This window comes from Hyperolius riggenbachi, chromosome 11 (genome assembly GCF_040937935.1).
Source record: "Hyperolius riggenbachi isolate aHypRig1 chromosome 11, aHypRig1.pri, whole genome shotgun sequence".
NCBI lineage: Eukaryota > Metazoa > Chordata > Amphibia > Anura > Hyperoliidae > Hyperolius > Hyperolius riggenbachi.
In genome coordinates, this window is record NC_090656.1 from 189,410,077 (window position 1) to 189,531,972 (window position 121,896).

The 121,896-nt window shown below is 46.6% G+C and overlaps 1 protein-coding gene across 1 annotated transcript; it reads left to right on the top strand.

Annotated features, from left to right (window-relative positions):
* The first annotated feature begins 46,246 nt into the window (after window positions 1-46,246).
* Window positions 46,247-114,152, top strand: LOC137537926 (uncharacterized). The gene is made up of 5 exons (XM_068259854.1): window positions 46,247-46,330; window positions 55,054-55,181; window positions 57,905-57,994; window positions 76,544-76,820; window positions 113,890-114,152. Exons 2-5 carry the CDS (start codon window positions 55,167-55,169, stop codon window positions 114,150-114,152), a joined length of 645 nt encoding a protein of 214 aa, XP_068115955.1. The 5' UTR covers window positions 46,247-46,330; window positions 55,054-55,166.
* Window positions 114,153-121,896: the final 7,744 nt, after the last annotated feature.

The window sequence follows — 121,896 nt, forward strand, 5'->3', positions numbered from 1 at the left end:
TCCCAGAAAATACCAATAGCACTAGCAAAGACCCAGAACTGCGATTTACATGTTCATCGTAGTGCTGTTACTAATGACAAAAAGGAAACAATTCCATTTTTAGATCAAAAAGTGCTGGATAAGGGCCGTAATTAGTTGTTCTCCTTTCTCCTCTAAGATATTTTTATATAAATTTTTGGCACAGTAATCCAGGGATTTTATCTGATTGCCATCTGAACCCGGGAAGGAATTTTTCTCTTTTTGGACTAATTGGACCATGCCTTGTAAGGGTTTTCTCGCCTTCCTTTGGATCAACAGGGATATGTGAGGGTGCAGGCTAGTGCTGTACTTTATACTGGTTGAACTCGATGTATGTATGTCTTTTTTCAACCAAAACAACTATGTAACTATGTAAGTACTTTAGGTAAGGTAATTAAAAATTATATTATCAGCCTGTCTTGGTCATGCCAAAGGACGCCGGACCAAAAGGTAACGCAAAATTATATTATCAGCCCGTCGCGCTCCTACCAATGGGCGCCGGACCAAAAGGTAACTCAAAATTTTATTATCAGCCCGTCCCGCTCTTTCCACAGGGCGCCGTACCAAAATTAAATTTAACTAATGTAACTAAAATGACATTTTCAGGCCGTCACGCTCCTACCACAGGGCGCCAGACCAAACGGTAACTCTAACTTTTATTATTAGCCCGTCGCGCTCTTTCCACAGGGCTACGGACTAAAAGGTAACTCAAAATTATATTATCAGCCCATTTGAGAATGGCATCTCAACTACCAACAAAATACTGCATGCATTGCACAAATTGCTGCAACTTGAAGACTAGAACTCAGGGGCATATTTAAAATGATTTAAATATACCCCCAAAATCTACTTATGGCCTCCTCCTCCCCTACAGCCATACCAATCCTCACCAAAAAGGTAAAAAGCATAAGAGTGCAAACAAAACAAAGAAAATGCCGGCCGACAATTGCCATTCCAGAAAATACCAATAGCACTAGCAAAGACCCAGAACTGCGATTTACATGTTCATCGCAGTGCTGTTACTAATGACAAAAAGGAAACTATTCGATTTTTAGATCGAAAAGTGCTGTATAAGGGCCCTAATTAGTTGTTCTCCTCTAAGATATTTTTATATTCTTTTTTGGCACAGTACTTTAGGTAAGGTAATTCAAAATTATATTATCAGCCCGTCTTGGTCATGCCACAGGACGCCGGTCCAAAAGGTAATGCAAAATGATATTATCAGCCAGTCGCGCTCCTACCAATGGGCGCCGGACCAAAAGGTAACTCAAAATTTTATTATCAGCCCGTCGCGCTCTTTCCACAGGGTGCCGGACCAAAAGCAAATGTAACTAATGTAACTAAAAATTACATTTTCAGGCCGTCATGCTCCTACCACAGGGCGTCAGACCAAAAGGTAACTCAAAATTATATTATCAACCCGTTGCGCACCTACTAAAGGGCGCCGGACCAAAAGATTACTCAAAATTTTATTATCAGCCCGTCGCGCTCTTTCCACAGGGCGCCGGACCAAAAGCTAATGTAACTAATGTAACAAAAAATTTCATTTTCAGCCCGTCGCACTCCTACCACAGGGCACCAGACCAAACGGTAACTCCAACAGTTACTATTAGCCCGTCGCGCTCTTGCCACAGGGCGCCAGACCAAAAGGTAACTCAAAATTATATTATCAGCCCGTTTGAGAATGGCATTTCAACTGCTAACAAAATACTGCACGCATTGCACAAATTGCTGCAACCTGAAGAGTAGAACTCAGGGGCATATTTAAAATGATTTAAATATACCCCCAAATTCTACTTATGGCCTCCTCCTCCCCTACAGCCATACCAATCCTCACCAAAAAGGTAAGAGTGCAAACAAAAGAAAGAAAATGCCGGCCAACAATTGCCATTTCAGAAAATACCAATAGCACTAGCAAAGACCCAGAACTGCGATTTACATGTTCATCGCAGTGCTGTTACTAATGACAAAAAGTAAACGATTCGATTTTTAGATCGAAAAGTGCTTAGTGGATAAGGGCCGTAATCAGTTGTCCTCCTCTACGATATTTTTATATTCTTTTTTGGCACAGTACTTTAGGTAAGGTAATTCAAAATTATATTATCAGCCCGTCTTGGTCATACCACAGGACGCCGGTCCAAAAGGTAACGCAAAATTATATTATCAGCCCGTCGCGCTCCCACCAATGGGTGCCGGACCAAAAGGTCACTCAAAATTTTATTATCAGCTTGTCGCGCTCTTTCCACAGGTCGCCAGACCAAAACTTAACTCAAAATTATATTTTCAGCCCGTCGTGCTCCTACCACAGGGCGCCGGACCAAATGCTATCTACAACTTTTATTATCAGCCCATCGTGCTCTTTCCACAGGACGCCGGACCAAAAGGTAACTCAAATTATATTATCAGCCCATCGTGCTCCTAATAATGGGTGCCGGACCAATACGTAACTCCAACATTTATTCTCAGCCCATCGCACACCTTTCACAAGGTGCCGGACCAAAAGGTAACTCAAAAATGATATTATCAGCCCATCGCGCTCCTACCAATGGGCGCCGAACCGAAAGGTAACTCAAAACTTTATTATCAGCCCGTAGCGCTCTTTCCAAAGGGCGCCGGATCAAAGGGTAGTGAAACTAATGTAACAAAAAAATTACATTTTCAGCCCGTCGTGCTCCTACCACAGGGCGCCGGACCAAACGGTAACTCCAATTTTTATTATCAGCCAGTCGTGCTCCTACCAATGCGCGCCGGACCAAAAGCTAACTCAAAATTTTGTATATGTACACCTCAGCACTGTTGGAATACCCCAATCTTTATGCCAGAACCTGCAGGCACCCCGTGCTCAACAACGGTATATAGTGTCCACCACCATAGGACAAAACAATAGGCCAGGCTTAGTAGGATTCTGATCACCAGGGGTAAAACATTTTATTCAAATAATTAAAACAAAGTAAGAACAATATAATTTACATTGTGTTCCCTGGGAAGGAGAGACGGGCTAATCTCTGAACATATTACCTACATGTAATAAGGTGCACTTTGAATTCTTTCGGTGCAGATACCTTATGAGCATTTGATATGCAATTGGGTCCAGTGTGCATGGGCCCACAATGTAAGTTATATTGTTCTTACTTTGTTTTAATTATTTGAATACAATGTTTTACCCCTGGTGACCAGAATCCTACTAAGCCTGGCCTATTGTTTTGTCCTATGGTGGTGGACACTATATACCGTTGTTGAGCACGGGGTGCCTGCAGGTTCTGGCATAAAGATTGGAGTGTTCCAACAGCGCTGAGGTGAACATATACAGTTGTTGCAGTTCCATTTTTGGATTGGAATCTACCTCTGGCAGCTTGGAGTTCTACACTTGTGTGAAGCGCTCGATAATCCTTTATTTTCATCATAACTCAAACTTTTATTATCAGCCGGTCGCGCTCTTTCCACAGGGCTCCGGACCAAAAGGTAACTCAAAATTACATTATTAGCCAGTTGCGCACCTATCACTGGGCTCCGGACCAAAATATAATGTAACTAATGAAACTAAAAATTACATTTTCAGCCCGTCGCGCTCCTACCACAGGGCGCTGGACCAAACAGTAACTCCAACTTTTATTATCAGCCTGTCACGCTTTTTCCACAGGGCACTGGACCAAAAGGTAACTCAAGACACATTCTCACCAGAGGGGTAACATTAGCAGTCCATTAGCAGGGGGTTCCAGAGCTGTGGGGGCCCATATATATATATATATATATATATATATATATGCTTTTAATATATAATGCTTTTACAGAGTACATAGTCATGGTCCTCAAAGGAGCTCACAATCTAATCCTTCAAATCATATGTCCATCCTAAGGTCAATTTTAGCGGAAAGCCAAATAGCTTATCTGTATGATTTTGGGATGCGTGTGGAAACTGGAGTGCCAGGAGGACACCCACGGGGATGGCCACACTAGTTATATGACTCTTGCAAAATGGTTCCCACAAGGCTGTGAGAGTCACCAAGGCGAGGGGTGTGAGCATGCCGGGGAAGGGGGGGGGAGCATCGAAGTCAATCATATAGTTTGCCCCAAAGGAACATGACTGAGGCCTTGTTCACATTGTGTTCTGTTTGCGTGTCCGCCCGTGTTATGCTTTTTTTGAGCTGTCTTTTTTTTCTGATACCCAGTGTGGTTAGCGGTTTTCTAAGCCTTTTTTCCAGAGCGGTTTTGAAATTCAGTCCCTGACACAAATCAGGAAGTGAACTCTTTGACCTGGAAAAGAATAAATACAATGCATTTATTCTTAAAAACGCGGACGCAAACGCCTTAATGCATGTTTTTGTATGCGTTCGCCGATTTTTCTATACCTTCCTTTGAGGCGGAATTGCCCAGAAAATGCAACACGCACCGCTTTGCTAGCCACACCGCTTTCCTAGCCGCACCGGACTGACGTCAGTGAGACTGGTGACGGAGCTCACCGCGGCTGAAGGGCAGACCGCGGGAGGATGGCATGGGACTTGAACACATTTATGGGGCGGGAGGAAGCCCCAGGTAAGTATCAGAGCTTGAGTTAATTTCATCTCTTAGTCTCTTTAAGCCTGGCACTTTCAGACCTTGTTCATATCTAAAAACGAAAGTGCAAACGTTTTGCGTTTTTGTGCACTTTTTTTACTGCGCATTGCGTTTTTGTTAAAAGCGCTTTTCCACAGCGTTTTTTTTCATTCACTTCCTGATGCAAGTCAGGAAGTGAACTCTTTGACCTGGAAAAGAATACAATGTATTCATTCTTAAAAACGTGAAATACAGGGCACCTTTATACGCGGCAATGATAAAATAGCAGCTAGCGCCAAATTTCCAGCTATTGCTGCTAATTGCAGCTTGGAGGCAAGAGTGGGAGGGTGTTAAGAATTAGGCTCCGCTGGGGGAGGTGGTTAATGGTTAGGCACCGTGGGGGGGCATTAAAGGGTTAGGCACCCCTACGGGTGGCGATGGGTACACAAGATAGGCTGCTGTCATTGGAAACTAATGATAAATAACGGTTCAGTCGTGAATTGTGTATAAAAAAGTGTCCCAGTCATGGTAAAAGAGCAATTATTGTCCATGTAGACCGATCTGTCCCGGAGGATTGGTTTAGACGAGTGTGGCAAATGTCACACTTCTGGGTCCTCATCTTCACGCTTCTGGTTATGATCCGATTGGCAGACCATCGTCATGCCGTTACTGACTTAAAATGTGCGTCAACAACGTTCACTCATCACTAACCGTCAGGGATTGCTCGTTTTCCGACAATCACGATCTAGCGTGTACCTCCGCACACATGCTAGACTGTGTCCCTTGGGAAAGTAGTTTTAGAGTACAGCAACATTAAAAGGAACTGTACTGAAAATATTGTAATTAAGGTGCCCATTAACGGTACAATTTTTTCACCAAATGCGATCTTTCGATGTGATTTTTATGATCGATTTGTATAGAAAATGATCGATTTTTATAGAAAATTAGCTGTTTTTGAAGGCAATCAATAAGGAACGATTCTTTGGTAGATTGCTGAGTAGGATAAAATCGATCCAAAAGTTGCATTTTATGATGGAATTTGAAGACAGAATCATTTATTAAATGTAAACAATCGATAATTACTTTCCGATTATTTTCGATTGTGAAAATCGCATTGAAATATGGCATCTGGTGAAAAAATTGTACCGTTAATGGGCACCTTTAATAAAATAGCTTATTACGTACAATATAACTTTATAAATTATCTGGTCAGTGTTTGCCCATTTGCCTCACCCCAATTTGCATTCTGAAATCTTTATTGCTGTAAGGTGCATCTCTGCAGAATGCTTGTTTACCGGGAGTCCTGAAGCCAGGGAAAATAATACCTGGTCTCCCAGAATGCTGTGGGAGGAGAATTTTGCATATTTAAATAGCCTAGGCTGTGACATCATTGGGAGGGACGGGCTACATACCAATATATTGCAAAATACTGTGTATAGATATAGGAAGTGATTCTGATGCTGAAAGCAAAATAATTATGGTAAACGTGAGTATCATGAATAATTTACGTATCACTTTGGTGCCTCTTTAGGGGCTGATGCTCTAAAATCTGGTGAAGTGGCCGTGTGTTTCCTGCAATATTACCACGGTAACGCACAAGGCGCTAATGGGTTAATGGGCGGTCCTCCTACTGCGCTCCTAATGGTAAAATTGCTGTGCGCTCCCTGCCAATTACCTCTGAGCTCAGATCACACTGCTGTCCATGCACCTAACCCTGCCATAGGAATGAATCAGTCCTGTGCTGCTGGAGCTATAAAGTCTACCCCACACACTTTCCATGACATGAGGTGTGCACATGGGGGATAGAATTGCACCTCTGTTCTCTTTTTTGCTGGAGCAATGTGAAGGATACATCAGTTGTGATGCTTTGTCATGTGATGTGAAGCTCCACGACCCCTTAAAGGACAACTGAAGTGAGAAGACTATGGAGGCTGCCATGTTTATTTCTTTTTAAACAATACCAGTTGCCTGGCAGCCCTGCTGTTTTGCTTGGCTGCAGAATTGTCTGTATAATACCAGAAACAAGCATGGAGCTAATCTGTCAGATCTGACAATAATGTCAAACACCTGATCTGCTGCATGCTTGTGCAGGGTCCATGGATGAAATTATTAAAGGCCAAATGTCAACAAGGCTGCCAGGCAACTGGTATTGCTTAAAAGGAAATAAACATGTCAACACAAACAAATAAGAAGTACGTTTCTCCCAAATTAAAATGAGCCATAAAAAAAATCCTTTTCAGGGAGCGTCTTAATAAAGGCCATGCTGAGAATCCCCCATGAGGATATGGACTAGTCCAAATCCTGTCAGTTCTGTCAGCTTTCTGCTGCTAACCATAAGTGACAGCAACATAGTAGAAAATTAATTTAGAGCTCATTTTACTCTGGTTTCTTATTTATGTGTTTACATGTATTTTACATTTTACATTGTATTGCGATAATGGTCCTTTAAGAAAAATTAAAGGATAGCTGTCATGTTCCATCTCCCTGTTGGGCCTGTGTGTGAAGAGGAATGTGCAGTGTGTGTGGATCCATAGACCGAAGATGAATGAAATTTATATTGTTCTGAGCTACATGATAATTGTGGGACTGACAGTGGGAGGTGACTGCAAGGTGTAATGAGCAGCAGCTGCTGACAGTTTGCGGCCATATTGTGTGTACTGGGTTCGGTTGGGCCTTACTATCGAATGACTCGCCTCACCCTCAAGGGATTATGGGACTGGCCAGTGGACAGCATAGGAACAGTGCTAGAAGGTTTATTTACACGAGATGTTTCTGATATTGTATTGTGGTGGAGCGCCAACCAAAAAAGGACAGCTGTAACCTACTATAAAAAAAAGTAAGATACTCCCCTCAGAAGAGGGAAGACTCTGGATCCCTAATAGCCTTCCCGTTCCTCTGTGTCCCCTCGTTTTATTGACGGGGCCCTTGTTCAAATCTATCGCTGGCTGCTGCTTCAGGTCTTCTATTACAGAGCTGCTTGTCTTTGGAAGTACTTGGAGACCCGAGTACTTCAGGGGCCCTCCGAGGATACCCAAAGGCCTCGTCCACATTAAAGTTGAAAACTGGAATGGGGGGGTAGCGGCAGTGGAACGAGGGGCATAGAGAGGAACGGGTAGGCTCTAAGGCAGTGGTGGCAAACTCCACTACAAAATGGTATTTACAGTATTTACATCTGCAAAAACTAACATTCTGACAGTACGGCCACAAGGGGGAGCTCCGCACACAAGTTCAATGGACATTTTCCTAGTAACGTCGACAAGTGGGAGCTCCGCACACAATGCTGCCGGCTTACATACCGTTCCTGGTTCCAGGATACTCTGTGGGATGATCCTGGCCTTGTCCCCCTCGGCTGTGTACAGCAGAGACACACCGACCTCCTCCAGCCTTTTGTCGCTCGAGCGCTGCTTCCTGTGTCCGTGGAGGTCGTGTTTCCATCCCGCAGGTGATGCAGATGCCTCGCGCTGGTGATGTGGAGCTGTGCGATTAAGCACACCTTGCCAGTGCTGTATATACTATACTGTAATATATATGTTATATCTATTTATACAAGATTAATTCTAGGCACAGCATATACTGTCAGGCTGTAAAACGGTAAGCACAGCTTTAATACAAGGTTTTCACACTGGTTTCTTCAACTAGATGTTCAAGTATTACTGTACATGTTTGCTAGCCTTGCAACACATAGCTGTCTCTTACAGCATTTCATAGCTCCCGCCTCCCAACTATCCCTGTTTTGGAGGGACAGAACCTCTTTAGGGACCCTGTCCCTCTGTCTTCCTCATTTGTCCCTCTTTCATGACTGATGTATACATCTACAGTGGTTTGCAAAAGTATTCAGCCCCCTTGAAGGTTTTCCACATTTTGTCATATTTCTGCCACAAACATATATCAATTTTATTGGAATTCCATGCAAAAGACCAATACAAAGTGGTGTACACGTGAGAAAATAATACATGGTTCCAAACATTTTTTACAAATAAATAACTGCAAAGTGGTGTGCGTAATTATTCAGCCCCTTTTGGTCTGAGTGCAGTCAGTTGCCCCTAGACATTGCCTGATGAGTGCTAATGACTAAACAGAGTGCACCTGTGTGTAATCTAAAATCAGTACAAATACAGCTGCTCTGTGACGGCCTCATAGGTTGTCTAAGAGAATATTGGGAGCAACAACACCATGAAGTCCAAAGAACACATCAGACAGGTCAGGGATAAAGTTATTGAGAAATGTAAAGCAGGCTTAGGCTACAAAAAGATTTCCAATGCCTTGAACATCCCACGGAGCACTGTTCAAGCAATCATTCAGAAATGGAATAAGTATAGCACAACTGTAAACCTACCAAGACAAGGCCATCCACCTAAACGCACAGGCCGAACAAGGAGAGCGTTGATCAAAAATGCAGTCAAGAGGCCCATGGTGACTCTGGACGAGCCACAGAGATCTACAGCTCAGGTGGGGGAATCTGTCCATAGGACAACTATTAGTCGTGCACTGCACAAAGTTGGCCTTTATGGAAGAGTGGCAAGAAGAAAGCCATTGTTAACAGAAAAGCATAAGAAGTCCCGTTTTCAGTTTGCCACAAGCCATGTGGGAAACACAGCAAACATGTGGAAGAAAGTGCTCTGGTCAAATGAGACCAAAATGAAACTTTTTGGCCAAAACGCAAAACGCTATGTGTGGCGGAAAACTAACACTGCACATCACTCTGAACACACCATCCCCACTGTCAAATATGGTGGTGGCAGCATTATGCTCTGGGGGTGCTTCTCTTTAGCAGGGACAGGGAAGCTGGTGGGAAGCTTGATGGGAAGACGGATGGAGCCAAATTCAGGGCAATCTTGGAAGAGAACCTCTTGGAGTCTGCAAAAGACTTTAGACTGGGGTGGAGGTCTTCAAGCAGGACAACGACTCTAAACATAAAGCCAGGGCAACAATGGAATGCTTTAAAACAAAGCATATCTGTGTTAGAATGGCTCAGTCAAAGTCCAGATCTAAATCCAGTCGAGAATCTGTGGCAAGATCTGAAAACTGCTGTTCACAAACGCTGTCCATCTTATCTGACGGAGCTGTTTTGCAAAGAAGAATGGGCAAGGATTTCAGTCTCTAGATGAGCAAAGCTGGTAGAGACATATTCTAAAAGACTGGCAGCTGTAATTGCAGCAATTTTTTTAAAAAAATGTTTGGAATCATGTATGATTTTCATTCCACTTCTCACGTGTACACCACTTTCTATTGGTCTTTCACGTGGAAATCCAATAAATTGATTCATGTGTGTGGCAGTAATGTGACAACAAAATGTGAAAAACTTCAAGGAGGCCGAATACTTTTGCAAACCACTGTATGTAATCATATGTATACTTCTTATTTTCAAATGTTAATATGAAGGAAAATGAACCAGAATAGAAAGTACCAGTGTGGTTTAAACTATAAAATAACATATTTTTCTTTTGAAATCTTTATCGTATGCTTGACTAGGGGTGTGCCTAGGACATGATTAAAGGGAACCTTAACTGTGGTTAAAAAAAAAAAAGTTTCACTTACCTGGGGCTTTCCCAAGCCTCCTGCAGCCTTCCTGTGCCCTTCTTTTGCATTCCCCGACGTAAAGCGCGTCCATGGAACACATTCCCCGCCGTAAAGCGCGGCCAAATGACGCACTTTACGGCGCTTTACATCGGGGAATGCGTTCCATGGACGCGCTTTACGGCACTTTACATTGGGGAATGTGGAAGAATAGGATGCATTGCCGGAGGACAACTGGCAGTCGGCCGAAAACAAAACTAAGCCGCGGCGGGGGACCGGAGGACACTGGAGGAGCTGCGCGGGCACAGGACGGCTGCAGGACGCTTGGGAATGCCCCAGGTAATGCCCCAGGTAACTTTTTTTTGAACCACGGTTAAGGTTCCCTTTAAGAGTGTAGTACATTGTAGCGGAAAATGTCATCCGGCACTCAGCTGCTTACTTTGGAGGGTTATGGACCTTGCTCAAAAAACACCTGCAATATATATGATGGTGATCTTCTTCACCTCTTGCTCAAAAAGCACCTTCAGATAGGCTCACAGTCAAAACCAAGGAGACGTGCAGCAAGTTGGAGTGGTGCAGAGCACAACAAAAACACATGGCACATGGAGAAAAAATACTGTGCACCTGTCTCTTTAAACGTTTTTTATATTTATTCTGTCCTTCAGCCAAAAATCAACAGTATTGACATACAGAAAGAAGAAGCGTCAAACCTGGATGACAGACGGTCCTGCGGTGTGCAGGGGAAAGGTGACCAGGGGAAGAATGGACGGCACTACAGCCGTTTCACGCCAGACTGGCGCTTGCTCACGTGCGTGTCCTTAGAGAGACAGTGCGGCTTCCTGGATAGGACCTTCAAGCCGCGCCCCCGGCGCTGTCTCATTGGTGTGGAGTGCGTGTGGGGAAAGGTCGGGGGTGAGGGGGCGGAGACTCGCCGTACATCGGCGAGAAGCTTGCACTAGTGTGATTTTACTGAGCGGCGCTCTGTGGATAATTAACAAAGCGACATCTTGTGCAGATACTTAAAACTCATGCTTGGTGCTAATAAGTATACATAAACACATCCTTATTACAGGCATAACACGTACATAGTGATTAATAATGTGCATAATAAAATTCACAAAATTACCATTTAGTGAAGCATATTCACTGTGCTGGTTAATACTGTGCAATAAATGCACCCATAGACGCTGGCATAATGACCTTACATAATTCTTATTACTCTTATCTCCTACAGCAGGGGTCTCAAACTCGCGGCCCGCGGGCCATTTGCGGCCCTCGTTACATTGATTTGCGGCCCGCGCCGGCAAGACACTGAAGCGAACTACTTTTGTTCGCTTCAGTGCTCCCATAGTTAATCCGCCTGTCCCCGCCGCAAAATGAGGGCTACAGAGCCCCCAATTCCCCCGGGGAGCAATTCGCTTGCATTTCCTGGAAGGGGCAGAGCTTTCAGCTTCAGCTCTGCCCCTCCTGACATCAATCGCGGCGGATCGCCGCCTCTGCCCGCCCCTCGTGAAGGAAGAGTGAGAGGGGAGGGCAGAGGCGGCGATCCGCCGCGATTGACTTCAGGAGGGGCAGAGCTGAAGCTGAAAGTTCTGCTCCTTCCAGGAAATACCGGACAGATTGCCCCCCGGGGGAATTGGGGGCTCTGCAGCCAGGGGCGGCGCCACGCTGGGGCTTACCCAGGCTTCAGCTCCGGCTGGCGCATCATTAGCCCCTATTGAAGCCCCCCGGAAGCTCAGCTAGACAGCCAGGCAGGACTCGGAACTTAAGTCGGAACTCCGACGAGACAAGGTGGGTGCAGGGTGCGGTGGGTAGGTGGGTGGGTGTCCTCCTAACTCCTGTCCTGTAGCCAGCCAACTTCCAAAATGTTTTTTTGCCCTCCTGTGCTGAGCGGCCTAGCAGCACCAGCAGCAGGCACCACCACCAACCACCATCAGGCCTGCCTGACTCTGAGTGAGCACTCCCCTGGACTGGTAACGCTGTCTCTTATGTGCATTTACTGGGGTAACGCTGTCTGTCATGATGTGCATTTACTTCATATTTTTTTATGCAACTACATTAGTTAGCCACGCCCACATGATGTCATGACCACGCCCATTTTGCGGCCCAGCCTCATCCTGATTTTGCCTCCTGCGGCCCCCAGGTAAATTGAGTTTGAGACCCCTGTCCTACAGTATTTAAAATCATTATTTTATTACCATAATGATTAAATAATACACCCCAAATAACAGGGGCGTTTCTAGGATCCTAAAAAACTCATGGGCACCACCAGAAGGACCTGCACCACCGCAAAAATGGGCGTGGCCTGCATTGTGTGGGCGTGGCCATGGGTGGGACCAAATTATCAATGAACTTAACAGCGGTGTAACCTAATAATAATGGGCCTGCGCAGCAAAATGTTGGATGTAGCCCCCTATCCTTTATATAGTTTATCAGTGTAGGCATAGATTAAAGATGCATACACACATTCAAGTTTGACTAGTCAATCACTGACCAATTTGACCAACTCTATGTAGTATGAGCGTTAACAGACTATGAACAGAGCTGAGATCTCATAATACCTATAAGTAGTAAAATTGGCTATTCAAAATTGTATGTGTGTACCAGGCTTTACAGTTAATACTGTAGGGATGAGGTGGCAGGGATGAGCACACAACACAGCTGGTTTACAATCAGTACAGGCCCAGAGTAACAGCTTCTACTGTACATACTGGAGGTAGCAGAGATCAGCACACACTGCAGCTAGTTTTCTCTCACTACAGGCACAGAGTAACAGCTTCTACTGTACATACAGGTGGTAGCAGGGATCAGCACACGCTGCAGCTAGTCTACTATCAGTCCAGGCACAGAGTAACAGGTTATTGTACATACTGGAGGTAGCAGAGATCTGATAGTAAACTGGCTGCAGCGTGTGCTGATCTCTGCTACCTCCAGTATGTACAGTACATACTGGAGGTAGCAAAGATCAGCACACGCTGCAGCCAGTTTACTATCAGTACAGGCCCAGAGTAACAACTTATACTGTACATACTGGAGGTAGCAGAGATCAGCACATGCTGCAGCCAGTTTACTATCAGCCCAGGCACAGAGTAACAGGTTATACTGTACATACTGGAGGTAGCAGAGATCAGCACACGTTGCAGCCAGTTTACTATCAGCCCAGGCACAGAGTAACAGGTTATACTGCACATACTGGAGGTAGCAGAGATCAGCACACACTGCAGCCAGTTTACTATCAGCCCAGGCACAGAGTAACATGTTATACTGTACATATTGGAGGTAGCAGAGCTCAGAACACACTGCAGCTAGTTTACTATCAGTACAAGCCCAGAGTAACAACTTATACTGTACATACTGGAGGTAGCAGAGATCAGCACACACTGCAGCTAGTTTACTATCAGTACAAGCCCAGAGTAACAACTTATACTGTACATACTGGGCATACTGGAGGTAGCAGAGATCAGCACATGCTGCAGCTAGTTTGGGCACAGAGTAACAGCTTATACTGACACGCTGCAGCTAGTCTACTATCAGTCCAGGCACAGAGTAACAGGTTATACTGTACATACTGGAGGTAGCAGAGTTCAGCACATGCTGCAGCTAGTTTACTCTCACTACAGGCACAGAGTAACAGATGATACTGTACATACAGGTGGTAGCAGGGATCAGCACACGCTGCAGCTAGTCTACTATCAGTCCAGGCACAGAGTAAAGGATTCTACTGTACATACTGGAGGCAGCAGAGATCAGCACACGCTGCAGCCAGTTTACTATCAGCCCAGGCACAGAGTAACATGTTATACTGTACATATTGGAGGTAGCAGAGCTCAGCACACACTGCAGCTAGTTTACTATTAGTACGAGCCCAGAGTAACAACTTATACTGTACATACTGGACATATTGGAGGTAGCAGAGATCAGCACACACTGCAGCTAGTTTACTATCAGTACAAGCCCAGAGTAACAACTTATACTGTACATACTGGACATACTGGAGGTAGCAGAGATCAGCACATGCTGCAGCTAGTTTGGGCACAGAGTAACAGCTTATAGCTGACATACTGTACATGCGACATCATTATACATTGGGGGCACTTGTGTTGGGCACCCCATAAAATAGATTGGGGGCACCCTAAGGCCATGTTGGGGGCACGTGCCCCCTAAAATAGGGCTAGCGACGTCCCTGCCAAATAACCCCAACAAGAAAAATCCCCATTAAAAAAGACCAGGAGCAGCAATACGAGTCCTAGAGACCTAATGGGTTACATTAACCTTTAAAATTGCCACCCTTCTATATTTTACAGAACCAAAGAGGTCCGAGGCACCATTACACTTATGGGAGAGTGATAACTCACTCATCCATCTATGCAATGGTAGCACAAAGCGGCTTATGTCCCTCACTGTGGGACTTCACAAAGGGCCCAAAACCTAGTCCTAATCCGAGCATCTTGGACCCCAAAAGCCTATTTATTAATAAGCAATGTAATAAGGATGTGTTTATGTATATTTATTAGCACCAAGCATGAGTTTTAAGTATCTGCACAAGATGTCACTTTGTTAATTATCCACAGAGCGCCGCTCAGTAAAATCACACTAGCGCAAGCTTCTCGCCGATGGAGGGCAAGTCTCCGCCCACTCACCCCCGACCTTTCCCCACACGCACTCCACACCAATGAGACAGCGCCGGGGGCGCGGCTTGAAGGTCCTATCCAGGAAGCCGCACGGTGCTGTCTCTCTAAGGACACGCACGTGAGCAAGCGCCGGTCTGGTGTGAAACGGCTGTAGTGCCGTCCATTCTTCCCCTGGTCACCTTTCCCCTGCACACCGCAGCACCGTCTGTCATCCAGGTTTGACGTTTCTTCTTTCTGTATGTCAATACTGTTGATTTTTGGCTGAAGGACAGAATAAATATAAAAAACGTTTAAAGAGACAGGTGCACAGTATTTTTTCTCCATGTGCTATGTGATTAAGTCATTTTCATGAAGGAGTCCGCACACAAACCGTAGAAGCAATAAACGTGATTTATTTATTCTCCCATCACATACATGTGCAGACACGGTCTGACCTGCTTAGGTCGACGCACGTTTTGGGGCCACGCAGGGTCCTCTTTGTCAAGACAGATAGCTGATAAGACATACACCTTGTCAAACCAGTATACAACTATAAATATACCCCTAATCCTTTTGGAACAACCCCTGGGCGGTTCCATCAATCACAAAGCTGTTACAATTCAAAATAGCTGTTGCAATTCAAACATGTCTATTTGCAATCAATTGCATTGCCTAAATGTCAACAGGTCTACCGACCTGTCTATGTGATTAAGGGTGTGACAGGGGTGTGACTTAAGTGTCCCTATTTCTTATCTCACTAAAGTTGGAAGGTATGGCCAGGGCCTGTTCGAGGGGCTGGTTACAATTTCTGGGGCACCAACACAGGTGTCCATTTAAATATCTGAATGGTCGCCTATGGCAGCGCCCAAATTTCCTATTTCAGAGTCTCCCACATAGGTAGCCAGAGAGCCCTGTTTATGTGGCAAGAGAGGGCCCCAAATACACCACACAGCAGAGGGTGAATTAAAGTGAATCTTAACTGTATGAAAGAAAAAAAAAAGAGTTTAACTTCCCTGGGGCATCTACCAGCCCCCTGCAGCTGCCCTGTGCTTGCACCGGGACACACCCATCCTCCGGTGCCCCGCAGCACCCTACTTTCATTCTAATGAGAGCCTCTGGTCCGCTCGCCTCCTAATCGCGCTCCCATGGACGGGAGCACTCTGCAGATTTGCAGCACTAAAAAATCTCTACTGCACATAGATGAGAGCGTTATTGAGAAGCCGCACATGCGCAGTGGCCAGTCAGTCTGGAAGAGGATCACTGAGGGGGACAGGAGGGAAGCTTAGTGACAGCGTGGGCACAGGGCAGCTGCAGGGGGCTGGTAGAAACCACAGGTAAGTTAAACCTGTTTTCTTTTCTTTTTTTACTTAATAAGGTTCCCTTCAACTCACCCCTCCAGGTTCGCAGTAGTGATGGGTCGTTCGCGAACGAGCCGGCTCTAAGAGCCGGCTCTTTGCTGCGAACGACAAGAGCCAGCTCCCACTTTGAGGAGAGCCGGTGCCTCAGCCACCCCACATAGCCCTGCTTTGCTATGTAATAAAGGGTGCTGAGGCATGCTGGGAGATGTAGTCCTCCTCTTGCAGCTTGTAGGAGTGTATGGGGAGGAGCAGAGCAGTAGCGATTGCCCCAGTCAGAGAAGCAGTCTGGAGTTGTCATGGAGACGGGGCGGAGCTTTTACGCCGATTCTGAGTGGTGTCTAGTGATATTTAATGAAGAGCTGATTGAGGCCTCTTGCACACTGCAAGCGATTCCGATTCCGTTTTTTAATCGGTTTTTACATCCGATTCCGATTTGCAGTTTGCTCCCTGCACACTTCAAATCAGAATCGGAATCGGATGTAAAAACTGATTAAAAAGCGGAATCGGAAATGCATGCAGTGTGCAAGAGGCCTGAGAGCTGTAAGAGCCGGCTCTTTAATGGGAGCCGATTCAGAAGAGACGGTTCTCTGAGAAGAGCCGGAATTCCCATCACTAATAGTAACATGTCTGTAGATGTAAGGCCTGTACACACTGAAAATCATTAGACGCAGTGTGATGCAATGTTGCTGAGGCGATCTGTTGCTGGTTTTATGATTGTAAATTATAAAACAATGCAAAGTACCCGTATGGGCTGCTGGCCGGGGGAGAGCACATCTGTCTGCTCAGCCTGCCATGTGCAGCAGCAGCGCCCCTGATCACGTGCAGCTCAGTCTGCAGCCACCTGCATCCATATACAGCCGCCCTGTTTTTCCAGCAGCCTCACTTCTGAATTCCCCAGACTCACAATATACACACAGCCCTCCCATAGAACTGGCTCCTAACAGGGTCTATGTACATCAATAAGAGTTCTATAGCGGCTACACGGAGAGCTCCGCACACAATTTACATGGACATTTTGCAGTCTGGCCACAAGAGGGAGCTCCGCACACAATGCTGCCAGCTTACATACGCGATCCTGGTTCCTGGCTGTTCCGTGTGACGCCTCCAGAGGGTAGGTAGACTCTCGTCCTCGGCTGTGCAGAGTGGAGACCCATCCACCTCCTCCGGCTGTCGGTGTCTCGAGCGTGCTGTGTCCGTGGAGGGCGTGTTTCCGGTCACCTCATCTGCTGCAGATGCCTCGCGCTTCCAGCTCACCCGGCCAGTGCTATATGTAATGTATGCAATAGCATTGCTGACTATACTGTAATATATATGCTGTATATTCATAGAAGATGAATACATGCACAGCATATATTGTCAGGCTGTATAATGGTAAGCACAGCTTTTATACAATGATTTAACACTTGTTACTGCAACTAGGTTTACAATCATTAACTTTGTGCTGTTTGTCACGGAACAGCTGTGAGAAACGCGGGCGAATTGGAATGAGCCGCGCAGTCCAACTTCTGATCGCTGTCTGGCTAAATTTGTGCAGCCATTACAGGAATCAGAACGGACATTACTGTTTTTTTTTAAATACAAGTTTTTCTCCTCTGCCCCTAATTTAGGTGCAGGATGTCTTTTGAGTTGTTAATTAGCTTAGACATATTCCCTGTGGAAGGCAGAATAACATGGAGGCATCAATTCCCTTTTCTGTTCTGGGAACCAGGTGACACCTAGCTGATCTCATGTAGATGTTAATTAACCAAAGGGTGATAAGGAGGCCTAGGTTCAGCCAGGCAGGCTACGAATCCCTGGGAGGTCTTGACACCTTGCTCCCTGGTAAGGATCAAAGGGAAGCCAGCTGCTAGCAGCTAGCACACATCCTGAATAACCTGAAGCTCATAGCATAATCCATAACTTCCCAGATCTGTCATATTTCTGGGGTTCCTGAGATGGCAGCTTCGCCAAACGTGGGAAAGTGTAGCATGAGTCCCGGTGCTGGTTCTGAGGAAGTTTCAGAACATTCTGAGGTAAAGACTGTCAGTTAGGCAGTTTTAAAGTGCCCTGATGATACCACAGGGGTCCCACCCCTCATGTCTGGTATCAGGGCGCTGGGTAAATCAAGACAAACCTGAAAATGTTAATAAATCTGCCCTGATCGGTACGGTTCTGTGAGATAGAGCCCATATATGGTTAGATATGATTTCTGGTCCCCAGGACAAGGGGAGGACTCATCTCATGTTCTAAGGGGGTGTGTGGCTCCCCGCCCTTACTCCCTCCTACAGAATCAGGGGCATAAGAATGGCAGAGGACCCAAACTCAGTGTCCTCCACCCTGAAACTCCATCTTGATCTCATCTGTGCCAGCTTGAGGATATGCTGGCATCCACCTGGTCTGAACTCTGAACTTTGCGCTGAAACAAATGATTTTACCAAGGACTTTATGATTCTTCCCACAAAAGGACATCTTTCCAGGAACTAAGTATTTTTTCTCCCTTTCTTTTATTTTTCATACCGGCTATTGTCTCAATAATTGTTGATTTTAATAATTGTCTGTATATATTAATTATTTATATTGCTTTCAATAAACCGACGCTATCGTCGGTTGTTGTTCTAGCTACCCTATTATTCAGCACACACAGAAACTGTTTGTTGTTGGCTACACAGAATACAGCGTGTTTTAACCGTTTTTATTTGTAGATCTAGGCTCAGACAGTCAGCGGGCTCCTCTGTCCCATGGTAACAAAGGTGGTGGCAGTTATACCCTGAACTAGTGTGTAGGTTGTAATTACCGTACCTCACAGGCTCCCTTCTGGTTTGTCTGCGGCTAATTCCCAACGGTTCCTGCGCATTGACTGCGACCAGAGTTCGCACGATCCGTGCGCTGGCACCGTTTGGAAAGCCATTTGCGGTCTGACCACTAGGGCTCCTGTGACACTGTTACTGTGGACTTATCATTCTGCTGGACTATATTTACATTGATAACACAGTCCACTTCAGCTTATAGGACGGCTATCTAACTCTGGGCTCACCTCCATCTCTTTCCCTGAACCCCAGCAATCATTAGGGCTCTTTCACATCACAGAACGCGTTCAGGAACCAATTTCGTGCACACATTATGACCTGCGGTGTGACTTTGGGAAGTTGCGGTGCGACGCTGATTAGCGGCTGTAGTTCTAATTCACCCTGCGGGAGAACGCTGCGGCTGGACGTTACGAAGCTCCCAGATGCATTACAATGTAACGCTCTGGAATGTGTCATCTAATGTGAAAGTTACCATGAAAGTCAAATAGGTTTTCATGTTACCTTTCTAAACGCAGCCTAGAAGCGATCCGTCAAAACGCACGGTGCAGCTCCTAGTGTGAAAGAGCCCTTACTGGTTCAGCTGTATCACACTGCAGACCTCGGATCCAAGTTGCACAGCTGCTGAGCCATAAAACATCACCTGCAATTCTTCTTAGGACTCATTCACACTAAGTGCTGCGCTGTCAGTTTTGATGCATTGCACATAGTGTGCGATCCACATGGTAACATGGAAGTACATAGACTTTCATGTTACTAGTCACTGTAGCGCTGTGCATTCCCAGGTGTTGCGATTTAACACGTCTGGGAACATCTTATCACATGACAAACACATTTTCCCAATGGGTTCTATTGTGTTGCTGCTGCCAATGTCTGCGCTTTAAGACACCTCAACGTGCATTCCGTGCGATGGAGACGCATGCACAAAATCGCATTTGTGCATGTGTTCTGTAGTGTGAATGAGCCCTTAGCCACAATGCTGGGGATACAGTGGGTTGCAAAAGTATTCAGCCCCCTTGAGGTTTTCCACATTTTGTCATATTACTGCCATAAACATGAATCAATTTTATTGGAATTCCACGTGAAAGACCAACACAAAGTGTTGTACACATGAGAAGTGGAACAAAAATCATACATGGTTCCAAACATTTTTTACAAATAAATAACTGCAAAGTGGTGTGTGCATGATTATTCGGCCCCCTTTGATCTGAGTGCAGTCTATAGACAGCCTATAGACATTGCCTGATAAGTGCTAATGACTAAATAGAGTGCACCTGTGTGTAATCTAATGTCAGTACAAATACAGCTGCTCTGTGAGGGCCTCAGACGTTGTCTAAGAGAATATTGGGAGCAACAACACCGTGAAGTCCAAAGAACACACCAGACAGGTCAGGGATCAAGTTATTGAGAAATTTAAAGCAGGCTTAGGCTACAAAAAGATTTCCAAAGCCTTGAACATTCCACGGAGCACTGTTCAAGCAATCATTCAGAAATGGAAGGAGTATGGCACAACTGTAAACCTACCAAGACAAGGCCATCCACCTAAACTCACAGGCCGAACAAGGAGAGCGCTTATCAGAAATGCAGTCAAGAGGCCCATGGTGACTCTGGACGAGCTGCAGAGATCTACAGCTCAGGTGGGAGACTCTGTCCATAGGACAACTATTAGTCATGCACTGTACAAAGTTGGTCTTTATGGAAAAGTGGCAAGAAGAAAGGCATTGATAACATAAAGCATAAGAAGTCCCGTTTGCAGTTTGCCACAAGCCATGTGGGGGACACAGCAACCATGTGGAAGAAGGTGCTCTGGTCAGATGAGACCAAAATGGAACTTTTTGGCCAAAATGCAAAACGCTATGTGTGGCAGAAAACTAACACTGCACATCACTATCACTCTGAACACACCATCCCCACTGTCAAATAAGGTGGTGGCAGCACCATGCTCGGGGGTGCATCTCTTCAGCAGGAACAGGGAAGCTGGTCAGAGTTAATGGGAAGATGGATGGAGCCAAATACAGGGCAAACTTGGAAGAAAACCTCTTGGAGACTGCAAAAGACTTGAGACTGGGGCGGAGGTTCACCTTCCAGCAGGACAATGACCCTAAACATAAAGCCAGGGCAACAATGGAATGGTTTAAAACAAAACATATCTATGTGTTAGAATGGCACAGTCAAAGTCCAGATCTAAATCCAATCAAGAATCTGTGGCAAGATCTGAAAATTGCTGTTCACAAACGCTTTCCATCTAAACTGACTGTGCTGGAGCTGTTTTGCAAAGAGGAATAGGCAAGGATTTCAGTCTCTAGATGTGCAAAGCTGGTAGAGACATACCCTAAAAGACTGGCAGCTGTAATTGCAGCAAAAGGTGGTTCTACAAAATATTGACTCAGGGGGCCGTATAATACCGCACACCCCACTTTGCAGTTATTTATTTGTAAAAAAAATGTTTGGAATGATGTATTATTTTCGATCCACTTCTCACATGTACACCACTTTGTATTGGTCTTTCACGTGGAATTCCAATAAAATGGATGCATGTTTGTGGCAGTAATGTGACAAAATGTGGAAAACTTCAAGGAGGACGATTACTTTTGCAACCCACTGTATCATGTGTAACGGAGGCCTCCTGACCAGAATCTTGGGTCTGTCACCTGGCATACTGTGATCTTCTGGGCTGTGTATAACCTGAGGTCTGTGTATGGGGCGATGCTGAGCGATATTATGGTGCCGTTAGTGAAGGTGAGGAGTGTTGCTGGCAGTGTGTAGGGCTGGATCATATTCCACAAGGTGACTGCTATGGCTTCTATACACTGAAGCTACATACACACATGCGAGAATTGTTGCGATGACGGAAGGGCTTTAATTGGTAGGCAAGCTAGTAGAAAGCATTGTGAATGGTCATGCTTGGGCATCGGGGGTCGTACGGATCTTTAACGATGCCCGAGCAATAGCGATCTGCAGCCTCTGTACACACATAATGATCGGCAGTTGAAACCGTCATTATCGGCTGTTTCAGATGCATGTGTGTACGTGTAAACCCAGCCATAAAGTGACCCTAAGGGCTGGGACCCACTATGGAAAATCAATTTTGCAGCAATTTGGGGGTGAGCCTTTGTAAATTTAAATAAAAGGCTTTCGTCCGTAGCCCTGCCCCCCAATGGAAGAGGTCATAGGTGTTTCTCTAGGACCAATCAGAGAAGCTTCTGTGACCTCTTCTGCTAGGGGCGGGGCTATGGGCGAAAACTGGACATCGAGACACCCGGTAAGTATAAAACTTTATTTAAAATTCTAAACGCTCAGACCCCAAATCCCTGTAAAATTTATTTTTGAAAACTGTTTTGCAGCACTTCTATACATGGCATTGAGTGCCCAAACTGCTGCATGTCCTGCGATTGTGATTAATCCTAATGGCAATCGCACTAGTGGGTTCCCCACCATTTAAATGCATTGGCAAAGCGTTTTGTTTGTTTCTTTTCAATCGCCGGTGATCTAAAAACGCTGCCAGTATCTCCCTAGTGGGTTCTAGCTGTAAACATGGCCCAAAAGCCTTGTGCACACACCTAATTTTCATCATTCACCCTCTAATAGGATTAGCACTGTCCAAAGTTTTCATTAATGGTTGGGAACACACAAGGCGATGCGTGAAAGGTTGCGTTTTGCTGCATATGCGTTAATGTGTTTTATTAGCGTTTTAAGTGCGTGAGAAATTGCATTTTGCACATGAGTTTTTCTTGTGTTTTACTTAGTTACATAGAACAGCGTGTAACTAACTGCGGGTGTCCTGTGAAGTATTGTTACCGTGATAATTCACTTGCGGCCGCTACATTGTTCATTTACATAGTTGTAACTATGTAAGTTAACATAGTAGCGGCTGCAAGTGAAGTATTGCGGTAACGATACTGCACAAGACCACCTGCAGTTAAAGTTACGCGCGGTAGGCAAAGCGGGTGCTCCTTCACATTAAGCTGCACTGCTAAGGAGCGCAGCTTGATGAATCCGACCCAAGGGTACACAGAGCTTGTGCCAAAGTAAGCGCTTAGCTTCTGATTGGAGGAAGCTAGCGTAGGCTGGGAGCGGCGGGAGGATCCTGTAATGGAGGAGAACAATGATGGACAAGCTACAGGTAAATACAGGTTCTATTAAGAATTAAAAATTCCGCCTTAGGTTCTCTTTAAAAACGGATTTTGAAAATCTAGTTTCACTTTCATGCTTTCCTCTGCACTGACTAATATAACTGTCTGGTTGCTATGGGCAGCATCTCTGCACTGGCTGATATAACTGATTCAGTTGCTATGGGCAGCATCTCTGCACTGGCACTGACTGATATAACTGACACGGTTGATATGGGCGCCATCTCTGCACTGGCACTGACTGATATAACTGTCCGGTTGCTATGGGCAGCATCTCTGCACTGACTGATATAACTGATGCAGTTACTATGGGCAGCATCTCTGCACTGACTGATATAACTGATGCAGTTACTATGGGCAGCATCTCTGCACTGGCACTGACTGATATAACTGACACGGTTGATGTGGGCAGCATCTCTGCACTGACCAATATAACTGACACGGTTGATGTGGGCAGCATCTCTGCACTGACCGATATAACTGACACGGTTGATATGGGCAGCATCTTTGCACTGACTGATATAACTGACACGGTTGCTATGGGCAGCATCTCTGCACTGACTGATATAACTGACGCGGTTGCTATGGACAGCATCTCGCCTTGCATTTGCTGCTCTGCCACTGCACCACATGCATCATGTTCCCATATAGTAGATTAGATAAAGTAGTACCAGTATGGGCTGCTGGCCGGCGGGAGAGCGCACCTGTCTGCTTAGTGAGAGGCGCCCTGCAGCCATACTACAGAGGCAGTATCAGGAAGCTTGGGAGCCTCAGCACAGGCAGCCGGCTGTGGACAGTATTTCTTTCCTGCAGTGACCTGCGCCACCAACACAAGCCTAACCTGCAGTCACTGATGTACCCAGCAGTCACCTTGCTTTGATGATAAAACCCCCTATTGCACTGTGTTTACCTAAGCAGCCTGCCATGTGCAGCAGCAGCGCCCCCTGATCACCTGCAGCTCTGTCTGCAGCCACCTGCATCCATATACAGCTGCCCTGTCCCTTCCAGCAGCCTCACTACGGGATTCCCCAGACTCACAATATACACACAGGCCCTCACAGCCCCAGGGCTGGTTTAAGCAGCACGGGGGCCCCGGGGAAAAGGTAAATTGGGTGCCTTCTACCCCCCTCGCCCTTCCCAGCATAGTCAGCCCCCAGGCTTGTAGTAAACTACGCCCACACTATTTGGCCAATCACATCGCTTAGTGCTGTAAGAGAGTACTGTGATTGGAGAACTGCTCCCCATGAGGAATTGTGCTGGGTTCCCTGAAGTAGACTAGAGCCAAGGATTGTAGTTAGCCAATAAATAGTATCATCCTGATCAGGGTCGGACTGGGACACTGGGGGCCCACCAAAGAAATTTCAACCTGGGGCCCACACATCCCATGATTGCGGGGGAAAAAGGGCGTGACCATGCACCGGAAGGTGGGCGTGGTCATGATGTATTACGGACAGGGCCAAATGTACATGATCTTAGCAGCATTGTAATTCAGAGACACTGCTGCCCAGCAAAACTTTGCATAGAGTCCCCTCCTTCAGTATAAAGTAATGTCCTTCTTTGCAGAGGTTGCGACCGCATCGGGGCCCTTGGGCCAAAGGGGCCCCGAAGGGCCCTCCCTCAACTACAGTATTACCTCTCTATTGGTCCTGTGCTCATAATAATCACTTCTATAGATACTTTGAACAGTGGTAATCATTAACAAGCTATTTCCCATCCCCTTCTTGCACCTCTGACACTGTAGTTGCCATTGGCAGGTTTTGGTGCGTCATATCAATTATGTATAGAGTGCTTGGGGGGCCCCATTGTAAAACTTGCATCGAGGCCTACAGCTCCTTAGTAACGCCACTGCTCTCAGCATGAGTGATTACAGCACTGAGAAGAGAATTTTTGTGCTGCAGTTAGCAATTGGAGCTCTGTCAGACAAGGAGGGGGGCCCACCAGAGACCTGGAGGCAGGTCCCACCGAGGGAAAAAACTGTACTACTGTGGCCCAGTCTGACCCTGATCCTGATTCAAAGCATAACCACACCTCCCAACTTTTTGAGATGGGAAAGAGAGACACTTAAGCCACACCCCTGCCACACCCCTGATCACAACCACCACACCCCTAGTCAAGCATACCAGAAAAATTTCATGAGAAAAATAGGTTGTTTTATAATTCAAACCACACTGATCCTTTCTATCCTGGTTCATTTTCCTTCATATTAACATTTTAAAATTATTAATACATCAATTTAAAGGATGAGAATAAAGTTTAAAGTCAAACATTTTTTTAGGAGAGAAATATATATATATTTACATAGAAAGAGGGACAAAGTCCTGAAAGAGACAAATGAGGAGGAAAGGGGGAAAGAGGGATAAGGTTCCCAAAGAGAGACTGTCCCTCCAAAAGAGGGGGACAGTTGGGAGCTATGACATAACTAATGCAACCTTACTGTTGGGCAACATTTTTGTTTGAATTCAAGTACAAGTTAAATGAATTTGTGTTCAGTAAAACTGGTGCATCCCGTCTATTCAAGAGGCACTGTAGTGAAATAATATAATGAATGAAATTGCTTTTAGAAATAATTTATCACGGGTGGCGCCATCTTTAGCCGTCAGCTGCAGCTCTGTGGAAAGTTTGTTTCGGACAATTCCAATGCCAGTGAAAATAATGCCTGGTGTCTTAGAATGCTCTGAGGAGAATTCCGCATTGCTAAACAGCCTAGGCTAAGCATCACTGGGAGGGTGGGGCTACATACCAGTATACAGCCATATATAGCTATAGGAAGTGTTTCTGATGCTGAAACCAGGAGAATAACCTTTAAAGTGGGTATCCTGAATAATTTACTGCATTCCACTATATGTCACTGCAGCGTTTCTTTAATCATACATTTCATCACCTATAGTGACAGCTCCTGTCACACCGAACTCTGTCCTCCATAACACAACCACACTGTCTGTTGTGAGCCAACTACGGGGCCAGACAAGGCCATAATTCACTGTTAGCACTCATTTGATAGTAACAAGCCTTTTCATCTCTAGCTAGTTTAAAATTCAAGGCTGTGCCCCCGACTTACATACTGAAATAAACTATATTCGGATTCCTCTACAGAGAGCCTGAAAGGGGTGTTCCCACTTTAATGACATTGCATGTCCCATATATAAGTGGCCATTCTTTACCTGGCGTAGGTGGTAGCAACCTCCTGCCAGGAGTGGTGGTTCTGCTCTCCAGGGTGCCATTAGCTGGAGGAGCTGCAGTAGGTGGAGATTTGGAATCCGCTCTTCAAGATACGCTGATCGCTGCAGCTGCTGCGGCTGCCACTCCAGCCAGTTAGCGGGGTGCCTCTTCCCTCCTCACAGGCATGTGCGTTCTGGCATGACGTCACATGCCTGCGTGACACGTCAGGGAGAGCGCCACTGCTGGATGCTTGTTTACCGGGAGTCTCGCAGCCAGGGAAAATAATACCTGGTCTCCCAGAATGCTTTAGGAGGAGAATTTTGCATATTTAAATAGCCTAGGCTGTGACATCATTGGGAGGGAAGGGCTACATACCAATATATTGCAAAATACTGTGTATAGATATAGGAAGTGATTCTGATGCTGAAAGCAAAATAATTATGGTAAAGGTGAGTATCCTGAATAATTTACAATGTGTCACTTTGGTGCCTCTTTAGGGCCTGATGCTCTAAAATCTGGTGAAGTTGCCGTGTGCTCCCTGCAATATTACCACGGTAACGCACAAGGCGCTAATGGGTTAATGGGCAGTCCTCCTACTGCGCTCCTAATGGTAAAATTGCTGTGCGCTCCCTGCACAATTACCTCTGAGCTCAGATCACACTGCTGTCCATGCACCTGACCCTGCCATAGGAATTAATCAGTCCTGTGCTGCTGGAGCTATAAAGTCTACCCCACACACTTTCCATGACATGAAGAGTGCACATGGGGGATAGAATTGCGCCTCTCTTCTCTTTTTTGCTGGAGCAATGTGAAGGACTGGGATGGTCGTATTCAGCTAACTTCGCTATGCTGTAACTGCGCGTAGTTTTACGCAATTATGCTTCGCCAAACTACGGCTTTGAAATCAAATATTCGCATCGTATGCATTTTGTAGACTACGTGTTAAAATACACAATTACGCGTAGTTGCGAAGCGTAGTGTATGCGGATGCTTATGCCCTTATGCAGAAAATTTTACGCATTCATTCCACTTGAAATGCTTATACTGGTAACTCTTCTATGCGTACATTTGTAAGCATACAATCGCACGCGGAAAATTATACGTGAGTAACGTATTTGTAGTTCACTATGCAATACACATGTTAACTACGCATAGTGGGCGTAAGCTACGTGTAGCAGTACTTCGCTATGCGTACATTTGTAAGCGTAGTTTTGAAACTTCACCTACGAACTACTATGCGTAAATTCGCACTGGCGTCATTTCTGCTCATCCCAGGTGAAGGATACATCAGTTGTCATGCTTTGTCATGTGATGTGAAGCTCCACGACCCCTTAATGGACAACTGAAGTGAGAGGACTATGGAGGCTGCCATGTTTATTTCCTTTTAAACAATACCAGTTGCCTGGCAGCCCTGCTGGTCTGTTTGGCTGCAGAAGTGTCTGAATAACACCAGAAACAAGCATGCAGCTAATCTGTCAGATCTGATAATAATGTCACTTGATCTGCTGCATGCTTGTTCAGGGTCTATGGATGAAAGTATTAGAGGCCAAGGGTCAGCAAGGCTGCCAGGCAACTGGTTTTGCTTAAAAGGAAATAAACATGGCAGCCTCCATATACCTCTCTCTTCAGTTGTCCTTTAAAAGAACCACTATTACGAAACTCGTAAAATGTAAAATCCATGTCAACACATACAAATAAGAAGTACGTTTCTCCCAAGTTAAAATGAGCCATAAAAAAATCCTTTTCAGGGAGTGTCTTTATAAAGGGCATGCTGAGAATCCCCCATGAGGATATGGACTATTCCAAATCCTGTCAGTTCTGTCAGATTTCTGCTACTAACCATAAGTGACAGGCTAGCAACATAGTAGAAAAGTAATTTATAGCTCATTTTACTCTGGGAGAAACGTGATTCTTATTTATGTGTTTACATATATTTTACATTTTACATTGTATTGTGATAATGGTCCTTTAAGAAGAATTAAAGGATAGCGGTCATGTTCCATCTCCCTGTTGGGCCTGTGTGTGAAGAAGGAATGTGCAGTGTGTGTGGATCCACAGACCGAAGATAAATGAAATTTATATTGTTCTGAGCTACATAATAATTGTGGATCTGACAGCGGTAGGTGACTGCAAGGCATAATGAGCAGCAGCTGCTGACAGTTTGCGGCCATATTGTGTGTGCGGTTGGGCCTTACTATGGAATGACTCGCCTCACCCTCAAGGGCTTATGGGACTGGTCAGTGGACAGCATAGAATCAGTGCAAGAAGGTTTATTTACACGGGATGTTTCTGATATTGTATTGTGGAGCGCCAACCAAAAAAGGACAGCTGTAACCTGCTATAAAAAAAAAAAAAAGTACGATACTCACCTCAGAAGAGGGAAGACTCTGGATCCCTAATAGCCTTCCCGTTCCTCTGTGTCCCCTCGTTCCACTGCCGGGGCCCTTGTTCAAATCTCCCGCTGGCTGCTGCTTCAGGTCTTCTAGTACAGAGCTGCTTGTCTTTGGAAGTACTTGGAGACCCGAGTACTTTAGTGGCCCTCCGAGGATACCCAAAGGCCTCGTCCACATTAAAGTTGAAAACTGGAACGGGGAGGGGGGGGGGGGGCGGCGGCGGCAGTGGAACGAGGGGACATAGAGAGGAACGGGTAGGCTCTAAGGCAGGGGTGGCAAACTCCAGTACAAAGTGGGCAGAATTAAACACTGGGACCAAGTTGTGGGCCAACTTCAATGTCTAATGGCCACTGCTTAAGCTGTGTCCGTGTTCTCCCTGTGTCTGTGTGAGTTTCCTCCAGGCACTCTGGTTTTTGCCCACATCCCAAAAACATACAGGATTAATGAATTGGTTTCCCTCTAAATTGGTCCAAGACTATGATACACGCACTACACCATATATACATAGACATATGACTACAGTAGAGATTAGATTGTGAGCTCCTCTGACGGACAGTTAAGTGACAAGATCATATACTCTGTACAGCGCTGTGAAACATGTCGGTGCTATATAAACACGAATGCCTTAGAATCATGCCGTCTCTACCCAACAGTTACCTTGTTTTGACGATTAAACCCCCTATTGTATTGTGATTACTTAGCTAGACTGTCATTAGCTTAGACTTCAGTATTCCCCACCAGTGGCGTAGCTAAAGACCTGTAGGCCCCGATGCAAGTTTTACATGGGGCCCCCCCCCCAAACACTCTATACGTAACAATTGATACGTCACACCAAAACCCGCCAATGGCAACTACAATGTCAGAGGTGCAAGAAGGGAATGGGGAGCAGTGTGTTAATGATTACTACTATTTAAAGTATCTATAGAAGTGATTATTACGAGCACAGGACCAATAGAGAGCTAATACTGCAGTTGAGAGAGGGCCCCTCTTGCCCAATGGCCCGATGCGGTTGCAACCTCTGCACCCCCTATTGCTACGCCCCTGTTCCCCACACTCAGATTATACACACACTTTCTCACAGCCCCCTCCGATAGAACCATCTCCTGGTATTTACAGTATTTACATCTGCAAAAACTAACATTCTCACAGTACGGCCACACGGGGAGCGCCGCACACAAGTTCAATGGACATTCTGACAGTACGGCCACAAGGGGGAGCTCCGCACACAAGTTCAATGGACATTTTCCCAGTAACGTCCACAAGGGGGAGCTCCGCACACAATGCTGCCGGCTTACATACCGTTCCTGGATACTCGGTGGGATGCTCCTAGTCTCGTCCCCCTTGACTGTGTACAGCAGAGACACACCGACCTCCTCCAGCCTTTTTTCGCTTGAGCGCTGCTTCCTGTGCCCGCGCCCGCTTCCTGTGCCCGCGGAGATCGTGTTTCCATCCCGCAGGTGATGCAGATGCCTCGCGCTGGTGACGTGGAGCTGTGCGATTAAGCACACCTTGCCAGTGATGTATATACTATACAGTAATATATATGTTATATCTATTAATACAAGATTAATTCTAGGCACAGCATATACTGTCAGGCTGTATAACGGTAATCACAGCTTTAATACAAGGTTTTCACACTGGTTTCTTCAACTAGATGTTCAAGCTGTACTTGTATGCTAGCCTTGCAACACATAACTGTCTCTTGCAGCATTTCATAGCTCCTGCCTCCCAACTATCCTTGTTTTGGAGGGACAGTACCTCTTTGAGGACTCTGTCCCTCTTTCTTCCTCATTTGTCCCTCTTTCATGACTGATGTATACATATACAGTGGTTTGCAAAAGTATTCGGCCCCCTTGAAGGTTTTCCACATTTTGTCATATTTCTGCCACAAACATATATCAATTTTATTGGAATTCCATGCGAAAGACCAATACAAAGTGGTGTACACGTGAGAAGTGGAATGAAAATCATATATGATTCCAAACATTTTTTTACAAATAAATAACTGCAAAGTGAGGTGTGCATAATTATTCAGCCCCCTTTTGGTCTGAGTGCAGTCAGTTGCCCACAGACATTGCCTGATAAGTGCTAATGACTAAACAGAGTGCACCTGTGTGTAATCTAATGTCAGTACAAATACAGCTGCTCTGTGACGGCCTCAGAGGTTGTCTAAGGCCTAGTGCACACCAGAGCGTTTCCGCTGCGGTTTACGATCCGCCTGCGGGTGCGGATCCGCTAGGGTAATGTATTTCAATGGGCTGGTGCACACCAGAGCGGGAGGCGTTTTGCAGAAACGCATACTCCCGGGCTGCAGCAGATTTTGGATTGCGGATGCGTTTCTGCCTCAATGTTAAGTATAGGAAAAACGCAAACCGCTCTGAAAAACGGCACTTCAGAGCAGTTTGCCAGGCGTTTTTTGTTACAGTAGCTGTTCAGTAACAGCTTTACTGTAACAATACATGAAATCTACTACACCAAAAACGCTTCACAAAACCGCAAAACGCTAGCTGAAACGCTACAGAAAAAGAAGAAAAAGCGTTTCAAAATCTGCTAGCATTTTGCGGATCTGCTAGCGGCTTTTGGTGTGCACCAGGCCTTAGAGAATATTTGGAGCAACAACACCATGAAGTCCAAACAACACACCAGACAGGTCAGGGATAAACTTATTGAGAAATGTATAGCAAGCTTAGGTTACAAAAAGATTTCCAAAGCCTTGAACATCCCACAGTGCACTGTTCAAGCAATCATTCAGAAATGGAAGGAGTATAGCACAACTGTAAACCTACCAAGACAAGGCCATACACCTAAACTCACAAGCAGAACAAGGAGAGTGTTCAAAAATGCAGTCAAGAGGCCCATGGTGATTTTGGGCGAGCTGCAGAGATCTACAGCTCAGGTGGGGGAATCTGTCCATAGGACAACTATTAGTCGTGCACTGCACAAAGTTGGCCTTTATGGAAGAGTGGCAAGAAGAATGCCATTGTTAACAGAAAAGTATAAGAAGTCCCGTTTGCAGTTTGCCGCAAGCCATGTGGGGGGCACAGCAAACATGTCGAAGAAGCTGCTCTGGTCAGATGAGACCAAAATTGAACTTTTTGGCCAAAATGCAAAATGCTATGTGTGGCGGAAAACACTGCACATCACTCTGAACACATCATCCCCACTGTCAAATATGGTGGTGGCAGCATCATGCTCTGGGAGTGCTTCTCTTCAGCAGGGACAGGGAAGCTGGTCAGAGTTGATGGGAAGATGGATGGAGCCAAATACAGGGCAATCTTGGAAGAAAACCTCTTGGAGTCTGCAAAAGACTTGAGACTGGGACGGAGGTCTTCCAGCAGGACAACGACTCTAAACATAAAGCCAGGGCAACAATGGAATAGTTTAACCTCCCTGGTGTTCTGGACGAGCTAGGCTCGTCCAGAGATGCCGGAGGTCACCGTTCAGGCCTCGCTGAGCCGATTTGAATATTTTTTTTTTTTAAACATGCAAGAAGCACTTTGCTTGTTACGTGTCCTACCTGATCGCCACCGATCCGCTCCTACGCGCCGCGATACAGGGCCCCCTCCCCGAGACCCCGTGCGCTGCCTGGCCAATCAGTGCCAGGCAGCGCTGAGGGGTGGATCGGGACTCCCTGTGACGTCACGAAGTCGATGACGTCATGACGTTCGTCACCATGGCGACAGGGGAGCCCTCCAGGAAATCCCGTTCAGAACGGGATTTCCGGACGGGTCTTGGCGTCGGCGGCAATCGGAGGGCAGGGAGGGACGCCGCAGGGAGGGGGGAATCATGTAGCTAGCGCTAGGCTAGCTACATGATAAAAAAAATGTGCAAAAAGCGTTCCGGCCGCGAGAATCAGAACGCCAGGTAGGTTAAAACAAAACATATCTATGTGTTAGAATGGCCCAGGCAAAGTCCAGATCTAAATCCAGTCGAGAATCTGTGGCAAGATCTGAAAACTGCTGTTCACAAACGCTGTCTATCTTATCTGACTGAGCTGGAGCTGTTTTGCAAAGTAGAATGGGCAAGGATTTCAGTCTCTAGATGTGCAAAGCTGGTAGAGACATACCCTAAAAGACTGGCAGCTGTAATTGCAGCAAAAGGTGGTTCCACAAAGTATTGACTCAGGGGGCTGAATAATTGCGCACACCCCACTTTGCAGTTATTTTTTTTTTTTTTTAAATGTTTGGAATCATGTATGATTTTCATTCCACTTCTCACGTGCACACCACTTTGTATTGGTCTTTCAAGTGGAATTCCAATAAAATTGATTCATGTTTGTGGCAGTAATATGACAAAATGTAAAAAACTTCAATGGGGCTGAATACTTTTGCAAACCACTGTATGTAATCATACTTCTTATTTTCAAATGTTAATATGAAGGAAAATGAACCAGGATAGAAAGTACCAGTGTGGTTTAAATCAGGGGTCCCCAACCTTTTCCGTCCCGGGGACAACTTTCCGACCAAATTTTTCTCCAGGGACCAGGGGGGAAGAGGACAGTGTCGTGCGCAGCGAGTTACGGGGGGGGGGGGGGGGTATAGGGAGTTTAGTTGCCCCGGTATGGCTAGTATAGTTAACCCAGTATAGCTAGTATAGTGCCCCAGTATAGCTAGTATCACTATACTTGGAGTATGCCCCAGTATAGCTAGTATAGTGACCAGTACAGCGAGTATAGTGCCCAGTATAGCTAGTATAGTGCCCAGTATATAGCTAGTATAGTGCCCAGTATAGTGCCTAGTATGGGTAGGTAGTGCCCACCCCCCGGATCCCCCGCCACCCGCGGCTGCCGCTCCTGTTACCTTATGAGCTGGCGGCCGCTTGTTCTCTTAGATTCCCCGTAGCCGCTCTCCTCTTAGCAGCATCTCGTATTACAGCAGCGCGTATTTCGGCTGCTGTAAGGAAGGGAAGGAAGCGGGGCAGCGGCTTCCTGTAGCAGCGATATGCATCGCCGTTACCATGGAAACCGCTGTCCCACTTCCCTCCTTACAGCAGCCGCAAGACACGCTGCTGTAATACGAGATGCTGCTAAGAGGAGAGCGGCTACGGGGGAATATAAGAGAACAAGCGGCCGCCAGCTCATAAGGTAACAGGAGTGGCGGCCGCGGGGGGAGAGGGGGCGAGATGACAGACCCGCCGCGGCCCAGTGGAAAACTGCCAACGGACTGGCAGTGGGCCGTGGCCCGGTGGTTGGGGACCCCTGGTTTAAATGATAAAATAACATATTTTTATTTTGAAATCTTTATAGTATGTGTGACTAGGGGTGTGCCTAGGGCGTGAGTAAGGGTGTGGCAGGGGTGTGGCTTTAGTGTCCCTATTTCTTATCTCAAAAAGTTGGAAGGTATGGCCAGGGCCTGTTCGAGGGGCCGGTTACAATTTCTGGGGCACCAACACAGGTGTCCATTTAAATATCTGAATGGTCGCCTATGGCAGCACCCAAATTTCCTATTTCAAAGTCTCCCACATAGGTAGCCAGAGAGCCCTGTTTATGTGGCAAGAGAGGGCTCCGAATACACCACACAGCAGAGGGTGAATTAAAGTGAACCTTAAGAAAAAAAAGAGTTTAACTTACCTGGGGAATCTACCACCCCCCTGCAGCTGCCCTGTGCCCGCACCGGGACACACCCATCCTCCGGCGCCCGCAGCACCCTACTTTCGTTCTAATAAGAGCCTCTGGTCCAATAGCATCCTAATCACGCTCCCATGGACAGGAGCACTCTGCAGATTTGCAGCACTAAAAAAATTCTACTGCACATAGATGAGAACGTTGAGGAGCCGCACATGCGCATTGGCCAGTCAGTCTGGAAGAGGATCACTGAGGGGGACAGGAGGGCAGCTTAGTGACAGTGTGGGCACAGGGCAGCTGCAGGGGGCTGGTAGAAGCCCCAGGTAAGTTAAACTTGTTTTGATTTCTTTTTTTTTTTTTTTTTACTTAATAAGGTTCCCTTTAACTCACCTCTCCAGGTTGGCAGCCAGCTACACACACGCAAATCACTGTAGGCGGAGCATAATGGCCATTGGAGGCAGGGTTTATCGTGGACTGGTGGGGGGCGGGGTTGTGGTAACCTATTAGCCCAGGATGGGTGCCATAAACCCATTTCTGTTATTAGAAATCTAATTGTATCGTCTCCAGCCTACCTCACTGTGTAATTCCTGCTACCGGCCGCTAGGGGGAGCTCCAGGATATAACTGCTTGTTCCTTCCTGGAGCTTCTGCCGTAGAATGTCGGGGCTGGGTCGGGAGCTCCTGCCTATCGGGGATACAGAGAGAGAGACGCCACACACGTCTGCCTCCGCTGCTGCTGCTGCTCCGTCTGCGAGCCGAGGAGAATGAGTGCAGGGGTGACGTCATAGCAGCTATTGTGACGCGTGTGCAGGTGGGTAGCTCGAGCACCACTGAGGATGGCACGTGCAGTGACACATGACCACGCCCCTCTCTCTGCTATTGCTGTGCCATGCTAGTGGATGGAGGTGACTTCATAGCAGCTATTGTGACGCAGGTGTGCAGCTGGAGCACTGCTGAGGATGGCACCTGCAGTGACACGTGACCACGCCCCTCTGCTATTGTTGTGCCATGCTAGTGGATGGAGGTGAGGCATTACGTGCAATAGGGAAAGGTGAGGGAGCGTGTGCTGCGCTGTATATACTGCTGTACATGCATCATGCAGTTATGTACTCAGTGACGTGCATATGCCTATCCACACTCAAGCTTGGGACACATGCAGTTTTGATTGGCCAATTTTATCACTGCCAATCGTATGAGAGGCTTACTTGCACAAGCTGGTCTCAGTATTTAAAGTCTCACTTTCCCTCTAGTGATGCGTCGTTCGCGAACGAGCCGGCTCTAAGAGCCGGCTCTTTGCTGCGAACGACAAGAGCCGGCTCTCAGTTTTGAAAGAGCCGATGCCTCAGCCGCCCCACACAGCTCTGGTTTGCTGTGTAATAAAGGGCGCTGAGGCATGCTGTGAGATGTAGTCCTCCTCGTTCAGCTTGTAGGAGTGTATGGGGCAGAGCAGTAGCAGGAGGGATTGCCCAAGCGAGAGAAGCAGTCTGGAGTTGTCATGGAGACGGGGGCGGGGCTTTTACTCCGATGCTGAGTGGCGTTTAGTGATATTTAATAAAGAGCCGATTGAGAGCCGTAAGAGCCGGCTCTTTAATGGGAGCCGATTCAGAAGAGCCGATTCTCCAAGAAGAACCGGAATTCCCATCACTATTTCCCTCTATCTGCAATGCTGGGTTATGTGATATACATACAGGGCTCGCCTGTCTAGAGTACTCTGGCCCGCCCCTTAGCATGTGGCTGCTTCTCCCCTCCTTAGTGCCGTCAGACTGGGCAGCTCCGCCCCCTGATCTCCCAGCAATAGCGCAGAAGCTGTCACCATGTTAGCCACAGCTTGGCACTGAAACACTGGCCTGCTCGTCAATATGTCGCTGCTCCTCCTTTCCTCAATGCTGCTGGTGCAGCCAGAGGAGCATATAGTAAAATGTCTTTAGATGTAAGGCCTGTACACACTGGAAATCACCATCTGCTCAGCCTGCCATGTGCAGCAGCAGCAGCCCCTGATCACGTGCAGCTCTGTCTGCAGCCACCTGCATCCATATACAGCCGCCCTGTCTCTTCCAGCAGCCTCACTACGGGATTCCCCAGACTCACAATATACACACAGCCCTCCCATAGAACTGGCTCCTAACAGTGTCTATTTACATTTACATCAATAAGACTTCTATAGCGGCGACACGGGGGAGCTCCGCACACAAGTTCCATGGACATTGTACAGTCTGGCCACAAGAGGGAGCTCCGCACACAATGCTGCCGGCTTACATACGCGATCCTGGTTCCTGGCTGCTCCATGTGATGCCTCCAGAGAGTAGGCGGACTCTCGTCCTCGGCTGTGCAGAGCGGAGACTCGTCCACCTCCTCCGGCTGTCAGTGTCTCGAGCGTGCTGTGTCCGCGGAGGGCGTGTTTCCGGTCACCTCATCTGCTGCAGATGCCTCGCGCTTCCAGCTCACCCGGCCAGTGCTATATGTAATGTATGCAATAGCATTGCTGACTATATTGTAATATATATTCTGTATATTCATAGAAGATTAATACATGCACAGCATATATTGTCAGGCTGTATAATGGTAAGCACAGCTTTTATGCAATGATTTAACACTTGTTTCTGCAACTAGGTTTACAATCATTACCTTTGTGCCGTTACTGTGGACTTATCATTCTGCTGGACTATATGTACATTAATAACACAGTCCACTTCAGCTTTCACATCACAGAGCGTGTGCAGGAACATTAGCGGCGGTAGTTCTAATTCTCCCGACGGGAGAACTCTGCAGCTGGATGTTACGAAGCTCCCAGATGCATTAACATGTAACGCTCTGGAATGAGTCATCTCATGTGAAAGTTAACATGAAAGTCAAATAGACTATCACGTTACCTTTCTAAACGCAGCCTAGGCGCTGCAATTCTTCTTAGGGCTCATTCACACTAAGTGCTGCGCTGTCAGTTTTGACGCATTGCACATGGTGTGCGATCCACATGGTAACATGAAAGTCCATAGACTTTCATGTTACTAGTCACCGTACACATTTTACCAATGGTGTGTTGCTGATGCCAATGTCTGCGCTTTAAGACACCTCGATGTGCATTCCGTGCGATAAAGACGCATGCACAAAATAGCATTTGTGCATGTGTTCTGTAGTGTGAATGAGCCCTTAGCCACAATGCTGGGGATATCATGTGTAACGGAGGCCTCCTGACCTGAATCTCGGGCCTTTCACCTGGCATACTGTGATCTTCTGGGCTGTGTATAACCTGAGGTCTGTGTATGGGGCGATGCTGAGCGATATTATGGTGCCGTTAGGGAAGGTGAGGAGTATTGCTGGCAGTGTGTAGGGCTGGATCATACTCCAAGGTGACTGCTATGGCTTCTATACACTGAAGCTACATACACACATGCGAGAATGGTTGCGATGACGGAAGGGCTTTAATTGGTGGGCGGGCTAGTAGAAAGCATTGCGAATGGTCGTGCTTGGGCATCGGGGGGTCGTACGGATCTTTAACGATGCCCGAGCAATAGCGATCTGCAGCCTCTGTACACACATAATGATCGGCAGTTGAAACCGTCATTATCGGCTGTTTCAGATGCATGTGTGTACGTGTAAACCCAGCCATAAAGTGACCCTAAGGGCTGGGACCCACTGGTGTTTTCGGCAGTGTTTTGGGATCACTGACAATTGACAGCGATTCCAAAAAAACTTTGTCACTGTATCTAAATGGGGCTGAACCCACTAATGCGATTGTGATTAGAGTTAATCGCAATCGCAGGGCATGCAGCATTTTGAGTGTGTTTGAGCTCAGTGCTAAGTATAGAAACACTGCAAAATCACTTTGAAAATTAATTTTGCAGCAATTTGGGGGGCGAGCATTTGTAAATTTAAATAAAAGGCTTTCCTTAGCCCTGCCCCCTAATGGAAGAGGTCATAGGTGTTTCTCTAGGACCAATCAGAGAAGCTTCTGTGACATCTTCTGCTAGGGGGCGGGCTATGGGCGGAAGCTAGACACCCAGTAAGTATAATTAACTTTATTTAAAATTCTAAACGCTCAGCCCCCAAATCTCTGTAAAATTTCTTTTTAAAAACTGTTTTGCAGCACTTCTATACATAACATCAGGGCAGTTTCTAGGCTAAAATGCACCCAGGGCGAGAGTCTAAAAATTGCGCCCCCCCCCCTGCCGTGGAGCCAGGTATAGGTGTCCACAGTATAGGTTAGCCAGGTCTAGTTGCCCTCAGTATAGGTAGCCAACTATAGATCCCCCCCCCCCCCCAGTGTAGGTAGCCAGGCATAGGTGCTCCAGTATAATTGCCCCCAGTATAGGTTAGCCAGGTATGTGCCTCCGGTATAGGTATCCAGTATAGTTGCCCCATTTTAGGTTAGATAGGCAGTTGCCCCTGGTATAGGTTAGATAAGTAGGTGCCCCAGTACAGGTTAGCTAGGTGGGTGCCTCTAATATACGTAGCCAGAATAGTTGCCCCCAGCATAGGTTAGATAGCTGCCCCCCAGTATAGGTTAGGTAGGTAGGTGCCCCGCTCATAATGGGGGAGCCGCAGCCGTGGGGAGGGCAGCCCGACCTCTCCCTCCCTTCCTCACCCCGGGCCGCCCTTCGTGCTCCCCCTCCGACTGCAGAGTAATTAGCGCAGGGAAGCGCTGTATACAACTACTCACCTCCCTGGGTCCAAGCGCCGCTCACTCACCGCTGGTCTTCTCCTCTCTGCACACACACTGATACACCCGCTGAACAGGAAGCAGCGTGTGTATCAGCGTCTATGCAGAGAGGAGAAGACCAGCGGCGAGTGAGAGGCAATTGGAACCAGGGAGGTGAGTAGTTGTATACAGCGCTTCCCTGCGCATTACTCTGCAGTCTGGAGGGGGAGCACGGAGGGCGGCCCGGGGAGAAGAAGGGAGGGAGAGGTCGGGCTGCCCTCCCCACGGCTGCGGCTCCCCCTTCATTACAGCGCCCCCCCCCCCCCCCTCCCTCTGTGCTCAGAGCTGCCGCACGGCCCCTACAAACGGACCTGCATAGCATTGAGTGCCCAAAGTGCTGCATGTCATGCGACTGTGATTAATCCTAATCGCAATTGCACTAGTGGGTTCCCCACCGTTTAAATACATTGGCAAATCGTTTTTTTTGTTTTTTTTTCAATCGGTGATCTAAAAACGCTGCCAATATCGCCCTAGTGGGTTCTAGCAGTAAACATGGCCAAAAAGCCTTGTGCACACACCTAATTTTCAATTCATCATCCACCCTCTAATAGGATTAGCACTGTCCAAAGTTCTCATTGATGGTTGGGAACACACCAGGCGATGCGTAAAAGGTTGCATTTTGCTGCATATGCGTTAATGTGTTTTATTAGCATTTTGAGTGCATTTTGATTGCATTAGCGTTTTGCACATGAGTTTTTCTTGCGTTTTACTTTGCTTACATAGAAAAGCACGTAACTAACTGCGGGTGGTCCTGTGAAGTATTGTTACCGTGATAATTCACTTGCGGCCGCTACGATGTTCATTTACATAGTTGTAACTATGTAAGTTAACATAGTAGCGGCTGCAAGTGAAGTATCGCGGTAACGATACTGCACAAGACCACATGCAGTTAGTTACGCGCCGTAGGCAAAGCGGGCGCTCCTTCACATTAACCTCCCTAGCGGTATGGACAGATATATCCGTCCATAAAAACATGCTGTGAACAGTATAAACGTGCATACACATCAATACTCTCCTGCACTGCATACTAGACCCTTGCTTGACACATTTTTGCAAGTTACAGGAAAAAAAAAAAAAAAGTTTTAAAAATAAATGTTATCACTTTTTTGCACAGAAATCCTGGGAAAAATTGAACGCCAGGGTTAAAAAAAATCTAATAAAAACCCGCCCCTGGGGGTACTCACCTCAGTAGGGGGAAGCCTCCGGATCCTATTGAGGCTTCCCCCGTCCTCCTCGGTCCTACGGCGGCGGCGAAATCCTCCCGGAGCGGCGGCGATGTAAATATTTACCTCTTTACTCCAGCGCAGGCGCAGTATCCGCTCTTCCCACGGAGATAGGCGGAAATAGCCGATCTTGCGTCGGGCCACTCTCCTGCGCAGTACAGCGGACCCGACGGAGATTGGCTATTTCCGCCTATCTCCGTCAGAAGAGCCACAACAGCGTCCCCGCTGGAGCCAGAAAAGGTAAATATTGCACAGCACGACAAATTGTCGCCTGTGCGTTCCGGGGGCTGCAGCGAGACCGCCGTGGGACACAGGAGGACGGGGGAAGCCTCTATAGTGTCCAGAGGCTTCCCCCTACTGAGGTGAGTACCCCCCAGGAGAACTTTTTTCGTACAGGTTTTCTTTAAGCTGCACTGCTAAGGAACGCAGCTTAATAAATCAGGCCCAAGGGTACACAGAGCTTGTGCCAAAGTAAGCGCTTAGCTTCCGATTTGGAGGAAGCTAGTGGAGGCGGGAGGAGCCTGTAATGGAGGAGAACAATGATTGACAAGCTACAGGTGAATACAGGTCCTATTTAGAATTAAAAATTCCGCCTTGGGTTCTCTGTAAAAACAGATTTTGAAAATCTAGTTCCACTTTCATGCTTTCCTCTGCACTGACTGATATAACTGTCTGGTTGCTATGGGCAGTATCTCTGCACTGACTGATGTAACTGATGCAGCTGCTATGGGCACCATCTCTGCACTGGCACTGACTGATATAACTGACACGGTTGCTATGGGCAGCATCTCTGCACTGGCTGATATAACTGACACGGTTGCTATGGGCAGCATCTCTGCACTGGCACTGTCTGAAATAACATCTCGCCTTGCATTTGCTGCTCCGCCACTGCGCCACATGCATCATGTTCCCATATAGTAGATTAGATAAAGTAGTAGCAGTATGGGCTGCTGGCCGGCAGGGAGAGCACACCTGTCTGCTCAGTGAGAGGCGCCCTGCAGCCATACTACAGAAGCAGTATCAGGAAGCTTGGGAGGCTCCTTTCACCTGTAGTGTCGGGGTTGGTGTGAGCAGCACAGGCAGCCTGCTGTGGACAGTACTTCTTTCCGGCAGTGACCTGCGCCACCAACACAAGCCTACCCTGCAGTCACTAATGTACCCAGCAGTCACCTTGCTTTGATGATTAAACCCCCTATTGCACTGTGTTTACCTAAGCAGTCTGCCATGTGCAGCAGCAGCGCCCCTGATCACGTGCAGCTCTGTCTGCAGCCACCTGTATCCATATACAGCTGCCCTGTCCCTTCCAGCAGCCTCACTACGGGATTCCCCAGACTCACAATATACACACAGACTCTCACAGCCCCAGGGCCGGTTTAAGCAGCATGGGGGTCCCGGGCCAAAGGTAAATTGGGGACCTCCTACCCCCCTCGCCCTTCCGAGCATAGTCAGCCCCCAGGCTTGTAGTAAACTACGCCCACACTATTTGGCCAATCACATCGCTTAGTGCTGTAAGAGAGTACTGTGATTGGAGAACTGCTCCCCATGAGGAATTGTGCTGGGTTCCCTGAAGTAGGCTAGAGCCAAGGATTGTAGTTAGCCAATAAATAGTATCATCCTGATTCAAAGCATAACCACACCTCCCAACTTTTTGAGATGGGAAAGAGGGACACTTAAGCCACGCCCCTGCCACACCCTTCATCACGCCCAAACCACACCCCCTAGTCATGCATACCATAAAGATTTCATGAGAAAAATAGGTTGTTTTATAATTCAAACCCCGCACCACCCCCAATTTGGAATGATCACACAGCACCCGACAATTTACTCTGCTTCATTTAATGTTCTCACATGACATGCTGCAGCTCAACACAATAGCACACTGGCTGACTGTGAGTCTGTGCCAAACAGACTGCTAGCCACTCCATTCCTCCTCAGGAAGGTACACACAGTACAAAAATGCTTCCCCTGAAATCTCTGCGCCTGATGCAAATGTTTCACCTTGCTTCATGAGAGAACCGGCCCTGGGTATGGCATTTAATGTGTAAAACCTCCAGTCCTTCGCAGACTGATAGAGCAGATAGGATAACTGTAAGTAAGAGTTCCTAGTGAGAGTCGTAATGGAGCAAGAAAGATAATGTGGACTTTCTGTGCAAACTGGTGTTCTGTGTGCTAAACTGCGAACAATCGGCATGTGTCCTGCTACAGCGAAGTGGGTAAAAAGTGCGCCCGCTGTGCCGTGAAGTACAGGGCACCTTTATATGCGGCAATGATAAAATAGCAACTAGCCCCAAATTTCCAGCTATTGCTGTTAATCGCAGCTTGGCGGCAGAGTGGGAGGGTGTTAAGGGTTAGGCTCCGCTGGGGGAGGTGGTTAATGGTTAGGCACCAGGGTAAAGGGTTAAGGGTACAGGACACCCCTACGGGTGGGGATGGGTACACAAGATAGGCTGCTGTCATCGGAATGTATCGATAAATATCGGCTCGGTCGAGAATTGTGTATACAAAGTGTCCTAATCATGGTAAAAGAGCGATTATTGTCCATGTAGACCGATCTGTCCCGGAGGATTGGTTTAGACGGGTGTGGCAAATGTCACACTTCTGTGTCCTCATCTTCGCGCTTCTGGTAATGATCCGATTGGCAGACCATCGTCATGCCGTTACTGAATTAAAATGTGCATCAACAACATTCACTCATCACTAACCGTCGGGGATTGCTCGTTTTCCGACAATCACGATCTAGCGTGTACCTCCGCACACATGCTAGACTGTGTCCCTTGGGAAACTAGCTTTAGAGTACATCAACATTAAAAGGAACGGTAATGAAAATATTGTAATTAAGGTGCCCATTAACGGTACAATTTTTTTCACCAAATGTGATCTTTCGATGTGATTTTATTGATCGAATTGTATAGAAAATTCGCCGTTTATGAATGCAATCGATAAGGAACGATTCTTTGGTTGATTGCTGAGTAGGATAAAATCGATCCAAAAGTTGGATTTTATGATCGAATTTTAAGACAGAATCGTTCAGTAAATGTGAACAATTGATAATTACCTTCCGATTATTTTCGATCGTGAAAAACGCATTGAAATATGGCATCTGGTGAAAAAATTGTACCGTTAATGGGCACCTTTAGTAAAATAGCTTATTATGTACAATATAACTTTATAAATTATCTGGTCAGTGTTTGCCCATTTTAAAATCTTTCCTCAGCCCGATTTGCATTCTGAAATGTATCACAGGTAGAGACATCTTTACTGCTGTCAGGTGCTTCTCTGCGGAATGCTTGTTTACCGACAGGCCCATCAGTGAAAATGATACCTCCCTGGGAGAATTCTGGATATTTAAATAGCTGTGACATCATTGGGAGGGCGGGGCTACATACCAATATACTGCAAAATATACAGATATAGGAAGTGAGTCTGATGCTGAAATCAAGATAATTAATGAAACGTGAGTATCCTGAATAATTTACTTGTCGCACTGCTGTCCATGCACCTGACCCTGCCATAGGAGTGAATCAGCCCTTTGTTGCTGGAGCCATAGAGTGTAATCCCTCCCACCCCACACACTTTCCTTGCACATGGGGCATAGAATTCTCTTCCCTTTGATGCTGGAGAAATGTGAAGGATACATCAGTTTCCATGCTTTGCCATGGGATGTGCAGCTCCACGACCACTTAAAGGACCACTATTGCGAAAATCGTAATATTTAAAATACATGTGAACACATACAAATATGAAGTACGTTTCTCCGAAATTAAAATAAGCTATAAAAAAATCCTTTTCAGGAGTGTCTTTATAAAGGCCATGCTAAGAATCCCCCATGAGGATATGGACTAGTCCAAAACCTGCCAGTTATGTCAGGTTTCTGCTACTAACTTTAAGTGACAGCAACATAGTAGAAAAGTAATTTATAGCTCATTTTACTCTGGGAGAAACGTGCTTCTCATTTATGTGTTTACATGTATTTTACTTTTTTTTTTTTTTTGCGATAATGATCCTTTAACTGCTTGCCAACCGCGTCACACCGATGGGCGTGGCCGCGGCGGCAGCCCCAGGACCACCTAACGTCGATCAGCATAAAGTCCTGGGGCAGCAGCTTGCAGGAGATCGTACGCAGGCTGCGCGTGCATCTCCTGCTCGGGGGCGGAGCTCCGCCCCTCCTTCAGTCTCCGAGCGGCGATCGCCACTCAGGAGACTATTAGACGGCAAAACCGCTGTCTAATTACACGTACAGCGCTGCAATTTGCAGCAGCTCTGTACTGGGGACAGCTGTGTGACACGTCTGTCCCCTCCAGGGGACCAGAGGTGATCAGCTGTCATAGGCTGAAGCCTATGACAACTGATCACAGTGATTGGCTGGCGGGGAGAGAGAGGGTGGGCCTAGGGTAATACAAATTTAAAAAAATAGTAAAATTTATTTAAAAAATAATGAACAATAATGTTTATATATATAAAAAAAAATAAACAAACGAGGAAAGATCAGACCCCACCAACAGAGAGCTCTGTTGGTGGGGAGGAATCACCTGTGTGCTGTGTTGTGTGGCCCTGAAGCTTGACCTTAAAGCTGCAGTGGCCCATTTTACATAAAATGGCCTGGTCACTAGGGGGGTTTAACACTGCAGTCCTCAAGAGGTTAAGAAGAATCAGAGGATAGCTGTCATGTTCCATCTCCCTGTTGGGCCTGTGTGTGAAGAGGAATGTGCAGTGTGTGTGGATCCACAGACCGAAGATGAATGAAATTTATATTGTTCTGAGCTACATAATTGTGGGACTGACAGCGGGAGGTGACTGCAAGGCGTAATGAGCAGCAGCTGCTGACAGTTTGCGGCCATATTGTGTGTGCCGGGTTCGGTTGGGCCTTACTATCGAATGACTCGTCTCAGTCAGTGGGACTGGTCAGTGGACAGCATAGGAACAATGCAAGAAGGTTTATTTACACGGGATGTTTCTGATATTGTATTGTGGAGCGCCAACCAAAAAAGGACAGCTGTAACCTGCTATAAAAAAAGTAAGATCCTCACCTTAGAAGAGGGAAGGTTTTGGATCCCTAATAGCCTTCCTGTTCCTCTCTGTGTCCCCTCGTTCCACTGCCGAGGCCCGTGTTCAAATCTCCCGTCGGCTGCTTCAGATCTTCTAGTACGGAGCTGCCCGTCTTTGGAAGCACTTGGAGAACCGAGCACTTCAGTGGCCTTAGAGGATGCCCAAAGGCCTCTTCGACATTAAAGTTGAAGACTGGAAGGAGGGCCGGCGGCAGTGGAACGAGGGGTAGTAGAGAGGAACGGGATGGCTCTAAGGCAGGGGTGGCAAACTCAAATACAAAGTGGGACAAAATTAGAAACTGGGACCAAGTTGTGGGGCAACCTCAATGTCTAGTGGCCACCTCCCTGCCTTATAAAGTTACTTGGTGTCTAGTGGCCCCCTCCCTTTTCAAGCCGAAAGGAGGAAGTGTGGTAATAAGTCGTGCAACGCTTCCCAGAGTAAGTAACCCCCGCGTACTTCAGAGTAAGTAACCTCCGTCTCTTGTGGTCACACCTGAGGCAATCGAGCCTCATTTTAATTTCGAAGTCAAGTAGTTGAATACACGAAAGCCCCTCCCTGCTTACCAGGGCTGTGTATTTGGTACAAAAATCATCCGACTTTATGAAACCACCGACTTTGACTCCAACTCTGATTCCAGGTACCCAAAATTGTTCCGACTCCATGGCCCTGGTTCTTTCTGTGTTCCTCTTTGTTCTAAGTAAGCTTGTATTACCTGATGGTGGTGTAAGATTTGTCTCTGCACGTTTTCTTCAGTACAGAGCTCTAACTTGTTATACTGGGTGCCTATCTGCATGTACCGAACACTCTGCTCCATCATACGAATGGTAGCCAGCAGGAGTGGGGCATATGGCGTTAAGACTAGGTAGTCCGGTCTTGATGATCATGTCCGGTCTCCTTTTCCTGTTCGAATCTATTGTCTATGGTCACTTTTGGTCTACTAAAGAAGAAGATGTCTATATGCATGCAGTTAGATAAGTCATTAGTGGTAGCATACATCCAGCACCAAGGTGACATTTATGGCCTGATACAAAAACGAAACCTTCTTATTGGGCTAATTCAGATCGATTTTTCACATTTTTGCTACTTTTCCTATTGCAAAGTGCTAAAATGTTCATTAAAGAAGAGATGAAAAAGGATATTCTAGGGAAAAAAAAATCAGGAGAAAAAAGTGAATTGAATTAATGTTAATAATATTTTGGATCTTTACAGGTGTGGCTAGATTTGGACCTTGGACTCAATACACAGAAGGTACAAGTATCTACTTTGTCCACTCTCACTGACGTCTGTCCAGTGTCCACTTAGGTAAGTATAGTAAGCTGGTAAGTGTGATTTTTGCAAGTGCGGCCACACCTAAGAAGTAGCATGAAGAGGAGGTGTCACGGAACAGCCGTGAGAAACGTGGGCGGATTGGAAGGATCCGCGCAGTCCAATTTCTGATCGCTTTCTGGGTAAATTTGTGCAGCCATTACAGGAATCAGAACTGACATCCCTGGGGGCTTTTTCTTTTCTTTTTTTTTTTTTTCTCTTTCCCTCCTTCCACCAAAAGGGCCCTAGCCTGCTGCAGAGTGTCCCTGGCTTCAAGCTGTGCTGATGGCCCATCCATCAGGTATAGTTGATAAACACCCTGACAGAAGCAATCTAGTTGAGGAAAAATCAAACACTCTGGCTCCTTGCCCCAGCAGGGGAGCCGGCATGTGGCTTGCTCCTGCAGGCTTCAAAAGACCCATCACCTAGGGATGACCTGCTGTCAATCCCAGATGTAGATCATATTCCATAAACTGCTGTATGTGTCCTATTTTCTGTGTTGCCAGGCTGGCAGACCCTCCAAACTAACAGAGCATGTAGGGCCCGGTCTGGCGCTGGTTCTGAGAACATTTCAGAACATTCTGAGGTAAAGACTGCCAGTTAGGCAGTTCGAAAGTGCCCTGATGATACCACAGGGGTCCCACCCCTCATGTTTGGTATCAGGCTGCTGGGTAAATCGAGGCAGACCTGAAAATATTAGTAAATCTGCCCTGACCTGTACGGTTCTGTGAGATACAGCCCATATATGGTTAAGACATGATTTCTGGTCCCCAGGACAAGGGGAGGACTCATCTCATGTTCTAAGGGGGTGTGTGGGCCCGCCCTCACTCCCTCCTACTGAATCAGGGGCATAAGAATGGCAGAGGAGCCAAACTCAGTGTCCTCCACCCTGAAACATCATCTTGATCTCATCTGTGCTAGCTTGAGGATATGCTGGCATCCACCTGGTCTGAACTCTGAACTTTGATTGAAACCAAGAACTTTACAAGTATTTCCACTAAAGGACATCTTTACAGGAACTAAATATTTTTTTTCTCCCTTCTTTTATTTTTCATACTGGCTATTACTGTTTTAATAATTGTTTATTTTAATAATTGTCTGTATATATTTTTTTATATTATTTATATTGCTTTCAATAAACCGACGCTATCGTCAGTTGTTGTTCTAGCTACCCTATTATTCAGCATACACACAGAAACTGATCCCAGATCTCTGAAGAGACGCTACTATTGTTTGTTGTTGGCTAGACAGAATACAGCGTGTTTTAACCGTTTTTATTTGTAGATCTAGGCTCAGACAGGCAGCGGGCTCCTCTGTCCCATGGTAACAAGAGGTGGTGGCAAATACTCTGGAATCGTGTGTAAGTTGTAATTACCTGTACCGTCCAGGCTCCCTTCTGGTTTGTCTGTGGCCAATTCCCAACGGTTCCTGCGCATTGACTGCGACCAGAGTTCGCACGTTCCGTGCGCTGGCACCGTTTGGAAGGCAATTTGCGGTCTGACCACTAGGGCTCCTGTGACAGGAGGATAGCCCCGATCTTCAATCCAAAAAGCTCTTGTCGTATTTCTTTGGGGGTTAGTGCTCGACAACAGGGGTCTGGAGGACCTCTTCTTAGTTAAGTTTGTGTTTTTTGACCCAAGGTTAGCCTCAGGTGCACACCATAGAATTTCCTGTCAGATCAAATCGATCGTTTCTGTCATGTCTGATCTGCTTCCAATCTAGAACAGGATCGATTTTGTGCACTAATGAAATGAAATTTGATACTGTTGTCGATTGGGAGCAGATCAGATATGACAGAAATTATCAATTCGACACATCGATCTAATGGGAAATTGCAGGGTGTGTAATAATAATAATTCCAACATTTGTATAGTGCTTTCCTCCTGTGAGGCTCAAAGCGCTTGAGAGGCAGCCACTAGGGCGCGCTCAAGAGGCCACCCTGCAGTGTTAGGGAGTCTTGTGCCTAAGAACTCCCTACTGAATAGGTGCTGGCTTACTAAATAGAAAGAGCCGAGATTTGAAGCCAGGTCTTTTATGTCAGAGGCAGAGCCCTTAACTACTTCACCTTCAAGGGGTTTTCACCTGTTAGTGCTCATTTGGCTATAACTTTATTACTACTTATCACAACGAAACAATCCATATCTTAAAGTTTTCTTCTCTAGTGCAATGTATGGCGCCAATATTTTATTTGGAAATAAAGGTGCATTTTTTTTCAGTTTTGGGTCCATTACAAATTACAAGCCCATAATTTACAAAGTAACAGAAATAAACCTTCTTGACATACAGTACATATTAAAAAAAAAAGTTCAGTCCCTAAAGTAACTATTTATGTATTTATTTTATTGTATATTTTTTTAATTTAATTTAATTTTATTTATTTTTTTACAAAACTTTTTTGGGGGGGTAACTATTGGGGAGTGTGGGAGGTAAGGGGTTCATTTTAAATGTTAGAGAGAACCCGAGGCGGGGTTCTGAGAATAAAATCCCCATACAGAGGCTGGGTCTGTCTATAGAGCCCAGCCTCTGTTGCTATATAGCAAGGAGAACGCCAGCGCATACCACTAAGGCTGCATCTGAAATGACCACCAGCTCAGTGTGTAGCACCTATATAGACTTTCTGCACACTTCGCATTCAATTCAGATGCAAATCATATGCAAATCTGCTACTACTTATCATGCAAACAGGAAACTCAGGAGGAGGGGCTGGGAGCAGCTAACCTGACATGTTACATCGTTACAAAGTTAAGGAAAGGTAGGGGGGGGAGAAAGGCTGCGCATCCCTAAACACATGTTGCAATTGAATGGTTAATCGCACAGGCATACACCGCCTCTGCCAGACTGAAAAATGCATGCCCTGCATCCAAGACAAGTGCTAACATTTATTAAACTAGGAGGTACTTTAGCTTCCAATATGGTTTGCATGCAAAGTATATTATACTAGACACTTGCGCCACGGTGAGGCAGACCTCCGGGCAAGTGACCTAACCTAAATTTAAAACCTCGGGAGCAGCTATGCAAAAAAAATGTGTAACTTACATTGGCAGAACAGCGAGGAGAACGCCAGCGCATACCACTAAGGCTGCATCTGAAATGACCACCAGCTCAGTGTGTAGCACCTATATAGACTTTCTGCACACTTCGCATTCAATTCAGATGCAAATCATATGCAAATCTGCTACTACTTATCATGCAAACAGGAAACTCAGGAGGAGGGGCTGGGAGCAGCTAACCTGACATGTTACATAGGGCTCTATTCATAAAAGGTTACCGCAAGTTTTCCGCTCAAAACAGCGGCTTTTCCCATCCATTTAGCAAAGTGGGCATTCATAAAAGCTGTTCCCGCATGAAAATCTACAATCCCCCAGCAGAGCGAGAAATTTCCGCCTTCTCCAGTGTTTTTCTAGATTTATCTAGAAAAAAGTAACAAAATGGCCATTCATAAAGTTTAGAGGAAGCGGTATGTGGACGGGAAATACCGCTTCCTCAGATTTTGCGGATTACATACAAGTGAATGGGACAGACCTCCCAGAGAGAGCAGTGCACGGAGGGACTCTGCCGGCTGAAGTGTTTCCGCATGCCTTCCGACAGCTTACCGCCAGCTTTCAGCGGGAGATCTCCGCTCTTGCATCGCAGCTGGCAAGATTTTTTTGAATGACCACCCAGAAGTGTAAAATACCGCTGCGGTATTTTACCTCTACGAATATTTACGCCACAAGTTTTTTATGAATAGAGCCCATAGTTACAAAGTTAAGGACAGGTGGGGGGGAAAGGCTGCGCATCCCTAAACACATGTTGCAATTGTTTAATTGATTGAATGCGAAGTGTGCAGAAAGTCTATATAGGTGCTACACACTGAGCTGGTGGTCATTTCAGATGCAGCCTTAGTGGTATGCGCTGACGTTCTCCTTGCTGTTCTACCAAATGTAAGTTACACATTTTTTTTGCATAGCTGCTCCCGAGGTTTTAAATTTAGGTTAGGTCACTTGCCCGGAGGTCTGCCTCACCGTGGCGCAAGTGTCTAGTATAATATACTTTGCAGGCAAACCATATTGGAAGCTAAAGTACCTCCTAGTTTAATAAATGTTAGCACTTGTCTTGGATGCAGGGCATGCATTTTTCAGTCTGGCAGAGGCGGTGTATGCCTGTGCGATTAACCATTCAATTGCAACATGTGTTTAGGGATGCACAGCCTTCCCCCCCCCACCTTTCCTTAACTCTGTTGCTATATAATTCGCCCCTAAGCTCCCCCTGCGCTCCGCAATACCCCCCTAAAACACAGCCGCGCTGCTGACACGAAGCTTGTCAGAGCGCGCTGTGTTTTCTTCTCTCCTGTCAGTCTCGCCGATCCCCGCCTCCTGCATCGCTCCAGTCCCCGCCCACATCACTTCCCTCCCCGCCGATGCAAGAGGCGGGTGGGAGCTGCGAGAGAGACAGGAGTGAGGTAAACACAGCGCGGCTGTGATTTATGGGGTATTGTAGAGTGCAGGGGCGATTAAGGGCGATCTATATAGCTACAGAGGCTGGGCTCTATAGACAGACCCAGCCTCTGTATGGGGATTGCATTCCCAGAACCCCGCCTCGGGTTCTCTTTAAAAAAAATGTCTTAATTAAAAAAAAAAAAAAAAAAAAGTTTGTAGATGTAATTTTACTTTTTGGTCACAAGATGTCCCCATGCATCACTTTCCTATGCGTAGTCTTACTACACAAAGTAATGCGTGGACGTGTAAGTATTTTTTGTGAATGACGGCACCATCTCATTGTGGTCATTCACACGGGGACTTAGATCAATGAATGGGAACTGTGTTAGTGCCTGAATCACACCTGAAGCAAGCATGCAGCTAATCTTGTCAGAAACCACAGTCTGTCTTTTAGGCTGCTTCCACACAGGGACGTTACACGCGCATGTTAGTGCAGCCTGTAATGCTCCCCAACTCACAGCAATACAAAGTCATTGGGGCTGTTCACACTGCCCACGTTGCGTTACATGTAACGCTGCACGTTCTTCAGAACGTGCAGCATACTATAGCGTTCCAGCGGCTTAAGCTGCGTTAGACTGTTTGCACATGCTCAGTGTTGGGGCGGAGAGGAGGCGGGGAGAGGCCGCTACGTAGCCGCGCACATGGCTACTCAATATGCACTGCACTGGTGGCCGCTGATTGGCCGGCGGTACCACGTGATGCGGAGTGTTTCACTCCGCATCACGTGGTCCCGCCGGCCAATCAGCGCCACTCTCACTGCCCTAATGCAGAAAGAGACACTTAACGTGGCTCACTCAACGTCCTCTACCAACACCGGCAGGCGTTGCGTTAGGGGACGTTATGCGACCATAATGTCCACTATAACGCAACGTCCCGGTGTGTAACTAGCCTAAAGCTATTAAACAAAGCAAAGATAATGACCTTTTGAACTGTCCTGCAGTAAAACCTTATCTCAGGTTGTCTCTCACTGTTTCTTGGTTTTCTATGTGCTTCACAAAAACAGGACTGTATTCAACCTAGTGGGTCGAATAGCTCAGAAAAGCTCTTTTGCATAGATAACTGACTTGTTTAACTCTTTATTAACTGGAAAACAACATGAGACCTTTTTCTATGCTACTAATGTTCTATTTCTTAGCTGTACTACACATACAATTTGTGATCTCATAAGTTTATTTTCTCTTCAGGTTAATTTTAATCAGGGAAAGGGTTAAAGTTGGGAGCAGATATGGAGCAAATTATTTTGGCTAGAGATGGTCAATGAAATTCAAATAATTCGGAGTTGATGCAAATGTTATGGCCATTTTGTATAGCTTGAAAATGAAGCAATCCAATTCCACCTTGGCAGGATTCATTTGGTCCATCTTCAAACTGCATACATTTACATATAGCATTTGCATTATACGGAATTATTATTATCTCATAGACCAGTGCTGTCCAACTTCGCGGGCATGGAGGGTCGTTTTGTTTTCAGACCACATGGTGGAGGACCGGCAGTCCGACACAGTCCCCTCACCCCCTGAAAAAAAAAAATATATATATATATATATAGCAGCAGATTTCACCACAAAATGCAAATGGAGTGATAGCAGATTCTCCACAAAATGCACTCAGATTGGCTGCAGATTTACCCACAAAATACACAAAGATTGGCTGCAGATTTACCCACAAAATACACAAAGATTGGCTGCAGATTTACCAACAAAATACATTCAGATTGGCTGCAGATTTACCCACAAAATACATTCAGATTGGCTGCAGATCTACCCACAAAATACATTCAGATTGGCTGCAGATTTACCCACAAAATATATTCAGATTGCCTGCAGATTTACCCACAAAATACACTCAGATTGGCTGCAGATTTACCCACAAAATACACTCAGATTGGCTGCAGATTTACCCACAAAATACACTCAGATTGGCTGCAGATTTACCCACAAAATACAGATTGCCAGCAGATTTACCCACAAAATACATTCAGATTGGCTGCAGATTTACCCACAAAATACAGATTGCCGGCAGATTTACCCACAAAATACATTCAGATTGGCTGCAGATTTACCCAGGACTGTGGAGTCGGTACAAAAATCTTCTGACTCCGACTCCTCAGTTTATGAAACCACGACTCCAACTCTGACTCCGGGTGCCCAAAATTACTCCGACTCCTCGACTCCAACTCCGACTCCACAGCCCTGGATTTACCCACAAAATATATTCAGATTGGCTGCAGATTTACCCACAAAATACATTCAGATTTGCTGCAGATTTACCCACAAAATACACTCAGACTGGCTGCAGATTTACCCACAAAATACACTCAGATTGGCTGCAGATTTACCCACAAAATACATTCAGATTGGCTGCAGATTTACCCACAAAATACATTCAGATTGGCTGCAGATTTACCCACAAAATACATTCAGATTGGCTGCAGATCTACCCACAAAATACATTCAGATTGGCTGCCGATTTACCCACAAAATACATTCAGATTGGCTGCCGATTTACCCACAAAATACATTCAGATTGGCTGCAGATTTACCCACAAAATACATTCAGATTGGCTGCAGATTTACCCACAAAATACATTCAGATTGGCTGCAGATTTACCCACAAAATACATTCAGATTGGCTGCAGATTTACCCACAAAATACATTCAGATTGGCTGCAGATTTACACAAAAATGCATTCAGATTGGCTGCAGATTTACCCACAAAATACACAAAGATTGCCTGCAGATTTACCCACAAAATACATTCAGATTGGCTGCAGATTTAGGGCTCGTTTCCACTGTTGCGGTGCGGAATCGCCTGCATTCCACCGCGGACGAAATCGCATGCGGATGCGTTTCCGCATGTGGGTTTCCCCGCGATTTCGCATGGCTAAGAGCCAGGCGGATTTAACCATGTCACTGCCTGTGTAAAGTTCCATTGCAGTACATGCGAAATCGCGGGGAAAACCGCATGACAAAGCCGCATGCGATTTCCCTGTTAAAAGCATTGCGGGTGATTCGCCCGCATTCCAGCCGCACGCGAAATCTGACGGCTCTGCCGTGCACATTTCCCCCACACACCAACACGCACCCGCACGACGCACAAGTGGAAACCATCCCATCCACTTGTATTGCCTATGCGAATCCGCATGCAGTGCCCGCATGCGGATTCGCTATAGTGGAAACGAGCCCTGACCCGCAAAATACATTCAGATTGGCTGCAGATTTACCCACAAAATACATTCAGATTGGCCGCAGTTGTGCCCACAAAATGCACTCAGATTGGCCGCAGTTGTGCCCACAAAATGCACTCAGATTGGCCGCAGTTGTGCCCACAAAATGCACTCAGATTGGCCGCAGTTGTGCCCACAAAATGCGCTCACATTGGCCGCAGTTGTGCCCACAAAATGCAATCAGATTGGCTGCAGATGTGCCCACAAAATGCACTCAGATTGGCCACAGTTGTGCCCACAAAATGCAATCAGATTGGCTGCAGATGTGCCCACAAAATGCACTCAGATTGGCAGCAGTTGTGCCCACAAAATGCAATCAGATTGGCTGCAGATGTGCCCACAAAATGCACTCAGATTGGCCGCAGTTGTGCCCACAAAATTCACTCAGATGTGCCCACAAAATTCACTCGGAGTGGCCGCAGAGCTAAAATATTTACACCCTCGTTGCCCCCCTCTTTGTCCCTGTGCTGCTGCCTGTTTTTAAAACCCTTTCCCCCATGCTGCGGCCTATGAATATTTACAGCCTCCCCCCTCTTTGTCCCCCATGCTACCGCCTCTAATTCACCTCAGATCGGCAGCGGCGGGCAGGAGATCGTAACCAGTCAGACCGGCGCACAGCAGCCGCGCGGTGAATTTGAATGGAGGACGTGACATCATCGGTCACGTCCAGCACTTAAAGTCCCCCGTGCGGCTGCCATGCGCTGGTGTGGCTAGTTCCTACCTTCTGCCGCCACCGATCTGAGGGGTGTTAGAGGCGGCAGCACGGGGGACAAAAGTGGGGGGGAGGCTGTAAATGTTTATAGGCCGCAGCATGGGGGAAAGGGTTTAAAAAAAAAAAAAGTTGCACTGCCACAGCATGGAACAGGAGGCCTGGCGGGCCGACAGCACTGTCATAGGCCATCCATAATCTTGACACAGGGATTGACCAATGAAATTGAGCGGCTACATAAAATGACCATTACATTTGCATTCACCATATAAACTGATTAACAGTGCCAGCAATGATGGCCTTGTAGCTTTCTTGTGCAGAGCAGAAGATTGGAGATGAGGTTGGGTAACGTGGCCATCTGTGGGGCGGTCCTGTTCTGCCTGCTGTGGACGGAGAAGGTCCAGGCTGAGTCCAGCAGACATGCAGAAGAATGCGGTAAGAACTTCACTTATATATTACTATTTTTCTAATGACAGAAATTTCAAAGTAGAGGTCTCGCATATATGCTCAGTATTAGGGGCCCTTGTCCGCAGGCGGCTGACCTGCAAGCTCAGTGAGCAGTTGCCAGGCAGTGAGAATCACCCTTTTTTAAAATCGCTCCATAAATCACTCAGCGCTTGCGATTGTAATGTGAACAAGGCCTAAGGAAATATCGCCTATAGCCAGACAGAAGTCCTGAGCCTTCAGTCCAGCTATTTCCAGTAACCAGTAAGGACAGAGGATAGGTCAGTGCAATCCTCCCCAGGGCTGAATGGCCAGTGAGTTGCTAAAGCTAAGTACACACATCCAATCTTAATTACCCAATTTTACTACTTTCATGTTGTATGGAAGGCTCTGGATAGAATAGAGCCTTCCCTTTCCAATGCCATACTGCGTGTGCGCAATTCGAACTTGCACATGCGCTGTAATGTTGCACTCTTCCTCTGAACTTCTTGGGGCGCAGTCCCAATGAGCTATTGGACTGAGCAGGTCAAATAGCTACACGGGGACAGAACTGAAATGACGAACCAGAGGAAAGTGAATAATCTATGGCAGAGCTGTCCAACTGGCGGCCCGCAGGCCGGATGTGGCCCCTGAGCTGCACTCAGTATGGGGTATTTGTGGTGTCAGTGATCTGGCAGGCCCACCTCTTGTTTGCACTTGGCTCCACACCCCCAACGGCAGGACATTGATGCTCTGCCTCCTCTGGCTGAATAATCCGGTGCTAGTCGCACCCAGACCATGAAGTTGGGCAGCACTGATATATGGTATCTAGCCTTCCCTCTGCTAAGGTGAGTATCAAATCTGTCCTGAAGTGTTTCCTCACTTCAAGTTTACTTTTAAGTACCCCTGACCTAGTTTTAAATGCAATTGTTTTGAATGCTTGTTTATTTGCTGTGCTGTGACATGAGTCACAGCACCACCCTCCCCATCCCCCACTTTGCTCAGCCATAATATAGAACGTCTTAGATGGGCAGAGAGGAAGTGTCAGTACTTCCTCCTCTCTGCCCGTCCTCAGGAATCCCCCCCCTCCACTCACCACTAATAGTTCCTATCTGCACAGCATGCTGGGGAGCTGCACTGTGTGCGGTCTTGAGGTAATTTAACTCAGAATGATAGTGTACTAATACAGCTATTAGTACACTATCGTTCCAAACTAAATTACCTCAAGACCGCACACAGTGCAGCTCCCCAGCACGCTGTGCAGATAGGAACTATTAGCGCCATGTATAGAGGACGTTCATGAGGACGGGCAGAGAGGAGGAAGTACTGACAATTGTAGTGAGAGGTATATGGAGGCTGCCATATTCATTTCCTTTTAAAAAAATACTAGTTTCCTGGCAGCCCTGCTGATCTATTTGGCTGCAGTAGTGTCTGAATAACAGCAGAAACAAGCATGCAGCTAATCTTGTCAGATCTGTCAATAATGTCAGAAACACCTGATCTGCTGCATGCTTGTTCAGGGGCTATGTCTAAAAGTTTTAAAGGGCAGAGGATCAGCAGGATAGCTAGGCATCTGGTATTGATTAAAAAGAAGTAAATATGGCAGCCTCCATATACTTCTCACTACAGTTGTCCTTTAAATTGATTGGCCGTTTTTCAAGCTGCATATATTTGCATATAAATTTGCATAGACTCAGAAATATTTGCATCTCATTGATCCTCCCTAATTGCAACAGAACCAGGCTACCAGTGCATCTGCACAGCCTCAGCCATTCACTGCCACCTGGAGGGCTGGAACCCACAAGAGCGCTTTTCAGAGCATTTAGGGAGCGCTTGAAAACGCTAGCCATTTCCAAAAACGCTCAGTTAATGTTATCGGATGTGCCAACTTCCACTGGAGCGTTTGCGATTCCCAAAATCGCAAGTGCAGGACATGCAGCATTTTGTTAGCGTTAGCGCTTCAATGTAAAGTCTATAATGACTGGCGTAATCGCTCATCAAAACTTGCATGGAGCGATTTTGCTAGCGTTTTAAAGTTACTGTACACTATAACAAAATTAAAAATAAATGAAAGGACCAAGCAGACCTTAAAACGCTAATCGCTACACAACCGCTTACAAATTGATTACACTTTCTAAAATCACTAATATATGTAGGTAGAAAAAAACAAAGTCTTGTAAAAGTAATACCTTTTAATGGCTAACTGATAAAGTTAAATAATGTAAGCTTTTTGGGATCTAGTCCCCTTCTTCAGGCATATTTCTAGATGTTAGCTGTAGTAAAACACTGATGCAGGGAAGCTGCATGAAGATGGCAGTTGTACTGGTTGCTGTTTAGCAGTTAGATGGCAGGTGATCAGCAGGCTGGAGCCAGTGAGCTTATGCAAGCAAACATGAAATCTAGCAGGTTTCTGAAGATAGTGAAGCCAAGTCAATCATGTTACATAAGGAGTCATGATTTTTTAAAATCACTAATGAAATCGCTCCCTAAAACGCTCATGAAATCGCTTACAAACTGCTTATACAAAACGCTAGCGATTGAGATTAGCGATATCGTTTTGTAGTGGGTTCCAGGCCGGAGGATTGGGTCCCAACACTGCCAGGCAACAGTCCTCATGTGTACTTTAAACTGAATAAACACTTTACAGTTCTGTCAGCTGAATGGATCATTTGTGATTGTTTAGTGTGGCAGTTTAGGGATGATTACCGTTTCAATTCCGTTCTTTTTTTATCCAGGGAAAGAAGACCCAGAAGAGGCTCTTGTACAAGACTAATAACTGCAGGGATCTGGATGGTAAAGAGGACCTGTCTGAAGAGCAGAGCAAGGTCAGGGTTGGAATATCTTACTACTGTTTTATCTCCATTTAGCTTTATGTGATTTTTTTTTTGCTTTAGGCCAGTCAATCAACCAGCATCAGCAACCCAATTTGCATGACAGTAGCATCAACTTGGAGTTATTAGCTTCTCATTGACCCTCATTAGATGCACATTCCTCTATCATATGTAATGATGGGACACCTGAACTGAGAGGGATATGGAGGCTGCCATATTTACTTCCTTTTAAAGTGAGCCGAGCACCATTTTTTGTTTCAACGGCATCTCAATAGTACATTAAATATGCATGCTAACATTGTGACTCATTATTAATAAAAAAAATTACCTTTTCTTTTTACATTTAAAAGTTTTTTTTTTTTATCCTACTTCCTAGGCCTGCAGGAACACAGAAATTTCAGGCAGATAAGGACTGATGTAATTATTTTATTGCATACATTAGCACAGAGCAAACAAAAGGCTTTCATCAGCAGGGGGGGTGGAGAGATAGGACATTGTGCTTCAAAGAGTTTACCTAAGTCATCTTCACACCTTCTACTGGATAAATAATGGGCAGCTAGAAGGGGAAAGGGAACATGGCAGCTCTTATAGCTATTAAAAACCAGGAAACAAAGATTGGTGCTTGGTTCCCTTTAACCTCCTGAGCGTTACGCCGCTCAAGAGGTCTTACAGTTTTACAATCTCCATGAATAATGTATTTGATCTAATGGCTGCAACAGCTTTAGCTAGCACTAGGCTAGCTAGTATAGGCAGCCAGCACCCCCCGATTCAGCCACTTAATACATTACCCAGCCTGGCTCCAGCATTCAGCGCAGCCTCCCCGCACAGCTCCGGTCTATGAAGAGGATCGTACATGACATCACCGATGTCATGCGCAGACCTGATCCTCCCCATAGAGAGACCGGAGCTGTGTGGGGAGGCTGCACCGAATGCTGGAGCTAAGCTGGGTAATAAATGGCTGGATCGGGGGCGATCCTTTACTTGCTGGCTACCTATACTAGCTAGCCTAGTGCTAGCTAAAGCTGTTGCAGCCATTAGATCATATAAATTATTTATGGGGGACTCCTGAGGCTAGCGAGCGGTATGCCCGACACAGTGTCAGGCATACCGCTAAGGAGGTTAAACAAGTTTCATCAAACATACATTACTCCGGTCAAACTATCTAAATTCTCAAGTGGAGTAAGTGATGTCTGCTAGAGATGTAGGCATAGTCCAGGCAATTTTCGGCATATGACTTGGGACTGTCCAGTACTAGTACAGGCCTTCTGGAATAAATTAACCCATTTTCTGTTAACCTGCTGGGCGTTCTGATTCCCGCGGCCACGGGAGTGTTTTTTTTTGTTTTTTTAACCCATTCGCGTTCCGTCGTTTTCACGTGAGAAATGTTCACCTCCCATTCATTAGCCTATAACTTTATCACTACTTATCACAATGAACTGATCTATATCTTGTTTTTTCCGCCACCAATTAGGCTTTCTTTGGGGGGTACATTTTGCCAAGAGCAACTTTACTGTAAATACATTTTAACAGGAAGAATAAGAAAAAAATGGAAAAATTCATTATTTCTCAGTTTTCAGCCATTATAGTTTTAAAATAATACATGCCTCCATAATTAAAACTCACGTATTGTATTTGCCCATATGTCCCGGTTATTACACCGTTAAAATTATGTCCCTATCGCAATGTATGGCGACAATATTTTATTTGGAAATAAAGGTGCATTTTTTTCCATTTTGCATCTATCACTATTTACAAGTTTAAAATAAAAAAAATATAGAAATATTTCATTTTACATTGATATTTAAAAAGTTTAGACCCTTAGGAAAATATTTACATGTTTTGTTTTTTTTTATTGTAATGTTTTTTTGTTTTTTTTTATAGTAAACATTTTATTTGGGTAGTTTTGGGAGGGTGGGAGGTAAACAATAGATTTATAATGTAAATGTGTGTTAATTTTAATTTTTTTTTACTTTCAGTTGTAGTATTACTTTTTGGCCACAAGATGGCGGCCATGAGTTTGTTTACATGACGTCACTCTAAGCGTAACACACGCTTAGAGCGACGCATGGGGGAGGTGACAGCCAGAAAAAGCACAGCTTCCGAGAGAAGCTGTCGCTTTTTCAGCGGGGGAGAGCAATCAGTGATCGGGCACCATAGCCCGATTCACTGATTGCCTGGCTACCGAATCCGCGGCCGGGAGTGCGCGTGCACGCGCCCGATCGGCCGTGGGAGGGCGCGGTAGCGCGCATGGTTCCTGGACGTAGATTCTACGTCCAGGAACCAAAATAGGTTAATCATGTAGCTAGCCTAGCGCTAGCTACATGATTCCCCCCTCCCTGCGGCGTCCCCCCAGCATCTCCGATCGCCGCCGGTGTGAAGACCAGTCCGGAAATCCCGTTCTGAACGGGATTTCCTTTAGGGCTTCCCCCGTCTCCATGGCGACGAACGGAGTGACGTCATCGACGTCGTGACATCACAGGGACTCCCGATCCACCCCAAAGCGCAGCCTGGCGACAATTGGCCAGGCTGCGTGCGGGGAGGGTCTCTTTCGTGTCGGGTAGCGGCGGATCGGCGGCGAGCAGAGACATTTTTTTTTATCAAAATCGGCCCACAAGGGCATGAGCAGCGCCCTCTAGCATCTCTGGACGAGAGGGAGGTTAATTACTCTCGATATTCAACTTATACCTTCATATAAGTCGTACCTAATAGGAATGTTAGAAGAATGTTCTTTAAGCAAACACAAATGTACTTTAGTTAGACTTTTTACTTTTTTATGCTAAAAAAACCACTGCTATGGAATGGAAGCTCTCAACCGAACCTTCTATCACTCTATGGAAGAAACTCATTAATGGTTCTCTCCCTTTATACAAACTTACCTGGATAGCAAGGGGCTCTTTGGCCAAATTTTATAAAGTATGGAAAGTTTGATTCCTCTGCAGGGGTGTAGCAATAGGGGTTGCAGAGGTTGCGACCGCATCTTGGGCCAGAAGGGCCCCGAAGGGCCCTTCCTCAACTACAGTATTCGCTCTCTATTGGTCCTGTGCTCATAATAATCACTTCTATAGATACTTTGAATAGTGGTAATCATTAAACTGTTCCCCATTCCCTTCTTGCACCTCTGACACTGTAGTCGCCATTGGCAGGTTTTGGTGCGCCGTATCAATTCTTATGTATAGAGTGCTTGGGGGGCCCTATTGTAAAACTTGCATCGGGGCCAATAGCTCCTTAGCTACGCCACTGTTCCTCTGAAACTAATGTAGAAAACCTGGATGTTACCCCTCATGTTCTAGATCAGGGGTGCCCAATAGGTCGATTGCGATCTACCGGTATATCGCGACCGCCTATTTGGTGGATTGCGGCCGTTCGGCCACGTCATGTTAAATTTTGCGGCCGGCAGCTTTCAGATTCTGCTGCCGGCTGCTGGCCAATCGGAAGAGGCGGAGAGGAGAGAGGCGGTACAGCGGGAGAGGAGGACGCCGCAATGTCATAGCTGGGGGCGGCGCTGGGCACAATGTACGCTGCCCGCCGCCCCCTTCGCTCGTCGGATTCTTCATTTGAGTGCCCATCTGCACTCTAGCCAGCGCGGCTGAAGGAGGGGAGACCAGGAGGAGCCCCAGACACCGCCGCTGGAACTGGAGAGAGGTAAGTGGCACCTACGCCTAACTGCACTATACCTGGCTAACTATACTGAAGGCCCCTACACCTAACTACACTATACCTGGCTAACTATACTGAAGGCCCCCACACCTAACTACACTATACCTGGCTAACTATACTGAAAGCCCCTTCACCTAACTACACTATACCTGGCTATCTATACTGAAGGCACCCACACCTAACTACACTATACCTGGCTAACTATACTGAAGGCACCTACACCTAACTACCCTATACCTGGCTACCTATACTGAAGGCACCTATACCGAACTAAACTATACCTGGCTAACTATACTGAAGGCACCCACACCTAACTACACTATACCTGGCTAACTATACTGAAGGCACCTACACCTAACTACACTATACCTGGCTACCTATACTGAAGGCACCCACACCTAACTACACTATACCTGGCTAACTATACTGAAGGCACCTACACCTAACTACACTATACCTGGCTACCTATACTGAAGGCACCTATACCTAACTAAACTATACCTGGCTAACTATACTGAAGGCACCCACACCTAACTACACTATACGTGGCTAACTATACTGAAGGCACCTACACCTAACTACACTATACCTGGCTACCTATACTGAAGGCACCTATACCTAACTAAACTATACCTGGCTAACTATACTGAAGGCACCTACATCTAACTACACTATACCTGGCTACATATACTGAAGGCACCTACACCTAACTACACTATACCTGGCTACTTATACTGAAGGTACCCACACCTAACTACACTATACCTGTCTAACTATACTGAAGGCACCTACACCTAACTAAACTATACCTGGCTACCTATACTGAAGGCACCTACACCTAACTACACTATACCTGGCTACCTATACTGAAGGCACCTATACCTAACTACACTATACCTGGCTAACTATACTGAAGGTAACTACACCTAACTACACTATACCTGGCTACCTATACTGAAGGCACCCACACCTAACTATACTATACCTGGCTAACTGTACTGAAGGTACCTACACCTAACTACACTATACCTGGGTAACTATACTGAAGGCACCTACACACGGGCATAACAATAGACCCTGCAAGGGATGCCTCCGCGGGGGGGGGGGGGGGGGGCAGAAGCCACGGGGGTCCCATGGGGGGAAAGGTTTGAGAGACAGCTAAGGGCATGAAGAGAAAAAACGTATTCTGCTCTTGCACCATTGTTATATTGACTGCATGTGTCCACAACACAGATAAGGAATCATACACACTTTGGAATTTGTACACTGCCCCTGCTCCCCAGGGTTCGTAGAAAACATCTGTCTCTAACTGCTGCAAAGTTCTGATGACTTCATGTACAACCTTACAAACAAAGGAGTCACATTTTGAAAAAAAAAAAGTTGTAGACTTTCCCTTTTCAGCAATCACTCCGAAAGGATTCCTAGATTCTTATCACACACAGGCTAATGACCTTATGGCTCTGATTACTTTTACAACACACTGGAGTGGAGATTTATGTCTTACTGTTGCTGCTTCATTGAGAGCTTTTTGTCTCATACTGAGTCCAAGTTCTTGTGCAGTATCAATCAGTGACATTCTAAAAGTTTTGCCAAAGTTACAGTGAATACTATATCTTATGTTCAGCATGTCATTGCTGTTCCTCCATATAGCATGTGCTCTCATGTAGTAAAATAATAAGGCTGTGTGTGTATGTATTACTGGGAGCAGAGCTGCAACGAGGAACTTGTCGGTTGCAAGGGGCTGGAGGAAGCCCCGGGTAAGTAGATCTAGGGGTAGCATATATTGCCTGACGTTTCCTTTAACCTCCCTGGCGGTAAGCCCGAGCTGAGCTCGGGCTATGCCGCGCAGGGGGAGATCTCAGCCCCTGGTGGGGCGATTTTTAATCTGTAAATTGCTGTGCGCGCAGCCAGCACTTTGCTAGCCGCGCGCACAGCTTGATCGCCGCCGCTCTGCGGCGAAAGAGGGCCCCCCCCCCCGCCAGAGCCCTGCGCTGCCCGGACCAATGAGTTCCGGGCAGCGCTATGGGCTGGATCGGAGGTGTCTGACGTCAGGACGTCGGCTGACGTCCATGACGTCATCCCGATCGTCGCCATGGCGACAGGAGAAGCCAAACAGGGGAACGCGTTGTATACGCGTTCCCCTGTTTGCTATAGATGCCGGCGACGATCGCACTAGAGGGACACATGCGCCCTCTAGTGGTGTTTCATGTAGCTACCACTCTGGTAGCTTTACATGAAACAAAAAAAAAAAATTTAAAAAAAAAGTTTTTTTTGCCAATTTGGCAAAAAAAATTAACCGCCAGGGAGGTTAAGTGTTTTTATCTGCATGGGGGAAACACATTGGTCCTCAGTTTTCCTGTGCAGAAAACGAGGGGGGTGGGGGCCCCATCCAAAGTTTCGCAGGGGGGGCCAGTGATGTCTAGTTACGCCCCTGCACCTGCACCTAACTACACTATACCTGGCTACCTATACTGAAGGCACCCACACCTAACTACACTATACCTGGCTAACTATACTGAAGACACCTACACCTAACTACACTATACCTGGCTAACTATACTGAAGACACCTACACCTAACTACACTATACCTGGCTAACTATACTGAAGACACCTACACCTAACTACACTATACCTGGCTAACTATACTGAAGGCACCCACACCTAACTACACTATACCTGGCTACCTATACTGAAGGCACCCACACCTAACTACACTATACCTGGCCAACTATACTGAAGGCACCCACACCTAACTACACTATACCTGGCTACCTATACTGAAGGCACTAACACCTAACTACACTATACCTGGCTACCTATACTGAAGGCACTTATACCTAACTAAACTATACCTGGCTAACTATACTGAAGGCTCCTACACCTAACTACACTATACCTGGCTACCTATACTGAAGGCACCCACACCTAACTACACTATACCTGGCTACCTATACTGAAGACACCTACACCTAACTACACTATACCTGGCCAACTATACTGAAGCCACCTACACCTAACTACACTATACCTGGCTAACTATACTGAAGGCACCCACACCTAACTACACTATACCTGGCTACCTATACAGAAGGTACCCACACCTAACTACACTATACCTGGCTACCTATACTGAAGGCACCCACACCTAACTACACTATAACTGGCTACCTATACAGAAGGTACCCACACCTAACTACACTATACCTGGCTTACTATACTGAAGGCACCTATACCTAACTACACTATACCTGGCTAACTATACTGAAGGCACCCACACCTAACTACACTATACCTGGCTACCTATACTGAAGGCACCCACACCTAACTACACTATACCTGGCTACCTATACTGAAGCCACCTACACCTAACTACACTATACCTGGCTAACTATACTGAAGGCTCCTACACCTAACTACACTATACCTGGCTAACTATACTGAAGGCCCCTACACCTAACTACACTATACCTGGCTTACTATACTGAAGGCACCTACACCTAACTACACTATACCTGGCTACCTATACAGAAGGTACCCACACCTAACTACACTATACGTGGCTTACTATACTGAAGGCACCTACACCTAACTACACTATACCTGGCTTACTATACTGAAGGCACCCACACCTAACTACACTATACCTGGCTAACTATACTGAAGGCACCCACACCTAACTACACTATACCTGGCTTACTATACTGAAGGCACCCACACCTAACTACACTATACCTGGCTACCTATACTGAAGGCACCCACACCTAACTACACTATACCTGGCTAACTATACTGAAGGCTCCTACACCTAACTACACTATACCTGGCTAACTATACTGAAGGCCCCTACACCTAACTACACTATACGTGGCTTACTATACTGAAGCCACCTACACCTAACTACACTATACCTGGCTACCTATACAGAAGGTACCCACACCTAACTACACTATACGTGGCTTACTATACTGAAGGTACCTACACCTAACTACACTATACCTGGCCAACTATACTGCAGGTACCTACACCTAACTACACTATACCTGGCTACCTATACTGAAGGCACCTACACCTAACTACACTATACCTGGTTATCTATACTGAAGGCACCTACACCTAACTTCACTATACCTGGCTACCTATACTGAAGGCACCTACTTAGAATCTAGAGGGTATTGGGCCGGTGACATTACAGAAGGAGAAATGGGGGTAAGCATATGAGGCAGTGAATCTCCAGTGCTACCTATAGCAAATTATAGGCTTGTCTGAAAAGGTGTCTTTTGAGGGAATATTTGAAGGATTCCAGGCTCGGAGCATGACTGACAGGCTGTGGGAGAGCGTTCCATAGGAGAGGTAATGCTCGTGAGAAGTCCTGAATGCTGGAGGGAGAGGAGGTGACCAAGCTAGAGGACAAGAAGGTCTGAGAGGAGCAAAGGTTCCAGGTCAGATGATATCTGGAGATTAGTGGGGAAATGTACGGAGGTGCCAATTTATGTACAGCTTTATATGATAGAGTGAAGAGTTTACATGTTGGATAATTGGTAGCCAGTGGACAGATTGGCATAGAGGGGTGTCACAGGGCCCCTAGTGGCCGGACCGCAAAAGGCCTTCCAATCGGTTTCAGCACACAGACCATGCAAGCTGTGGTCGCAATCGGTGCGCAGAAACCGCTGGGAATTTGGCCGCAGACCGACTAGAAGGGAGACTGTGAGTTACGGTAATTACAAATTGCACACTATTTCAAGATATAACTGCCACCACCTCTGTTACCATGGGACAAAGGAACCCACTGACTGGCTGAGTCTAGACCTGCAAATAAAAACGGTTATACACACTCTATTCTGTCTAGCTAGCAACAATAGTAGCGACGCTTCAGAGACCAGGGTTCAGTTTGTGCGGCTGAATAATAGGGTAGCAGAACGAATAAATGATGGTAGTGTTGTTTATTACAAATGCAACATAAATAATATATACAGAAAATCATTAACATCAACAATTATAGAAACATTAAAGGGGAACTGAAGTAAGAGGTATACGGAGGCTGCCATATTTATTTCCGTTTAATCATTACCAGTTGCCTGGCAGCCCTGCTGGTCTATTTCTCTGCTGTAGTATCTGAATAACACCAGAAACATGCATGCAGCTAGTCTTGTCAGATCTGACTTTAAAGTCTGAAACACCTGATCTGCTGCATGCTTGTTCAGGGGCTATGACTAATAGTATGAGAGGCAGAGGATCAGCAGGGCTGCCATGCAACTGGTATTGCTTAAAAGGAAATTAACATGGCAGCCTCCATACTTAGAGTTTGTGGAAATATGTCCTTCTGAGAAAACTCATAAAGTTCTTGGGTTCAGTTCAGTTCAGTAGCAAAGTTCCGACAAACCAGGTGCCAGCATGTCCTCAAGCTGGCAAGGATGTAATCAGGATGATGTTTCAAAGTGGAGGACATTGATTTTGGGTCCTCTGCCATTCTTATACCCCTGATCCAGTAGGAGGGAGTGAGGGTGGGAACCACACACCCCCTTAGAACATGAGATGAGTCCTCCTCTTCTGCTGGGGACCAAAAATCATATCTAATCATGTATGGGCTCTATCTCACAGAACCGTACAGGTCAGGGCAGATTTACTAACATTTTCAGATCTGGCTCGATTTACCCAGCACCCTGATACCAAACATGAGGGGTCGGACCTCTGTGGTATCACCAGGGCACTTTCGAACCGCCTAACTGGCAGCCCTTTCCTCAGAATGTTCTGAAACTTTCTCAGTACCAGTGCCAGGCAACGGCCTGCATGCTCTGTAAGTTTGGAGGGCCTGCCAGCCTGGCAACACAGGAAATAAGACAAATATAGCAGTTTATGGATTATTATATACATCTAGGAGTTACAGCAGGTCAGTTCTAGGTGAAAGAGTAACTGTCAGGCTGCAGAAGCTAATTTAAACCTCTATTCTCCTGTGTTAAACAGTTTAGAAGGAAGCTCAAAAGCCATTAGTGAAGATAAACATTTCAGTTACCTTTGATGTGTGCTTATCTTAAAGTCTGTTATAGACCCATAAAGACGCAAGCCGCAGCTAAACTGCAAAGCATTCTGGGGCCCTCCCCTCGGCTGCTAATGAGACGGTACAGGAGCTTCTAATCAGTCCAGCGCGAAACACTGATAAATCTCGGGGCAGAGTTTCACTGCAGGAGTCAGCTATTGTTCCTAGCCACATGGCTCATTAATATTCACTGCACACCGTGTTGTTCAAGAACGAGCTTATCTGTGATCAGAAGCAGGCAGGACATGACGACACATTTGGCTTCACAAACATGGAGCCTGCCATGAGCTGTCAGGAGCATCTATCTCTGCATATACTATATACAAATTCTGTGAAATCCAAACGTGGACAGTGAAATGCATATGTAATGTAAGTACAGCCAATCTTTAGCTACTGATATATGTGTTTATTTTCTCTGAGACCCTATACCTAACAGCTCCTCTTGAAGGGCTCTTTGAAGCTAGGACAGCAGGCTACGTGTCGGCTTCCCTGCTGTGATCGGGGCCAGGGAGTCTCGCTCTCCCTCCTCTAAATTGGTTCTGTCGGGCTACTTATCTGACTTCATCTGATGGATGGGCCCCTAGCACAGCTGGGTGCCTGGGACACTTCTGCTGAAGGCTTCCTGCCATTTGGTAAAAGGAAAAAAAACTGTCTTTTAAAAGATGGAATGTCATTCTGTTCGCTGTAATGACAGCACAAATCTGACCAGGAAGCGATCAGAAAATGGGCTGCGCGAATCTTCCCGATTTGCCTGCGTTTCTCATGGCTGTTCCTTGACAAGAGGTTACCTCAGAGGAGCTGGAGGAGAGGTGGGTGAGGCGTGCAGCAGAGTTCAGTAGGGACTGGAGAGGTGACAGGTTTTTGGTAGACTGCAGAGTAGGTGTTACAGTGGTCAAGACGGGATATGATTAGAGCAAGTACAAGCATTAAGGTAGCCTCCGGCTTAGTGCTTGCCTAGTTACACTTCAGCTATAGACACTGCTTAACCACTTGAATCCCGGAGGTTTATACCCCCCTAGTGACTAGGCCATTCTTACAATGCTGCACTTCAAACTTTAAGGCCTTGTTCACATAAATCGCCAGCGCTATCGCAAGTGCTGGCGAATTATGGGGTGATTTTGAAAGCGGTTTCAGATCGATTTCAGCTTAGAAAAGCGATTGTTTATTCACTTCCTGATGTCAATCAGGAAGTAAACTCTTTAACCGACTGGAAATTAATAAATACAATGTATTTATTTGTCAAAGTGCTTGGGAAATTGCAATACAAAGCGCTTTTTCAAGCGCTTTGCGATTTCCCTATATCTTCCATTAAGCCAAAACGCTCAGAAAATGGTAATGTAGCATGTTTGCGATTTTAATAAAATTGAAGGACTCGCATGTGAACACTGTCATAGAAAATCATTGCACAAGCGCTTTTAGAGCGATTTCTAAAATCGTCTGCGCTTAAAAAAACTAAAACGCTCATAGTGTGAACAAGCCCTCACAGTTTATTGCTTGGCCATACAACTTGGCACCCAAATGAATTTTACCTCCTTTTCTTCTCACAAATAGAGCTTTCTTTTGATGGAATTTGATTGCTGTTGCTATTGGTAGTTTTTTTTTTTTTTTATTCATCAAAAATGATAGACATTTTTGCAAATTTCCTTTGAATTGAGCTGTAAAAGGGATAGTGACATTAGGGGATGCCTTTATATGCTCAAACAATCATTTTGACCTGTTGTTTTTAGGTAAGTGTTAGGGGTAGGTAGAGAGAGTTAGAAGTAGGTAGAGGAAGAGTTACCAATATTCTTTTTGCGGCTTTCCCTGGTGCCCAAGACAAACATGCCTTAGGCCCCATTCACACTAGAGCGTTTTGCCGCAATTTCGGCAAAACGCTCAAACGCTAGTGCTTTTTAAAGCGCTAGGGTAATAGAAGTCTATGGGCCTGTTCTCATTTGGGCAATTTCCGCAAATCGCCCAAACACGGCCCAAAAACGCAAATGCGTAACCTGCACCATTTTCAAGCGACTTCCAGGCGATCGCGTTTCAGTGCTATAGTAGCGCTAAACGCGATCGCCAAAAATCACCGCACCGTTCAGTGATTTTTCCGCGTGAAATCGAAAAACGCATGTGTGAACATAGCCTAAATCCTCCACTTGAAGAACTACCAAAAGGTAATCATGGGAAAAAAATCATCCTTTCTATTACAAGAGATTGCAAATGCGGTTAACAAACCAGCCCAACTGTTCCGCACAGTGGAAAAACTCTGCATCCCGGCATGTCAAAAACTTAATATCGAGTCTTCAAAGGACCTCTGTGACCAATTTGCCCATTTCTTCACAGACCAAGTCTCCGCTATAAGGTCCGCCATCCAACTTAAAGCATCTGAGCCAAATATAGCGCCGAAGACCATTAGCAGAGACAACGGAACACCTTGGTCAAATTTCAATGAAATTGATGAAGACGTCACATCAAGCATCCTCCTTCACCTTCGCCTAACTACCTGTGACCTGGATCCTGGCCCAACACAGTTCATGTTGAACTGCCCCGACCTGTTTGTACTGGTATTCCTCAAAATTGTTAACTGTTCCTTACAATCAGGGATATTTCCTGCTTTACTGAAGGAAGCAATCATCAGGCCTCTCCTCAAAAAACCCTCCTTGGACCCAGATGGAATGACGAGCTACAGACCTGTCTCTAACCTTGCCTTTCTGGGTAAGCTAATTGAAAAAGCTGTATACCTCCAGCTAGAAGCCAAAATCCTACAAAACAACAGTTATGACCCATTCCAGTCTGGCTTCAGGAAACACCACAGCACTGAAACTGCCCTCATCCAAATATGCAAACACCTGCTCATGGCAAGAGACAGATGAGAGTGCTCCATCCTGATACTGCTAGACCTTTCTGCAGCCTTTGATACAGTTGACCATGACATCTTGATAAACAGGCTACAGGAATACTGCGGCATTGATGGCATAGTTCTTCAGTGGTTCCAATGGTTCCAATCCTTCTTGAGTGGCAGAACCCAAAAACTGTCTATGGGGCCCTTCCTGTGCACCCCTGTACCACTTAAGTATCTGGTGCCCCAGGGCTCAATCCTCTCTCCCCTGCTTTTCACAATTTACATGTTACCACTTGGAAAACTAATCCAAAAGCATGGCCTGACATACCACTGCTATGCGGACGACACTCAACTATATCTTTCCTTCAAGCCTGGTGTGACAGACCCAACTCGAACTATAAACGCCTGCTTACGTGAACTACAGCATTGCATACCTCCCAACATTATTGAGATGGGAAAGAGGGACACTTAAGCCACGCCCGCTGTGCGGCCTTAAGCGACACCCCTGCTTTTGCAGGAGGGTGACAATGGGAGGAATGAGTTTGCGGAGGAGGGTGCCAGTGGGTGGGAGAGGGTGACACTGGGTGGAAAGGGGGTGCCAGTGGGTGGGGGAAGAAGGTGACAGTGGGTAGGAGGAGGGTGTTAGTGGAAAGTGGAGGGTGTCAGTGGGCAGAGAGGAGGGTGACACTGGGTAGGGAGGAGGGTGCCAGTGGGTAGGAGGAGGGTGCCAGTGGGTGGGGAGGAGGGTACCTGTGGATGGAAAGGAGGGTGACACTGGGTGGGGAGGAGGGTGCCAGTGGGTAGGAGGAGGGTGTCAGTGGGTAGGAGAAGGGTGACACTGGGTGGGGAGGAGGGTACCTGTGGGTGGAAAGGAGGGTGCCACTGGGTGGGGGAGAAAGGTGCCAGTGGGTAGGAGGAGGGTGTTAGTGGGTAGAAGGGTGACACTGGGTGGGGAGGAGGGTACCTGTGGGTGGAAAGGAGGGTGCCACTGGGTGGGGGAGAAAGGTGCCAGTGGGTAGGAGGAGGGTGTCAGTGGGTAGAAGGGTGACACTGGGTGGGGAGGAGGGTACCTGTGGGTGGAAAGGAGGGTGACACTGGGTGGGGAGGAGGGTGCCAGTGGGTAGGAGGAGGGTGCCAGTGGGTGGGGAGGAGGGTACCTGTTGGTGGGGAGGAGGGTGCCACTGGGTGGGGAAGAAAGGTGCCAGTGGGTAGGAGGAGGGTGTCAGTGGGAAGGAGGAGGGTGACACTGGGTGGGGAGGAGGGTACCTGTGGGTGGAAAGGAGGGTGACACTGGGTGGGGGAGAAAGGTGTCAGTGGGTAGGAGGAGGGTGCCAGTGGGTGGGGAAGAGGGTGACAGTGGGTAGGGGGGTCGTCAGTGGAGGGGGGAGAATGCCCGTGGGTGGGAAGGAAGGTGCCCCTGTGTGGGGAGGAGATTGCCCTGGGGAGAGAAGACAGAAAAGAAATGATTGATGCGCCAGCCGCGCTAATAAGGGATGCGGGTGCTTGCTTTATTCCTCCCTCCCTCCCTCCCTCTGAATGCCCCCACCTGCTGTGAATGTCCTCCCCCCCCCCCCCCTCTCCCTGTAGGCAGTGTGTGCGGAGCGGTAGGTCCTCTTACCGCAGATCCATGCGCACCGGCAACTAGTCTTTACTTCCTGTGACGTCATGGTAAACAGGAAGTAGAGACTAGTTGCCGGTGCGCATGGATCTGCGGTAAGAGGACCTACCGCTCCGCTCCGCACACACTGCCTACAGAAAGGGGGGGGGGGGGAACATTCACAGCAGGTGGGGGCATTCAGAGGGAGGGAGGGAGGAATAAAGCAAGCTCCCGCATCCCTTATTAGCCCGGCTGGCGCATCAATCATTTTCTTCCTGTCTTCTCTCCCCAGCTGGCCAGGATTTAAGGGGGCTTCCCGGGATAGCCCCCCCAAATCGGGAGAATCCCGACCAATCCGGGACGGTTGGGGGGCATGACAATGGTTGAATGACAACTGGCTGAAACTGAATGCAGACAAAACTGAAGTCCTTCTGATCGGAGGGCAGCGCATGACAACAAAACAAATTAACTTGCAGTCTTCACCACTGGGAATAGAAGGCACGGATCTACGCAGCTCTGATCGTGTGCGTAGCCTGGGAGTTCTAATTGATGGGGATTTAAACTTTAGAACTCAAATCTCTGCTGTGGTAAAATCATCCTATTTTCACCTGAAGAACATTGCAAAAATCAAGCACCTCATCCCCCCAGAAGATCTGCCAACCTTAGTCCACGCCTTCATCACATCCCGACTGGACTACTGTAATGCTCTCTACACTGGCCTTCCAAAAAAGGTCTTGTACCATCTACAGCTGATACAGTATACTGCTGCCAGACTGCTAACCAACCATCCCCGTCACTGCCACATAACGCCAGTCCTGCACTCCCTTCACTGGCTACCTATAGAATGGAGGGTCCTATTCAAGATCGGCCTACTGACATTTAAATCCCTGAATAATCTGGGCCCTGGATACATGAAAGATATGTTGCAGCTGCGTAGCAATCCCCGCATTCTCAGATCCACAGGTTCTAATAATCTAGTCATACCCAGAGTCCACTTGGAAACTTTTGGTCCCATAGTCTTCTGTCATGCTGCCCCTACGTTTTGGAACTCCTTACCACAACAGATCAGGACAGCTCCATCCCTGGACGTGTTTAAATCCAGACTGAAAACCCACCTGTTCAGTCTGGCATTTGCAGAAATATAACTTTTGTTGTGTGAATACTTCATCCTACTAATTACTGAATCTGAGAGAGCCTAAGCGCTTTGAGTCCTATGGGAGAAAAGCGCTATAGAAATTTTATTGTATTGTATAGCTAAATCTCTCTCTAATTGAATCTGGTTAGAGGGAGATGACGGCTGCCCATACACAGCAGGCCGATTCCCGGTTAATTTCATGCTGAAATTTATATCCAATAGTAAGCAGTGAAGCCGGCACCATCGATTTTCAATGCTCTTTTATTGATTCAATTAAGCTTAAAAGCCATCATAGCGACGTTTCAAAGCACATTGCTTCTTTCTCAAGCTCGGCTGCAAGTCAAATAGTCTTGCAGCCGAGCTTGAAAAAGTAGCAATGTCCTTTCAAATGTCACTATGATAGCTGTTAAGCTTGATTGAATCAATAAAAGAGCATTGAAAAATCAAGCTTAACAGCTATCATAGTGACATTTGAAAGCACATTGCTTCTTTCTCAAGCTCGGCTGCAAGTCAAATAGTCTTGCAGCCGAGCTTGAAAAAGTAGCAATGTCCTTTCAAATGTCACTATGATAGCTGTTAAGCTTGATTGAATCAATAAAAGAGCATTGAAAAATCAAGCTTAACAGCTATCATAGTGACATTTGAAAGGACATTGCTTCTTTTTCAAGCTCGGCTGCAAGACTATTTGACTTGCAGCCGAGCTTGAGAAAGAAGCAATGTGCTTTGAAACGTCGCTATGATGGCTTTTAAGCTTAATTGAATCAATAAAACAGCGTTGAAAATCGATGGTGCCGGCTTCACTGCTTACTATTGGATATTGACCTGGAGTGCTGCCAGATCCTGCCGAGGCACATCAACATTAATTGCAGAAGAGGTGCTTCCCTCTTTTCCTTAAATGCTGAAATTAATATGGAATTGGCCTTGTGATATCATATCCGCTGCCTCACCGACCCTACCAATATACTCGTCCCCAGACTGCGCAGCCGCGGCAAGCTGCGGCAGCCATTTTACTTGTGGAATGAGAGCCCGACCCATACGGTGGGGTCGGGAGCCGACCGGGGGTCTGGCACACAGCGGGGGACCCGGCGGAAGTAAACGGAGGTCGCGGATGGCATCCTCCGTAGATACAAAATAGACACAGGTTCTGAACTTTTTTTAAACATTTCACCTCGTAAGTCCTTTAACTACATTCGGACCGCACTAACTGAAATCTACGCCCTGTTTTGGTGGACTCCTGGCTGGCAGGGCGTAGATTTCAATTAGCCGCCGCTGCTCGCATTCGTCATTTGCGATGTTTTGCGCCGCTCAAACACGACGTTTCTCGCCGCAGCTCACAGGCTCTGCCTGTCTCTATGACGCCAGAGCCATGTGAGCCGGTCAGGAACCGATTTCATTGGCTCCTGGCCATGTCTATAAATGTAAGCCGCTCCCATTGGCTTACATTGATAGACACGGTCAGGAGCCAATGAAGGCGGCTCCTGACCGGCTCACATGACTCTGCCGTCATAGAGTCAACAGAGTCTATGTCCTGAGGATCCCGGCGAGTGGCGATGACTGCGGTGGCAGTGGTTATGCGTGGCGATTCGTCGGGATTCCGTCGTTCTTGTACCAGCGGTCTCTGGTACTTAAGTGGTTAAATTACTGCAAACTGTAAAAAATAATAATAATTTGAAACAACCAACCAGAAAAAGCTCATAAAAATCGCTTACAAAACGCTAATTAAAAACGCTAATGTTTTGCAATTTGTAGTAGGTTCCAGGCCTAATACTGGTACATGTTCATATGAGAACTTACACAGAATCTGTGTCAATTCCACATGTGATTTGCAGTCTACACTATTTTGTGAAGTTTCTGTGTCTGTCCTTTGATATTCCCTCTATAACTGCATGATTTTTGTGCACGTTATGCGATTTTTAAGATTGTGGTTTTTTTTTGTGCATCAAAATTAATTGTGCATCAAAATTAGGGCTCGTTTCCACTATCGCGAATCTGCATGCGTCCAACGCATGCAGATTCGCACATGTAATGCAAGTGGATGGGCCTGTTTCCACTGTAGCGTTGTTGAGGTGCGTTTTTTTCAGCGGTAAAAAAACGCACAAAAGAGCCAACGAATTCGCCTGCGAGTGGAATGCATGCGAATCGCCGCTAATGTATTTAATAGTAAAAACGCATGCGTTTGTTACATGCGTTTTTACCCGCGATTTCGCGTGCGATTTCGCACCTTTTTCAATTTTATTTTGCCCTGGCAGTGTCATGGTTAATTTCGCATGGCACCCTGCCATGCGAAATCGCACGCGAAATCGCGGGTAAAAACGCATGCGGAAACGCATCCGCATGCGTTTTTACAAGCGTCGGAATGCCGGCGAAATCGCGTCGCAACAGTGGAAACAAGCCCTTAAGTTAACTTACATTAGAATGTATTTAATTAACTTCAAAAGTGGATGCGATTTTTCTGTGTTTCCATTGACTTGTGCATTAAATGCATTTCACACAATGCACATGAAAATAAACACACCGCCGGGCAATTTAAAAATGCAGAACAAAAACAAACAAACAAAAAAATCAAAATATATATAATCAGTACCGTGGCATAGTGGTTAGATCTCTTACCTTGCAGCGCTGGGTCCCTGGTTTGAATCCCAGCCAGGCAACTATCTGCATGGAGTTTCTATGTTCTCGCTGTGTCTGCGTGGGTTTCTTCCGGGTACTCTGGTTTACTCCCACATCTCAAAAACTTACTGGCTTCCCCCTTAAATTGGCCCTAGACTATGATACATACACTACACATACACACACGTATTAGATTGTGATGCGACAATATACTCTGTACAGACAATATACTCTGTACTGCGCTGTGGAAGATGTTGGCACTATACTAAATAATAAACATATTTAATCAGTATTCTAAAACTAAAAGCTAAAATGGACACTGGAGTATGGGCTACTCACTCTTGCAAAATAAATGGTGAACAGAGCAGGAGCCCTTGTTGATCTTTTTCAACACCAGTACTTATCCACAGATTGGCAGCAGGATTTCCCATGTCCATATTTTGGAAGTCTTTTTTTTTTTTTTTTTTTTTTTTTTTTTTAATATGTACGAAATAACACAAGGAATGGGAGCTGAGATGATAATTGTCATAAATCCCTACAATGTGTAGAACTAAAACAAAAAGCAAATTGTTTTTCTCCCAACAAAAGTTTAGTTTCACTTTAATGAACCATTGATCTTGCGCTGGATACACAGGATTGATGAGGATCTGTTTATATCTAGTGGTGATTTCCCATTTTCTCTTTTAGATATTGCTTTACCTGCCAGGCGCACGTTCCTCCTCATGCAACCACTGTCACAGCTGTAATGTGTGCGTCCTCCGACGTGATCACCACTGTACGTTGCTTGGCAAGTGTGTTGGGTTCACAAATTACAGATACTTCATCTGCTCTCTGTTCCATGGATGGATAGCCCTGCTTCTCACCACCATTCTTAATGCTGAGATCTTCATAAACCTGCTCAACGAAGGGAACAGTTTTCACAGCTTCTTCCTCCTTTTTATGCCTTGGATGATGCTACTGACAGGTAATAAGCAAGTGTTATGCCTAGTACATAGGATGCAATTTCCCGCCCGATTCCCGTGATTATTTCCGACATGTCCGATCAATAAAGTGATCGATTTTGCGGAGTTATAATTGGAAAATCGTTTGCTTTATCGATCGGGTGCACTTTGAACATCTACACGCAATGCAACTTCCTGTCCGATCACCCGTCGATCGGGTGGGAAATTGCATTGTGAGTACCCAGCTTTAGATTCCTCTATTAAATGCTGTAATTTAAAGTGAACTTGAAGTGGGAAGTTAAAGCCCGAAGTCCAGTGTAAATTAAAGTTAGCGTCAGGGACAATGAATTACGCTAGCCACAATTGTATTTTCTCACCCGCTTCACCCATGCTGCGCCATACACAGTAAGAGGAAGGCCCTGTCCTCATTACAAAAAAAAAGCCATGGCCTTTTATTCTGGAGGCTGGGTTACCTCCTCAACAGCCCCGCCTCCATCTGTGTAGCCCATCCCCAGCTCTGTAGCCCTGGAGTAATTGAGATTTCCCTCTCCTGAAAGAGTAAAGTTTAAATTGCACTAGATTTCCACTTAAAGGACAACTGAAGCGGAAGGGGTATGGAGGAAGCCATATTTATTTAATTTTAAGCAATACCAGTGGCCTGGTTATCCCGATAATCCTCTGCCTCTAATACTTTTAGCCATTGCCCCTAAACAAGCATGCATCAGATCAGGTGTTTCTGACATTATTGTCAGATCTGACAAAATTAGCTGCATGCTTGTTTCTGGTGTGATTCAGAAACGACTGCAAATAGATCAGCAGGGCTGCCAGTGAGAAGAATATGGAGGGTGCCATATGTATTTCTTTTTATACGATACCAGTGTATTGTTTATTAAAGAAATAAAGCATATTCTTCTCACTTCAGTTGTCCTTTTAAAGTAACATTTTTAGGTACTTGCCCCCCCTCCCTTCACCCCCACCCGGTGTATCTCCCGCACTCTCTTCTACCTAATCCTGGGGCCCACTACAAAAAGGAGGGTGAGTAGTCTTATGGTGGCCACTAATGATCCAACCTTTTTCATCCAATCTTACCACTTCTATGTAATATAAGGTAACTGCCTGAAGTATCCATTCAGTATATTCACTCAATTTACCCTATACTACATAGAATTGGTAAGATTGGATGAAAAATATTGGATCATTAGTGGCCACCTTTAGCTGCGACCCTTCTAGTAGCAATCAGTAAACAGAAAAAAGCAGGTTGGCACTATGGTATAGCAAGCGTGCTCTGGTAGCCTTCTAGGTGCCCTGTTTCCAGCTAAGTGTGCTCTGGTAGAAAGTATATGCAGAGTGGCAGAGGAGGCAAAAAAGCAAGGAAGACCGGCACTGCTAAAATGCTGTATTTATTGTTGGCTTCATGTAGTTAAAAGCATAAGCGTACATACAAATAACAAGCAAACTTGCACAGTGGGTGCAAGTGGATCTACCACAAAAGAGTGGTTTGGTGGCCATGCAAGGGACTATGATCAGGCTGGAAGAGGAACGCTGTAAACTTTTTAGGAGAGAGATGGTATCTAGTTTGGTTGTTTCCTTGGGTACAATCGAGATTGCCTGGAGATGGGATCAGTTTCGAGATGAGGAATCCTTCTGCTCCTGTACAGGCCACGAAGTCTAAGCAGTAGTGTGAAAGCGATACTTGTGGACAACAACCTGTGTCGTTGCTGGGTAAGTGGTTGCTTGTTATAAGCCAGCAATAGGGAAGTGCATAAAGATGTAAATGAAGGTAGAACATTTCAGTGCTTTGCCAGTCTGAAGCCAAAGCAGTGTTTATGCCCTGTGCTGTTTTCTGCCCATCAGAAGAAGTTGTGTGATCACAGAGGAAGGTGGAGGCAGCGTCTCTGTCACATAGGTCGTTATTAATTCCAGCTGGCATAAAGTGAACCCAAGGCGGATTGTGACCCAAAAAAACAGATGCTTCCCGTGTCCTCTTGGCCCCCACTGTTGCTGAGCATGGATCCATGGAAGATATCAGCTTATCGAATATGTTGTCATGGCTGTGCCCCCTGCCATGTATGAGCTAGGCAGTGCTGCACCTGTGCGAGTATGGCGGTGCCTGTGCAGTAAGCTGGAGCTGCTTCTCACACAGGCACAGCCATACTCTAGCAGGTGCAGCATGCTCCTCTTCAGGCAACCCTGCCTGAAGAGGAGCATGGAAGTAAACTTCCAGAGGGTCCCAGGCAGTGGTCTGGAGGAAGGCCAGGATCTGTTTTTCATGTTACAATTTGCCTGTTTTTGTTTTTTTTTGTAATGTCCCATCTTCCTCTTGGATTACAAAGCTGCCCATACTGCCTGTGTGTAAATGAGTAGAAGATGTAGATATTCCACTGGACAGGAAGGACACACCAAGTGATGACAGCCCTTCTGCTGGAAAATACATTTTTCAACTTACTCTGTATCCATGTTTATGAATTCCAAGTTAAGTGATTGAAAGCAATGCATATGCTGTTTCTCACCTTGAATAGATTTGTTTCTCTCTTACTAAAGCCAAATCATAAATTGCAGTAAAACTGTGAAGCTCAACTCAGCCTGCTCCCTGATGATCCCTGCTCCTCCTCTTCTATTGACTCATGCTGTCTTCTCTGGCAGAGGTGACAGCATGAGCCATCCAATGGAAGGAGTGATCATGTGGGTGACAGCAGCAGTCTATACTGAATTACATTACACTATTTCAATAGCCAAATTTCACTGCACTTTTGAAGTGACAATGGAGGGAAGGATAAATTATAAGTGAATATCTGCTATGCTTCATGAAAGTCATTGGGTGTCGTGGCTCCTGTGTTTGAATCCCCTGTCGTGGGGGACTTCGGGAGCAGAGTCCTCCCAAAGAAAGGCGGCTCCATACTGCGCACGCACAAGTGCCTGAGAGAGGGTGCTCGCGCGTGCGCAGTATGGAGCCGCCTGTCTTCTGGAGCACTTGTGCTCCCGACAAATTCCCAAGCCTCCTTTGGCAGTGGAGTGATCAGTATTTGACTAGATTAGTCTAATGCTGCTCCCGGTGACAGCGCTGCATCGGGAGATGGAAGGGAAAGACCCAGAGCCTTCCCTCTCCATTGGTAAGTATCTGGCTTTTCTTTTTATTAAATGAAGGTTCCCATTCACTTTAAACACTTCTGATTCAGGATGTAGCTGTGGGTCCTTGGTATTTCTCATAAAAAAGAAAGGGCATACTGTGATCAGTATATAGCTACATAATTGTCTGGGTTGAAAAAAGACAAATCATCTCCCTGGCTGGACAGTATTTCACAAGTGTCTAGTTTTTAATATTTTTTTCTTTAAGTTTGGAGATTTTTATCTTTGTATGAGTTGATGTTTTGCATCTATGCTATTTAACCATTTTGTTCAGTTTATGCCTAGCTTTAATGTCCTGACGCAGCATGGAACTGTACTAGAGGACTACTATGACTTTGCATAGTGTAGTAGTATTCTACCTGCTCCCCTCCCTATTACCAGCCTGTAACTATGGAGCTCAGATCACAGCTCTGTTCCTGCTGCCAGATGCTCTCCATAGACTAATGCTGGGAATACACCATGCAATTTTCCCCTAGATAGATGAGTTGATAGATAATTTCCGACATGTCCGATCTGATTTACGATCAATTTGTATAGAAGTGAACAGAAAATCGATCAGAAAAATGATCAAAATTAGATTGGATGTGCCAGAAATGATCTATCCACCCATCTATCTGTCAGGAAATTGCATGGTGTATTCCTAGCTTAAAGCTTGTTTGCACACACTCAAGGGGTGTCGCCCTTCGGGATTGAGCCCCATCCCTTTGGGGACGCTGTGGTGTGCAGACACTGCAGTGTACAGACGTATTCCCTGGCTTACAGCTGAGAGACAGGTCTGGTTATGTGGAGGAGTGACAATGGCATGGCAGACTATGTAGGTGGGGTGTGGAGGGGAACAATGCGCTCTGGTGTTACTGGCACTAAAGATCGGGCATTCTGGATCTTTACGCGACGTCATGGCGACACCTGTACATATGCTAGACTCTTGGTCTAAACGGCCATCTCAGCCAAATGTTATCATACTTGTATACCTAGCTTAACATTAGATGGTGCACATGCCACAATTTTTTTAATATCAACATCTCTGAGCTTTGACTGGCTTGGCTGTTAGAAATGAGCCACGGTCAGCGCTCCTCAGTTAGAGGCAGGTGGTAGTCAGGGGCAGGCGGCGCACCACGACATTATAGAAAATCATTGTTTTCCGTTGTAAAACAGGCAGATCAGTACTGTACTCATTGCACTAACCCTGCTATCAGTTTTTAGATTTTGCCTTTACATGAGCTTTAGACTACATATGAACCTTTTGGGGGGAAAAAATCCACCTTCTGTACAGCTTTCCCATGATACTGTTTTGGCGACTCACCAGGTTGCTAATTGAGTGGCACCAGAAACCGCTATTGTGTGTGTTGATCAGGGCTGTGGAGTTAGAGCAATTTTTGGGTTCCTTGACTCAGAGTTGTGCTGCTATTTGTGCTGCTGCGATAATGCAGTCACTGTAAAAAAAAAATTAATCGGATATACATATCTGATTGGCGTATGTATGAAAACGCCGCCGGGAGACTTGGGCGCAGGATCCAGCCAATATATATGGCTTATCCTGCTCCTGCATAAGTCCCAGTGGCGTTGACTACTGTTCCCCCTCCAGGTCGACGTGGATGGTGGGGAATTATGTAGTTTGGCTTCCAGCTATCGCTGGCAGACGAATTACAGTGTTTTTTAAAAGTAACTTCAGCTCCGTCTTCTGATGGCGCCGAAATTACTCACTGTGTGCTGCTATAGCTGTAATTCCTATTACGGTCTATGGTGGCGCCGGCTGCGCCCGAATCTCCTGCTCTGTTATTACAGTGCTAAATCTGATTGTGACTTTCATATATAATAAAACTGCAACAGTCTGTGTGTAAATCCACTGCCCTTTCCCAATAGTTCCAGTTCAGCCTATAAAACAATACTTTGCATAGTGTAATACTGCTTCGGTCTGTTACCTTCTTTCATTCTTTCTCCCAGTGCAGGTGCAGAGCAGCGCTTATAGAGAGTCTGAAGCGAGAATAAATCTCGCTTCAGACCTCATAAATAGCAGGGGCATGTGTGCCCCTGCTAAACCGCCGCTATCCCGCGGCTTAACGGGGGTACCTGATCCCCCAAATCCCCTCCGTACAGCCGGGGAGCACTTCTGCATTGGGGCAGGGCTAACCGCCGCAGCCCTGCCTCCCGCGCGTCTATCAGACGCGTACCTCCGCCTCTCCCCCGCCCCTCTCTGTCTTCCTTCACTGAGAGTGGCGGGGGAGAGGCGGCGATGCGCATCTGATAGACGCGCGGGAGGCAGGGCTGCGGCGGTTAGCCCTGCCTCCAGGAAGAGAAAATCTACGACCAAGTTGACGACCAAGTTTTGCGGGGGCGGGTTTGGGGGTGAAGGGACCCCCGTTTAGCCGCGCGATAGCGGCGTTTTAGCAGGGGCACACATGCCCCTCCTAACTATGAGCTCTGAAGCGAGATTTATTCTCGCTTCAGAGTCTCTTTAAACACGTGATACTACAACCCCACAAAAAAGGAGGCTTACTGAATTGAAACCCCTACTAATTTGTATGTGAGCCAGATGCAGCCATCAAAAGAGCCACATCCGGCTCCCGAGCCATAGGTTCTCTACCCATGGGCTAGACCAAAGGAAAAGGGAGCTGTGGAGGGTAAGCCCAACTGGATGAGTGGAAAACTACAGTTATTTTTGGAAACTAATATTTTCCATTTTGACAGCTGTTAGCTGCTGTTATTGCTGTTTGTGTTTCAGGCTGCAGTGACTATGTATTTGACTGTTTGCATGTAAACTGACCTCATCTCTCAGCACCTGTCTTTTGCCTTAGGAACTACCTGGGGAGAACAACTGTCCTTGTTTGTAATGAGTATATTAATACTTTGCAAATTGCTGTAGCTTTTAATTAACTATAAGACTGCTTTCTAAATCTATATGTTATAAAGTGTTTTACTTTTTTCCCAACAGCTGTACACAATCAATAAAATTATTATTTTTATAAATATATTTTATTTACTAAAGTGTCATGATTTCTTTGTATATTCATTTTGTCGAGTATATCTGTGACCTGTTCAGAGCCAGTTATTATTTGTTACAGTACTTTGTGTATTTGTGCATTTGAAGCTGGTGTAGAAATTAGGAAATTGTATGAATTCTTAGAAATACAAAACCAAATGTTCTCTGCTGACTTGTATCCTTGCTAAACAGATCCTAGCACAATGTGCATATGAAGAAGGGCACATTAACATGGACACTGCATTGCACTTTTTTATTGTTATTCTCTCTATAATTCGAGCAGTAAAGCTCACTGCATAAAGCCTTATACATGTATATGGCCTTGTACATGTGTATGAAGCATGTTGCCTGGCGGGGAGCGAGATCCGATCCCTCAGACGACAGTGCACTGCTGAGGCTGTACAGATGTGTGCTGTTGCTGTCCGGGGCAGAGGGCTGATTTAGATGCATGGGAGGGATATAGTGTGGTGGGTGGGATGAGTGAGGAGAACAATGGTCTTGGCCAAAGCGATTTACTGGGCTACTTGCTGTCCAAGGCATGGGGGCGGAGGGGGGGCTGTACACACGCTACATTCTCAGCAGAGTTGGTCATTATTTGGTGCCTTGGCCAAGTTTCACCTTGCTTGTGAACAAAGCTTACAGTGTACCTGAGATAGAATAAAGACAAGCATTTATACATACCTGTGGCTTTCTCCGGCCCTCTACCCCCCTCCCCCATAGGCCATGGGCTCTTTTGAGGTTTCCCTGCAGTCAGCTCTAGTGATTTCCCCAATCGTGTTCCACTGTACATTTGCAGTCCTGAACACATGCTGCCTGATTGCCTTTCTGTGGCCGGGAGCATTCTGCGTCTGCGCAGTTAGTCTTGGTGAACTGCACATGTGCAGCAATGGGGGGGGGGGGGTGCATAAGGAAGTGGAGCACAATCGGGGAACTCTGGAGCTGACTGCGGAGTAGCCCGGGAGAATACTGTAATATACTGTAAACACTTATATTCTATAGGTCTATATCATCTATATTCATTTTTTTAATACTGCCTTGGGTACACCTAATGGAAGCAGGAGATTTGGGCGCATGAGCAGGGGCGTAGCAATAGGGGGTGCAGAGGTATCGACCGCATCGGGGCCCTTGGGCCAGAGGGGCCCCGAAGGGTCCACCCTCTATCACAGTATTAGCTCTCTATTGGTCCTGTGCTGGTAATAATCACTTCTATAGATGCTTTGAATAGTAGTAAGCCTTAACACACTGTTCCCCATCCCCTTCTTGCACCTCTGACACTGGGGTTGTCCTCAGGGGCGTAGCAATAGGGGGTGCAGAGGTAGCGACCGCATCGGGGCCCTTGGGCCAGAGGGGCCCCGAAGGGCCCTCCCTCAACTGCAGTATTAGCTCTCTATTGGTCCTGTGCTGGTAATAATCACTTCTATAGATACTTTAAATAGTGCAAATCATTAACAAACTGTTGCCCATCTCCTTCTTGCACCTCTGACACTGTAGTTGCCATTGGCAGGTTTTGGTGCGCCGTATCAATTGTTGTGTATAGAGTGCTAGGGGGGCCCCATTGTAAAACTTGCATCGGGGCCCACAGCACCGTAGCTACGCCACTGGTTGTCCTTGGCAGGTTTTGGTGCGCCGTATCAATTGTTATGTATAGAGTGCTTGGGGGGGCCCCATGTAAAACTTGCACCGGGGCCCACAGCTCTTTAGCTACGCCACTGCGCATGAGACAAGTGGACAAAAAGGGCTCCCCATTCACTCCCATTATAAATATAATTTAATGGGCGCCGAACAGGGAAAAAAGGGCTCCGGAGATTATTAACGTTTTACAAACGGCGCCCGGAGATTTTTAATGTTTTATAACTGTGCTTGTGGTGATTTACGTTTACAGAATGAGCCTGTGACGAATAACGTTTATAAAAATACTAAACATATTTATCCTATTTAATTAAAACATTATTTAACATTTTAACCCTTACTGTTTGTAAAACATTATTATTCACAAAATAAAGCGATCAGTACCTAACGTAAATTGCAATATTTTTTACAATCATTATTTGTAAAAGATTTCTAAAACATTATTATCCACCCAAAAAAATGATTTAAATTTTTTTATTTAAATGTTTTATTTATTAATGTTTGTAAAACATTATTATCCATAGGGGGTCTTAGGTTTAGGCATCACCAGGGGGGTCTTAGGTTTAGGCACCACCAGGGGAGTCTTAGGTTTAGGCACCCCCAGGGGGGTCTTAGGTTTAGGCACCCCCAGGGGGGTCTTAGGTTTAGGCACCACCAGGGGGGTATTAGGTTTAGGCACCACCAGGGGGGTATTAGGTTTAGGCACCCCCAGGGGGGTCTTAGGTTTAGGCACCCCCAGGGGGGTCTTAGGTTTAGGCACCCCCAGGGGGGTCTTAGGTTTAGGCACCCCCAGGGGGGTATTAGGTTTAGGCACCCCCAGGGGGGTCTTAGGTTTAGGCACCACCAGGGGGGTCTTAGGTTTAGGCACCACCAGGGGGGTCTTAGGTTTAGGCATCCCCAGGGGGGGTCTTAGGTTTAGGCATCCCCAGGGGGGTCTTAGGTTTAGGCACCACCAGGGGGGTCTTAAATCTAGGCACCACCAAGGGATCTAGGGGTTAGGGATAGGTACAGGGAGGGCTTTGGGGTGGTTAGTTTTAGGCACCACCAGGGGGGTCTTAGTTTTAGGCACCACCAGGGGGGTCTTAGGTTTAGGCACCACCAGGGGGGGTCTTAGGTTTAGGCACCACCAGGGGGGGTCTTAGGTTTAGGCACCACCAGGGGGGTCTTAGGTTTAGGCACCCCCAGGGGGGTCTTAGGTTTAGGCACCACCAGGGGGTCTTAGGTTTAGGCACCACCAGGGGGGTCTTAGGTTTAGGCACCCCCAGGGGGGGTCTTAGGTTTAGGCACCACCAGGGGGGTCTTAAGTTTAGGCACCACCAAGGGGTCTAGGGGTTAGGGATAGGTGCAGGGAGGGCTTTGGTGTGGTTAGTTTTAGGCACCACCAGGGGGGTCTAGGGGTTAGGGATAGGTACAGGGAGGGCTTTGGGGTGGTTAGTTTTAGGCACCACCAGGGGGGTTTTAGGTTTAGGCACCACCAGGGGGGGTCTTAGGTTTAGGCACCACCAGGGGGGTCTTAGGTTTAGGCACCACCAGGGGGTCTAGGGGTTAGGGATAGGTACAGGGAGGGTTCTGTGTGAGAGTAGGGTTAGGTATAGTTTTAGTACAACTTTAATAATACTAATCAACAGTTATTATGAATGTACTTATATTAATATTGTTATAAACAATATTTTCACATTTTATTATAATAATAAACGATAAATCAAGATTATTCATAACAATATATAATTATAATGTTTAAACTAATATTACTGTTTTTTTAACAAACGTAATTATAAGTTTCAGTTTAGAAAAAGGGAAGATTAACGTTTTTAAGAATTGCCGATTTCATACACATTATTTAATGATTTATAAATTGTTAAAACACTATTTGTAAACGAAATTCTACACAATATTTTTATAAACGATAATACTGCTTATCGTTTACACCACGCGCCCTTTTTTCCCGACGCCCTTTTTTGATGTACGCACACCTAATAGATACTAACCTAAGAAGAGGGCTGCCTCTGGATCCTGCAGAGGCTTTCTCATACTCCTGGCCCCCTCCGCTGCAGTGCGCGGACCCTATGAACATATTCAACAAGAGCTTACGCCGGTACAGCTGTGCCTTCGCAAAAGCCACTCACTAAAACTTAGGAGAAAAAGTGCATTGAATTAAGCTCCAGATGTTTCTGCTCCCTTTAGAACACTCAAACAAACATTCCACACTTGTGCACCTTGCCAGCAGTAAAAACATTACCAACCAGTGAAGTTTCAAAATGCAGATCGGGGAGAGGAAAGATTTTACAATGGGCAAACACTGACTAAATGGTTTCTATAGTCATAGTTACATACATAGTTACATAGTTACATAGTTATTTTGGTTGAAAAAAGACATACGTCCATCGAGTTCAACCAGTATAAAGTACAACACCAGCCTGCTCCCTCACATATCCCTGTTGATCCAGAGGAAGGCGAAAAAACCCTTACAAGGCATGGTCCAATTAGCCCCTAAAGGGAAAAATTCCTTCCCGACTCCAGATGGCAATCAGATAAAATCCCTGGATCAACATCATTAGGCATTACCTAGTAATTGTAGCCATGGATGTCTTTCAACGCAAGGAAAGCATCTAAGCCCCCTTTAAATGCAGGTATAGAGTTTGCCATAACGACTTCCTGTGGCAATGCATTCCACATCTTAATCACTCTTACTGTAAAGAACCCTTTCCTAAATAAATGGCTAAAACATTTTTCCTCCATGCGCAGATCATGTCCTCTAGTCCTTTGAGAAGGCCTAGGGACAAAAAGCTCATCCGCCAAGGTATTATATTGCCCTCTGATGTATTTATACATGTTAATTAGATCCCCTCTAAGGCGTCTTTTCTCTAGACTAAATAAACCCAGTTTATCTAACATTTCTCGATAAGTGAGACCTTCCATCCCACGCATCAATTTTGTTGCTCGTCTCTGCACCTGCTCTAAAACTGCAATATCTTTTTTGTAATGTGGTGCCCAGAACTGAATTCCATATTCCAGATGTGGCCTTACTAGAGAGTTAAACATGGGCAATATTATGCTAGCATCTCGAGTTTTTATTTCCCTTTTAATGCATCCCAAAATTTTGTTAGCTTTAGCTGCAGCTGCTTGGCATTGAGTACGATTATTTAACTTGTTGTCAATGAGTACTCCTAAGGCCCCGTTCACACTTGCGGTTTTGCAAAAACCGCACCGGATGTCCGGACCGCACCGGAGCCGGATCGGACCTGAACCGTACGGTTCCTGTCCGGATCCGGTCCGGATCCGGTCCGGTTGCATACGGTTTCCGTGCGGTATGAACACGGTTGCGGTCCGGATCCGGATTCTTAAAGAGATAACAACCTGTATAAATACCTGGGGTTCTGGGAGGTCAGCAGAAGCTCTGGGGTCATTGTTGGAGACAGCTGGACGTGTGGAGACCATCCTTGGATACAGAGACAGCAGTTGGGACCATGGATCCAGTCATTTTTTACGCTTATTACCTGGGAATTCTCTCCTTCCTGTTGTTTACCTACTACTATGTGGGGAGAAGGCGTGCTCCTCGCAGGAGATGGTGGGTGCACCCTCTACTAGCCAGGAGGCAGAGGAAGGGAGAGTTCCAGGCCCTCTACCGGGACCTCAGACGACACCCACAGAAGTTCTACAGCTACACTCGGATGTCTATTCCCCTGTAAGTATATAGGCCTAAATACACCAACCCCCACCATTCCTAAACACCCCACCCTCACCCCCACAACACCTCATCCCTGTATACCTAGCTAAACACACCACCCTGACCCCCACACCCCTGTATACCTAGCTATACACTACACCCCCACCCTCCACAACACTCCCAAACCTCTGTAAACACACCTCCCCCATCCTCCACCCAACACCTTGTCCCACAACATACTTTACAGCTTCTTCCTTTACATCTCCTGACAGGTTTGATACCCTTTTGGAGATGGTGAAGGATGACCTTAGGAAGAAGGATACCACGTTCAGGAGAGCAGTCACACCACAAGAACAACTACTCATCACACTGAGGTATGTAAAAACAAATTTTTTTATTGCAAAAACAACCACTTTCCAACATGGAAACATTCTTCCAACATGGAAGACAAAAAAATAACATATCTATGGTATAGCCCGGTCAGTTTTAAGGAACACCAACCACCAACTTTGTGCTGGAAGAGTTGTAGGGCATAGCTGCCCAAGTGTCTTTCGGGGACACCAGGCCCTAAAATTGAAGTGCTTCAAAAACCTAACCACTGGCACATGACCCTCTGAGCCATGGATGAAGGACACAGGTCAGTGAAAAGGCTAGGCCTCTCACCGACCAGTCAAGGTGTCCTTCATCCATGGCTCCAAGGGTCTTGTGCAAGTGGTTAGGAACAAGAACAAAGTGAGGAGCAAGAGGAACCGATGGCAGAGGTGCATGACTACAGGTGCAGTGCAACAGGCACAAGGTTGTGACCCAGGTAGTGTCTTTCGGGGACACCAGGCCCTAAAATTGAAGTGCTTCAAAAACCTAACCACTGGCACATGACCCTCTGAGCCATGGATGAAGGACACAGGTCAGTGAAAAGGCTAGGCCTCTCACCGACCAGTCAAGGTGTCCTTCATCCATGGCTCCAAGGGTCTTGTGCAAGTGGTTAGGAACAAGAACAAAGTGAGGAGCAAGAGGAACCGATGGCAGAGGTGCATGACTACAGGTGCAGTGCAACAGGCACAAGGTTGTGACCCAGGTAGTGTCTTTCGGGGACACCAGGCCCTAAAATTGAAGTGCTTCAAAAACCTAACCACTGGCACATGACCCTCTGAGCCATGGATGAAGGACACAGGTCAGTGAAAAGGCTAGGCCTCTCACCGACCAGTCAAGGTGTCCTTCATCCATGGCTCTAAGGGTCTTGTGCAAGTGGTTAGGAACAAGAACAAAGTGAGGAGCAAGAGGAACCGATGGCAGAGGTGCATGACTACAGGTGCAGTGCAACAGGCACAAGGTTGTGACCCAGGTAGTGTCTTTCGGGGACACCAGGCCCTAAAATTGAAGTGCTTCAAAAACCTAACCACTGGCACATGACCCTCTGAGCCATGGATGAAGGACACAGGTCAGTGAAAAGGCTAGGCCTCTCACCGACCAGTCAAGGTGTCCTTCATCCATGGCTCCAAGGGTCTTGTGCAAGTGGTTAGGAACAAGAACAAAGTGAGGAGCAAGAGGAACCGATGGCAGAGGAGCAGGACTACAGGTGCAGTGCAACAGGCACAAGGTTGTGACCCAGGTAGTGTCTTTCGGGGACACCAGGCCCTAAATTATTAGTGCTTCTAAAACCTAACCACTGGCACATGACCCTCTGAGCCATGGATGAAGGACACAGGTCAGTGAAAAGGCTAGGCCTCTCACCGACCAGTGAAGGTGTCCTTCACCCATGGCTCCAAGGGTCTTGTGCAAGTGATTAGGATCAACAAAGTAAGGAACAAGAGGAATCAAAGGCACAGGTGCAGGACTACAGGTGCAGTGCAACAGGCACAAGGTTGTGACCCAGGTAGTGTCTTTCGGGGACACCAGGCCCTAAATTATTAGTGCTTCTAAAACCTAACGACTGGCACAGGACCCTCTGAGCCATGGATGAAGGACACAGGTCAGTGAAAAGGCTAGGCCTCTCACCGACCAGTGAAGGTGTCCTTCACCCATGGCTCCAAGGGTCTTGTGCAAGTGATTAGGATCAACAAAGTAAGGAACAAGAGGAATCAAAGGCACAGGTGCAGGACTACAGGTGCAGTGCAACAGGCACAAGGTTGTGACCCAGGTAGTGTCTTTCGGGGACACCAGGCCCTAAAGTTCAAGTCCAGCAAAACCAAAAGTTAAAAAGCCCTGTGATGGTATCCTTCCTCCGAGGATCGGAGGTATTCAGAGGAGCATGTCCAGGAACAATTTGACTTTTTTTCAAATTGTATCGGCACCACTACTAGAAAAGGTGGGAGTTGCTGCCTGGAAATCTGGACTCTCTTGGGTGCTGGTCGTGGATGAGCTGGACCCTGACAGCGGTGGCCCATATTGACTGCCTCTGTAGCCGGTGTACATCTGTGATGATTGCCAGGTGGGCACCGCTGTTGGTTGTGGGGGTCTAAAAATTGGTGGTTGCAATAATGGCGTGTCCATGTGCTGTTTAATCACCTCCAGCAAATTGGAATGGCACGCCATCAGGTTTTGTGAAGGCACCTTTTCAAGATATGGTATTAGAGACATCACAGTGTGAAAACACGGGTGTGCCTGCAATTTCAGTAGTTCCTTGCTTTGTTGATGCATTTGCTGCATCATGTTCTGCAGCTGGCCCACCGACTGATGATGCTGCGCACGCAGTTGGTCGATTTCTCCTCTGTGCATCTCATGCATCATTTTAAGCTCGTCCCTGTAGTGCCCATGTACAGCGTCGAGCTCACATTGCAGTGTAGTGATGTGGGACTTGTACTGCTCCATGATATGGCCCCTGTCCTCATCTTGCAACTGCCGGGTTATGAGAGTTTGGTGGCTCTGAAGAATCCCGAGAAGTCCGGAGACAGCCCCGGACATCTCGGACTCTGTCTCTCTCCTTGTTGGGGGGAGGGTACCTCGACGCCTCACTGGTGTGGTGGTCCTCACTGGTGGTGTGGCAGCATCTTCCCGTCCTCTGGCCTGTGTCGGGGTTGCCCTGCGCGCTGGTTGTGCTGCAGTCTCTCGGTGCTCCTCACTTTGTTCTTGTTCCCCTGGAGCTTCCATAGCGGTCGATTGTGGAGGTTCAGCTTCTTCCACACTCGGTCCTGCAACCTCAACATCCAAGCTCTCTTCTGCCAAGTCATCATCAAAGGACGGAGTTGTGATTAAGGACTCCCTCCTCCTACTCCTCGCCTCGGGGCAATAGGTTACATCGGCGACGTCATCATCCACCAAGCTCTCCTCACTGCTGAACCGTGCCTCCTGGGTCGGTTCCTCTTGCTCCAAATTGTCTTCAGTCCTGTAGATAAAAAAAATATTTATTGGTGTGCCAAACAGCATGTGGCGTCAATTCACAGAGCTAGCAAACACTAGCAATCACTTTATCACCCGTTTCTACCCAACATTTGATAAAGCTTGTGAGAAAAGTTCGCTAGCCATGGGAATTGAGGCCATAGCAATACATGGCCGAAGTCATGGTAAATGAGCTCTCAGTTCCTGCCCACAGTAGTGGTACTTACAGTCTAGGTTCCAGGCTTGCATTGATGAAAGACAATTGCTTGGCAAATTGGTAGTCTTTTTGTCGCCTTCCCCCGCCACTGCCACTTCGTTCGGCAAGTTTTTTCTTCCGTAGCCATTTCACATATGCATCCCGTATATTGCGCCACCTTGTCTTGTACCTTTCTCCTGTAACGACATGAAAAATTGATTTCGATTATTTCTCTTGTAGGTACATCGCAACTGGACAAACATATACATCGCTACATGTCACATTTCATATTGGGAAGAGCACGGTGGCAGGCATCGTCGTGAGGACTTCGAGGATCCTTTGGACGCGACTGAGGGCCAGATACATGCCTGTGCCGGACACCACGAAATGGGAGGAGATCGCCCAGGGCTTCTGGACCGAGTGCAAGTTTCCTAATTGTGTTGGCGCACTGGATGGGAAACACATCCGGATTCAGAAACCCGTGGGGAGTGGCAGCCATTATTTCAACTATAAAAAATACTTCAGCATTGTTCTAATGGCAGTGGCAGATGCGGACTACAAGTTTGTGTACGTGGATGTGGGGTCGTACGGTAGTTCCAATGACTCTGGAATTTTCCAGCGTACGACCCTTTGCCGGCTGATGGAGGAAGGCAGACTGCGTCTCCCCCGTGACAGACCCTGGCCTGGGACAAGGGCACCGGCCTACCCCTATGTGTTTGTGGGGGACGAGGCCTTCGCCCTGTCCGACCATGTAATGCGTCCGTACCCAGACAGGGGACTTGATGCCAGCCAGCTACACTTCAATGCTCGGTTGAGCCGTGCAAGGAGAATGGTGGAGTGCACATTTGGGATCCTGGTGTCAAAGTGGAGGGTGTTCCACACGCCCATGCTGCTGAAACCGGGCAACGCAGTTGTCGTGGTGAAGGCAGCATGCATCCTCCACAACTTTGTGCGGCAGGAGGAAAGAGAGACTCCGGAACCCCCGAATGTGCTTCCACTAATGCCCCTGCAGAGGTATGCAACCAGGCCAAGGGTAGTGTCACTGCGGAACAGGGACCAACTGAGACTTTATTTTACCACACCACCTGGACGAGGGTGAATGTTTGGTTTTTAATATGTTTTGTTGAAATGTGTTTATTTTGGAGTTTCAAGTTTGAGTGATTTTAAATGTATTAATTTTTTACAATAAATTGATGTATAATAATTGGTCATTGTGTATGTTTTATGTGCACAGGTGGGGTACATCGCAGGTGGGTGGGATACATCACAGGTGGGTGGGATACATCACAGGTGGGTGGGATACAGCACAGGTGGGTGGGATACAGCACAGGTGGGGTACAGGTGGGTGGGATACATCACAGGTGGGGTAGAGGTGGGTGGGATACATCACAGGTGGGGTAGAGGTGGGTGGGATACATCACAGGTGGGGTAGAGGTGGGTGGGATACATCACAGGTGGGGTACAGGTGGGTGGGATACATCACAGGTGGGGTACAGGTGGGTGGGATACATCACAGGTGGGATACATCACAGGTGGGGTAGAGGTGGGTGGGATACATCACAGGTGGGGTAGAGGTGGGTGGGATACATCACAGGTGGGGTAGAGGTGAGTGGGATACATCACAGGTGGGGTAGAGGTGGGTGGGATACATCACAGGTGGGGTAGAGGTGGGTGGGATACATCACAGGTGGGGTACAGGTGGGTGGGATACATCACAGGTGGGTGGGATACATCACAGGTGGGATACATCACAGGTGGGATACATCACAGGTGGGATACATCACAGGTGGGGTACAGGTGGGTGGGATACATCACAGGTGGGGTAGAGGTGGGTGGGATACATCACAGGTGGGGTACTGGTGGGTGGGATACATCACAGGTGGGATACATCACAGGTGGGGTACAGGTGGGTGTGATACATCACAGGTGGGTGGGATACAGCACAGGTGGGGTACAGGTGGGTGGGATACATCACAGGTGGGATACATCACAGGTGGGGTACAGGTGGGTGGGATACATCACAGGTGGGGTAGAGGTGGGTGGGATACATCACAGGTGGGGTACTGGTGGGTGGGATACATCACAGGTGGGATACATCACAGGTGGGGTACAGGTGGGTGTGATACATCACAGGTGGGTGGGATACAGCACAGGTGGGGTACAGGTGGGTGGGATACATCACAGGTGGGATACATCACAGGTGGGGTACAGGTGGGTGGGATACATCACAGGTGGGGTAGAGGTGGGTGGGATACATCACAGGTGGGGTACTGGTGGGTGGGATACATCACAGGTGGGATACATCACAGGTGGGGTACAGGTGGGTGTGATACATCACAGGTGGGTGGGATACATCACAGGTGGGGTACAGGTGGGTGGGGAACAGGTGGGTGGGCCACGGGTGGGTGGGCAACACGTGGGTGACACAAATCCATAGCAAAAGTTGAATACATCACAAGCTTAAACCACAAGCCCCCCCAAAAAAACTTCTAGTCAACATACCCTCTGTGCCTTGCTGTCTCTTGCTCAAGTTCTCAAAGTCCTCCACATACAGCTTGGCAATTTTTTTCCACAGGCCTCTGCATTTTTTGATGTTGCTGTGGTCCGCATCCCCCTTGTCCCACAGGGCTGGTACCTGCTGCACCTGTAGGATGAGGTCTTCTGATGTGTAGGGCCTCACCCCCTCGCTATCAGACAGATCCTGCTCCATATTGCTGCCAAAGAGCTCCAGCATGAAGTCACTGCTGCTCCACTCTGTGAACGCTGGTGCCATGTGGTCCCCATCCAAAATGGCCACCATACCATAGAGTCAGCATAGGAAGTGTGGTACAACATCCGGTTTTTATAGCCAGTGTGTTGTGCGCTCTCTGGTTCTCATTGGTTTCCATTGGCCGGATGCAACATTCCGGCTCCGGTCCGGATACGTCAGCCGGACCAGCCGGACCAAAAAATAGCGCATGTTGGAACGGACGCCGGAGTCCGGATCCGGTCCGGCTCCGGTCCGGACGAAACGGACGCATGTGAACGGTCGCATAGACTTTCATTGCTATGCCGTGCGTCCGTTTCGTCCGGTCCGCATGCGGTCCGGCTCCGGCACGGCTCCGGCACGGCGATTCCGGATAGCAGCCGCTAATGTGAACCGGGCCTAAGTCCTTCTCCAAGTTTGATGTCCCCAACTGTATCCCATTTATTTTGTATGGTGCTAGACCATTAGTACGTCCAAAATGCATGACCTTACATTTGTCAACATTGAATTTCATCTGCCATGTATGTGCCCATATAGCCATCCTATCCAGATCCTGTTGCAATATGACACTATCTTCCTGAGAGTTAATGATTCTGCACAATTTTGTATCATCTGCAAAAATAGCAACATTGCTCACTACTGCATCTACTAGGTCATTAATAAATAAATTGAAGAGCACTGGACCCAGAACAGACCCCTGTGGGACCCCACTGCTAACAGTCTCCCATTTTGAGTATGATCCATTGACCACAACTCTTTGTTTTCTGTCCATTAGCCAGTTCCCTATCCATGAACACAGACTCTTCCCCAGTCCTTGCATCCTCAACTTTTGCACCAGACTTTTGTGGGGAACAGTGTCGAAGGCCTTTGCAAAGTCCAAGTATATCACATCTACAGCATTCCCAATATCCATATTAGCATTCACTACCTCATAAAAGCTGAGCATGTTAGTCAAACAGGACCTGTCTTTAGTAAACCCATGTTGATGCTGAGAAATAAGATTATTTTCTACTATGAAGTCATGTATAGTATCTCTTAGTAACCCCTCAAATAGTTTGCATACAACTGATGTTAAACTTACAGGTCTATAATTTCCTGGATCAGATTTTTTGCCCTTCTTAAATAATGGGAAAACGTGGGCTGTACGCCAATCCACTGGGACTCTGCCAGTTGCAAGAGAGTCACAAAAGATAAGATAAAGGGGTTTATCTATAACTGAACTTAATTCCCTTAGGACCCGAGGATGCATGCCATCCGGGCCAGGTGCCTTGTCTATTTTTAATTTATTTAGTCTTGCCTTCACTTCTTCCTGCGTTAAGTATTTAATATTACAGTTAGAAGATTGAGACTCTTCCGCCTCTGTAGTTTGCAACAGTGCTGTTTCTTTTGTGAAGACAGAAGCAAAGAAAGCATTTAATAACTCTGCCTTACCTTGGTCATCCACCATTGAGTTCCCATCCTCATCCTTTAGGAGTCCTATACAGTCAACCTTTCTTTTTTTAGAGTTAATGTACTTGTAAAACTTTTTTGGGTTAGATTTGATATCCTTAGCGATTTGTTTTTCAGCTTCAATCTTTGCCTGCCTAATTTCTTTTTTACAATTTTTATTGCACTCCTTATAATTGCTTATTGCAGCCTCTGTCCCCTCCTGTTTTAAGACCTTATAGGCATTCTTTTTCCTCTTCATTTTATCTTTAACCTTTCTATTCATCCATAGAGGCCTTTTTTTATTCCTAGACATTTTGTTTCCATATGGGATATACATACTACAGTATTGATTGAGTATAAGTTTAAAAGCTTGCCATTTCCCTTCAGTGTCTTCCCCTTGTAGTACATTATCCCAGTTCACCAAACTTAGTGCCTGCCTAATTTGAGTGAACTTTGCTTTTCTAAAGTTCATAGTTTTAGTGGTCCCGCTGCCCCGTGGCCTATCAGTCACCAGCTCAAACGTTATCATGTTGTGATCACTATTTCCCAAATGTTCTTGAACCTGCACATTTGATACATTATCTGGTCTATTAGAAATGATCAGATCCAGTAACGCATTCCCCCTAGTTGGTTCAGTTACCATTTGAGTCAAGTAATTGTCCTGTAGTGCTGCCAGAAATCTGCTGCTTTTACCAGAATGGGTAGCCTCAATACTCCAGTCAATGTCTGGAAAGTTGAAGTCGCCCATAATTATGACCTCATTTTTACCTGCAGCTTTTTCAATCTGCTGTAGTAATCGCAGTTCTGCAGCTTCTCATATTGTAAAACATAAGACATTTTATTCATAAAGTTGTAATTAGTAAAGTTCCTCTTTAAACACACTCCTCCCAAGTGAGTATTCTTATTCTTCTCACCATATCAAGTAAGAGAGGCATAGCTATCTGTCCTGGCCACTCCATGCTCTCCTTCCATGTGTCACATCTGTGGAGGAAGTCCAGAAGGATGAATTGTTATCAGCGACCAACCCTATTCACAAGCATGGGAGGGCGCAAAGATTTGGTATTGGGTTTTATGGCTCAGTGCATTTAGTTTTGGATGTTACAGAATTATAATTGGGAATCTTCTGAGGAACCAGGTCTCCATCCTCCTGGTATTTCTGGATAGTTATGGACCTTGCCCACCCCACACTCTGATCTGTACAGCAATGTGGAGTTCAGAGCTTGATTATGTAAGGTGTGGGACGTGCTAAGCAGTCAGATTCTGATTGCTTACTCAGGGTAAACTGATTAAAGCTGGACAACTGGCAAATATATGTAATCCAGTAAATCTTATCTTAACTGGATTTTTTAAGGCTTCTTTCACACTGAACGCTGAAAAACGCTAGCATTTTAACTTACCAGTTCTATAGCAGAGCATTGTGAAAAGCTTCCATTTAAAACGCATATAATATGAACTGATACATTAGGAAACACTGAGGGCCCGTTTCCACTAGTGCAGTGTGATTCCGTCACGGAAAATGCAAAAACGAATTCGTTTGTGAATTTTAACGCAAAAATGTTTGTAAGTATGCCAATTTAACCATGTCAGTGCCTGTGTGCTTTTACATTGATTTTAAGCGAAAAAGTACGCAAACTCGCATGGAAAATTTGCATAATGAAAACGCATGCGATTTTCCTATTAATTACATGTGTTGTAATTAATTTGCGGTGTGTGAATTCTGATGGCTCTGCTGTGCAGATTTTTTCTGCACAGTCCACTGCACAGAATTTCTGACAAGTGGAAACAGGCCCATTGATTTATATTGGTTATGCAAATCTGCATGCAGAAAACGCATGCAGATTCAGGGTACGTTTCCACTTGTGCGGCGCGATTTGCTCGTGGAAAACGCGTCAACGAATCCGCATACGGTTACGGATTCGTTGACATTTTCATGTGGATTTTCACGCGGAATCGTTCGCGATTTTAACAACGCGATTTTAACCATGTCAATGCCGGCAAGCATTGACATGGGTTTTTTCACAAAATCGCGCGCGGAAACGCCGGGAAAACCGCAAGACTCAAGTGCTTGCGGTTTTCCTATTTAGTTACATGACCGACGATTCGCGTGCGGGTGTGCGGCGTGCGAATTCTGACGGCTCTGCTGTGCAGATTTTTTCTGCAGAGCGAGCCGCACAGAATTCCTGACAAGTGGAAACGGCGCCATCCACTTGTATTGGTTGAGCGAATCTGCATGCAGGAAACGCATGCAGATTCGCTCTAGTGGAAACGGGCCCTTACTCTACTGGAAACAGGCCCTGACATGAATTGTCCGTTCAACTGCCAGCAATTGATTCATAGTGTTAGGGCCCGTTTCCATCACGTGGTGCGATGTGGCCACATAGCTGCATTGCACCGCGGACGAACTGAAACCAATGCACAGCGATAAAACAGTTTCCATTGCGTGCTGGTTATGCAGAGCGGTGCGAAACGATCCGAGAATCTGCAGCATGCTGCAGATTTCCGCTCGGCTGCATCCACGTCTCCTGCTATGCACTTACGTATTGGGAGATGCAGAAGTGACACGAATGGGAGCGGAAGTAATGCGTAGCCGCATTGCATCCCTTCAGCTGTCTGCTTTTCAGCATCTATAACATTGATGAGTAGCTGAAAAACAGACACCACTGCATCAGTGGACTCATGCTCATAAGGTGGCCACACACCATACAATTTTTTTTATACACACCATACAATTTTTTTTTAAATATCTTTTCAATTCAAGAATTGCAAACAATTTTTCTGACTGATTGTAACATCTCAAAAATCTGACCAAAGTACCACACACCTATGTTCAAATTGTTTTTCAGTTATGAACAAAATGATTGGAAACTCAGAAAAAAAATTGCTTGGGTCCGTACATCAAGTAACTGACAATCTACCACACACTATACAATTTTGATAAAAATGTATCAGAAAAATCCAACACTCCAGATCTTTTATCAAATAAATATGGGAAATTCGATCAGATTTCTCGAACAAATGAAAAAAAGCTTTCGATTTTTTTTTGGGGGGGGATCGAATTGGTGTAACATTGTATCTTTTAATTGTATGGTGTGTGACCACCTTTAGGGTCTCTTTACTCTGCATTTGAGTATATGTCCACTACCAGAGGGAGGTAAGTCCACCACGACTTCCGTCTTTTTATCATTTTTAGAACATTGTTTCAGGCTAGGTCCACACTAGACACAGTTGCAGGACGGACACTGCAGTCCGGATCAGGGGGAAGTACCACCGTACTGCAAACTGATGAAAGTGCATCAGTTTTGCATCAGTTTCCGTTCAGTTTTTCCCTGACAGAAAACGTCTCTATCATTAGGAAGGAGTGGGAGGATTTTTTTGGGCCAATCATAAAGCTCAGGCTATCCGTTTTCACATCAGTTTTTTGCCTGTGGAGCTGGAGATGCGTTTTCTCATTGCTTTTCACTACCCCTGCGTGTATCCGTGGTCCTGATCCGTTGCGTGAAAATGCAGCAGGTCCGGACCTTCCGTTTAGGTTTTGAAAACGGGTCCCTGCAAACGCAGACGGATCCGGTTTTTACTTGGGTGAGGCTGGCTGCTATTTTGAACATTAGTATCCGGGACTCCGTTTTTCATCAGGTTTGAAAAACGCAGCCACGGATACGTTTCCGGACCTAGTGTGGACCAGGTCTCACTCTGCTTGGCTCCTCTGTTCGTACATATTACAGCACTAGCGTAATAAATGTTAGCATTGTTTTGGATGCAGGGCATGCATTTTTCAGTCTAATAGAGGCGGTGTATGCCTGTGCGATTAACCATTCCATTGCAGCATGTGTCTAGGGATGCGCAGCCTTCCCCCCACTTTTTCTATCAGTTTTACCTAACAGGATTGGAACTGTGCACCTTTTATGTGAGATCACAGCCATAGAAAACAAAGCTGACAGGACTGGATGTGACTGGAAATGTACACCTTTAATGTGTGAATCAAGCCATAGAAAACTCGTACAAAACTGACAGGACAGGACCTGACATGTACAGATTTATGTGTGAACCAAGTCCTCGATAAACTCATACAAAACCAATAGCCAACTGACAGGACAGGGCTTGACACCTTTTATGTGTGAGCCCAGCCCAAGTGTCTGCTGTTTGGGTAGCATAGTGGCACAGTGGATAGCATTACCTTGCAGCACTAGGTTCCCTGGTTCTCATCTGAGCCAGGAGGGGACAGTATCTGCAGTGACTTTGTACGTTCTCCCTGTGTTTTCATGCGTTTTCTTCAACATATCAAAACCATACAGAAAGGTTCATTGATTCTCTCTCCAAAGTGGCCTTAGGCCTTGTTCACATTACAAATCACCAGCGCTATCGCAAGCACTGAGCGATTTACTGTGATTTTTACAGCGCTTTTCCCAGTGATTTTCGCTTAGAAAGGTGCTTCTCTAAGCGCTTTTACTGAGCAATGATTTTTTTTCACTTCCTGACGTCTGTCAGTAAGTGAACTCTGACCAGGAAATGAATAAATACAATGTATTTATTCATAAAAGCGCTCGGGAAATCGCTATACAAATCGCTTTTTCAAGTGCTTTGCAATTTCCCTATACTTTCCATTGAGCCAAAGCGCTCAGAAAATGGTACATGTAGCCCTTTTGCGTTTGAAGAGAAATCTAAACGCTCACATGCGAACACTCTCATAGGAAAACATTGCGCAATCACTTTTAGGGTGATTTCTAAAATTGTCATCGCTTAAAAAAACAGAAACGCTCATAGTGTGAACGAGCCCTTAGACCAGGCATTGGCAAACTTGGCCCTCTAGCTGTTGAGGAACTACAAGTCTCACAGTGCATTGCAGGAGTCTGACAGCCACAGTCATGACTCATAAAGGCAAATGCATTGTGGGATTTGTAGTTCCTTAACAGCTGGAGGGCCAAGTTTGCCCATGCCTGCCTTAGGCTGTGTTAGAGACATTGGACTATGGACTGTGTAGTAGGGAGTAGATGTAGAGTTTTGCAGACCAAGTAAGCATTGTATAAATACAAAATGTTGATAATTCGGTGGCAGTAGTTTGGAACTCTGATCTGGGTCATAGCAGAATATACCGAGGATCACCCCAAAATTTGTGACTTTAAACTTGTGACAGGCAGTTTACCAAGCCTGGGATGGGATGCGTTCATTGAGCCCCATTTTATGTGGACTGCTGCAGGTGCAATGAGGTGTTTAGTACGGCCATTTTGGAGGAGTTCTTCTCACTGAAACATTGGATGGTCGTTTTGTTGCATGGTACTCGGTCTGCATCAAATTGCAGCCAGAAGTTTAGCCGTCTGTCTGAAATAGTCTTAAAGTGGTCTGAAACTCCACCATAACATTCAATAAAAGTTTTCCCACTTTTAATTACTCATACAGTTATCATATTTGCTTTTGTGCATAAGTAATATTGTTTGTTTACAAATTACAAGTTTCCAAAGTGTAGTTTATCATGCCCTAAAAGCTGTCATTGCATTTTATTCAAACTGCTTTTTATTATATATTAACACCTTCTAATGAGCTATTCTGAACTGTGTGTGTGTGAAGCAAAGAGATTCACCGAGAGCTCCTTTTCACCTGTTACAATGTGTTTACAAACATTGTAACAACATTGGAATGTAAACAAAGATTGTGTTATCTACAGTTTGGATGTAGATTTGAAGCTGAATAGCAGGACAAAGTGCTTTTGTTTAACCATTTCAGTGATCTGCTAAAAAAAAAAAAAAAAAATTCTGTGATAGTAGCTTTCAAGCTGTGAGGAATCTTTTAGAGCAAAGTAGAAATGCTGGCTTTCAGGTAAATCCGTTCCATCTCACATTGCATGTGCTTAAAGTGTATCAGAGACAAAGCTAAGGGTAAAAAACATACTTAGCTACGAAGTGGGAAGCTTGTGGATCCTGCAGAGGCTCCCTGGGGCTGGATTTACACTTTTAGCGCCCCTAAGCCAACTTTTTTGTTGATCCCCTTCCATGTGCAGCAGTGTCCCCCATTCCATGTGCAGCCACCTCATCCATATGTAATGTCCATGAACAGCAGCCCCTCTGCTTCATGTACAGCTCTTTTAGGCAGCATCACCCCTCTTCCATGTGATGTACCCTGTTTGCAGCCACCTTCTCCATATGCAGCAACCCTTTTCCCATGTGCAGACGCCCAAGTCCCGGGCCTATGTTGCCTTCCCAAAAATCTAGTCTTGCCCACTTCTTGCTGGCCCCCATGGTTGCTACACATGGACCTCTTTAAGACATCAGACAAAAGTGCAGCCATACTGTGCTGTAAGGCTCTGTACTACCCGCAGGCGTGGCCATACTAGAGCAGGTGCAGCACAGCTGCGCATGTGCATGGAGAGGAGCTCTATTGCGATCTTCAAGAGGGTTTCGGCAGCTGCGGTAGGAGCAAGGAGGATGTGGGTAAGATCCAGAGGCTTCCCCCTTTTTAGGTTAGTATCTGTTTTTACCCTTAAAGGACAACTGAAGTGAGCAAAATATGGAGGCTGGCATCCTTATTTCCTAATAAACAATGCCATTTGCCTGACAGCCCTGCTGATCTATTTGGCTGCAGTAATGTCTGAATAACACCAGTAACAAGCATGCAGCTAATCTTGTGGGATCTGACAATAATGTCAGAAACACCTGATCTGCTGCATGCTTGTTCAGGGTCTATTGCTGAAACTATTAGAGGCTGAGGATCAGCAGGGCTGCCAGGCAACTAGTATTGCTTAAAGGAAATAAATGTGGCAGCCTCCATATCCCTCTCACTTCAGTTGTCCTTTAACTCCACTTCGGTTTTACTTTAAAATACTAAACATAGAACAGTGAAAAGGTTCCAAAGGAAAGTAATTGCATTCTAAACAGTGACCACATGGTGGTGCAAGTGTTCTACATTGTACACAAGATTCCTTATTATTATTATTATTATTTATTGTATTTATAAAGCGCCAACATATTATGCAGCGCTGCACAATAGATAAATGGGTTAACATACAAGGTAGAACATGCAGGAAACTCACAACAAAACAAGATCATGCAAATGATTTGATAACAAAAGTGTCATAGGTCAAAATAGAGACTGTTCTAGTCCACGAGAGGGGTGATTGTCTGTAAGATTGCATAATCAAGCTGGAAACACTAGGGAGGAGGGCCCTGCCAGAGGCTTACAATCTAAAGGGTGGGGGTGGAGACAATAGGTGCATCTTTTGATAGTGTCTAACAGAACATATTATGGTGCTGGTGTAGGGGGGTATGCAAGCATGAAAAGGTGAGTCTTGAGAGCTTGTTTGAAGGTATTAAAGGTGGGGGCGAGTCTGATGGCTGGTGGGAGTGAGTTCCAGAGAGTAGGGGCAGCCCTGGTGAAGTCCTGCAATCATGCATGTGACTGAGATATGCGGGGTGCGACTAGGCGCAGGTCATTGGAGGATAGCAGGGGGCGGGCTGGTATGTGCCTGTGGACCAGATCAGAACCATTTTTTTAACACATGGAAATGCATTATTTGAACACCCTAGATACCATTGCCAACTATTAATTATAATATTTTTTATCTTTATGTATTTGCAGACAGTCATCCAGATGGAGGGAGACCATGCGATGGCGCCTGGTTATCTAGAAAAGGTATTGCTTGGACTAGTTATTGCACCTCAGATATTTTTGCATTGGGTATCATGCAGCAGTTGGGACCCAATATGTAGTAACAGCCCAACTCCTTCTTCATCTGTAATCTCACCTGTAGATCCACTCCCCATTGGTACTACTGCCATATCTCCATCAGACTCCCCTGATCGTCCAGAGCATCTTTGCCTGGCTGCCTTGGCACCCTATCAATGCCAACACTGCCGCACACTCTGCAGCTGCTACTCTTCAATTCAAAAAGTATCTTCAAACCACCCCCAGGTTCCCCATTTGCCCACTAAGGAGGGGTAGTCCTATTGCTTTTTGTTGTGCTGCCCACTTTAGTGTTTGATCTGAAGATAAGAGTGGCTGGTGCAGTGGGGTGTGCGCTTCTACAGCGTGGAGCGACAGTGACAGGGCTGCCAGTCAGAGGTGTGCCATATGTCCAGGGCGGTTACTATAGCAGCGGGCAGTGGGATTGTTGTAGCAACAGTGGCTCTGGTGGAGGTGCGGAGAGTGTGAAGGGACAGCCCAGAACTGTTAGTACCAGATGCAGCAGACATCGGGGGAGTGTTGGGGTGCCCGACACTGTAGCGAATAGAGGTGCAACAGTATTTTTTACATCTAAACATGTGAGCGAGGTAGCGGTGCTAATGACAGCTCCACCGCACAGAACCTCGCTCTGACATCGTCTGGCAACTACCTGCAACTCTCAGGCAAATGACTTGTATTCGCCTGAATGAGGCCTTACCACCACCCAGGAGAAGCTGGCAATTGAATATGCTTGCAGCTCCCGAGCGATGTCAGGAGATAAGAAACTTGCACACACCTGGAATGCATGTGGCCAATGCAGAGACAGATCATGGATCAGAACAGATGAGAGAAATCACTACTAAAGCTGGCCATAAACTATTTGATTTTTTTTTTGTCTGATCGATATTACATTCATCATTGGGATCAATATTGCTTTACAACCAACTAAAAGCCAATAATGGGGCTCAGTCTTTAGATTGATTTTAGCCCCTCATTCAGATTGTGATGTCTATCACAAATGTTTAAATTCACTTCAATTTAAGATCCACTAGATATTTAGTTTAATCAGATGTCTAATTGGACATAGAAATTGTACATTGTATGGCTAGTTTAAGACAGACAAGTTGAGAACATTTTTATCTGTGCATTGACTAAACAACTGATTGAAAGGGGCACTGTAACAACGTATTATTCAGGATACCCACTTTTACTGTAACTTTCCTGGTTTCAGCATCAGAAACACTCCCTATAGCTATATATTGCTGTATATTGGTATGTAGCCTCGCCCTCCCAGTGATGTTCAGCATAGGCTTTTTAGCTATGCGGAATTATCCTCTCAGAGCATTGTGGGAGACCAGGCATTATTTGAAATGAAAACAGCATCTCGCAGGCAAAAAAGGAAACGATTGGTGATCTTATAGTAAAAATGTGACACTAGCACTAACCTCAAACAAGCATGTCCAGGACACACCTCCTCCCCCCCCCCTCCCGTACTACTGCCTTCTGTCACACAAAAAATGGCTATTAAACGGTAGTAACATAGTCGATTGCAGTCAATTATTCAGGGTACCCACTTTTACAGTAATTTTCCTGGTCTCAGAATCAGAAACCCTTCCTCTATCTAGACAGTGTATTGTATGTAGCCTCCACACTCTTAGAGATGCTTAGCCTAGGCTGTTTAGCTATGTGTGATTTTGCTCCCAGAGAACTCTGGGAGACCAGAAATTATTTTCTGTGGCTTTGGAATTCTCAGAAAGAAACAAACATTCTGCAGAGCTGCACCTGTCAAGACTAAAGATAGGAACATCACAATGTTTGCAGATGTCTTTGTTAAGCAGGTATTGTTAGCACCCTGCAACTTGTTTCTAGTGTGTGTAATTAACTTTCACTCACAACAGTCTCTAGAATGGAATAAAAAATCCTTCTAGTTAGTGGTAGTCCTCCAGATGGTAATGCCTTATTGTTAAGGGAATATAGACAAACATGGCCAAACTGGTTTGAGCTGACAGAAAGGCAACAGTAACTTGGATAACCATTCTGTAACTCTACAAATTATACATTATACAACTATAGTGAGCAGAAATGAATCTCAGAAGGCACCGCTTGTTAAAGCACATGGGTTCCACTGCTGTCATTCAAAAATAATGAGCTCAGGTTGGGGCGGGTACTGGCGCTCACCCAAGCAGGACTGGAAATATATAACCTGGTCCGATGAATCTCGTGACACACAGATGGCAGGGCAAATTTGGTGTCAGCAGCATGAATTTGTGGAACCAACCTGCTTTTGTCAACAGATAAAAGGAGCACAGCTGGTCCACCGACTAAGTCTTCATGCATCTTTTATTTCCAATAAACGTGATCACAAACAGCATGCGGGCATAAGCATTGCAGCGTACCACAGATGTGGCCTAATACGGTGATGCACATGGGTAAAAGGAGAAATACCCGCCCACCCTCATGCTGGTGTTAAACGCCTACTTCAGCCTCTTCATTTTTAAGTGCATATGATTGTACATTTTAAAGTACCACTATCATGAAAAATTGTAAAAATGTAAAATGCATATGTATAAAATGTACAGATGTTCCAGAGTGAAAATTCACTATAAATGTATTTTTTCCTATGGCTTACACTTACAGTACGTAGGTTGTAAAACCTGACAAGTTTCTGATATATTGACACCGGCCCTTATTTGGCGATTTAGCCTTCAATCATTTTTTTTTCCAAAAGCACTTGCTGGACAGCAGTTGATCAGTCCCACTGCCAAAATAGAGTGCAAGAATTAGGGAGGTTGACTGGAATTTTTGTATGGATCCTTTTCATAGAGCTCTTTTACAAAGAATAAAAGGAAATACTAAGATTTCCCCATGAGGAGTTGGACTAGTCCAAAACCTGTCAAATCTGCTAGATTTTTACTGCCTACTGTAAGCGACAGCTACATAGGCAAAAAGTAATTAATAGTGTATTTTACTCCGGGATAAATATGTGTACATATGGATTTTAAATGTTACAATTTTTAGTGGACGTTGCATTAATCAATGTTTTGTGCATTGCAAATCTGTACTTTTCGCAACAAATATGTTTACAATACCGGGTTGTCAGCGTCCAGTAGCTTCCATAGTCTCAATAGATTTTTATTAGTGTTGGTGTTTATGTACTATAGAATCTAATATCGAATTTAAAAATTGAGTAGTGTTTTATTTGTTTTTTGTCAGAAGTCAAAGCAGCAGTGGATATCACTTTACACGTAATATACACATAATAATGTTCCAGATGTAGGAACATCAAACATTCAAGCTTCAAGACACTGGAGACAAACTATAACTGCTCTGACCTACTTATTGCAACAGGAAGTGTTAACTTTCATTTTTGCAAACTGTGTAGTTTTATGAAGTGCAGAGTCTAAAGTAGTCTAAAGAGCTTACAGTGCTGCAGAGATGTTACCGGAATGTAATTTCTGCATGTGCTGAAATCATTGAAATGATGTAACATGCAGGGCCAGTTCTAGTCTTGGGGGACCGGGACAAAATTAACACAGGCCTGATAATTTGGGCAGAGACTGTATGTATGAATTGTGGTAATTAGGGTGCGGGTGATTAGTGGATAGAGCGGGTACCAGAGTACCACTATACGATAGTAGAACTACGGCACAGGATAATTAGCGGCGGTGGTGGCTGTAGTATTGAAGATCTCTGCCACGGGTTAAATAGCGGCAATGTCTGAAAGTAAGGGTGGGGGGGGGGTTGTTTAGTGTTAGGGGTAGGTAGGGGGTGGCTGGGTTAGGTGGGGGTGTCAGGCATAGGCAAGGGGTGTTTTGGGTTAAGTATATATAGGGGGATGGTAGAGGGTGAGGCATGGAGGTTAGGGTTAGGAGTGGGTAGGGGGAGGGCTGATGTGAGGGTTAGGTACCGGTTAGTAGACAGTACAGTTAGTAGATTATCTGTACTGATCTGTATTATAATACAGATCAGTACAGATAATCTACTAACTGTAAAATCACACAGCTGAATATCGGTAAATTTACAGATAATCTACTAACCAATTATAACACACCTATAACCGGTAAATCTGAGTACATTTTAACCTGTGCCTTTTTTAAATGTACGCCCCTTGAAAGGCCTTGCCTAGCTTTTATTGTTTTTAACCTAATCTTTCCCTCTTGTCATATAAGCTATGTTTTGCTTATGAAAAGCACCCCCAAATTCCTTTATCATAAAAGAAACAGAGGTTGTCAGTTGATTGCCACTGCTGCATAGCATAGTGATTTCTGAACACTGCTGAGCTGTGCTGTCTTCTGGGAGGGAAGGTGGAGCTGAGCTACTGCTCACCATTGTCTCCCAATCAGAATGTGGGAGAGGGGCGTGGCTGACATGCCATTGAACCCCGTGCAGTGGACAATGTAGGAGGGGGTTGGGGCTAGTGGGGGTAAGTTTAGACAGAGTGACTCTCATAGTTTGCAAACAAGAGCCATGCCTTCACTGGGGAATAAGGGATAATAAATGCTGTTTCCTTCTTAGTAGAGGTATTTAGAGGTATTTTAATAGTTAGAATATCTAAGACAGTCAACCAGGTAAGACCGACGGTTTACCATGTGTACGTAGCTTTAAGCCTCTAGATACGCACACTGGTGGAGCCAAAGCAAGCCTAGTACACACATCTAATTTCAGTTGGCCAATTTTACCACTTTCATGTAGAATGAGAGCTTATCTACACAATCTCTGCCTGAAAGAGTTAAATATCAGGTATGTAAGTGGCTGACTCAATCCTGACTCAGACAGGAAGTGACCACAGTGTGACCCTCACTGATAAGAAATTCCAACTATTAAACACTTTCCTAGCAGAAAATGTCTTCTGAGAGCAGGAAAGAGATAAAAAGGGTCAATAGTTCATCGAATTTTTAGCTCTGCCATACTTCAATGAATGTGTCATTGAGCAAAAACAATAAAACAGTTAAAACTTAAAAAGTAGATTTAACAATAAAATAAAACTATGGAATATCTTAAAAAGTCATTTTTAGGAGAAGGAAGATAGATACAATAGTTTATTTCATTAGGTTATTTTCGCCTCGGGTGTCCTTTAAGGCTCTCCTCCTCCTGTGGGAACAGCAGTCTGGCCATTGCATACTGACCTTTTCATCACCTGCAGTTCAAACTTGCTTATCAGCTTTACTGCACAAAAATGCTTTACTTTGGCTGTCAGCCCACTGCTGATCTGGCTACAGCAAGCCATAGTCATAACTGTAATCCTATACAATAAAACCTAACTGTCCCTGCGTCATCCACTTTCCCTGTCTGTCTGTCCGAAGCTTTTTTGTACTGCGCATGTGCGCAGTACAGAAAGCTGTTGGGATGGGAGGTGAGGACAGGGAGCAGGGCGGGCGTGTGCGCACAGCGGGTGGGTGTGCACGCACTTCTGGCGCACGTGGCGGGAGCGCGGTGGGCGCTGGCACACGGGCGGCGGGCGCGTTTAGATCACTACCTAGAGCCTGTTTTTAAACGGGCTTAGGTAGCCTAGTAAATAAAAATATCACAGCAAAGAGAGAGGGAATTTCCACCGTCACTGGGCTCACACAAGACAAGGCTGCACATAGAGCACGGCTCCACCTACAGGTGTGACACATTTCATTACTTCATTAGGATTGTGCAATAAGCAATCACAGGTTTTACTGTAACAATTTTAAAGTGTACCTGTAGCGGAAAAAAAAAGAGCCTGAAATGGATACTTAACCTCAATATGCTTCCCCATCCTTCTCCACTGGGATATTCCAGCGCTGCCCCCCCCCCCCCCCCCCCCCCGTCAACAAGCCCTTGTTGACGGCTCTCACCTGGCATTAGCATGGACCCAGTCAGGCTTGGCTTTTTTCGCAGAAGCCTGAACAAGTTTGTGCTACTGCGCAAGTGCAGTGTGGCTGTGCTTATTCACATAGAGGAGAGAGGCCGCAAAGTTCCAGGGGATGCCGGCATACAGGAGGGGTCTGGAGAACGATGTAGAAGGCCTCTGAAGGATCCAGAGGCTTCCCTCCCTCTCCCAGGCTTTTTACAGGGGTGTATCTGGGTAGTATGGAAGACACTGAAATTGTGGTTCAGCTTCCCAAAAGGACCACAAGGGGGTCTCAAAAGGATCACAAGGGGGGCACATAAAGACCACAAAGAAGCCCCAAATCTACTACCATGCCTAGGTCCCCATTACATCTTAATCCATCTCTGTTGAGATGCATTTATTTATTATTTATTTATTGTATTTATAAAGCGCCAACATATTACGCATCACCCAGTATAGCTGTGCAGCACGAGAGAGGAGGGTTAGGCATGGCGCCTGTGGCTGGATCCATGCCTGTACCCCTCTAGATACGCCACTGGTTGCCACTGGTTGTTTTAGTCAAAGTACTATATGTCTGCTTCTTTTAGAAAATATTCTTTTCTCTCCCTAGGCACTCTATAGGAGAATTTATAATATTGTATTGAATTACTCTGAACTGTTTAGAAAAATAAGTAACAACCAGCAAGGTACCATTTTTGGCAAAGTAACGTGAAAGCAATATCCTGAAATGGCCTTTATCAACAAAAATGTACTTTAAACCAAATCTACCTTTGAGCTCCATTAGTGCCACTAATGTAGACTGGAGGGGTTGATACATTTCCCATGTTGCCTGTGAGATTTTGTTTTCATTGCGAGTTTTGGTGTTCGTATCCCTTGCTGTTTCACTAACTTTAAAGGAGTACTGTAAGGGTAGAAAAAAAATAATTGAACTTACCTGGGGCTTTTAACGGTCCACCGCAGACATCCTGCATACCTCCCAACATTTAGGAAAGGGAAACCGGGACATTAAGGCCCCACCGCTAACCACGCCCCCAATACACCCCTAGTCCTGCATTCCATAACGAATGTTTAAAGGGAAAAAAAAATGATCGAGGCGCCAGCCGGCAATATAAGGTGCAGAATGCCGGTAATCACAATGTATATTCATTCCTTCCTCCCTCCCTCCCTCCCTCCCTCCGAATGTGCCCCCGTGTCCCCTGTTTGCAGAGTATAAAGTGTGCAGCGGAGCGGCTTTCACCTTACCGTTCATGCTCGCCGGCATCTGGCTCTTTTGATTCCTGCCTCCTGTGACGTCACAGGAAGCAGAATGAAGCTGATGCCGATCCGGCGAGGATGAACGGTAAGATGAACGCCGCTGCGCACTTTATACTCTGCAAACAGGGGACACGGGGGCACATTGGGAGGGAGGCAGGAAGGAATGAATATACATTGTGATTACCAGCATTCTGCATCTTATATTCCTGGCTGGCACCTCGATCTTTTCTCCCCGCTCTAGTCTCTCCTCGCCGTGAGGATGGCTCCCCGCCCCGTGACACCGTGAGGGAGGGGTCAAAACAGAACTGCCACGGCGAGACCGTGACAGTTAGCCCTACTGCATCCTGTGCTCCCCGAACACCAGGTGCAGCAATATTTACAATCTTTGCTCCTGTGCAGGTGCAGTATCAGCTTTCTGATCAGTTTAGGTCGACATAGCCAACCCAAACAAAATTTGAAGCAGAACTGCATTTAGTTAAACACAGCACTTTCTTCTTCAGTGGGAAGCTTCTTGCTGCATCCAAAGAGGTGAAAACATTATCTTTTGTTTACATTCCTTTGTAGGTAAACATTCCTGGCAGTGCTGAAACTGCGGTGCCCTCATAGTAGAAGCAGAGAGAGCTGAGAAATGATCACTGGATACATTATAATATATAGATATAGCAGCTATACAGTAAAATGCAATGGCGTTTTTCAGAGCAAATAAACTGTACTTTGGGAACTTGTAATTTGTAAATGGACAATAATACTTTTGTACAAAAGCAAATATGATAACTGTATGGGTAATAAATAGGAAATTTCTTATTAAATATTGTGTCAGTTTAATCCTGCCTTAAAGAGACTCTGAAGCGAGAATAAATCTCGCTTCAGAGCTCATAGTTAGCAGGGGCAAGTGTGCCCCTGCTAAACCGCCGCAATAGCGCCGCTAAACGGGGGTCCCTTGACCCCCAAATGCCCCACTGCGACACTTGGTCGCAGACTTGGTCGCTCCTGGAGGCAGGGCTAACGGCTGCAGCCCTGCCTCCAGTCGCGTCTGTCAGCGGCGCATCGCCGCCTCTCCCCCACCCCTCTCAGTGAAGGAAGACAGAGGGGCGGGGGAGAGGCGGAAATACGCGCTGACAGACGCGCATGGGGCAGGGCTGCGGCGGTTAGCCCTGCCCCAACCAGGAAGTGCTCCCCCGAATTACGGAGGGGGATTTTGGGGTGAAGGGACCCCCGTTAAGCCGCGCTATAGCGGCGTTTTAGCAGGGGCACACATGCCCCTGCTAAATCTGAGGTCTGAAGCGAGATTTATTCTCGCTTCAGTCTCTCTTTAAGTATTTTACTTTTGACCCAAAGTGACCCAAAAACTTATTTGGCCCATGGAAAAAATAAAGTGTACGTGTCTTTACCTGGCACTTACATTGACGAAAAAAAATAATGGCTCCTTGCTAAAACTTCTGTTTGTTGTATTTCTAAAATGGACCTCAATTAGTAGTCTTATGGTGCTGAGGAAGAAACATTAGTTGAATTCCTAGTATTCAGCTCTAAAGCAGAAAACCATATTATGACGAGTGCTGCAACGGACAACTAAAAGATCTGACAGATCAAGGGACTGGTTGTGTCTGTTCGCCAGCACGCCTCTGTCTGCTCGAGACGAGTGGCTTAACAAGATGACACAAATGATAAAAATAACTGGACTTTAATTCAGAGGCGGCAGACCATTATCGAAGGACAAACAAGAAACACAAAAGCCTTGCTGCTTGCACGCTGGCAGCAGAGAATAATCTCCAGGCTGTGGAAACGCATACATACTACTGCAAACAGGAAAATCAGCATTTTGTAAGAATTTTCCATTTGCAGGTTGAATGGCATTTCTTGTCCTGTCTGGGTGGAGGCACACAGTGAATTGCTGCAGCCTGCGGACGCACACCACAAAGAAAGTATTTTTAACATCCAAGTCTAGGCAGAAACAGGACCTAAAAATACAAAATGGACGCCTGCTGCTTTCAGCATTATTAGCTTTTTGGGGGAGGCTTACATAATTGTAAATAATTTCATCTAACTTACACTGGTGTCTCAATAGTTATCTGGTGTAAAACCTATAAAATTATGACATCAGTAATTAACAAGTGCTGTATTTACTTGATGAGGGCAAGACCTATTTGTTCCCAGCCAACCTTCCTTGAATTAACATCCAGCCTCCCCATTATTTCCCCATCAACCTCTTATCTAAAATAAATACTGGACACGCCATTAAAGTGGTGTAAAAAAGGCCAGAGCAGCCTTTTACCTTTATTCAATCTTAACAATATTCCAAAATTTAAAGGGAAAGGGGGGATCCAGAGGTCCACTTGAATACAAGCAGGCAGCTGCGTAACGGCCCCCGCCGCAAACACCGGCTCAGGGACAGCTGCCTGCCAAACAGTAGGTGCTCATTGAAGACGCAGACCTTCCCGGATTGATTCACACCGAGGTGAATACCTCCATCCACTAATTCTCTGACCTCCTCCGGATGCCCTTCCCCTCCGGCTGCAATGACAAGAGAACAAGACACACAACCAACCAACAGCAGAACAGTATACCATAAGGGAGGGAGGGAGGGAGCTTGATTCCAACGGCCTGCCTGGGAAGAGACTCCGCCCCCCCCTTATATAACCCTTTCCTTCTGCTTAACCCACCCCTCCTCGCATCCTATTGGCCCTTAGCCTTCTGTTCACCAAGGCCCACCCCATCATGTGAGCCCTCCCCAGGCTCCCTGAGCCCGGTACGAGCTCTGCTTGATGAGGGCAAGACCTATTTGTTCCCAGCCAACCTTCCTTGAATTAACATCCAGCCTCCCCATTATTTCCCCATCAACCTCTTATCTAAAATAAATACTGGACACGCCATTAAAGTGGTGTAAAAAAGGCCAGAGCAGCCTTTTACCTTTATTCAATCTTAACAATATTCCAAAATTTAAAGGGAAAGGGGGGATCCAGAGGTCCACTTGAATACAAGCAGGCAGCTGCGTAACGGCCCCCGCCGCAAACACCGGCTCAGGGACAGCTGCCTGCCAAACAGTAGGTGCTCATTGAAGACGCAGACCTTCCCGGATTGATTCACACCGAGGTGAATACCTCCATCCACTAATTCTCTGACCTCCTCCGGATGCCCTTCCCCTCCACACCCGTGGGCAGGACACCTCATGCCCGCGAGGCCCACCACAAACGGAGGGCCCGCTGGATTCCATCGCTGAGAGCTAGAGTCCACAGATCAGTCCCCACAGCGTTGAGATGTACCCCATCCATCCTTAAAAATCTAGCCGTGTCCACCTCCAAATCAAAATGTCTGACTGCCACGCCCCCATTCCGAGCTACGAAACGGGAAACCTCTCGGTTTAACTTCTTCCGGGCCCGATTAACCCTTTCTACTGACCTAGCCTGTCTCCATGCCAGTCTACCCACCACCTCTGACCACACAATTATCGTACCCGGGAAGCTGGTCCTCAACCTTAAGAAATCGAATTTTATGTCCCTGGCCAGTTGCCTGGTAGAGCGTGCGGCCAGGTCATTCCCTCCTGCATGAATTACTAAAATGTCAGGAGGTCGGTCCAGCCGGGCGAAACGATGGACCTCCGGGACCACTCTGTACCATGACATACCCGGCACCCCGATCCATCGAACACACGCCTGTGTTCTGGGAATGCCTAACTGCCGGCCATCGGGCCGCGCTCCGGCTCGCCGTGCTCCCCAGACGACATAAGAGTGGCCGAGGATCCAAGCCAAGCAGGGCGTAGAATCTGAAACACACAACCACAACAGGGAACATAACCATCCTGAACGCTTAGGATTCCCTCCCCCTACTCTCACAACAGGTGGGGCCGCACATAGGAAAGAAATCTGGACGACTCCCACCGCCCGATACGCTGAATCCAAGCGTTGCTAAGTCCCCACCTAGCTGCCTCCGTGGCCGCCCCGATCCGGAATGAGTGGGACGCAAAATTCTTTGGGGGGTAACCCAACCTACCCAAAATTTTTCTAAACACTGCCACAAACTGGAAGCGAGTGAGTGGGGACCCATCCTCGTGACATAGGAAGGAGAGACCTTCCCTGCACCTGATGTGTAAGAAAGACCTAGCCGTAGCTACCGGGCATACCTGGGAACCTGGGACCTCAAAGAGGGTGACCCTCCTCCCCCTGCCCGCCTGATCGGTTTTGGATTTTCTTAAATAAATCGCGATTGAAACATCGCCCCCCGAAACGTCCCCCCTTAAAATACCTCCTGGCCGAAATTTGCTGGGACTAACCAACTCACTAATCCTGAAAGCCCCGAAGAAGGCAAACGAAAAAGCCACAGAAAACAAACATGCCTCGTATGGTGACACACAAACATCAGACAAATGCATGGACATGGCACATAGCATTTCAAAGGAAACAGGACGGCGTGCATCCCTCGTTTTTTTACCCGCCCTGTAACCCCTCATTGCCAGACTAACTCTGGAGTCTTTTGTTATATCTAAAACCCCTTGCATCCTAAACAAGAATGCAAGGGCCGTGATCTTTTTTGACAAGGCCGCTGGTGACACCCCCTCAGCGCCGTTATTTGCCATGAAGTAAAAAAGGACGCACAACCGATCAGTGTCAGTCACTACTCCCGTAAATTGCTGCAACACTTCGTGCCATTGGGCCCATACCGCCGAATAAGCCTTCAAAGTAGATGCCGACACCGCTCGTGTCATCCAACCCTCTATTATCCGAACGGAATCAGCCATAATGCCTCCGGGCAGACCAGACCTCGCTGTTCGGCTCCGGGGGCTTCCTTCCGAAAACGATCCCACTGGAAACGAGAGAGGGCATCCGCCACATCGTTAATCGCTCCCGGTAAATGTACAGCCAAGACAAACAAATTATAGCGGAGACAGGACAACACCAGGTAACGTAACAGCCGAACAGCTGGCGGGGAGGACGCCGACACTTTATTAATTGCGGTGACCACTCCCAAGTTATCACAGTTAAACCTGATTTTTTTATTCCTGAGTTTGCTGCCCCATAACTCCACCGCCACCACGATTGGAAACAGTTCCAGCAGTAACAGATTCTTGGTGAAGCCGGCCTGAAACCATTCCGTTGGCCAGGGAGCTGCACTCCACTGTCCTGCAAAGTAAGCCCCATATCCACAGGACCCAGATGCGTCCGTGAACAATTCCAGGTCATGACTGTCCCGTCTCTCTTCCATCCACATTGACCGCCCATTATAATCCGCCAGAAATGATACCCAGACGGCTAAATCAGCCCTGTGCTCTTTTGTCAGACGGATTCGATGATGTGGTGCCGCAATCCCCGCTGTGGCCTGGGCCAGCCGCCTGCAGAAAACCCGCCCCATGGGCATGATCCTGCATGCAAAGTTAAGCTTCCCCAGCAAGGATTGCAGCTCCCGTAGCGTGATCTTCTTTCTCGCCACGGCACGCCCTATAGTCTCACTCAGGTCCGCCACCTTGTCTTCCGGCAGGCGACACTCCATGGCGACCGAGTCAATAACAATGCCCAGGAACTTGATGACCGTCCGCGGGCCCTCTGTTTTTTCGGCCGCGAGCGGAATACCGAATGATTGACAGACCTGTTGCATAGTGGCTAATAGGTACGCACATGACTGCGAGTCCCCTGACCCCATGAACAGAAAATCATCCAAGTAATGAATGACCGCTCCTAAGCCCGACTCCTCCTTCACCACCCATTCCACGAATGAGCTAAATGTTTCGAAATAATGGCAAGATATAGAACAGCCCATGGGCAAACATAAGTCCACATAGAAACTGTCCTGCCAAAAACAACCCAAAAGGCGGAAACTGTCGGGGTGAACTGGCAGCAAGCGAAACGCTGATTCCACATCAGTCTTTGCCATCAGTGCCCCCCCGACCCAAACGCTTGACCCACTGAATCGCCTGATCAAAGGATGTGTATACTACTGACGACAATTCCGGGTCTATGCCATCGTTAACCGATGCACCTTTTGGGTGAGAAAGGTGATGGATTAAGCGGAATGAGTCCGGCTCCTTTTTGGGAACCAAACCCAGGGGTGAGACAACGAGTTCCGGCAAAGGGGGGTTCGCAAATGGACCTGCCATGCGACCCAGCGAAACTTCCTTGTCTAACTTCAGGGAAATCACTTCCGGGTGTAACGCTACCGATTTCAAATTTGCGAAAGGGAGGGAGAGTTGCCGGAATCCCACTGCAGGGAATCACAAATCCGCTCTCAAACCCCCTCCGTAGCAAGGATGCTGCCTCCAAATCCGGATATCTATTTAGAAAACGCAGCATCCTTTCCACCATCACTGGGGTCCTCCCTCTTACCTGAAGACTCCGAGGTCCGGGTCTTACCTGCCTTATAACATCTTGCCGAGGGATGACTACCTCCGCATGACCCGCACTCGTGCTTAAACTTACAGGCACCTGCAAATCTGCATGTCCCCTCGTTATATTGCCAGCATACTCCCTTCCTTTTGGCGGCCAGCTGTCCTGTGTTCCCGGAACTGCTGGCCCCTCCCTGAAAGGGCTGAGGAGCGCGGCTTGCAGGCATCATGATATTCATCCACAGGACCATGTCCTTGTGGTCCCACCGGATTGCCGAACGAACCGCCTTACGCTGACGAAATTGCTCGTCATAGCGCAGCCAAGCCATACCGCCATATGCCCAATATGCATTGGCGATACTATCCAAATAGCAAAAAAGCGCGGAGCAGCACTCCGGCTGCTTTTCCCCTATCACGCTAGCCATGATGTTAAAAGCCTGGAACCAGTTGCGGAAGGTACGGGGAATCAGCCTGTAACGTCTGCGTTCCTCGTCCCCTTTTTTGCTGCTGTCCGGCTTAACCTGGTCCAGGTTAAACTTTTCCAGGGGCAATATCGAATAAATTTCAATGTACTCTCCCCCCCAAATTTTCTCTCTCACCTCTTTTTTGAGGTGGGTCCCCAAAGGGCCCTCAAAACACACATACACTTCATTCTTGGCGGCATCCGCCAACCTAATAATGTCAACTGGCGCCGCGGAACCTGCCGCGGCTGCCCCCGAGACCTCCCCCATTGACTGAGGTACCGGGGGGGCCACTGAATTAACCAAGCCACTTACCGGCATAACCGTTGGGGGGGGAGGCCCAACTACCGGCAGGAGAGAAGAACCTGCCGTGTTAACCACCGGTGATGGGGTAAACCCCAGACCCACTCCCCCCTCACCCGTCCAGGCCGGGACCGGTGAAGGTCCCACAGGGGCGCCCTGCGCCCCTTGCAATGCCTCCCTAAGCCCCAGCAGTAATGAATTTACAATTGTCAAAGCAGAAGCAGGAGGGTTAGACACAGCAGCGACATTAGCAGCAGCAGCGGGAATAACATCACCCCCACCACCCCTGGGCACCCTCCCACTATTAGCTCTAATCGGGGCTCCCGTAAGTCCCCCAATCTCACCTGGCTGCGCCGAGCATGAGCCCTGGCCAGCCGAAGCGCCGGATCCGTCTTGTCCGCCATCCTCCGATTCTTCCGCCTCCGAGGAGGAGCAACCGCTCTGCCTGGGGGAATCCCCGGCGACTCCTCTAGGAGGGCTCCCACTGTTGTTGTTTTGGGGCCTCTGGCTGTTTCTCCCGTTGCCCCGCGAGCTTGCAGTAGGGGGGGATAGTGAGGGGGCCTGCCCGTGGGTACGGGCAGCCGTTGGGGCGCCTGCCAGCGCTTTTCGGGCCTGCCCAGAAGTTGAGGCCTGCGCACCATGTCGCGCCGCCGCGGAAGGCCCAGCCGAGCCATGCGATTTCTTGCTGGATGCCGGAGCCCGCCCTCCAGGGGTGGCGGCCGTCTTGCTGCGGGTGGAGGCCTCCGCTCCCGACTTCTTCCCGCGCTGGGCAGTCCTGCTCCCCGGGCGGGGAGCCGACGCCGGGGAGGACACTGCTGACGCCGGCGGTGCTGCCGGGGAAGGTGGAAGGTTGGCACCGCCGGAAGAGCTCCGCCCAGTGTGAGGATTCCTCCCAGCCGCCTTCTTGCCTGAAGCCTTGTGTTGCTTGGCGGAAGGGGCTGGAGGGTCCGCAGAGGGGCTCCTAATGCGGCGCTGAGCTCTGGGGGATGCGTCCGGACTAAGGCGCTCCGGAGGGCGGGACTTCCGAGCGCGTGTGGACACCCCTGCTGCCACGGACGGGGATCCAGGGCTCCCATCTGGCCCAAGACCCAGTCTGGCCCCCGGGTAGCCGCCTCTTCGCGCACCCTGCGCACCAACTCCTCCACATCCACGCTTGCTGCCATGTTCAGCTTGATTCCAACGGCCTGCCTGGGAAGAGACTCCGCCCCCCCCCCTTATATAACCCTTTCCTTCTGCTTAACCCACCCCTCCTCGCATCCTATTGGCCCTTAGCCTTCTGTTCACCAAGGCCCACCCCATCATGTGAGCCCTCCCCAGGCTCCCTGAGCCCGGTACGAGCTCTGCTACAGTGTAACATGCTGTTGTTACATTGCAAAGCACGATGGGAGCTGGGTATCCGTGCAGCAGTGAACGGGTCATTGGGAGCTTGAGATCAGGAACTCCAATCTGAGACCAGCGTTGTGACTGGCAATAATCAGAAACCTGAAAACCTTGCTCTGTTCCCAGCATGAGGCAAATGCTTGGCATACCTGTTGACTTCACACACAGTCCCTCCCAGGTTAACCGCTTCCGGAACTCGGTAATTGAAATCTATGCCATGTTTGGCACCTGTTATTCCTGCCAGGGCGTAGATTTGAAAAGCAGCACGCTACTGCAGATCGCATCACTCTCCCGTCCACTCACTCTCCTGTCGCTAGGACAGCAGAGCTCCGTGAGCCGGTCAGGAGACGATTTCATTGGCTCCTGACCCTGCGTTCACTGTGATGTGATCACAGGGTCAGTAGCCAATGAAATTGGCTCTTGACTGGCTCATGGAGTTCTGCTATCATACCAACAGCACCTCCATTTTTTTTTACCGAGAAATCTCTGGTCCTTAAAACTGGCCAAACACTGGCCCGATTTCCCGCCGATCGACAGCAGATTCGATCACTGGGATCGAATCTGCTGTCAAATAGTTCACGCTAAATGCACCCAACCGATTGATTTCCTCCTGATATCAACGATCGCGCCGTGCGTGAAATTACCGTCGATCGCCGGCGGGTAAGGAGCACGTCGCTTGCGGCGTATGATTCGGGGCCTTTCGACGCAGGTATAAATTACCGGAGGCTGGCTCCCGTCCGTCACTGCTCTCGTCATGGCACCTCCGGCATCCTCGTATAACTTCCACTGTCACGCTAGTAACAGCGGAAGTACAAATAGAGGGCGCTCTATTTGAACTTCCGTTGTAACTGGTGTGATAGCGCAAGTTATATGCGGATGCCGGAGCCGGAGGTGCCACATGACGGGGACATCACGCCCGGGAGCCAGCCTCAGGTAATGTATACGGGGGGGGGGGGGGGACAGGCGGCAGCGGCAGCTCAGCAGATGGTGAATAGGTTTCATAGTGAAATCGATTCACAATCTGTTTGCAGTAAAGGCAGCCATACAATCCCTATTCGATCGGAGAGGGATCTGTCTGTTGGTCGATCTGATGGCAAATCGACCAGTGTATGGCTATCTTAAGTGTCCAGAGACTTCTTGTAAGTGGTTAATTAAAATGAAAAAAAGGGAGGTAGGGGGTCATAGACACTTATCAGGGATGTGCTCAGTATTGTTGCTGTTTGGAATAATGCTGGGAATACACGGTTCGTTTTTGCCTTCGTTTAAACCTTCGATTCGTTCGGTAAACGAATCGAGTGTTGAAAACGTATGTGAAAATAGTCATAATCTCATTATAGTTTCGATTAATAGACCCCAAAAACGAACGACTAGTGATCGAACATGTTTGATATTATCTCTCTTTATCCATCTAATCGAGCCATTGGTAGGCTTGATGGCTGTTCAGATCGATTATATATTCGTTTATGCTAGTCCGTCTCTGTAAAAAGGGATTTTCGTTTCGTTTCTTTGCAGCCTTCGATCATTGGAAAAACTAAACCATCAGAATCGAAAAAAAAAACGAAACCGTGGGTGGTGATATTAACCGTATGACCGATTATTTCGGGATCGAAAAGGACAAAAGGCACAATCGAAACGAAGGTTTAAACGAAGGCAAAAACGAACCGTGTATTCCCAGCATTAGGTAAAAATGTCATTCATGTTCTGCTTCCCTACTAATGCAAAAAAAAAAATTTAATTTTAAAATTCATGTTTACATATGCATATAACATGTCCCAGAGTAAAATGAACTACAGTATTCATTTATTTTTTCCCATGTCACTGTCCCTTACCGTGAGTATTATTAATCAAATGGATCAGTCAGGTTTTTTACTAGCCCATCCCCTCATGGTGGAGTCTTGGGGTCTTCTTTATTTTCAAAAGCACTGACTGAATGGCAGTTGCTCAGTTCAGCTGCCCAAAAAGTAAGCAAACAATTAGGAAAGCTGGCCGGCATCTTTGTATAATTCTTTTCTGGGCTGGTGCTTTTGTAAAGAATGCAGGAAATACTAAGAATCCCCTATGAGGAGATGGACTGTCATATCTGTTAGATTTCTGCTGCCTACTATGAGGCCTCATTCACACCTAAAATCGAAAACGCAAGTGTTTTGCATTTTTGCGCACTTCTTTCCCCCTCCCGGCGCTCTACTGCGCTGCATTTCTGGTAAAAGCGCTTTTCTAAGCGCTTTTCCAGAGCAGTTTTGTAATTCACTCCCTGATGCAAGTCATGAAGTGAACTCTTTGACCTGGAAAATAATAAATACAATGTATTTATTCTCAAAATCGCGAACGCAATCGCCACATTCAGCAGTTTTGTGAGCGTTTATCGCTCTCTTCCTATACCTTCTATTATAGTAAAACGCCCCTAAAATGGTACAGGCACCGGTTTGTTGAATGCACAGTGCATGAACCGCGCTGATATGAACCTTCCCATAGAAATTCATTGCACCAGCATTTTGTGGGCAATTTTAAAAATCGCCTGTGCTTGAAAAAAGGCCGAAAACGCCCCTAGTGTGAACGAGCCCTAAGGGACAGTGACATAGGAAAAAAGCAGGGCCGCCGCTACCATACAGGCGAAGGGGCCCCAGAGTCTATAGGGGCCCCCAAGCTGTCTCCCCATCTTAACTGTTGCTCCCCGAGGCCTAAGCAGAGTCTTTGGCAGAGTAGCATCTCACCTGTGCTAGTAGGCAGGTCAGACGCTACATTGCCATAGACTGCAGGGGCAGTTGGGAGGGAGGGAGGGAGGGTCAGCAGCTGGCTCAGGGGCTCAGGAGGGAAATGTAGCTGCAACAAAGGACCC

Coding starts and splice junctions, on each gene's coding strand:
- LOC137537926 (XM_068259854.1), top strand. Junction 57,995..76,543: donor TGTCTGAAGAGCAGAGCAAG/GTCAGGGTTGGA, acceptor TTTCTCTTTTAG/ATATTGCTTTACCTGCCAGG. Junction 76,821..113,889: donor TTGGATGATGCTACTGACAG/GTAATAAGCAAG, acceptor TTAAAAATCTAG/CCGTGTCCACCTCCAAATCA.